The sequence below is a fragment of the Anomaloglossus baeobatrachus genome, chromosome 1 (genome assembly GCF_048569485.1).
Source record: "Anomaloglossus baeobatrachus isolate aAnoBae1 chromosome 1, aAnoBae1.hap1, whole genome shotgun sequence".
Classification (NCBI taxonomy): Eukaryota; Metazoa; Chordata; class Amphibia; order Anura; family Aromobatidae; genus Anomaloglossus; species Anomaloglossus baeobatrachus.
The window spans coordinates 879,833,272-879,957,432 of record NC_134353.1 but is presented as its reverse complement, the minus strand read 5'-3'; the positions used below and the strand labels follow the sequence as shown (position 1 = coordinate 879,957,432).

The 124,161-nt window shown below is 49.5% G+C and overlaps 1 protein-coding gene across 1 annotated transcript; it reads right to left on the bottom strand.

Moving 5' to 3' along the window:
• Positions 1–14,881: 14,881 nt before the first annotated feature.
• CCDC152 (coiled-coil domain containing 152) lies at positions 14,882–105,821 on the bottom strand. Its single transcript, XM_075342675.1, has 8 exons — positions 105,741–105,821; positions 101,779–101,884; positions 86,710–86,778; positions 80,445–80,509; positions 40,577–40,679; positions 34,916–35,043; positions 30,180–30,266; positions 14,882–15,092 (listed from the first exon to the last, which is right to left on the bottom strand). The coding sequence occupies exons 1-8, from the start codon at positions 105,819–105,821 to the stop codon at positions 14,970–14,972; spliced, it is 762 nt and encodes a 253-aa protein (XP_075198790.1). The 3' UTR covers positions 14,882–14,969.
• Positions 105,822–124,161: the final 18,340 nt, after the last annotated feature.

Below are 124,161 nucleotides of genomic sequence, written 5' to 3'. Positions count from 1 at the left end.
ATAGTAGGCCAAGGTTCCTGTTTCCTAAGATCTCAATGGTTGACCAGAGGTGGACAATGACCTGCAGTGCAGATTGTTGCCTGACCTTTGAGTATCAGCAAGGTCAACCTTGAAGACGTACCATCTACTCTGTGTAACATCTTAGAGCTTTCCAATGCAGCTCAAGTGTTTAGCCTCTCTTGTTCACCTCCTTAAATTGTGGTTGTACCCATGAAAACTGAAGCATAAACTACAAAATAGGGGCTTCAGTCTGATGTCCGCAACCATGATGGGATGTAGAGCCAGGGAAGAAAGCAAACTTTTTCAGTTCTATTTTTTTTTTTTTTACTATATTGTAAACCTTAGACTTCAGAAAACTTTAGTTTTTAGCTCCATCATCCATTAGGCTACATTTGCTAAGCGCAGTCTATAACATGGCTTACGCTGTTTGCGCTAGGTTGATGCGGTCTCATAGACTAAAGCTTCTGTTTTGAGATATGAGAAGTATTTGTTGAGTAAGTGGCTTTGATAGCAGATGTTGTAAATTAATGACAGTTAATGGGAAAATTTACCTCCTAGTGAACCTGATCAACCCGTTACAACATTCATGCTTCATAGTATAGTTATATGTGTCAAGATGTCCGATGTCTCAAAACAAGCGCAATAAAAAAATAAATGCATTTTGGTGTCCTTGTTCTGGGTTTAAATGTAAAATATTGTATCGATTATAAGGGGCCACAGACAACATGAACAAGATGTTGGCGGCGTTATTGCAGCCATGCATATTTTAATCTGAAACCCTACAAATATGCTGTGAATAGCCTTAGATCACTTTCTATATACTGTACACACAGGGGGAGGCTTGTCCGTAGAGGCGAATAAGGTGGATGAAGCTGCCGGGGACCTGGCCTCCTACTATTCATCCAAGATATAGTCTCTGGATGGCTTTTTAAAGTCTGTTTTTACTAAAACACTGCAGTCCTCCAGTTTAGAGATCAGCGGACTCATAGAGGTTCATGTTCGCCGGGTTCAGCCGGACTTTAGATAAAGTTCAGTTCAGGACCCCAATAGAAGTCAATGATTCAGCAGTTCGGCTCTCCACCCACATGCAGTCAGCCATTAACAGAAAACGTCCAGGGGAGGGAAGGAGTGGGGGATTTGTGCACACTACATCCGATCACGCTATTGTTACCCCCAGTGAGAGCCGTTCAAACATTACAAGAGGCTAGCACTGGGCCGAGCACCAAGTGTACCCGAGCATAGCGATGCTCGTTTGAGTGGTTTGCATACGTAAAGCATCTAAATGCGAATACTGTATTTTTATTTTTTTTTAAGTCCGTGTTTGGTATGAACCCCGAACTTTAAAGTTTCGATCCACTTATCTCTACTCCAAAGTAGAGATGAGTGAACCCGAGGTTCAATGTTCATACCGAACACACTTTTTGCTCCAAAAAAACAGAGGAGGGTGCTTTACGTATGCAAACCAGTCGTGCGGGCATCGCTGTGCTCGGGTACACTCTGTCAGGAGAGAGGGAGAGAAAAAAGCTCTCATATAATGGATGTGCACACCAGCAAATGAGAGTATTAAATGTAACAATTTTATTATATGCTAAAGTCAAAAAAACACATGTAGCGCCCCTGGACCCATCAGGGCACTATAAAGTACTGCATCCAGCCAAAGATGCAGGGCCTACCCCCAGGGACCTGGAAGACCAGTGCCGGTAACATCAAAACACATTAAAATCCCAGTTTTCCACCATCCACACAGACTGGTGACAGACTAGAAATGGACACAATGGATGGTCATCCAAGGGTGGAGCCGATCCAGTCCACTAGACAATGACCAGATGGGAGGGGACAACAGACACTTAAGGGTACTTTACACGCTGCGACATCGCTAGCGATCTCATTAGCGATGTAACACGCCAGATTGCACATAAGATTTGCCGAGATCGCACATGTGACCGGCGCTACAAAAAAATGACCTATGTGCGATCTCGGCAAATCTTATCTGCGATCTGGTGTGTCACATCGCTAACGAGAACGCTAGCGATGTCGCAGCGTGTAAAGCACCCTTTAGAGTTAGTGAGTGGAAGTGAGAGGAGACGGACGTAACTGCTCTGACACGGGAGTGTGACGGTGACCTGAGGGCCCAGGCATATGGTTGCCGGAGGAGTACGGCGAAGTACTCCCAGAACCATAGAACCGACGGGGCACAGAGCCCTAGATCAGGCAAACGCTCCATGCAAACCTCATAAATATCTGCACAGTGAGGTGACCATCCAGGACTTCACTGACCTTAGAAGTCCGGGGGCACCAGCAGTGATGGGAGAACCAGGGACTAGAACGGAACACCGACCCTACAGGGTTCACACTGCCCGCCGTACGGATCAGAGACTGAGAGACAAACAGGAGGGGACCCCAAGACGCTCCAAGCCACGGGGACCCACCAACTTGAGAAAGGTGCAGGGGAAAGAAGCCACCAGGTCACCAACCGGCAGGGCCACCATCAGGGCATTACTAGTGTGACTCATGTATGGGGCCCGGTGAAGAGGGGGGCCCGGCTGACAGCCTGGGCTCCTCCCCTTTCATTCCTCTGCTCACCGGGCCCCATGGGCAGGCGGCGGGGACGTTGCACTGGCAGACATATCGCGGTGCAGCACCTGCAGTCGCACAGGGGCCCCAAGCGGGAGCGGGCCCCTAGAGCCTGAAAACGTGTTAACCCCTTAGCGACCTATGACATACTGGGTACGTCATGACTCCCTGGTACTTAAGGACCCATGATGTACCCACTATGTCATGGCGAGATCGTGGCCCCGGAGCCCTGGTGGCTGCGATCGCTGCAAATATCTTAGATTCGAGAGGAAGGGCCCTCTGCCTGACCTCAGGAGGGGTGGTGTCTCCTCCCCGGACCTAAGGAGGCTGTGATTGGCTGACGAACGTCACTCAGCCAATCACAGCCACTGTAATGTTTCAACCATTGAAAATGGCTGAAACATTCAACTCCAGCCATCATCAGTGCAGCTGTAGCACCGATCATTGGCTGGAGCTGGGTGACCTCAGTTTCACCCGCCCTCAGCTCTGATTGGAGAGATCGGCCTTGTGACCGATCTGTCCAATCACTGTGGATCTGGAGTCGGAGACCACTCCCCTCACCTTCACTCCAGCGTCCGTGGAAGCCGATGGGAGCGATCGGTAAGTTATAGACACTGTCTCCTTCCAGCCGCCGCCTCGCAGCCGCCGGCTGCAGAAGTCACTGCCCCCCATCCACCGCCACTGAACCCAACTGCTGCCTCCCCTCCATCTGCCACCGCTCTCCCCCCCATTTGCCACCGCTCTCCCCCATCAGCCACCTGCTGTGAGACCCCCCCACCTGCTGTGAGACCCCCCACCTGCTGTGAGACCCCTCCACCTGCTGTGAGACCCCTCAACCTGTGAGACCCCTCCACCTGATGTGAGACCCCCCCCACCTGATGTGAGACCCCCCACCTGATGTGATCCCCCAACCGGCTGTGATCACCCCTCTATCTATCTATCTATCTATCTATCTATCTATCTATCTATCTATCTATCCATCCCTCTCTCTATCTCTCTATTCCTCTATCCATCTATGATTCTGTCTATTTATCTCCTATCTATCTGTAGCACCCACGGCACAGGGGTTAAATGTTACTCGTCGCCGGGCCGCTGATGTCGGGTCAGGGATGTCACAGGTAGCCCTTGACCGGCTTTGTGGCCTCAAGGTGTACAGTAAAAGGGGATTTGGATGATGGTGTGGGAATGATGAGGATGATAGTCTTGTGACGCCACCAGTGGTACGTGGCCAGGGATTAGCCGCCGCTGCTGTCGCTGTCCTTCGTGGCGGATGGTGTTGCAGCAAGGATGGTTCTGCTCCCTACAGGTGGAGCGAGGCCCCGGGAAGGATGATAAGAGTAGTGGTCATTGGCGCCGGAGCGCGGGGCGACGGCAATCAAAAGGCTGAATCAGCTGCTGTGGTTCCAGCCGTGGTGGGCCCCAGCCGATCCCGGATCCGTTGGAGGTTACAACCGGTACGGTGGTCGATGGGCCCTTCCTTGTCGCGCCTTTAAAGATGGATCTCCGTGGCCTGAAGTTGCTTGGGGACCCCGGTTCGTGTAATGTTAGCTCCTGTCCCATGTGTAGGTGACGTGGGGCTTGACTGTAATCACGACTCCACACCCTATGTGGAACTGTGCTCCGGGATCTCATGATGGTCAGAGGGACACGCAATCCCCCTGTCCTGCAGATTCTGGTGATACAACGTGAAGTCTGTTCCACCCTAATGCTCTGCACCCTGAACTGCACCGATCCCGCTACTGTTCTCTCCTGCTGGAGAACAATCTAACTGTTGTTTAAGCTCCTAACTCCCCCTGGTGGCTGCTCCTCCCGCAGTTCCCTGTCACTAGTGGGTTGCTGACCCCCATGTTTGGTGACTACATTAAGACCCGACCCTAGCCTGGTCCCCAATGGGGAGGGCAACCTGGTTGTGTGTATGAGTTTGTGTTATGGAACTGGTACCGACCTCCTCTGGATCCAAGATGAGTACTGCACCTTAAGTGAGGTGCAGTACCCTGTGGTGACTGAAGCCACAGGGGCGCCACATATCTATCTATCTATCTAGCCATCTATCTAGCATTCTATCTATCTATCTGCTGAAAGAACCTTAAAGTGAATCTGTCAGTAGGTTTTTGCTCCCCCATCTGAGAGCAGCATAATGTAGAGACAGATACCCTGATTCCAGCGATGTGTCACTTACTGGGTTGTTTGCTTTCATTGTGATAAAATCAATGTTTTCTCTGGTGCAGATCTAGCAATTATACAGACCTCATGAATATGCTGGACTACCTGGAGCATGACAAGTAGCCCTATAATGATAATCTCCTGCTGATTAACCAGTCATGTTATCAAAACTACACTAAGCAGCCCAACAAGTGACAATCCATGGAATCATGATCTCTTCCCCTATGTTATGCTGCGCTCAGATTAGGTGTTAAAAACCTGGTGACAGATTCCCTTTGAAGGGGTTGTTAGGTCTTAATCCACAAGTCAGCATTATTACAATTTGGTTTCAATTAGTTTAAAAACTTGTATGTGACACATTCACTTAAAGAAAAAAAAATAGATATACCAAAAATAAATATATACCAAAGAAGTAAGATTTAAAAAAAAAAAAAAAAAAAAAAAAAGTTAGAGTAGGACCCTGCCAAAAGAGTCTTCCTTGTCGTGGTGGCAGGCTTAAAAAAATCTATTGGCCAAAACAAAATCTGATGGCTGTGTATGTGATACGGTGTTCAATGTGAAGGGTTAATGTGTGATTAGTGAAGCTGTAGTGCAGAAGTGAAGTTTTTCCAAGAGTGGCGGTGGGACTGTGGAAGATTCGCGGAGCTGGGCCGGAGGCGGAGCTGGGGCGGAGCCTCAAGGGGGCCCCGAACTTTTGCCAGTATGGGGCCCTGAAATTCCTAGTGGCAGCCCTGCCAACCGGCACTGAGACTAAGGGGACCAGAGATGAATACCAGCCTTCCTCTGGGTACTACTTACCATCTACTTTAAGGAGAACAAGTTAAACAGTAACCCCTCGTGTGGCCTACCCTTCTTTCTGCGCCTAACACCATCACCTAACGCCCTGGGGGCCTGGCCCTATTTGTGGGGGGCAAAACATCTAGGCTGCCATCACATCAGCCCCAGTGGAACGACTGCAGCAGCGGTTCCATCACCATAACCGCAACCCGCAAGTGGTGTCATGACATAAACTTTATTGAACATTCCCTTATATATGTGAACCCCTTTTTAAAGCGACCCCCAGGGTTACGGAACCGGGCAACGGCCACCCAGTGACATCCCAGTAGTACACTGCCTGGGACCGAGTACCCCATAGTCCTGGGCGGCACACACATACCATAAAAACATTTAAAAAACGTTAATAATCATAAATGATGACCTCCACAAATTTGTGATGACCCACTCTATACAATAAATATGTAAGAGCAATCAATACATAGATTAAGGGGTACTTTGCACGTTGCGACATCGCTACTTCGATCTCGTCGGGGTCAAATCGAAAGTGACGCACATCCGGCGCCGGTAATGACATCGCAACGTGTAAAGCCTAGAAGCACCGATAAACGATCGCAAAAGCGTCGAAAATCGGTGATTTGTGTAGTGTCGGTCATTTCCATAATTTCGCTGCAGCGACAGGTAAGATGTTGTTCCTCGTTCCTGCGGCAGCACACATCGCTGTGTGTGAAGCCGCAGGAGCGAGGAACATCTCCTTACCTGCGTCACGCCTGCAACGAGGAAGGAAGGAGGTGGATGGGATGTTTACGTCCCACTCATCTCCGCCCCTCCGCTTCTATTGGCCGCCTGCCGTGTGATGTCGCTGTGACGCCGCACAACCCGCCCCCTTAGGAAGGAGGCGGGTCGCTGACTAGAGCGATGTCGCAGGGCAGGTAAGTGCGTGTGAAGCTGCCATAGCGATAATGTTCGCTACGGCAGCTATCACAAGATATCGCATCTGCGACGGGGGCGGGGACTATCGCGTTCGGCATCGTTACAATCGGCTAGCGATGTCGCAGCGTGCAAAGTACCCCTAAGTATTTGCAAACAACCAGTGCAGAGACATGTACGCTCAGTGCTCAGCCCAGTGCGAGTTGGTTGCAGTGTTTGAACGGCGCACACTGGGGGTAACGAAAGTGTGATCAGATGTAGTGTGCACCAGAAAAAAAAAAAAGCTACCTACCCCTGGAAGTGATTTGTTCATGGCTGGCTGCATGTGGACGGAAACCCAAACGGCCCAATTAATGACTTCCATTGGGTTTCAGGTCAAGTCCGGGTCCCAAACCGAACTTTATCAAAAGTCTGGCTGCACCTGCCGAACCGAACTTCCATGGGACCGCTCATCTGTGCTCCAAAGTAATACATACATGACCGTAAAAACTCAGCCAGTGTTGACAGAATGAACCCGCTATCAGGTTCCCTTTAAGAAGTAATAAGAAAGAAGACAAGTACATTTGAGTAACAGATATTAAATCGAAGATCTCATCAGAAAATGACCTATTGTTTAAATCAGCTTCTTGTGTTACTTGTATTTTTTTTAAAATAATATTCAACATATTTATTTTCTTTCTTAAAAAAACCCACATTTAATATTCTTGCAAATTTTACGCCAGCCACTGGAGTCTTTTTTTTTTTAGACCCACACTTTTTTGTGTTCTCAGGAAGAGTTTTCAGAACTCTATTATCATCAGAGACAGGATTATAATGAAAAGTAACACTTCAATGAAAAGATGATAACATTGGACCTACCAATCACAATAGAAGTTATCTAAGCTGGTCCTGTCATGTAAAACTCTTGAAGGTCCTTACCCCCCTCCCCACCATCAGGCACAGATCGTCATGACAATTATCTGATCGGCCTGAAAGTTTAGGTATTTATGACTTTGGGTGATGGTAGAGCTGCAACCAAAGGATGCATAGAAAAGACAATCCTTTGTTCTGTTGGAAGGAAAACTCCTAATACCGTTTTTTACGTGGCCCATTAATGCTAGAAAAATGAAAAACATACTGCCAGAATCCCTGTGGAGTGCTGAACCTACCCCACCGTTTAGCTTGACTGGAAGATCGCTGGTATCACGACAAATTAGTATTGGCCAGTAAAATCATGCTAAATGCTTTGTGTTTGGTATCTATGTAAATGTAAAATCGAGATATAAAATATGACGCCAATATCTTTCACCTGTGTGGCCCAGGGGAAAAGATATGTGAAAAGCTAGAATTAAAGAACTTTGTGACAAACTTGGCACAGCCCACAAGAGGCTGTAAAATGAGGTCACAGAGAGGGGGGTTACTTGAGGGCATAAGAGCGATTAGCTCCTTGATGGGGGGAGTCAGTACTGGAAGGCATCAGTAAGTGGTGATGCTGGCCGTCTCTCTATCATCTTCTTCTCTTGGAGACCTTCCCTACCTAAATTCGGACATCACATCTATGGCACGAGTTTAGTAAGTTTCACGTTTATACCTTTTATTTTTATGTAACTGTCTATACTGTACTTCTATTTTTCCCTTTTGTAAATTCTTGTATATTCTTTTTAAACACTGCCTATTTTCGGATTAAATATATAAAATTTAATAATTTCTTTCCTCATGCTTTATATATGAATCCAAAAACCCAAAGGGCCTTATGCTATCTGTAACGGGTGCCCGGACTGTCTGTGAAACGTCCGGTGGTGGCAGCATAATTATTATTGCATAGAATTGTTGGGGTGCTATCATTAAGGGTACCGAGGTATATATATATATATATATATATATATATATTCCATTAGCGGGAATCGGTGATATATACATTTACCCTTGCTGTGAGACCTCCAATATTTGCCATTATTAGCTCAGCAGCCTCATTCTGTTCATTCTCCTGCAGTAGCAAAAGTGGCCTGCCGGCAAGGGGGCGCTAGAGAGTAGCCTGTCTGTGACTAATCAGCGAACAGCTGCGTGATATCTGAGTGATTCCCCCGGCTGTTCCTGACACCCTGCTTTCCCCCTTCACAACAACCTTTGCGCACGTTCATTAGATGCTTCAGTATAAAACACAAGTTTAGAGTTTGCTTATTGTGTTTTATGTCCATGTATATTATATGAGATAACAGAAAGTTAGAGATTAAAAAAGCCTCAGTGGCCAATGTGAAAATTTCGAGCTATTTTTTTTATAGAAATTTTTATATAAAACATTGGCAAAAAATAAATACTTATTTGAAATTAGATCACGTTTTGATGATAAATTCCTTTAAAGGAATAGTGTTATAATCCTTCCATATTTTTAGATTGTTATTAAGGTTTTTTTGTTTTACTTTTTCTTTTAATTTTTTTATTGACTTTTAACCTGTGAATTAGACAGTTCATAAAAGGTGAAAGTGTTATAGTTGGAGGTCTGCCCACAGAGATATCCCACTGTAAGGGAGAAAAAGAAATCCCAAAATGTGTTTTCGAAACTATTTCTTTCCACTGAGTATTAGCAATTGTATGAAGAAAAGTCTTACATCTCTGTCTATAAAAAAGCAAGAACGAAAACAAACACAAGCCTGCTGTTATCGGGTGGCCATAGAAGTGCTCAAGGTCTCTCTTTATAGGGCAGTAGCATGGTCCATTGTCCGGACTTAACACTAGAACTACTGAGGTAGTCATTTTGACTACTTTGCACCATGTATTTCTATATAGGTGTCACGAGTCCAGTAGTTCTAGTGTTAAGATATATTCTGCCCTAAAAACATTGTTTTGAGGAAAAAGATACCACTTCTCTCAGCTGATGGAGCCTTTCCAGCAGCACACAAGGCTTACACACTTCTTCACACACAAATAAGTGCAACCCCTAGGCGCTACTGTACAGGCTCCATGTGTGGCGCCCTGGACATGCCAGGACGTCACAAGCACTACACCAACACACCCCACACCCCCAGTCAGGCACACCTAAGTCAGACAAAAACCCTTGTTGCCTTCCTCCAGGGGCTGATGTCCACACCAGGGGGTGGGCCAGGCGGTTGGTCCCGCCCACCAAGGAGTTCACAGTCCTGGAGGTGGGAAAAAGAGTCAGTTTAGAGTTTCAGTTGGGAAGTGAAAGGGAGAGGAGAGTGAAGTGGAAAAGGAGCAGACAGAAAGTGGTCCGGGTGTGTGGCCCGGACGGAACAGCAAGGTTGGCAGACGGTGGTGACTGTCTGCAGGAGAGGCCTATTGGAGCTAGCCGTAAGGACTGTGGACGGGCGGTGGCCCGGCAGTACCGGACCGGTACGCAAAGAGAAGCCAGCACCATCCGGCAGGGGCTTACGGACCCCGACAAGGCTAGGAGTCGCCGTGCAATTTGTCAAATCCGTTAGCGAAGGGAACCTCCTGGGTTTCCCAGCAGCCAAGTCCCGACAGAAGGCAACAGTCCAACCATTAGAGGGAAACACAGTCACCGCCAAGGCTAAAGTTCCCAGGGCCAGAGCCTGCGGGCAAAAGGGGCTCCTTCGGCAACCTTCAAGCTGGGGAGCGGGTTACCGGTGGGAACCCATTGGAACCGTTTACACTACACAGGTGCAGGGAAAGGCAGTCACCATCAACCTGCCGGGAGGAGAAACACCGCAGTCGTCTGTGGGACCTGTCCATCCAGCCGTTTGTTTTACCGGAGACTTTGTGTACATCATTGGCTGAGTGAGTACCACCGTGCCGTGCGGCACAGCGCTGCCCCCGCGACCCTGCACCTCGCCAGGCCCCGTAACCCGCCTGCCATCCATCCCTACCCCATCACCGGGCCCCGGAACAACCAACCCCCTACCCACGGAGGGGAGAACCAACATCCAAGCTGCTCCCTGTCATCGCTCCCGGGATCCCCGTCCAGAGCAGCGGTGGTGTCACCAATCTCACCACAATCGTGGGTGGCGTCATGGACAATATCAAATCCCCACAATCAAAACCCCCTTTTCACTCACGGGCGAGGAACGCCGCTCGAGTCCCCGGGATCCGGCCCACCGCTCGAGCCACCACCGAGCAGCCGCAGCCGCAGCCGGACTCGAGCAGTGGGAGAGCGCAGCGTCTGCCCGCGACACGAGCACTTGACTTTACCATGACAATGACTCCTAAAATTAAGATTTCATTTCAAGACTTCAATCTTCTAATGATTCTAAACTGCTTTGGGGAAATTGAGGACATTCACATTCTGAGCCGCTTCCTTAGTCAAGTGTGGAGATTAAAGGAAATCTGTTGGCAGGTTTTTGCTACCTCATCTGAGAGCGGCATAATATAGGCAAAGAGATTCTGAATGCAACGATGTATCACTTAGATTATTGCGTGCAGCTGGTATGATATAATCAAATATTTAATTTTTTGCATGTAGTAGAGCTTAACAAGCTGCCCTCGCCCATGCCAGGCTTTCAGTGTACATTTTCATAGACAGAGCTGCTAATCACAGAAGTGGGTGGAGCATGACTTCAGTCAGATTAATGATAAAACAAGGAATCTTAAAGTAACATTGTAGGTAAACAAAAACATACTTTGTGATAAGAGATGCGGGGCTGTCATCTGAATGTAATCCTTTGCAGTATACTGTCTTCAGACTACATAGCAAAAACCTGCTGACAGATTCCCTTTAATGGTAACAGATCCATTATCTATGTGGAAATAATGTACAGTAAGAGAACTGGGCTTCCAAATGATGTCTCTTTACAGCATGTCCAAAGATCTCATGACTACCCAGTATAAAAGGCATTGCCAATCCTGGGCATTAAGTTAAGGGTTAAGGGACATGTATCAAGTATGTTGTGCTAGTTTTACTGGCATTAAAAAGTCTCAAATTTTGCTGCACATAATGTTTACACAAAAAATGGGTGAGGTTTTTTTTTTTGCAACTTTACGCTGCTCTTGACACTTTTCAAAAGTGAAGTTGAAGACTGATTTATGATTTGCGATTTTTTATTACAAAGTCACCATAAAAGTCGTTAATTCACTCCTCTAGGGATGTGACATAAAAAGTGCAGTATCATTGCTGGACAGAAGTGTAATGTCTTAAGACGCACCAAATTTATCAAACATTGTGATATACTTTGATAAATTTGGCACACAAATGACAATGCAATCTTTAAAGGGAACCTGTCACCAGTTTTTTTAGAGTTATAAACTAAAATTAGCAACTTAAGCAGCATCTTTACTGAACTCTATGAGGGTACACGTTGTCCCCTGGCTCACCCTCTACACCCCACAAATACCTTTTCAATATCTCCAGTGCTGCATGGAAATCCTATCCGTGCTGAATGCCGTCCTCTACTGATAACTGATGTGGATGACACCTCCTGCGTTATCCACAAACCAGGTTTAAATCACGCTCCGCGCAGAGACATTCCCGGCTCATGCTGGGGGCACTTCACTCTGCCTACTGCGGGCAGAGCTGAATACATACTGTAGTTACGCATGCGGAACCAGCACAGAAGCAAGAATTTGCCCAACGATGTGGATGACATCTCCTGCGTCATCCACACACCTATGCTAAATCTTGCACCTGTTCTCCATTTCATGCCAGCAGTGTCTCTGCGCAGGCGCGAGTTTTTAACCGGCGCCGTGGATGGCGCAGGAGGTGTGATCCATGTCAATAATCATTATTACTATTATTATTATTATTATTATATTATTAATAATATTTATTTATAGAGCACCATTAATTCCATGTTGCTGTACATGAGAAGGGGTTACATACAGAATACATATACAGGTTACAATAGACAAACTGGAACAGAGGGAAGAGGGCCATGCCCTTGCAAGCTTACATTCTATAGGGTTTTGGGGAGGAAACAGTAGGTGGGGCTTTGGTCGGGCAGGAGCTCCGCACGTTGGTGAGGCAGTGGCAGCTCCTTACGGTGGCGAGGCGTCGGCAGCGCCGCACGGTGATGAGGCGGCGGCAGCTCCGCACAGTGGTGAGGCAGTAGCTGTGGTTGTGGTGAAGTAGTGGGGTCATTGTAGATTATAGGCATTTCTGAACAGATGAGTTTTCAAGTTCCGTTTGAAGCTTGCAAGTGTAGCAGATAGTCTGACGTGTTGAGGCAGCGAATTCCAGAAGACTGGGGATGCTCGGGGGAAGTCTTGGAGGCGGTTGCATGAGGAGCGAATGGGAGAGGAGGAGAGAATGAGATCTTGGGAGTACCAGAGATTACGTTTTGGAGTGTAGCGGGAGATTAGTTCAGAGATATACGAAGGAGACAGATTATAGATGGCTTTGTAGGTCAGTGTTAGTAGTTTGAATTGGATATGGTGGATGATTGGGAGCCAATGGAGGGATTTGCAGAGGGGAGAAGTGGGGTTGTATTGAGGAGAGAGGTGGATCAGTCGGGCAGAAGAATTAAGGATGGACTGGAGAGGGGCAAGCGTGTTAGCAATGAGGCCACAGAGGAGGATGTTGCAGTAATCCAGGCGGGAGATTATGAGGGAATGTGTGGCGCCCCTGACCTGGTCAGGCACCACTGAGTACTGCACCTATGCTGGTGACAGTGCTTCCAGGTGACGCCAAAGGCCAGAATGAGGTGTGTACGCACAGACAAATAGCAACCAGGTCTCCAACACCATTAGATGGGCCCCTTGGGTGGCCTCTGAAAGAGACTTGCCTACAATTCTTGTCAAAGGGTGTAGTGGAGGGGCTGGAAGCTAAGCTGCAGAAGCTGTCAGGAAAAGTAGGAGTAGCGAGCCAGTGTGAGGGCAGTGTGTGTGGTTGCTAAGAGACGTAGTCGAGCAGACACACTAGTAGTCAGTCAGACCCTGCACGTGGAGTAGCTGTTAGCAGGGGAGAACGGTCACCAGAAAAGTCAGTCAGAAAGGCACCTGAAGAGAGGCAGTCGAGTACGGGGACTGCTGGTGACTAGGCACGCACAGGGAACAGGTCCCTAGAACAGACGTTCATCTATTGATCTACTAAACCTGCCGGTGAGGGTACTCCAAGTGCCTCACCAAACACACAGAGTCCGAGCCGCAGCAACAGGGAACCCATAAGGAGACCGAGCCAGAAGCCATCTCACCTGGTCCACCCTGCCGGCAAACGGGCCAGACAGGGGAGAAAAGGCAGTAGCGACTTTCCTGGATGAATCCCACGGTACTTTAAGTCAGGGGTTATCCGAAACAAAGAAGTGCTAGGAAGGTGAGTTAATGGCTACCCTCAGATCGGCGTGAAGGAGTTCCTGGTTCCACCTGGTTCATCTCAGCATCGCCCGGGCACCTCACAGAACCATCCAAAAGTGAGTAAAAACAAGTTGAAAGACTTTCCAGACTGAGACTGAGTTATTCTGGGACCTATTGTTCCACACACCTGAGCCCCTGGGGCCAGCCTCACTCACGGGAGGCCACACCATCTAACTGCAGACTCCACCAGCCCAGACGCTCATTATACCTGCAGTGGCGGTCACCCATAACCCTGACCGCAAACCGTGAGTGGCGTCACGACGCCTATATCAATAAAGACCAACATGCATATTGCCAGAAGTGACCAAGTGGTGACCCTGTGGCGTCCCAGAAGGTGGAGTGAAGTCCCTGAGGCGACTGCTACATGTGGGCGACACACATGCACTAGCATTTTTGTAGATTACGAATTGAGGAAGGGACAGATTCTGGAAATATTTTTGAGTTGAAGATGGCAGGAGGTTGTGAGGGATTGGATGTGTGGTATGAAGGACAAGGCAGAGTCGAGGGTCAATAATCAGCAGAGGATGGCGATCAGCACATAGAGGGACAGGAGCCACAAACAAGGAAGCCCATCGGACCGGACCCAAGGATTACCATACAGCGGGGGAGATTTTCAAAAAGGTATTTCTGGGGTGTACAGGGGGAGTCAGTGGATAACATGAACCTTTATAGAATGCAGCACAGGCGCGGCTTAAGCTGCTAGTTTTAGTCTATAACTAAAAAACCCAACAGGTTCCCTTTAAGACTGCGATGCACAACAACTAGAATATTTCTGCAACTTGGCCGGGACTTGTTGTCATGCGATTGACTTAGATCTGCAATTTTGTTCTAAGGAAACAACCAAATGGCAGACAGTTGGTGTGCAACCAGCAATGATGTCTATGGCAAGTGAGTCGTGCGCAACTTGTGACCACTGCCAGAGGCAGAAAATCCCATTTTGACACATTTACGACACCATAAACATCATTATATATGGTGTTGCAATATGACGCTATGATCTCAATGTTGTGCTACACATGCTGCCATGATTGTCCCCTAATATTAACTTCATCCCAGTAAGTTTTTTGATTCACTGACACATTGTTGCACTTTTGCCATTGTGGCCATCAAAACAAAAATAGCAATTTCTGTATAAGAAATAAAAAACAGTATCCGGACATTGGTTACCAGAAAATGCTGGTTTACTAAAATATACCTATAACTCGTTAATCCTCTATAAATAAGTTACTGAATGTTTAAGAACAAATAGAAAATCCTGTAATACTTGTCAACCATCCACTTAATGTTTCTCAGAAACGTTTCCTCTTTAGCCGGGAGTCTGATCCGTAGCTCAGCCTTCTTTCTAAATCTTTAATTGTGTTTTTCAGACTTTCAATTTCCTTATTCCTTTCCTCTTGCAAATGCTGTAATTTCTGTAAGAAGAGAAAGAGATCTGAGATTCTGATTAGAAAAATTGACTAATAATTCACTCCTCAGACCTAATAGACTGCTCTAAGGCCTAAGCCACACGGCATGAAAATCGCATTCCACTCGGACCAATATTAACCTATGTACCAGCACCCATGAGCACTTATTTTCTCAGCCCCAATTGGACCAAGAAAACAATTGCATCATACTGCGATTGTAATGCGAGACTCTTTCTCTCGCACGCATTTGTCACGCTCCCCGGGTCCTTGGCTTCCCTCCCCGGGTCCTCTGCTCCGCTCCCCGGGTCCTCAGCCCCGCTCCCCGGCTCACCTGCCACGCTCCCCGCTCTCCAGCCTCCGGTCCCCGTCCTTCCCAGGCCCCCTGGTCCCCGTTCGCGGCGCCCGACGGCTTCCCAGGCCCTGGCCGGCTCCCCTGCGTCCTCTTCTCAGCCTCCTTCCCTGGCTTCTGGCACCCGGGCTGCGCGCATGCGCATTAGGGCGCGCGCGCGGTCACTGACCCTTTCTTAAAGGGCCAGCGTCCATTAACAGGTAATGAGGCTAATCAGGTACAGGGTATAAAGGGGTGTATTGTCCAAGGGGGCGGGGCCTGATCTTCGTGTTCCCTAAGCTAGGAGTCAGGTCTCCTGGTGTTTCAGTGCATGTACTCACCTATCTCTCTTTGTAGAGCCGTGCTTGCCTCGCCATCCAGTCTGCCGTATCATGAACCCCGAACGCTGTCCTTCTGCCATCCTGACAGTCCGCACCATCTCGGATCCCTGCGGTGAGCCGTCATCTTGCTCCCAAGGTTCCGGACCCCGCCTGACATCATCTCGGCTTCCGAACCTGAGCTGCGTCACCCGGACTACCACCCATAACTCCGTGGTCCCAGGGACTTCTCCGCTATTCCCGTGTGCAAGGACTGTTCTGCTGTTTCTAGTGTTCCAGCTGCCGGACTCTTTCCTACCATCTAGGAGTTCGGTCCAGTGGATCCACCTCCTGGGCCTGCCCGTACACCTGGCCGTGACAGTAAGATCAGGCCATGGATCCCGCTGCAGCACTAGCGGCCTTGCAAGAGGAACTCCAACGCCAGCGTGAAGTCCAGACCCGCATGCTGAACTTCATGACTTCCGTGGACACCCGCCTGACCATGCTACAAGCGGCAGTCACGTCTACAACATCCCAAGCCGCCACTAGTCAAGCCACGTCCCCCGCTCCCGTGGCCGCTTCTTCGGATGCTTCCAGACTGCGTTTGGCCTCACCACCCCGGTACGCCGGAGATCCCAAGACTTGCAGGGGGTTTATAAACCAATGCTCCCTCCACTTCACGCAGCTGCCACATCTGTTTGCCTCCGACCAAGCCAAGGTCGCCTTCATCATGTCTCACCTGGAGGGCGAGGCACTGGCGTGGATGAACCCGTTGTGGGAGAAGGAGGACCCTATGACCAAGGATCTTCAAGAGTTCCTGCAGGCCTTCCGCAGCACCTTTGACGAGCCGGGACGCGCCTCTGCGTCTGCTTCATCCCTCCTCCGCTTACGTCAAGGAACACTGACGGTGGGCCAATACGCCATCCGTTTCCGCACGTTGGCTTCTGAACTCGGGTGGAATAATGAGGCCCTAACAGCCGCCTTCTGGGAAGGACTCTCGAGTCGCATCAAAGATGAGTTGGCGGGTCGTGACGTGCCCTCCACCCTAGATGCCCTGATTGCCCTAGCAACTCGAGTGGACATTCGTTTTCAGGAGCGCTCCAAAGAGCTGTCTCGGGAGAGACGTCCGGTACGACATTCCCCTCCTCCACAGAAGCCCTCCGTATCGCAGTCATCAACAGCTGGGATTCCCGTCCACGAGCCCATGCAGATCGACTGAGTACGGCAATCTGAACAACGTCGAGCAGAGCGGCTCGCCAAGGGCCTCTGCTTTTACTGCGGAGAGGACACTCACCTCCTACGCTCCTGTCCGGAAAGGCCGGGAAACTCCAAAGCCTAGGGTTGGTAGGAGAGGCCACCCTAGGTGCTGGGACTCTCTCAGACCCGGTTATGTGGACTGTGCAAGTGTCAACGGGAGAGACGCGCTTCACGGCTGAGGCATACCTCGACTCTGGAGCAGCAGATAATTTCATCCAGCAGGCCACGGTGGACAAGTACCAGCTGCCTGTTACTCTACTCGAGAAGCCCCTAGTGATTGCCTCTGTGGATGGGAGACCCCTCTCTGATACCATCTCCTGGGTCACCAGACCGGTCGAACTGCGTATCGGTGCCCTGCACACCGAGAACATCACTCTCTACGTCCTTCCACACATGTCCCACCAGATCCTGCTGGGACTTCCCTGGTTGCGGACACACGAACCATCAGTCAGCTGGGGTACTGGCGAAATCACCCGATGGGGTTCTGCTTGTCATGAGAAGTGTCTGAAGTCCATACAACCTATCCGACGACCTCCGGTTCCAGAGAACCTACCGGAACTGCCCTCGGCCTATTGGTCCTTCGCAGACGTTTTTGACAAGAAGGAGTCTGAGGTACTTCCGCCACACCGTCCCTACGATTGTGCCATCGACCTGCTCCCAGGAACAACACCACCTCGAGGACGGATATATCCGTTGTCTCCGGCCGAAACCAGGGCCATGTCTACCTACATCACAGAGAGCCTGGCAAAAGGATTCATCCGGAGATCCTCCTCTCCTGCGGGAGCAGGCTTCTTCTTCGTGAAGAAGAAAGAGGGTGACCTACGCCCATGCATCGACTACCGGGGTCTAAATCAGATCACCGTCAAAAACAAGTACCCTCTGCCGCTCATCCCCGAATTGTTCGACCGGCTCAGAGGAGCCCGTGTGTTCACCAAGCTGGATCTTCGGGGTGCCTACAACCTAGTTCGTATCCGCTCTGGGGACGAATGGAAGACCGCGTTTAATACTCGCGATGGGCACTATGAATACTGCGTGATGCCCTTCGGCCTGTGTAACGCACCAGCAGTCTTCCAAGAATTGGTGAACGACATATTCCGGGACCTCCTCTACGTCTGTGTCGTAGTTTATCTGGATGACATCCTTATCTTCTCTCCGGACCTCCAGACCCATAGAGAGAACGTACAGCTGGTTCTGCAAAGACTGAGGGAGAATCGTCTTTACGCCAAATATGAGAAGTGCGTCTTTGAGCAGTCTTCTCTCCCTTTCCTGGGATACATCATCTCGGGCACTGGACTGCAGATGGATCCAAAGAAGGTCTCCTCCATACTCAACTGGCCTCCTCCTTCTGGACTGAAGGCAATCCAACGGTTCCTGGGATTCGCCAACTACTACCGCCAGTTTATCCCTCACTTCTCTGCCCTGACTGCTCCTCTCTCCGCTTTGACCAAAAAGGAGGCTAATCCAAAGGACTGGTCACCTGCGGCCGACGCCGCGTTTTGCTCCCTGAAGCGAGCATTTGCCTCCGCTCCTGTACTCCACCGTCCGGAGTTAAACCGCCAGTTCACCTTGGAAGTGGATGCCTCCTCCTCGGGGGCTGGAGCAGTGCTCATGCAGAAATCCTCCTCCGGCAAGATGGTGACTTGCGGTTTCTTCTCCAAGAGCTTCTCAGCGCCGGAACGTAATTACACCATCGGTGACCGAGAACTATTGGCGGTCAAACTGGCTCTGGAGGAGTGGCGCTACCTCCTGGAAGGAGCAGTGTACCCCGTGATTATCTACACGGACCACAAGAACCTGGAATACCTGCGGTCCGCTCAGCGACTGAACCCACGGCAAGCCAGGTGGTCCTTATTCTTTGCCAGGTTTGACTTCCAGCTCCATTTCAGACCCGCGGACAAGAATGTACGCGCTGATGCCTTGTCTAGGTCTTTCGTGCCCATGGAGCAGGAGGAAGAGACTACCCAACCTATCATCCCTCCTAGCAAGATTATTCCGGTGGCCCCTGTCACTCTGGCCCAGATACCGCCCGGGAAGACCTATGTCTCTGAGACTGACAGGCAAAAAGTGTTACACTGGGGTCATGCCTCCAAAACAGCCGGTCATGCAGGCCAGAAGAGAACATGGGGTGCGATTGTACGCCATTACTGGTGGCCATCCCTTCGCACGGACGTCGCTGCTTATGTCTCTGCCTGCTCCTCTTGTGCCAGGAACAAGACGCCCAAACACCTGCCCTATGGCCGTCTTCTGCCTCTGCCTATACCCTCAGTTCCGTGGCAACACATAGCGATGGATTTTATTACGGACTTGCCATTATCCTCCGGACACACAGTCATATGGGTCGTGGTGGACCGGTTCTCCAAAATGGCTCACTTCGTCCCTATGGCCGGACTGCCCTCTGCTCAGGAACTCGCGGAAGCCTATATACATCACATCTTCCGCTTGCATGGCTTTCCATCCCACATCGTGTCCGACAGAGGAACTCAGTTCACCTCCCGCTTCTGGAGGGCGCTCTGCAAGCATCTGGGAGTGACTCTGGACTTTTCTTCTGCTTACCATCCTCAGTCTAATGGCCAAGTGGAGAGGGTCAATCAAATCTTGACATCCTTCTTACGTCACTATGTCAACGCCCATCACGACGACTGGTCCACGCTTCTGCCTTGGGCTGAATTCTCACATAACCACCATATCAGTGAGTCGTCCTCCAAATCTCCCTTCCATGTCGTTTACGGACTTCAGCCCTCCGTTCCATTGCCTATATCCCCTTCTTCGGATGTCCCTGCGGCTGATACTGTAGCCCGTGACTTCGCTACCATTTGGGACTCTGTCAAGGCGTCTCTTGGACGCGCTTCCCAGCGGATGAAGAAACACGCTGACAAGAGGCGTCTGGACCCTCCGTGTTTCTCTCCTGGTGACCTGGTCTGGCTTGCTTCCCAGTACATCCGATTGAAGATACCTTCCTACAAGCTGGGTCCTCGCTACATCGGGCCGTTTAAGGTCCTCAGCAAGATCAATGAGGTCTCCTACAAGCTACAGCTCCCGGCCACGATGAGGATTCCCAACTCTTTCCACGTCTCCCTGCTCAAGCCGGTCGTCCTTGGTCCCTTCTCCGCTGCTGCCTGTCCGGCTCCTCCACCTATTGCCGATGACGACATCTATGCGGTAAGGGATATCGTGGCCATGAAGACCGTTCGAGGTCGTCAGTTCTTCCTGGTGGACTGGGAGGGGTATGGTCCTGAGGATAGGTCCTGGGAGCCCAGGGAGAACGTGGGCACTCCTCTGATCCGTGCCTTCATGTCCCGGTTGCGGGGAGGGGGGCGTGGGGGGGGGGTACTGTCACGCTCCCCGGGTCCTTGGCTTCCCTCCCCGGGTCCTCTGCTCCGCTCCCCGGGTCCTCAGCCCCGCTCCCCGGCTCACCTGCCACGCTCCCCGCTCTCCAGCCTCCGGTCCCCGTCCTTCCCAGGCCCCCTGGTCCCCGTTCGCGGCGCCCGACGGCTTCCCAGGCCCTGGCCGGCTCCCCTGCGTCCTCTTCTCAGCCTCCTTCCCTGGCTTCTGGCACCCGGGCTGCGCGCATGCGCATTAGGGCGCGCGCGCGGTCACTGACCCTTTCTTAAAGGGCCAGCGTCCATTAACAGGTAATGAGGCTAATCAGGTACAGGGTATAAAGGGGTGTATTGTCCAAGGGGGCGGGGCCTGATCTTCGTGTTCCCTAAGCTAGGAGTCAGGTCTCCTGGTGTTTCAGTGCATGTACTCACCTATCTCTCTTTGTAGAGCCGTGCTTGCCTCGCCATCCAGTCTGCCGTATCCTGAACCCCGAACGCTGTCCTTCTGCCATCCTGACAGTCCGCACCATCTCGGATCCCTGCGGTGACCCGTCATCTTGCTCCCAAGGTTCCGGACCCCGCCTGACATCATCTCGGCTTCCGAACCTGAGCTGCGTCACCCGGACTACCACCCATAACTCCGTGGTCCCAGGGACTTCTCCGCTATTCCCGTGTGCAAGGACTGTTCTGCTGTTTCTAGTGTTCCAGCTGCCGGACTCTTTCCTACCATCTAGGAGTTCGGTCCAGTGGATCCACCTCCTGGGCCTGCCCGTACACCTGGCCGTGACAGCATTCAAGTCTATGGGGCGAGAGAAAGATCGCACTGCACTCGTAGTACACCGGTGTACCGCGAGTGCAGGGCAAGAATAGCAAAAGCCGACAATGGAGCAGAGAGGGAGATAAATCCCTCCCTCTCCTCCTCCGTGCCGGCCCGCCCCTCCTCAGTGCTGGCCTGCCCCCCGCAGCTGAGGTCCGATCGCATGATCGGACCTCAGTCGCAGTGACACTTGCATGACATTCTGCTCCTGCTTTGCTGCGAGCGCGAGCTGAGTGTCATGCGAGGATCGCAGTAGATCCCCGTGTGGCCTCGGCCTAATGCTGCAGCTTTTGCAAAATAAAGACAAACAAACATAGGGGTTCCCTTCTCAGCTAGCATTCACTGCAGTTTTCCTCTTGTAAAACCCTGGGTAACTGGCAGTATCACACTTTTAATTAACATATTAAAGCATCCAATTTACATATGAATACAGCTTTTTGTGGCTATTGATAGCAATGTCAAGCAGGTACTTGGGAAAGATTTTACCATAATAATAATAATTTTATTCATTTATATAGCGGTATTAATTCCATAGCACTTTACATACATTGGCAACACTGTCCCCATTGGGGCTCACAATCTAGAGTCCCTATCTGTATGTCTTTGGAGGACTGTTCTGCTGTTTCTAGTGTTCCAGCTGCCGGACTCTTTCCTACCATCTAGGAGTTCGGTCCAGTGGATCCACCTCCTGGGCCTGCCCGTACACCTGGCCGTGACAGCATTCAAGTCTATGGGGCGAGAGAAAGATCGCACTGCACTCGTAGTACACCGGTGTACCGCGAGTGCAGGGCAAGAATAGCAAAAGCCGACAATGGAGCAGAGAGGGAGATAAATCCCTCCCTCTCCTCCTCCGTGCCGGCCCGCCCCTCCTCAGTGCCATGACAAATAAAGTGTACACCGGGGGCTCTTTAACAATGGTGGGCTCGAGCACTAATGAGTGTGCACCCTGCATCCCTAGCCAGTTCCTACACATGTTCCTCACCCATCGCCGAACAGGAACCTGATGCCCTGAGTGATCCTAGAACAGTCCTACCTAGTGAGTGGACAGGTAAGGATCACTAGTCCCACCTCTGCACTTAAGGGGGCTTTACACGCTTGGACATCGCTAATGCGGAGTCGTTGGGGTCACGGAATTTGTGACGCACATCCGGCCGCATTAGCGATGTTGCTGCGTGTGACACTGATGAGCGATTTTGCATCGTTGCAAAAACGTGCAAAATCGCTCATCGGTGACATGGGGGTCCATTCTCGATTATCATTACTGCAGCAGTAACGATGTAGTTCGTCGCTCCTGCGGCAGCACACGTCGCTCCGTGTGACACCGCAGGAACGAGGAACCTCTCCTTACCTGCCTCCCGGCCACAATGCGGAAGGAAGGAGGTGGGCGGGATGTTCCGGCCGCTCATCTCCGCCCCTCCGCTGCTATTGGGCGGCCGCTCAGTGACGTCACTGTGACGCCGCACGGACCGCCCCCTTAGAAAGGAGGCGGTTCGCCGGTTACAGCGACGTCGCCGGGCAGGTAAGTATGTGTGACGCGTCTGCGCGATGTTGTGCGGCACGGGCAGCGATATGCCCGTGTCGCACAACAGATGGGGGCGGGTGCCCACGCTAGCGATATCGGGACCGATATCGCAGCGTGTAAAGTAGCCTTAAAACAACACATAAGGTAAGGAAGACCAATGGAAAGCCACAAAGGAAAAAATACAACTTCTTGGCTGCAGTCAGGCACCAGGACTGCAGTCTACACCACAACAGACAGAAAGGGTTCCAGCAGCTCCTTCCACCTCCAGGCAAAGTCTCAGAATGAGTATTCAGTAAAACTGGTGCCCTCTAAAGGGAGTAGAGGGTATGGTATATATAGGGACTGGGAGTGGTCCCCAACTGGAAGCACCTAAAAATTGAGAAGGCTGCTGGCAAGGAAAAACTGACATTAACCCTTTATACGCCAAAAGAAAAGAAACCACATTTAATATTGAGAGCCTTGCATGGAAATGACTCTCTAGCCCTAAATCTCGCCCTAGTCTCATAATGCAGAGAGACAGCCATGAGAGGCAAGTCTTATCAGCAGTCATCCTTTTTGCTCCAATACACACCAGAAAAAAAAAGTCATCCAAACTTTACAATTTTGGCAAGATCAGCTGAGCATATAATATGTATGGGGGTTTCCTGACCCTTTCCCCCACAGATTATGTCAGGACAGAGAAGGATCCAGCCTGTAGAATGTCTATGGCAGATCATTTTGTTTAGCGGAAGGATAAGCCACTGGCAGTGACTCTCTCATGCCTGCCCAAGAGTCAGGAGAGATAGTTGGCTAATGTATATGGCGAACATTGGCGTTATGTAGCTATAGGAAAAATCAAGCCTTGGTTCTATGTCCTGTAATTACTTTTGTCAAGTATACACCAAGAATAGATATACAGTGAGTAAAATAAGAATTGAACGTGACGCACTGGCAAAACCAGGTAGTCACACACTAGGCCCCCGCATAACACCTTCCCTCACCTAGGTCACATACAGCCGACCTGAAACCCTAGTCACCCCCCTCAGGGCAAGACAGGCACACCAGTGGGTGGGACCAGGCAGTTAGGGAACGCCCACCTAGGGGTCTAGACAGCCCAGGGCGGGAAAACAAACAGATTGAGTTGTAGTTCAAGTTGAGAGGAATGGAGGCTGGGGCTAGGTGTAGCTCCAGCGGAGGAAAAGTTCAAGTTGGACAGTGTCAGGGTCGGAGCCCTGGTTCCTTGTCTAGGTGGCAGACGGTGGTCTCCATCAGCAGGAAACGGGAAGACGGCTCGGCAGATCCGAGGAGGACCGGGACAAGGTTGGAGCCCGCCGGTACCGACACCGGAGACCTGACCGGAAACCGTGCACAGAGGGGGTACTCGGACCCTGAAGCCAGGATCGGAACCAACGGCCTAGCTAATCAACCGATTGAGGGCAGGATTACAGGTCCCAACCAAAGTCCCAAAAGCAGACAACCACCCACAGAGAGGGATAGGGCAACCGCCAGGGCCTATAGATCCCACGGGTCAGCGTCAGCGGGAATGGCTCCTCAGGCACACAGAAAGCCGGGAGCGGACTCCTGTGTTCCATACCGGGAAGACTAAACACACAACCACAACTAGTGCAGAGGAAAAGATGGCGACCACCAGCCCGGGTGGGGGACCTGGGTACAACCGGCTGCAGCGGCCGGCCACTAGTACCTTGGTTTACCAAAAGACTCGTGTGATTCATTTAATTGTGAGTAACCAAACATCTCTTGGTCCATCCGGATGTGCAAGCCCCTGCCATTGCCTTACCCTGCACAGAGACACTGAGCCCCGGAGCAAGCATCCCTACCCACGGAGGGGTTAACAGCCGTCTGCCACTACATCTCCCCCGGGTATCCAACAACAGCAGCGGTGGTGTCCCACTTCACCAAACACCGTGGGTGGCGTCACGAACCAAATACGGTCAAGGCCGTACAACTACGTCCCCCTTTTCATTTGGCGTGTCCGCGTGACCCCTGAGTCCGGAGGATCCCTCGCACCACACAGCGGGTCCGGATCCGAGCAGCTTGGCTGCTGCGGGCGTGGGGGCGGCACAAACACGTCACCAATTTTCTAAGTAAATATATTTGTAAAGGTGCTATTGACAGGAATTTCTCACCAGATGTTGGTAACAACCAAACAAATTCACACAGGCAAAGAAATCAAACCATAGAGTCCATAAATTTAGTGATCTGTAATAATGAGAAATGACACAGGGTAAAAGTATTGAACATATGAAGAAAGAGAGGTGTAAAAAGCCATGGAAAGTCAGGACACCAGCTGAAATCTATCAATCTATCAGTAATTAGAAAGCAATTTCGCCAATTAGTGAAAAACAATATCAGCTGGTTCAAGTGATGGACTATAAAAAGATGTCTTATTACCTAGGTGCCACACAAGAAACATCTCATGCTAAATAAAACCAGTGAGCTGTCTCATGGCCTTTGGAGCTTTATTTTTGCAAACGTACTGATGACATTGGTTATAGAATTTCAAAGTACTGAAGATTCTAGTGAGCACTATGGGTGCCATAAGTTGTAAGAACATCATTTCACATAAACTGGCCATAATCAGGTGCTCCCCCTAAGATTTTCAACAGAGGACTTCAAATAATTATCAGAAGAATTGTCCAAGAGCCAAGGACCACATGTAGAGAGCTACAGAAAGACCTGGAATCAGCAAGTACAATTGTTTCAAAGAAAACAATAAGTCATGCACTCCACCTCGAGAGCTTTATACATGCTGCTAGACTCCATTGCTGGACAAAAAGTGTGGATCAGTCAGCATGTAACCGCTGTCAGGTTCTCTTTAAATGAGGGATAACATAATTCCTGGCCATTATATGACATACATTCTACATATTTTTTTTCCTTTGCACTAGAAGCATCAGCAATTTCTCTTGGTGTCTGTATATTTGTATTTTCCCCTAGCTACTTCCCCTTCCCTCCATAGATTTCTATAAGCATCAAGTGTAATTTGATCTTCACTGAAGACAGATCTGTAGACAGATTTAAGTAGGCTTTGAGAGTGAATGATCAGTGCAGGAGAAAGCCGAGTCAAGTGTAATTTTTTTAAGATTCACGTCTTTATTGGAAGCATGTAAAGCATTGGCTGGAAATGAAAAATGTATACAGATTGACATCATAGTAAATATCCCATAAAGCACATAAGGCACTGATGGGTGTCACTGTGTCCTGTGGATATGTAAGCTTTGGACTAGCCCTTTAGTGTCAGGCACCATTAGACCTGATTTGAACAATAGCTGTGCCAACACAGACGCTCTGCACCTGTCAGGGGGTGCGGGAATGACACCGGGAGGCTATGCTGAACCTAGGACTGAGGGCCCTTCTCTCACCCTGACCCTGGAGGTACCCTTGAAAGTAGGAAGGTCCAGGTCCCCGCCCTTGCCCAGTCACTTGTCCAACCCTGTCCTAATACCTCTACTTGTACCCCCAATCCTGTGATAAGGCTGGACCCAAAGTAACAACCTCCCCCAAGACACAGACAAGGGGATATAACAGAAACACAATCAACACCACAAACAACACAACAGAGGAGAGACAAATCAACATCAGAGGGAATCAACCAAAAGAGTAGAAGCAAGTCACACTAGGGTAATCTCAAACAATGCAAACAACAACCCACTGATCACAAAAAGAGGAATACCACGGATGCCGGGATATCGCTACTGCAAGCAGAAACTATCTTCGGCGATGGTACAGAAAACTCCCAAAACTTAACTAGGAGGAGACCAGCTGGAAATGGTGATTTGCAAACCTGGTTCACTGAGAAGACAGCCACTGCTCCAGGAGACTTTAAATCCTAGCGTTGCAGAAGCAGTGGTAAAAGAAAAACAACTGATGCCCGACAGAACAGAGCTACAAGCAGAAACTAGGTTGCTTGTTGGAAGTGTGTACAGAGTCCAATCAGGTAGTTACAAACTCCGAGTGCTGATTCGGGTGACGCATGGTAGGTTGTGTAGTAATGATCCGTAAATGAGGATCCGCACCACGTATGACAGCACCACAGGATCAGGTTTGTAGAAATTAAAGTCAGCAGTAGTAATGGAAACTAATTAGACCAACCAAAAACATTTATTTGCTAAAGCCGTTGATCAGCCAACATGTGCAGCTAACAGATGAGGGTGGATCAGAGATCCACCCACGCCTGTTAACTAGTTAAATCCCACTGTCAATCTCTGTGAGCAGGATTTATCTCGGTCTGGTGGGGAACAAGCCATTGCCCGCAGCTGTCGGCAGTCCTGTAACGAGATCAAAACGTTTGTCATTCCCTTATTTTGCACAGACGGATGCTCTGCAGAGAAGATCAGAAAGAAGAAGGGTGAGGAAACAATATTGTGATTATTCAAATGGAAACAATTATGTCTGAGCAACTTTATTTTACTGCCAATGATGTATCCGAGCACTGACATACGGGTGACATCTCTCTTCGGTAAATTGGTGCCACCCAGTGGTCAATTTATCACACAAACAAATTCAAAAATTTCCTGTAGCAAAGTGCAGTCATATGTAAATAAAATGAATATAGAATCCATATTGTATTGAAATGATATTGGGCAGGTTGATGGGATAATGGGTGGTAAATAATGGAATTGCTAATGGGAGTCGCTGTATCCTGTAAATGGACGTGTAATAAATCATGCAGCATTTTTAATGAGCAAATACTTGTCATTGACCATGGTAAAATGCAGATGGTTGCTGGTGCAGGACGTTTTAATTAGGTTTTATGTTGTAGCTAACATAAGCCCTGCATAGCTAGAACAAAGGCATAGGAATCAGCCAATAGACGTTTCCATCATCTCTAAATAAACCCAGATCCAGACAACAACAGTCACACATAAGGGATAGATCATTAATCTCCGAGCAGTATTAATATGCAAAATTAAAGGATATTGTGCAAAAGATGTAATGACTACCATGTGCAACTGTCATCATTATTAAATTACTGTATGTTTGTGGCCCCCTTGAAGACTGTTCTATGAGATTAGATACAAAAATCAGCTCACCTCTTGTCCGCAGGCAGTATCTAGTATTGCAGATTACTCTGTAGGTAAGAAATAGCCCCTTTAAATATAAAAGTTTGAAGGAGAGGGTGATCTAAAAATGGCTTCTTGCATTGGTGTAAATAGGATCTGATGGAATCTGGTGCAAAATTAGGATTTGAGCCCCAACCTACATGTTAGTCAGATGTAGAGGCCCATAAAGCTTTCTAAATCCTGTAAAGACATACGTGTGACCCCGTCGCCCATAGTGTAATAATGTTCCCCATTCTTTACTAATGTCCTTCATTCAGGGCTCCTTCCAGTAATAATGTCCCCCAATCTAGGCACCTTGCCATAATAATGTCTCATATCCTGGGCCCCTTCCAGTTACAATGTCCCCTATCCTGGTATAATATCCCACATCCTGGGCCCTTTCTAGCTATAAGGTCTCCCCATCCTGGTATAATGTCCGACATCTTGGTCCCATTCCAGTCATAATGTCCCCCATCCTGTGCCCCTTCCAGTTACAATATCCCCATCCTGGTGTAATATCTCTTTCCTGGTCCCTTCCAGTAATATATGTCCCCCCTCCTGGACCCATCTTGTAATAATGTTCCTCATTCTGCTGCTGTTCTCTAACACATTTAGAAAATATATATACTGTATATTCCTCACCTTCTGCCACTACCAATGATGCACAAAGTGCTCTTCTATAGCTGGGGCAGAGTCCAGCAGTTGACGTTTGCAGCGTGTCTGCTATGGGTGAAGCATGATGTCACTACTATGTCCCACCTGTGACTGGCATACTGACGTCAGCTGCATGCCTCTAATTGGTTGGCAGTGTATATTGCAGTGCAGGGACCCGATGGGTCTATGTGCAGCAATACATTTCATTTGAATCTGCGTCCTTGGATTCATATCCAGCTGAAACAGGAAAAAGGTGCTGGCATTGACCGACCCCCTCTTGCTTGAACCAGGTCGTGGCCACACCCTTTGTGACAGTCATCATTACGCCCTTAGCTTCTTGATGATTAATTTGATGGATCGGTTTGAGGTTCTCTGGGGGTGTGTCTTTAGGCTCCTGTGCATAATTACCCGGTATATAACACCTTCGTATATTTTGGAACTGTATGGTAGATATTTACAAATACAGCTGAACACTCAGGGGAGCGGCAGGAATAAAATAAAATAAAAATCTTTTCTCCAATTAAAATTAGATTCAATACATATTTTATGTAAATACGATCTACAAAGAAACTTGTCTCTTGTTGGGGGGCGGCCATTGAAGTTTGAGAGATTTATAGTAAGTTATCTATCCAAAATCCAATATTTACCTAATGTTCGCTCTTCCATACCTCGCGTCCAAAAACCCAAACTTCTCCAAGTGCACCGGACAGACGCAACCTAGTAAATTTCTCTCTATAAAGGGGGCTTTACACGCAGCGACATCACTAGCGATGTCGCTGGTGAAAGCACCCGCCCCCGTCGGTTGTGCGTCACGGGCAAATCACTGCCCGTGGCGCACAACATCGTTAGGACCCGTCACACGGACTTACCTGCCTAGTGACGTCGCTGTCGCCGGCGAACCGCCTCCTTTCTAAGGGGGCGGTTCGTGCGGTGTCACAGCGACGTCACACGGCAGGTGGCCAATAGAAACGGAGGGGCGAAGAGCAGCCGCAGGAAAGTTACGCCCACCTTGTTGCCGGAGGATGCAGGAAAGCTGTTGTTCGTCGTTCCCGGGGTGTAACACGTAGCGATGTGTGCTGCCTCAGGAACGACGAACAACCTGCACCACAGCGACCAACGAGATTTTAAAAATGAACGACGTGTCAACGATCAACGATAAGGTGAGTATTTTTGATCGTTAACACTCTCTCGGAGGTGTTACACGCAACGATGTCGCTAACGATGCCGGATGTGCGTCACGAATTCCGTGATCCCGACGACATATCGTTAGATATGTCGTTGCGTGTAACGAGGCCTTTACCTACAACCTATATGTATAAATACCCATGTGTGAACTGTCGCTATAAAAGGAGCTGTAATACTTCCCACTTTTCGCTTAGGTTGTTTATAGAGATGAGCGGAACCGTGGAAATTCGGTTCGGCGGGTTCAGTCGAACTTTAGATAAAGTTTGGTTTGAGACCCAGACTTGACCTGAACCCTAATGGAAGTTACTAAATGGGCAGTTCGGGTCTCCGCAAACATGCAACAAGCCATAAACAGATCACTTCCGGGGGTGAGTGGGTGGGGTGTTTTCAATTATTTATTTTTGTTTGGTGCACACTACATCCAATCTTGCTATTTTTGCTCACAGTAAGAGCCATTCAAACACTGCAAGTGGCTTGCACTGGGCTGAGCACCGAGCGTACCCGAGCACAGCAACGCTCACGAGAGCAGTTTGCATACATGTTGTTTTTGTAAAGTCTGTGTTTGGTACGAACATCGAACACCAAACCTCGGGTTCGTTCATCTCTAGTCATTTAATATTGAACATTATAGTGAAATTAGCAAAGAAATACCATTCTGTAGATGTTCTGACACAAACTGTTGGTATCTGGGTGAGATTTCGAATTTCTGCTCTGGATTCTTGCTAATTTTTCATTGAACTGGAAAGATTAAAAACTGTAAATTATTTAACTGTTTCATTATAGTAAACTGTAAAATATATAATAAATAATTATATACTACCAAATTTATAGGGAATCTGTGAGTAGGAACAGCCTTTTTAAGCTGTTTATATGGGCATGTCGGTTAAAGGAAGCTGTATACGAGGGGCTGCTGATAAGTCTTTGGCTTTACCCAGAAAGAAACAAGATTGGATGATGAAACTTTATACTTCTTCCACATATTGTGTGTTGACACGGATGTCAACACACTTCTTACATTGGTATTCCATGTTCTGTAAGCCTAGCAAAAAGAAGGATTTGGTTTGTACCTCAAACTGGGCATCCGTAGCAGCCATGGCATCACAAGTGGTGTGAAATTTGGTACCCTTGAGGTGTTTCTTCAGGTTTGGAAACAGATAATAGTCGGAGGGAGCTAGATCTGGTGAATAAGGTGGGTGGTCAACCAGCTGGAAGCCCAGCTCTGCCAGTTTTGCTGTGGTCGCTTGTGCAGTGTGAGCGGAGGCGCTGTCTTGCAGGAATAAGATTCCTTTGGAAAGCTTGTTGCGCCTTTTGGTCTTCAGAGTTACCTTCAATTGGTCCAAAAGTTCAATGTAACACATTGCATTGATGGTGGAACCCTTTTGAAGGTAGTCCACTAGCAGCACGCCTTCCTTATCCTAGAACACAGACTCACTTTAGGGGCTGAGTTTTGCACCCTGAACTTCTTTGGATGAGGAGAACCACTGTGCCTCCACTCGTTTGACTGCTCCTTGTTTTCAGGGTCATACAAATAAATCCAGGTGTCATCCATAGTGACCAGTCGATCCAGGAAGTTCTTATCAGTCTGGAAATGCTGACAAATGGAACAGGAGGTTTTCACTCGCATGCTTCTCTGCTCTGTTGTCAAACATTTGGGAACCCACTTTGCAGGTAGCTTCCTCATGTCCAAATGTTCATGGATAATGACACAAACACGTTCATGGGAAATCCCCATGATGTCTGCTATTGCTTTTACTGAAATTTGTCGATTCTCCAATATGAGGTTGTGCACAGCATCGACGATCTCCGGAACAACAACCACTCTCAGTCGTCCAGGACGTTCCTCATCATTGGTTCTGAAGTGGCCCCTTTTAAATTTGGCAACTCAGTTCTAAATTGTGGACTATAAAGGGCATTGATCCCCCAATGTCTGCGACATATCACCATGAATATCCTTCGCGGACTTTCCTTCCAGAAACAAGAATTTTATTACTCCTCTGCTCTCAGTTGCTGTGAATATCGCATTAGACTCCGTCATTTTGTTTTGTCGCATGTGTAGAACACTGTTGCCATAAGCAACACACATACAATATTTTGAAAACATATATTAGACAAATAAGGCTTTCATGTGATGTAACATTTGTTACCATAGAAAGAAGAAAGATCACAAAGCCAAAGACTTATCAGCAGCCCTCGTAAAATGACACCTTGATATCTACAATCCAATGACTTATTCCAAGAAATTATTATTATTATTATTATTATTATTTAAATAAATGAGCTGTTAAGATCTATGGGCTGGACACAGATGTCCCTGAGAATCTGCTTCCAGAGAGTATTGTAAAGGAAAAGGGACATTACCAGTGTGAGACATGTAATGACCGATAGTCTTATCTCCGGATCTACATGTCTCACATTGGTAACCTCCTCCTTTAATTTATAATAATCCCTAGAGGCAGATTCTCAAGAAGATCTATGTCCAGCCCATAGATCTTAACAGCTAATTTCTATATCAAGAAAAATGTTGATTTCTCTGGAATAAGACATTGGATCACAGATTATAAGGTATTATTTTATTCAGCTTCCTATGACCTACATGCCCATATAGACGGCTTGGGAGGGATGATCCTACTGACAGATTCCTTTTAAAGCAGTGTCTTATAAATTGTGCTTCAGATGATTATGGAAAGGCCTACACTGCATATTATAAGGGGCACTGTGCACAGTACGATATCGGAGGTCAAATTGAAAGTGACGAGCATCCGGCCTCGCTGTCGATATCGTAGTGTGTAAAGCTTTTTTGATACGATTAACGAGCGCAAAATCATCGTAATCGTATCATCGGTGTAGCGTTGGTCATTTCCATAATTTGGAAATGACCGATGTTACGATGTTGTGCCTCGTTCCAGCGACAGCACACATCGCTGTGTATGAAGCCACAGGAGCGAGGAACATCTCCTACCTGCGTCCTGCGGCTCACGCCAGCTATGCGGAAGGAAGGAGGTGGGCGGGATGTTTACGTCCCGCTCATCTCCGCCCTTCCGCTTCTATTGGCCGCCTGATGTGTGACGTCGCTATGATGCCGCATGACCCGCCCCTTCAATAAGGAGGCGGGTCGCCTGCCACAGCGACATCGCAGGGCAGGTGAGTGTATGTGAAGCTGGCGTAGCGATAATGTTCGCTACGCCAACTATCACCATGATATCGCAGCTGCGACGGGGGCGGGGACTATCGCGCTCGGCATCGCAAGCATCGGCTTGCGATGTAGTAGTGTGCAAAGTGCCCCTAAGTAACATGGCTGCAGCTCAATCCCCACAGTCTTGGTCCAAGTCTAATCAAATCCAACATGTCTGTTGATCTTTATCTACTTCAGGACTGCCCATAGACTTTAAATCCGTGCAGTCGTCACTTCTTGCACTGATGTTCTGTGAGCGCAGTCTAATCAGTTTTCATTCTGCTGTCACACAGCCAGAGAGGATAAGCAGGTTAATTAATATGTTTACTTTTTATTCTCTGTATTCACAATTCTGAACTAGATTAGGAAGCACGTTGCTTTCACACATCAGTTTTTTGGCATCAGGCACAATCCGGTGTAAAAACTGATGCAATGGATCAGGCGAAAAAACGGATCAGTTACATCAGTTTTTTCCTTCAGTTCCTTCAGTTTTTGGACAGATCCGTTGTGCTACTGAGCATGCTCAGTAGAGAAAAACAGAATCAGTTGCTGTAATGCAATGTATGCTGCATTACAACAGATCCGGCGCCCATAGGTTTTCATTGCACATGACGCCGGACCGCACCGGATCCAGCGCGGTCCGTTTTTTGCCGCTGAAAAAATTGTTGCATGCTGTGTCCTTTCCAGCAGCTGAACACATAAATTTTGCCGGATCCGGCGCACGACGGATGCAACGCAAAGGCATCAGGCACAATCCGGCGCTAATACAATTCAATGAGGAAAAAAACGGATCCGGCGTCGGATCCGTTTTATCCGTTTTTCGCCGGATTGTCCCTGATGCCAAAAAACTGATGTGTGAAAGCAGCCTTACCCTGGTTTCATCTCCTAACTCAGGTAATATGTGATCACTGGATGGAGGGAGGGTACAGGAGCTGCCAGGTCCTAAGAAACCCAGACAGCACTGCTATGTAGCCAGGAGGCTAAAATTTCAGCTGCGGCCACCACCAGTGAGCCCTTATATACAGCGTTCCAGAATACTATATATAAGAGCCTAGGCCACTCTGTGGAATGTAAAAAACACCTTTAAAAAACTCAACTGGGGGCGGTCCAGTCTGATGAGTGTCGCTGCTATCGGTCCGGCACCTCCTTCATCTTGTGCAGTTGCCATGCTACTTTCAAGTCCATGTAGATGCTGTATCCTACGGGGCTTGGAAGGAGGGTGAGGGCAGAGCAAAGTACTGTAATGTGCAGGTGCGAGGAAAGGTCAAACACCCACCGCAAATGCAAACTACAGTACTTTGCTCTTCCCTTAGCCTGTAAGATCAAAGTGCACCTGCGCAGGAGCGCAATGGAGGCTTCTGCATGAATGACGTAGGATGTCATCCACACGGGGCTGAGAAGGAGGATGTCGATTGCACAAAATGGAGGAGGCACCGGGCCGAGACCAGCGACAAATATTGGACCAGACCACCCCCTAGATGAGTATTATAAAGGTGTTTTTTACATCATACAGATCAGTCTGGGCTGTTATATACAGTATTCTGGAATGCAGTATATAAGGGCTCACTGGTGGTGGTCACAGCTCATAAGGGAAAAACCTGGTGACAGGTTCCCTTTAAAATCAATATTTATAGTCCTGTCCACAAAATATATAAAAAAAACTTTCTATTGAAAGAGGAACACAATTTAAAATTATTTTAGTGGTCATGTGTGGTTATAAATATAAAATAAAGAAAAATGTTAAAATAGACTCATATTTCCTATTTTTCTTCACGTTTGCCCTTCAACATCAGCAATAAAAATAAAAGTAATATCAAAATAACAAAAATTAAGCCTCATGGATAGTGAAAAACGTGAAAAACAGTGGAAAATATATAATTTTATTTATGCAACAGATTACACAATCACCATTGCTTGTAATTTACAGCATCAGACTGGGGCATCAGGGGCCCACCAGTAACATTGACTTTGGGGGCCACTGATCAACTATATGCAAATATTACATTCACAAATTTACCCATGCTTCTATATAATAATATACTGTGTAGTTTGTAAAATAAATGATGAGATGCTTTCTTTATCTGTACATAGTGAAACAAGTGCATTGTGCCAACTACTCATCATGTTTGGCGGTAAGTGACATACTCCGGCAAAGGGGCCCACCAGAGGATTCTCCTGCTCTCCGGTGGGCCAGTCTGAGCCTGGTTATAAATACCTCGATCTGCTGCTTGATCATCTCACTCTGCTTTTCTTTCTCTTGAGTACGTAGCTGTATCCATAGATCGGATATTTCCTTGTCCTTTGTAGACAACAGATTATGTTTCTCTTCTTCTTTACTCAATACTGTATATATTAAATTAATTAACATGATAATGGTTTAGTGTATTTTTTGGGCTACATGACACATTTTACTATAAGACACAATCCAATTTGGACAGCAAAAAATAAATAGCAAAAATATATTTCTTATAAATTAAAACTTCCCTGGCGGGGTGAAGAGGTGGCATGGTCAACATCACTAATTTGAATGCATTAGGGTAGAATAAGGAGGTAACAGATCTATTGTTAGTGTTTTTCTGCAGAGTGTGCATTATACACATATACATAAACACTTTGCACTACACACACATACACAAAACTGCTGCTAGCATAGTACATGCATACTCAGCTCTGCTGTGTATACACATTGAGCTCTGCTACATACATACTGCTACATGGTACAGGAGCACACACACAGCTCTGCTACATTGACACGCAATCAGCTAAGCTACAGTGCTGTCCAAATTAATTGGGACAGAGCATTTTTGTAAGTAAAATAGTAAGTTGGTTACCAGTCAGTGATTCAAACCAGTTTTAGTGTAATTTTTCCTCTCAGTGTGATTCATGCCTGTAAAAATGAATGTTGCTCCACGGAAGAGGTCTAGAATTATTACTCTTAATGAATATACAAGTCTGACTGTAAGAGAAATCGTTTTCACCGTTGGTGTTGGAAAATCTACCGTTTCAAGAATAATTCACACACACAATAAAACTGGATCGCTTTCTCCAAAAAGAAGAGGGAAATGTGGAAGAAAAACGACACCAAGAACTGATAAACACTTATCAGAAATAGTAAAATTAATGCAAGAAAAACAAGTAAAGACCTCCAAAGAGACTTGTTCGCTGCAGGTATTGATATTAGCGATTCAACTGTACGGCGCAGGCTTCTGGAAGTCGGTCGGAGGGCAACAAAGCCAGTAAAGAAACAGCTTCTGACATCTCCAATGAAGGCAAAACGACTCGCATGGGCAAAAAATATAAATTTGCACAACTAGCCAGTGGAAAAAGGTAATTTTCAGTGATGAAACTCATCTTTTTGTTCAAGGGTACAGAGCAAGTGTTTTTAGAAGAAGCAAAAATGAACCATTGCGAGCTGATCATATTCAACAAACTCTGAAACACCCTCAAAAACAGATTTTTCGCGACTTTTTTACAGCTGATGGTACAGGAAGCTTATTTCCTGTCGATGGTATGATGAATTCATCCAAATACATAGACGTTTTGAAACGTGTTATTGTGCCATATATGCGTAAATTTGAAGGGACATTCCAACAAGATGTGGCTCCATGTCACAATTCCAAGTGTGTGAAGAAATTCCTGGAAGAAAATAAAGTAAAAGTGCTGGACTGGCCTGGCAATTCACCAGACTTAAATCCTATAGAAAATTTGTGGAGCATTGTGAAGAGACGTCTTGGCAAAATGGACTGTACAACCAAAGAACGCATGATAAACAGCGCCATACAAGTGTGGCTCCATGATGAAGAATTGAAGAATTTATGCAGCAACTTGGTAGAATCAATGCCAAAACGCATTGAAAATCCCATATCTGCTAAATACATATGTCTTACTAAAATTGGTTTGTAACAGTGCATTATAACATTTTATTATTAAATATTCAAAAATGTGTTTTTTTTTTGCTTTGTCCCAATTATTTTGCACAGCACTGTACTTTATAGCAACACAAACATATCTCCTGCATCGGCACACATAGAGCTCCACTACATAAAAACACACAGCTGTGCTACATTAACACACATTTTCACACACAACTCTGCTGTACACTGTGTATGCACTACCACATTTTTATTTGAAAGGTCCTTTAACTATTCAGGATGTGCAGCTTTAGTGATATGCAAGTCCTGGTAGCTTTCTCTCCTGCCCTATACCGATCACACTGATCAGTGTCGGGCAGGAGGATGGAGAACTGTGCTGCTGCCTACAATAGTTCTCTCATTGATTGGACATTATGTCAGTATACTCCTGTATCATAAGAAGCCTATACACCATGAAACGGACACACTTTTTAGCAAGATTTTATTTTCTTGCTAAAAAGTGAGGCTTAACGGAATTCGTGACGCACATCACCTTATCGTTGCTCGTTGACACACTCCTCCATTCCCAAATATCGTTGCTGTTGCAGGTACGATGTTGTTCGTCATTCCTGCGGCAGCACACATCGCTATGTGTGACACCGGAGGAACGAGGAACCTCACCTTACCTGTGGCCGCCCGCAATGAGGAAGGAAGGAGGTGGGTGGGATGTTCGTTCCGCTCATCTCAGCCCCTCAACTTCGATTGGGCGGCTGCTTAGTGATGTCGCTGTGACGCCGAACGAACTGCCCCCTTAGAAAGGAGGCGGTTCGCCGGTCACAGCGACGTCGCTAGGGAGGTAAGTAGTGTGACGGGTCCGAGCGATGTTGTGCACCACGGGCAGCGATTTGCCCGTGATGCACAAACGACGGGGGCGGGTACGCACGTTAGCGATCTCGCTAGCGAGATCGCAGCGTGTAAAGCGGCCTTAAGACTACGTGCACACAGAGTTTTTGAGGCCATCAAAAATTTTGAGTTTTCTAGTTAAAAAACCTTCAGGAAAAGTAACTTTTTTGGGGAGTTTTTTGAGCTATTCAATTTTGAAGCGTTTTCCAACTATCCGGTCCTACCGGAGTCACTTAGTGATTTGGAGCCTCCCTCCATGCACAATTTTTTGTCCGTTGATGGTCCCCGTGGCTTGAAGCTATTGGAGGCCCTGCTCACTATGTGTAGTGTAGTCATGCTCCTAAGGGCTGGTACTTGGGACCTCAGTGGGTTGCTGTGTCTGAAAAAACCCTGTCCCCCTCGTTGTGCTGATGCCCTCAGTCTCTGAGCGTTTAGGGAAGTCCTTGGAGATCCTCTCCCTCTCAGGTGAATTGTCAGTACGTTGAATCGGCTCCTGACCTAGGGTCCTGTACCCCGTCATGCTCAGTACCGGTCAGTTCTGTTGGGCCCTTCTGGTGCCGATAATCCCTCGAAGACTACGTCCGTCACACCCCTATCCAACATCCCTGCAACCGGTCCCTGACTCCTCAAGACCCGGATCACTGCTTGCGACCCAATCAGTTTTTTTTAGCTCCCCAGGAGCGAACTCTCCCAGCTCCTCTCTCTCTGGAGCTCACTTTTCACTCTCACCTCTCAGTCTGCCCAGTCCCCAAGTGGCTGGCCCATTTTCCAGCTAGTCCAACCCCCTGGTGTGTCTGGCAGTGACTCATGTGAGGTAATTGGGTTTTGTGGTGCAGATGGGAGTGACCGGTTTGCTGGGTGCCTGGAACCGTGGGGGGTAGGCCCTGCACCCTGGGTAAGGATGCAGTTCCCTGTAGCACCCTGATATATTCAGGGGCGCTACACTGTGAAAAGATGAAGGTCCAAAGTACTGAGTAGTTTAATATAGGCTGTTTATTTCAACATGTTTTGAAGTGTATCTTCACTTCTTCCAAAAGAATCAGTGGACTTCCTGAGGAAGAAGTGAGGATACACCTCGAAACGCGTTGAAATAAACAGCCTACATTAAACTTTGGACCTTCGCCTATTCAGAGCAACGCAGATTTATTCCACAATTTTATTCTGGTTCCTGGTTATTCCATTAGTGTAGTAGTATTACTACTAGTGTCCATTTATTTCCAAGCTATTAAACTGCACTACATTATAATAACAGGCTATACAAGATGAGATCTTCAATACGATGCTCAGTGCTTAGCTATATGACCAGGCTTATACATTTCATTATTACTAACTGGCAACTAAATGGCACAGCAAACATCAATGTGAATTATTTAAAGGGTCATGGTTGGCATCAGTTAAGCTTACAGTGCCTACAAGTAGTATTCAAACCCCTGCAGATTTAGCAGGTTTGATAAGATGCAAATAAGTTAGATCCTGCAAACTTCAAACAAGAGCAGGATTTATTAACAGATGCATAAATCTTACAAACCAACAAGTTATGTTGCTCAGTTAAATTTTAATACATTTTCAACATAAAAGTGTGGGTCAATTATTATTCAACCCCTAGGTTTAATATTTTGTGGAATAACCCTTGTTTGCAATTACAGCTAATAATCGTCTTTTATAAGACCTGATCAGGCCAGCACAGGTCTCTGGAGTTATCTTGGCCCACTCCTCCATGCAGATCTTCTCCAAGTTATCTAGGTTCTTTGGGTGTCTCATGTGGACTTGAATCTTGAGCTCCTTCCACAAGTTTTCAATTGGGTTAAGGTCAGAAGACTGACTAGGCCACTGCAACACCTTGATTTTTTCCCTCTTGAACCAGGCCTTGGTTTTCTTGGCTGTGTGCTTTGGGTCGTTGTCTTGTTGGAAGATGAAATGACGACCCATCTTAAGATCCTTGATAGAGGAGCGGAGGTTCTTGGCCAAAATCTGCAGGTAGGCCGTGCTATCCATCTTCCCATGGATGCGGACCAGATGGCCAGGCCCCTTGGCTGAGAAACAGCCCCACAGCATGATGCTGCCACCACCATGCTTGACTGTAGGGATGGTATTCTTGGGGTCGTATGCAGTGCCATCCAGTCTCCAAACGTCACGTGTGTGGTTGGCACCAAAGATCTCGATCTTGGTCTCATCAGACCAGAGAACCTTGAACCAGTCTGTCTCAGAGTCCTCCAAGTGATCATGAGCAAACTGTAGACGAGCCTTGACATGACGCTTTGAAAGTAAAGGTACCTTACGGGCTCGTCTAGAACGGAGACCATTGCGGTGGAGTACGTTACTTATGGTATTGACTGAAACCAATGTCCCCACTGCCATGAGATCTTCCCAGAGCTCCTTCCTTGTTGTCCTTGGGTTAGCCTTGACTCTTCGGACAAGCCTGGCCTCGGCACGGGTGGAAACTTTCAAAGGCTGTCCAGGCTGTGGAAGTCTAACAGTAGTTCCATAAGCCTTCCACTTCCGGATGATGCTCCCAACAGTGGAGACAGGTAGGCCCAACTCCTTGGAAAGGGTTTTGTACCCCTTGCCAGCCTTGTGACCCTCCACGATCTTGTCTCTGATGGCCTTGGAATGCTCCTTTGTCTTTCCTATGTTGACCAAGTATGAGTGCTGTTCACAAGTTTGGGGAAGGTCTTAATTAGTCAGAAAAGGCTGGAAAAAGAGATAATTAATCCAAACATGTGAAGCTCATTGTTCTTTGTGCCTGAAATACTTCTTAATACTTTAGGGGAACCAAACAGAATTCTGGTGGTTTGAGGGGTTGAATAATAAATGACCCTCTGAATAAACTTTTCACAATTTAAAAAAAAACAAACCAAAAACAATAACATTCTTTTTTGCTGCATTTCACACTTCCAGGCTTACAGTCCAAATATCACAATGCCAAGTTAATTCCGAATGTGTAAACCTGCTAATTCTGCAGGGGGTTGAATACTACTTGTAGGCACTGTATGTAATTTTGCATTGAAATATTTGCCCCTTATTTTAATTGACTATTGGGACCGTGATCTCAGATGGGGACCTTCAGTATACTATAGCACATTATTTCATAGTTTACTGTATTGCAAGCAATGGTGACCCACATTTCTCCTCCATTTCACACTGGACGTTCTGTACGTGAATCTTGTAATTTCTCTCTTTTATTTTCAGGTCATCCAGTAGTGAGTCCAGATTTTTCTTATATTCCTGCAAAAAGCGTAGATCATGACAATAAAACAAAGTCAAAATGACACTATATATCACATACAAAGTTAATACATTTTCATGCTGGAAAATACTGTGAGTGTAATCATCGTTTTAATTTTTATTTCATAAATCACATGAAAATAATAATCTCATCAGACAAATCTGCTTCTTTCTACCTGAATGGATCAGTCATTATCAAGATTCTCAATTGTGAGGTAAAATCTGTATTCACCGAAGACTTTCCCATTACTGGGATAGGAGATGGCAGTTGGTGCTGTAGAGATTCTATGTAGCTAGAAAAGGGAGGAGGCGGAGCTCTGTGTCTAGCTCCTCCCTCTGTCTCTAGCTCCTCCCCACCACCATAGAATCTCATCAGCACCAACTGCCATCTCCTATCTCAGTAATGGGAAAGTCTTCATTAAATACAGATTTTATCTCAGAATTGACAATTTTGATAATGACTGATCAATTCTGGCAGAGAAAGAAGCACATCTATTTGATAAGATATATTACAAAGTTGCTAATTTTCATGTCTATTGAAATGCTTGAAAAATCCTTCAAATCCAAAAAACGATCTCCAAATGTATTATATCAGAAGAATTTTTATTCAGCTACTATAAAATATTACATAAAATATTACAACGCATTTTGGCTAACAATCTTAAAAAAAGATAGACTTCTTCAGGTAAAATAACAGGAGCACAGAGATTGTGGAGATTGATCCTAATTTATGCACATTACTTAATCATTTTTTATGCTTTTGAACTACTACATTTAGAGTGGCGCCACGTGTGTCCCTTTTTATTTTAAACCCCTCAAGGTTTACCTTCATAATTTTCATGTGTATTATTGATGTATGATATAAAAATTAAAACAACGGTTGCACTTGAAATACCATGTTAATATGCCAGGTTTTTGCCATTCCAAATCATACCAAGAAGAATCATTTCAGAACATTTTACACTTTAAATGTCATCCATAATCTGTACAAATCCATTGAGAAATATACACTCCATAGCTTCTTAAGCAGGAACTTCTCTGCTGCAACAGAACCGACACCTCAGCTTCTTCACAGATTGGCTCCTTCAAAGTGGACAGCATAGATAACGGCTAGAGCTGGGATAGGGAGGACTGAGGAGCAGATATTTATAGCAGAAGGGAGTGGCTGCGGCTGAGGTTACAACTCCAACTCAGGGTAAATAACAAGCGACACTAAAGCGGATCTGCGATCGACAATACGCTGGGACATTCTGATCCCAGATCCCCCTGAGATCACATCAGACCGTCACGCACACAACAGGGAGTGATGCAAAAAATAGCTATAACAAAAAATGATTGAGTTAATTAAATTTATAATTAAATCTCAGTACAGTCAGGGAGCAGGGGCCTCTCTCCTGTGACTTTTAAGGAGAAAATCTAAATGGAGATAACAGCAGAATACTATGTTAGAAACTACACAGTACACCGCAAACGTAGAAGCCAGCATTAGGGCATAGGTCTCTTTCTGGCTAGGCCTCACTCCACAATGGGCTATATACATTGATCAGCTATGATGTTGCATCTAATGGCGAGTGAAATAAATAACATTGATAAGTCACTACAATGGCATCTGTCAAGGAGTGGGATATACTAAGCAGCAAGTGAACAGTTTTGAAGTTGATGGGTTGGAAGCGGAAAAATAGGCGAGCGTAAGGATCTACCTGACTTTGACAAGGGGTAGATTGTGATGATTCAATAGCTAAGAGCACCTACAAAATTGTATTACCTAATGTCAGTAAGTGTCCTCTTTCAACTGGTCAATACAATAAAATTAGGAATGGTTTGGGGAATAGGACAAAGAGTTCAAGATGATAACTTGGCCTTGGATCTCATACTGATCAAGCATCATTGGGATGTACTGGAAAAAGACGTTAATCACAATTTACTTAACTTTAAAGGATCTGCTGCTAATGTCTTGGTACGAAATGCTACGAAAGTGCATTTGAAACCTTCATAGCTCTTGTGGAGTCCATGTCTCAATGGGCCACTGCCGTTGCTACATGAGGGGAACTGACGCAATATTAGGCGAGTAATTGTAATGCCATGTCTGATCAGTGAATATAATAATCCTTTACAGACTTTCACTCTGATCAGACTATTTTTGTACATGATAAGCTATTGGGAACAAGGACACATACTGGTGTTTCAGAGGACATGGTTATTAAAAAGCCTACATGAACAAACAAAGGAGGAATTACACCAGCAAACAATAAATAGCTGCAATTGAAAACTTTCCAAGGATGACAAGATCTTTACATAACATAATTCCAATATAATTACTAAGAATCATTTCAGAAGGCCTTGGCTAAGCCTCAGGTCCGCAACCATTCTCTCTTGACTATGAGCAGACCACCAAGAGATTACCGGCCCCCATATACATTACCTAACGTCTGCCAAACATAGACGGGTTCAGACGACAGTCTAATGTGTATGGGGGCCCTTGGAATGTCCCGACAGATGATGTCAGGTGGAAAGGGACAAATATATGGCGAGTCTGAGATGTTTGGTTGCTCTCTCAAAAGAATACAGGAGCTCTTGCCATAGTGTAACATTGTGAATTGGAGTGTTGAGCACGATACAAGAATTGTTGAGGACTAGGGATGAGCAAACCAGAACTGTAAAGTCTGAATCCGAGTTCGGGATTTGGATATGGACTAAAACGTGTCGAAAGGTTGCAGCGCAGCCAATCAACAAGCTTTTCGGCATGGGGAAGATGCCTGTATGCTTACTTTGAACAAAATACAGGTCTACAAAAAATATTTTTTGTAATCACCGAAGGTTACTTTTTGCTTTTCTGAATCATCTTTTTGTTGCGGGTGGGGGCCGCTGCCGCTTCGGGGGCTGATCGGATCCGGGTTACTGCGACGGCTCGAGTGGTGACCGGACCTGGGCTCTCACGGCCGCCCATCCTCACCACCGTCGTAAAGGGGATATTTAAAGGGGAGTTGTTGTGTCTGTGACGCCACCCGGGGGTTGCGGTGAGGGATGGTGGCACCGCCGCTGCCTGGTGATGGGGTGCCTGGGGCTGATGGAGTGGAGCAGCAAGGTGGGATCACCTCCACGGGTAGGGGAGGTGTAGTCCCTGGGCCCAAGGATGGAACACGAGAGTGATGACTGCAGGAGGTGGTGCGCCGGGCTGGACCAGGGGACAATGGTGTACTCACAGTTCAGTAATTTCACACAAGTCCAGTAGTAAACCAAGTTGCCAGTGGCCGGTTGCCTTAGGAGGGTGCATTCGGGTCCCGCACCCAGGTTAATGAACAGGTATTCCTTCCTCCTGCACTTTGTGTTTGTCTTTCCTTCTGGACGACTTCGCATGGAACGGAGAAGTCCACTCCCGGTTCTGTATGTGTTGGGAGCTGTGGCCCGCGAAAGCTGACCCTTGGGATCTCAGTGGGTTCTGACGGACACCCTATCCCCCGCGTTGGGCTTCCGTTTTGCTGTATCTGGGCAGTTAATGGGACAAAGTCTGGAACCTTGTCCCCAGCTGGTCAATTGGAGAGGGGCTTGCAACCTTCCTCGCCCTAGGGTCCAGGCACCCCGACTGTGCACGGCCTCCGGACCGGATTCCCGCTGTCGGTACCAGTGGGCTACAACCCTTCCCCGGTCCACTTTAGGTCTCCCGCGACTGGATCTCCGTCGCCTGTGGCCCTGCTCACTGTTGCCACCTAGCCAGGTAGTCCGAGGACTACTACCCCGGCCTACACTGCTGTCAAAACTGATCTCCTGTGTTCCCGCCTCTGACACCTCAGGACCCCTAGGTGGGCGTTCTCATCTGCCTGATCCCACCCACTGGTGTGTCCTTATTATCATGAGGGGGTGGCTAGGGTTTTATGGCTGTGTTATGCCTAAGTGTGGGTTTCTGATGGTGACAAGGAGGATGTGAACTATTTGTGACTACCTGGTTTTGCCAGGGCATCACATTTTTGTCCTGATTTAAAAAATGCATATAGTTTTTCTGTAGCACATATAATTTCCATGGAGCAGCATCATTATTATAAGGTATAGGAAATATACTGGCGACATTAAGAAAACAGTAATCTACATACAGTATCAGACAAAAATGCTTCACCTTACAAAACAGTTTTTATTGAACCAAAATAATTTCACATGCAAAATAGAAACCAAAATATGAGCAGAAATTAAAAGTCCTTGACATTAGACTGTCGTTGAGATGATTTTTCATGGTTGTCCCTATATAGCATCCAACAGTAATCTGCCATCATTGAGTCATTCCAAAAACCCTGGGAGCGGTGTTCCATTACTTTAATGTCCTGGTGAAACTGCTCGCCTTGTTCATCGCTTACATCCCCAAGATTTTGAGGGAAGAAATCTAAATGTGAATGCAAAGACTGTATTTTCAGAGACATGCGACATCCAAGACACTGGTATGCATTTAGCAGTTCCTCAACACCTTCAGCATATTCTGGAGATTTATTTTTTCCTAAGACGTTTTCACAGATCCACTTGCAGCTTTTCTAAGATCTCAATTCTTTATCATTTAGAGTTCCTTCAAACACATAATCTCTCATAAATTCTCTGATCTGAGGACCAACAAATACCCCTTTCTTCAGGTTTGCTGGAGAATTTCTGTGAAATGTACTGGAACCCTTGTGAATTGTCTTTGGCTTTCACAAAGTTTTTAATCAATACAAACTTTATATGTAGTGGAGGAAGAAAGATTTTTGTTGGAGCAACTAAAGGATTATGCTGAACATTGTCTCTACCTGGAGCATAGATGTTTCGCTGTCCCCAATCACGACGAGCAATGTTCTATTGTATTTCTACTGTCCCATAAACACAAGAAGCAACAATATTTTGTGAAACCTCCTAGAGTTCCTATTAGCAAACCAATCACTTTTAAATCTCCACAGATATCCATTGATGATGCTTATATTGTATAGCATCCAAAATAACTGACAGATCTTCATAACTTTCCTTTAGATGACATGAGTGAGCAATAGGGATTGATGGTTTCATATTTCCATTGTGAAGCAACACTGCTTTTAAACTTCTCTGGGATGAGTCAATAAACAATCGCCAATCTGCAACAAAATACTCTTGATTCAGTTCTTCAAAGAGGCCATTCACATTGTTACAGTACACCATTGGTCCATCAACTCTGAAAATTGTGTTAAAGTGTTAAGGGGGATTTACACGCTGAAAGCACCCGCCCTCGTTGTTTGTGCGTCACGGGCAAATAGCTGCCTGTGGCACAAAATATCGTTAGGAGCCGTCACATGGACTTACCTGGCTACCGACGTCGCTGTGGCCGGCGAACCGCCTCCTTTCTAAGGGGGCGGTTTGTGCGGCGTCACTAAGCAGCCGCCCAAAAGAAGCGGAGGGGCGGACATGAGCGGCCGTAACATCCCGCCCACCTCCTTCCTTCCGCATTGCCGGTGGCTGCAGATAAGCTGTAGTTCGTCGTTCCCGAGGTGTCACACGTTGCGATGTGTGCTGCCTCGGGAACGACGAACAACCTGTGTCCTCAACAATCAACGATTTTTAGAAAATGAACGACGTGTCAACGATGGACGATTTGGTGAGTATTTTCCATCGATAGCGGTCGCTCGTACGTGGCACACGCAACGACGTCGCTAACGATGCCGGATGTGCATCACGGAAACCGTGACCTCAGCGATATATCGTTAGAGACGTCGCTGCGTGTAACGGGGCCTTTACTTCTGTTTCGATAATAACACATTTTGACATCATGAAGAAGATTATTCTGTTTCAACCTAGATGCAAGAAGTTCAGCTTTATCTTTTGACAATAAAAGGTCTCTGATGAGATCATTTAATTCATGTTGAGTAAAGCATCCTGGCTGCGCCATCAGGTACATACTCATCTTGACTTGAGGTCTCCAAAGTCTTCATATTCTACTTCTTTTCATCCAATCTAGACAGCTGTGGTACAGGAACGGGCAAGGTACCATCATGTAGAACTGGCCTAATCGCAGATTCAAGTTCAGGGTAATTAATCTTATGTTTGTTCTATGTAGAAAAGTTTGTCAAAACAAAAGTAGCAGTCATCACTATGATTTTTGGGTTCTCTCCAAATCATGAGAACAGCAAATGGCATAGCCACTTTCCGCATATTCAGCCAGTCACGAAGACCATTTGAACAACTTGAACATTTTACATGAGGGGCCCAGCATACATTGAAAATGCATAAATAATGTAATAACAAAAAAACTTCTATCTCAGAAACATTATGTAATAGAGCAAAACTAAGCATATTTTTGGAATCAGTACATCAAACTCCATAAAACAGACATATTACCTTTGCCGATGATTTTTTTGTATTGACCAGTTTAAGGGGTACTTTGCACACTGCGACATCGCAAGCCGATGCTGCGATGTCGAGCGCGATAGTCCCCGCCCCTGTCACACATGCGATATCTTGTGATAGCTGCCGTAGCGAACATTATCACTACAGCAGCTTCACATGCACTCACGTGCCCTGCGACGCCGCTCTGGCCGGCGACCTGCCTCCTTCCTAAGGGGGCGGGTCATGCGGCGTCACAGCGACGTCACACGGCAGGTGGCCAATAGCAGCGGAGGGGCGGAGATGAGCAGGATGTAAACATCCCACCCACCCTCTTGCTTCCGCATTGCAGCCAGGACGCAGGTAAGGAGATGTTCCTCGCTCCTTTGGCTTCACACACAGCGATGTGTGCGGCCGCGGGAACGAGAAACAACATCGTACCTGTCGCTGCACCGGCATTATGGAAATGTCGGACCCTACACCGATGATACGATTACGACGATTTTGCGCTCGTTAATCGTATCAAAAAGGATTTGCACACTACGATATCGACTGCGACGGCGGATGTGCGTCACTTTCGATTTGACCCCACCGACATCGCACCTGCGATGTCGTAGTGTGCAAAGCCCGCCTAATAGTAATACAAAAAATGTGCGGTCACCCTATTTTTTATTGCCAGCGCAGGTAAAGTAGACAGCTGCGGGATGCAACCCTCAGCTGTCTGCTTTATCTTGGCTGGATACCAAAAATACAGGGTATCCCATGCTGGTTTTTTTTAAATATATGTCTGGATTATTTAAAATAATGGCATGGGTCCCCCCCTATTTTTTACCAGCCAAGGTAAAGCAGATAAGTGGGGGCTGGTATTATCAGGCTGGGATGTCCATGGTTATTTGGCCCTTTCCAGCCTAGAAATAGCAACCTGCAACCACCCCAGCAGTTGCGCATTCATTAAATGTACCAATTCTTTTGTATTGCCTGGATCTTCATGATTGCCCTGTTGCTGTGGAAATGGGATAATACTTTTGGTGTTGAAGTCAGCAGTTATTCACACATGACATCAAGCCCACGGGTTAGTAATGGAGAGGCATCTATAGACACCCCCATTGCTTAGTGTAGAGTTACAAAAAAAAAACACACTGGAAAAAAACCTCCCTTGTTCACTAATTTGTGAATGAAAAAAAATCCTCAACATACCAACGTAATCCTATGGTGAATAAAGACGCCCCCACACTCCCTTGTCCATCAATTTTTAATGAAAAAGAAATCCTCAAAGTTCTGATGTAATCCAATGGTGTAATGTCCCACGACGTCTATCGAATACTACGGAACAGCTGCCTGCTTTACATGCACTGGTTATCAAAAATAGGGGGATCCCCCATCTTTTTTTTTTTTGTTTATTCCCTATCCACATTGCAGGGCAATTGTCCTGCTCCCCCATTTTGGTTCCTTTTGCAGCCCGCTGGCACTTACTACGGCCATTGGATCAAATACTTGATTAACCTCTTGACAGGGGATTGTGGGAAATGGGTCAATTTCCCTTACATGAGCCAGGTTTTCAGATATAACTAAGATGGCCACTGATGACATCATAGACCCTCCAATCAGCATGGATCCACCAGATGACAACATAGACCCTCCCATCAGCATGGATCCGCCATATGATGACATAGACCCTCCCATCAGCATCACCACATATCCGTCCAATGACGTCATACACCTGCCTACGATGACACCCACCAATCAGCTCATGGACTAACACATTGTTCAGCCCACTGACCAATGGACACATCCAAGTATGCACACTGAAGGGCTGATCATGCCCCTTTTCCTAGTTTTTACAAGAGCATATTCTTGGAATAAATCAGTCAGTTGAGCAGACCTCGATCGAGGAAAGATGAATATCCTACTGTGTGTCTGATCTCATTTTTAAAGCATGCACTCGATCCCCACCAATTAGAATCAGTCAGTAGGCAACACGAGTGAGCCCTGGTTAAGTGTTCACCCTAACAATTTTACAGCACCTAAGTTTGGGTCCCCATTGACTTAGAGGGCAAGTTCAGGTCTCAAACAAAACTTAATGCAAATATTTCAAAAAACTGACCCGCACATCCTACAAGTGTGTATAGGTGCCAGCTGAAAAAACCTAGCAAATACAAAATGGATACAGCCGCACACTAAATGCCATCAATGTATAAGGGAACTCTGGTACTGCATTACTGCTATATGAAAAAATGAGATTTTTAGTTTATGAATTGGCCAATGCATGTAAGCCCGGAAACCATCGGCAAGGTAAATCTCAATATTCCGGGTACCTAACTAAAATGCCACTATCTAGGTTAAAAACATCCTTGTCTGGGCAGCTAGACTAAAAAAAAAAAATCTAACTTGAAATGCCACTATGTGGACTAACCTCCATGTCTGGGCAGCTAGGACTCCTGGTATAAGGATTATGAACACAGCCTGGTTTATAGGGCGGAGTGCTCAGTCAGAAAAAAACTCACTGCAAATATTTCAAAAAACTGACCCGCACATCCTACAAGTGTGTATAGGTGCCAGCTGAAAAAACCTAGCAAATACAAAATGGATACAGCCGCACACTAAATGCTATCAATGTATAAGGGAACTCTGGTACTGTATTACTGCTATATGAAAAAATGAGATTTTTAGTTTATGAATTGGCCAATGCATGTAAGCCCGGAAACCAACGGCAAGGTAAATCTCAATATTCCGGGTACCTAACTAAAATGCCACTATCTAGGTTAAAAACATCCTTGTCTGGGCAGCTAGACTAAAAAAAAAAAATCTAACTTGAAATGCCACTATGTGGACTAACCTCCATGTCTGGGCAGCTAGGACTCCTGGTATAAGGATTATGAACACCGGACCGGAGAACATGAGACCAGGACAGTAGATCTTTTTACTTTAATGGTTACGAAAAGTATAACAAAAACAAAATAGGAGGAAAGATAATTTTCTCTGTTCTGAGATCACGGATTGTTATCCTGTTGCATAGCTTACAATGGCATAGCTTACAATGCATCCATTTGACTTGTTTTTACCACTAATTGCTCTTAGGGGATCAAGATAATTAATCTTGCAGCAGCAGAAAATTAAATTAGTCCTTAGTCAGATTGTTCTTGGGGTTAATGTATCGAGTAATCTTCTGGTTAGTTCAAATGCTCTTAATTGAATGCAGTTCTCTGCATCTAATTGCTTTCAATAAACTCATAATATAAATATCTGTATTATATAGAACAATGCGGTTTAGTCCTGAGGGGCTCATAACCACTGAGCCACTTGTTTGTCACCATTAGTATTATAGGAGTTGCATTTCAATTTACTGAGCTAAAGACCTATTGTATCATTATTATTCTCACAGAGCAATTCCCCATACAATGGATCTTCCCTTAGTAAATATAAGAGCTCTTCTCATCCTTCATCTTCAGGATTCTGCGACTCCTCAGCCATCCAATTTCCTGGTTGCTGGGGCAGGTGGGAGAGTCACTCCTCCTTGAGTGACAGTTCAGACCTACAGTATTTTTGTGGCACTGAGCTAAAAAACCCTGATCAGGAGCTGATGAGGAAGGTCAGAGCTGTTTGGCTCAGTGGCAAACGGGTATGTAAGCAGCAATGATTATGTGGCGCCCTGGACAAGCCAGGGGCCACAGAGAACAACACCCACACACCCCACACTCCCGGTCAGGCACACCGAAGTCAGACACAAAACCCTTGTTGCCTTCCTCCAAGGGCTGATGTCCACACCAGGGGGTGGGCCAGGCAGTTGGCCCCGCCCACCGAGGAGTTCACAGTCCTGGAGGCGGGAAAACCAGACAGATTAGTTTTGGAGGTGAAAGTGGAAGGAGGTGAAGTGGTAGTGGAGCAACTAACTGACAGCGTCCGGGTGTGTGGCCCGGGCGGTACAGCAAGGTTGGCAGACGGTGGTGACCGTCTGCAGGAGTGACCGATTGGAGTCTACCGTAAGGACCGTGGACAGGCGGTGGCCCGGCGGTATCGGACCGGTACACAAAGAGAAGTCAGCACCAGCTGGCAGGGGTTTACGGACCCTGACAAGGCTAGGAGTCACCGTGAATTTGTCGAATCCGTCAGCGAAGGGAACCTCCTGGGTTCCCCAGCAGCCAAGTCCCGACAAAAGGCAACCGCCCAACCGTGAGAGGGAGACACCGCCACCGCCAAGGCAACCGTTTTCCAGGGCCAGAGCCTGCGGGCAAAAAGGGGTTCCTCCAGCCCATATCCAAGCTGGGGAGCGGGTTACCGGTGGGAACCCATCGTAACCATCTACCGTACATAGGTGCAGGGAAAGGCAGTCACCATCAACCTGCTGGGAGCAGAAACCACCGCAGCCGTCAGTGGGACCCGTCCATCCAGCCGTGTGTTTTACCGAGAACTGTGTCTTCATCATTGGCTGAGTGAGTACCACCGTGCCGTGCGGCACAGCGCTGCCCCTGCGACCCTGCACCTCACCAGGCCCCGTAACCCGCCTGCCATCCATCCCTTTCCCCATCACCGGGCCCCGGGACAACCAACCCCCTACTCATGGAGGGGAGAACTAACAACAAAGCTGCTTTGTTGGGTGGCGTCACGGACAATACTCAAATCCACCATCCAATCAATCCCTACCCCTTTTCACTCACGGGCGAGGAACGCCGCTCGAGTCCCCGGGATCCGGCCCACCGCTCGAGCCACCGCCGAGCAGCAGCAGCAGCCGGACCCGAGCAGTGGGAGAGCGCAGCGTCCCCTCCTCTGCCCGCAACAACTACTATCATCTGCGACTAGCGACCAGTGACAGAAGTCAACACATTTTGAAAGATTTACAAGATGATATGGCAGGAATCAGCTGTGTTATACAGCCTGCACCAGCTGCTAATGTGACGCCCTGGCAAAACCAGGTAGTCACCGTTAGGCCCCCGCACTACACCTTTCCCTCACTAGGAAACACACAGCCAACCATTAAACCCTAGTCACCCCCTTAGGGACAGTTAGACACACCAGTGGGCGTGGCCAGGCAGTTGGTGCACGCCCACCCAGGGGTTTAGACAGCCCGGGGGCGGGAAAGTAGTTGAGATCTGTCTTGGAGTTCAGTAGTGGAGGTCAGGCCTGTGTGTCAGGCCTGAAGCAAACTGACAGGTACCAGGGTAGGAGCCCTGGTGCCTTGGCTCCATCGGCAGGAGACTGGAAGATGTCTCGGTGGAACCGAAGTGGACCGGGCCAGGATTGTATCCCGCCGATACCGACACGGGGTACCGACCCGGAAACCGTAGCACAAAGGGGGGTACTCGGACCCTGAAGCCAGGAACCAGAACCTACTGGAACTGGTTAATTAACCGATTGAAGCCAGGACTAGAGGTCCTCTCCCACCCACAGTCCCTCATAGAAGACAACAGGCCACCGATTAGGGATAAGAGGTCACTGCCAAGGCCCATAGATCTCACGGGCCAGCGTCTGCGGGCACGGCTCCTCAGGCCACATCCAACCGGGAGCGGACTCCTACGTTTCATACAAGGAAGTATTTTCTACTAAAAAGTTGCAGGACAAGGATAGAGACCACCAGCCGGGTGGGGGATTCCGAACGCAACCGGCCGCGGCACCGGCCACCACCATCTTGGTTTACCAGAGACTTGTGTGTTTTCCTAACTGTGAGTACACCAGCACCCTCTGCGGTCGTCATTCCCCCTGCACCAGAGCCATCGGGTCCCGGGGCCACCATCTCTGCCCACGGAGGGGTTAACATCTTGCTGCACAACATCTCCCCCGGTGCACCACAACAGCAGCGGTGGTGTCTCACCTCACCACACACCGTGGGTGGCGTCACGAACTTATTACAGCCTAGCCCGTACATCTACATCCCCCATTTTATTCGGCGGGTCGGGAGACCCTCGAGCCACCACCCCTGAAGGTCCGGATCCGAGCAGCGGTGGCTGCTGGCACGGGGGCGGCACACCCCGAAACTTGGTGTCACGAACAGGATACTTACCCATCCACTTACCTTGTGGAAGTGCGCCTTGTATTGGACAGTCAGCGGTGATCCGTTGCCAAAATTTCAGAAGTCGCCATTTTGGCGCGAAAAACTACAGCCCAGCGTCTTCTTCCCTGCAAAAAGGGCGCGAAAGATGAAGCCCCGCCCCCTGGGATCTGCGGCCGGAAAGCGAGGCCGGAAGTCGAAAAACGAAACTTTCAGGCCTAAAAGAGCGGTGCCAGCGAAAGACCAAGGGGGAGAAGCGGGAAGATGTCTGCGCCTAACCCGATGGCGGTGTGACACCAGCCGCTGGAGTGGTGGCGCCCGCGGACAAGGCAGATGACGGAAATGTGGAGGCTCTCGCTCCGGTCGCAGGAGCCTCAGACCACAGCGGTCACTCAGGTAATGCCGATCTCCTTGCCATAATGTGCCCGGTGCTGCCTGGCTACCCCAGTATGACGGTAAGCCCGATGCCCTGCAGATGTTCAGAAAGAAAATTTGCACTATCCTTGATTTGTATGCCATGATCGGCAAGCAGCATGCATCTGTGGTACTTGGGCAGCTGACCGGCGCCGCTGAGCAGGAGGTGGAGACCTGGGCAGACGCCGACCGGGTCTCAGTAACCGCCATTTTCGACAAACTGCAAGTCGCTTTTGAGACCCGTACTGAAGTGGAGCTGTGGATGCAGTTTTATAATTGCAGACAGCGCCCGCGGGACAGCATCCGAGACTACAGCCTGAGGCTGCAGATGGCACTACGCACCCTGAAGCAGGTGGACACTATTAATGAGGCTGAGAGCAACAAAATGCTGGTGGAGCAGTTCCTGCAAGGACTGGGGTCCACCGAAGATCGTAAGCAACTATGACTGTGGTCTCTGGAACACGCGGACTTGAGCTTTGCGATTCTGAAAGAAAGAGCCATTAAAGCGCTGCAGATGGTCGATGTCAGTACCGCTGACCTGCCACCCTGGCCGGGTGACACTGCTCCCATCTCGGTGGCGCCCCCCTTGTTGGCCCTGCCAGCTCCCGCAGCAGCAGCAGCCGGGACCCCGAAGGACCTGCCGTCGCAAGTACAGCGCCTGAGTGATGACGTCGCCAGGATCCTCACTGCCTTACAGCTACCACCGAAAGCCAAGCAAGCAGAGAAGATACAGCTCGCCGACAGCCCAGAGGACGTCCTGTGAATGCAGCGGAGGAGGAACAATGACAGCCAGTATGGATCACCCGTTTGCTACAAGTGTAACAAGACTGGTCACTACTCTCGCCGGTGCCCTTTAAACGAGCAACCCCTGAGGCCAAGGGCCAATCCTCAGGAATAGACCCACAAGGCCCAGCTGACTGGCGTGATCGATACGTTGGAGGCCGCCCCATCATCTCCCTCACTATGGACGGTATCCCGACCTACGCCCTTCTTGACACCGGTTCACAGGTAACAACTATGCCTTATGTACTGTACAAGCAATACTGGTCCGATAGTGAGCTCACCCCTCCAAACCCCAGTTTGACCATCATTGCAGCTAATGGACTCCCTATGATCCAGGTGGGGTTTAAGGAGGTAACCTTGAAGGTGGGGCGGGTAGAGCTGAAGCACCAAGGGCTAATTGTAGCGCAAAATGACCCTAGTGACCGTACCCCAAAAATGGTCCTAGGGACCAACGTGATTGAGAACTGCATGGGGTAAGTGGTGCACCTATTGCAACAACTGTCTGTCACAGCAGGAGAAGGGCAGCAGAGGGCCTTACAACGTGAAATCCGGGCCCTACTGCAGCGGCAGCAAGTGAACATGTCAGGTGGAGAGATTGGTGGTGTGCGAATGATGGATGTGGCGCCTCTAGTGGTGCCTCCGCGGAGCTAGATGATGATCTGGTGTAGAGTGGCAGTGGGACCCCGTGGACAGGATTACCCGGCAGTGGTGGAGCCTCTGCCTTCCGAGCATTGGCCCACTGTAATAGCAGCCAGAGGGGTGATTGATGTCAAGAAAGGACGGGTGCCCGTGAGAGTGATGAATTGCGCAGAGGAAGAGGTCAGGCTACCCCGCTATGCCACCATTGCTAAGCTATTCACTGTAGATGCAGATGCCATCCATGCAGCAACCTCCCCTATGACCGCATCCCAGCCAGGCAGTGATACCCCATCCAGACAGTTAGAAGAGTGGTGCCAGGAGTTACATGTAGGCACCAAATCCACACCCACACATCACAAGGAGGGGGTGTACAGGGTAGTGCAAGAGTGTGAGCAGGTATTTAGCAAACACCCATTAGATTTTGGGAGGATTAAGGGGGTTCAGCATCATATCCCCACTGGCACCCACCCACCTATCAAGGAGAGGTACAAGACAATCACACCTGCACACTACCAGTGCGCCAAAGATATGTTGAGGAACATGAAGGAGGCAGGAGTCACCCGTGATAGTTGTAGTCCCTGGGCGGCTCCGTTGGTCCTGGTAAAGAAGAAGGACGGCACTATGAGAATGTGTGTGGATTACCGGAAAATTAATCAGATAACGCATAAGGATGCGTACCCTCTCCCTGCATTGAAGAGTCGTTGGCCGCGTTTAAGGCAGCTAATTATTTCTCTACTCTTGATCTCACTAGTGGCTACTGGCAGGTGGCAGTTGCGGAGGAAGACCGCGAGAAGATGGCATTTGCTACCCCGATGGGACTCTGCGTGTTCAACAGCATGCCTTTTGGGCTGTGTAATGCCCCGGGAACCTTTCAGAGGCACATGGAGTGCTGCTTGGGACATCGCAACTTCAAGACGGTCTTGTTGTACCTGGATGATGTTATTGTCTACTCCAAGACATATGAAGCCCATCTAGAACACCTCGTGGAAGTGTTTGAAGCCCTCTCCAAGTACGGGATGAAATTGAAGCCCTCTAAGTGCCACCTGTTAAAGCCCAGAGTGCAGTACCTCGGACATGTGGTGAGTGCCGAAGGTGTGGCCCCGGTCCCCGAGAAGATCACTGCCATCCAGAATTGGCCGCAGCCCACCACGGTTAAGGGGGTGCAACAGTTCCTGGGCCTGGTGGGCTACTACCGCCGCTTCATCAAGGCATACACCAAGATGGCTGCCCCCATGCATGACCTCCTCATGGGGCAGACTAAGAATGGCAGGATTCCTGGATCCCTGTTTGCCTGGGGTGAGAAGCACGAGGAATCCTTCCAGCAACTGAAGACGGCCCTAACTGGAGAAGAGATCCTAGCCTATCCCGACTATGGCCTCCCGTTCATTCTCTACACGGACGCCAGCAATGTGGGCTTGGGTGCTGTCCTGTCTCAGATGCAAGATGGAAGAGAAAAAGGGATTGCCTATGCAAGCAGGAAGCTCCGGCCGACAGAGAGAAATCCCGAGAACTACAGCTCTTTCAAGTTGGAGTTCCTGGCACTCGTCTGGGCGATAACTGAGAGGTTCAAACACTACCTGGCGTCGGCGAAATTCACCGCCTACACGGATAACAATCCTCTGACACATCTGGACACGGTGAAACTGGGGGCCCTGGAACAGCGCTGGGTAGCCCGGCTGGCTAACTACAACTTCACCATTAAGTACAGAGCTGGCTGCAAGAACACCAACACGGATGCTTTGTCCCGGATGCCGCACCTACCCGATGAAGGGGTGGATGAAAATGGGTTGGAAGAGATCGAGCTGCCCGCGTTCCACCAACCAAGAGATGAAAGGCCTTATGTTGGCCAGCAGCAGGCGAGCTTTGACCCGTTTCCCCACCATGGGTGGCGAGAAGCCCAAGATCAGGAACCCGCAGTCCGGCTAATCAAAACCATGATTTCTCAAGATGCTTCCAGGCTAGAGCCTACTGCCCCCCTCTGAAGCGCAGCGGCTATGGAAAGAGAGGGATCGCCTCTACTTGCAACAAGGCAAGCTGTACCGGGGATTGATCAACCTGAAGACGCACGAGAAAGTCCGCCAGCTGGTGGTGCCACAAGCATACGTACCTATGGTTCTGAAGGCTTATCATGATGGGGCCGGACATTTTGGCTGGAAGAAGTTGGAGATGCTGCTGAGGGAGCGCTTCTACTGGAGCGGGATGAGAGAGTCCGTAGAGGCCTGGTGTAGAGAATGTGGTCCCTGTGCGCTGAGAAGACAAGACGAAACCAGTCAAAAAGCCCCGCTGCAGCCAATTGTTACTCGACAGCCGTTGAAGCTGGTTGCCCTGGACCATGTGAAGCTCACGCCTAGTTGGAGCAAATATACATACGCCTTGACCCTTGTAGATCACTACTCCAGGTTCATGGTGGTAGTTCCTGTCAAGGATTTAACAGGTCGCACTGCAGCAAGAGTCTTACAGGCGTACTTCTGCCGACCGCACGGGTACCCGGAGAAGGTGCTTACGGATCGGGGCCCGGCCTTTGAAGCAGAGGTTTTCCAAGAATTCTGCAACCTATACGGATGCAAGAAAATCAGGACCACGGCCTACTATGCAAGACTAACGGAATGTGTGAGAAAATGAATCATCTGGTTCTCAATCTCCTCAAGACCTTGCCTCTGGAAGAGAGAAACTTATGGCCCAAGAAGCTGCCCGACCTAGTGGACATGTACAATAATATTCCCTGCGGTTCTACGAAGTGCACGCCTGCATACCTGATGAGAGCCCGGCCTGGGAAGTTGCCGGTGGACGTAGAATTGGACGTTGAAGTACCTGAGACCATCTCTCCCACTGCCAATTGGGATGTCAAGCACCAGAAACAGTATCGGCAGATTCAGGAATATGTAGAGAAGAACCTGCGCCATAATAGAGAGAGGCAAGAGCAGCGCTTTAACAAACGGGCTCGGGCTGCTCCCTTTGGACCCAGGGATTTGATACTGAAGAGGAAGAGAAGGACGCACAAGCTGGACGACCAGTGGGAAAGAACCCCTTACGTTATCCAACCCACTGGGTGGGACAACCAGAAAACATATCTTGTCAGTCGAGATCAGGGAAGAACTACCGCCACTGTTTCCAGGGACCACCTGAAGAAGTGCCCAGAACCCCTAAGGGGGATAGAAGAGGTAATCCCTCCTGCACCGAACGTGGAGCAAAAGAAAGAGGTGATCCACACCGTAATGGGTGACTTTCCAGCTGATTGGCCTATGCAGAATGGAGCGGTGATTGTTCCCGTTATCATGTTCCCACAGCCTGCACAACATCTCCCCCGGTGCACCACAACAGCAGCGGTGGTGTCTCACCTCACCACACACCGTGGGTGGCGTCACGAACTTATTACAGCCTAGCCCGTACATCTACATCCCCCATTTTATTCGGCGGGTCGGGAGACCCTCGAGCCACCACCCCTGAAGGTCCGGATCCGAGCAGCGGTGGCTGCTGGCACGGGGGCGGCACACCCCGAAACTTGGTGTCACGAACAGGATACTTACCCATCCACTTACCTTGTGGAAGTGCGCCTTGTATTGGACAGTCAGCGGTGATCCGTTGCCAAAATTTCAGAAGTCGCCATTTTGGCGCGAAAAACTACAGCCCAGCGTCTTCTTCCCTGCAAAAAGGGCGCGAAAGATGAAGCCCCGCCCCCTGGGATCTGCGGCCGGAAAGCGAGGCCGGAAGTCGAAAAACGAAACTTTCAGGCCTAAAAGAGCGGTGCCAGCGAAAGACCAAGGGGGAGAAGCGGGAAGATGTCTGCGCCTAACCCGATGGCGGTGTGGCACCAGCCGCTGGAGTGGTGGCGCCCGCGGACAAGGCAGATGACGGAAATGTGGAGGCTCTCGCTCCGGTCGCAGGAGCCTCAGACCACAGCGGTCACTCAGGTAATGCCGATCTCCTTGCCATAATGTGCCCGGTGCTGCCTGGCTACCCCAGTATGACGGTAAGCCCGATGCCCTGCAGATGTTCAGAAAGAAAATTTGCACTATCCTTGATTTGTATGCCATGATCGGCAAGCAGCATGCATCTGTGGTACTTGGGCAGCTGACCGGCGCCGCTGAGCAGGAGGTGGAGACCTGGGCAGACGCCGACCGGGTCTCAGTAACCGCCATTTTCGACAAACTGCAAGTCGCTTTTGAGACCCGTACTGAAGTGGAGCTGTGGATGCAGTTTTATAATTGCAGACAGCGCCCGCGGGACAGCATCCGAGACTACAGCCTGAGGCTGCAGATGGCACTACGCACCCTGAAGCAGGTGGACACTATTAATGAGGCTGAGAGCAACAAAATGCTGGTGGAGCAGTTCCTGCAAGGACTGGGGTCCACCGAAGATCGTAAGCAACTATGACTGTGGTCTCTGGAACACGCGGACTTGAGCTTTGCGGTTCTGAAAGAAAGAGCCATTAAAGCGCTGCAGATGGTCGATGTCAGTACCGCTGACCTGCCACCCTGGCCGGGTGACACTGCTCCCATCTCGGTGGCGCCCCCCTTGTTGGCCCTGCCAGCTCCCGCAGCAGCAGCAGCCGGGACCCCGAAGGACCTGCCGTCGCAAGTACAGCGCCTGAGTGATGACGTCGCCAGGATCCTCACTGCCTTACAGCTACCACCGAAAGTCAAGCAAGCAGAGAAGATACAGCTCGCCGACAGCCCAGAGGACGTCCTGTGAATGCAGCGGAGGAGGAACAATGACAGCCAGTATGGATCACCCGTTTGCTACAAGTGTAACAAGACTGGTCACTACTCTCGCCGGTGCCCTTTAAACGAGCAACCCCTGAGGCCAAGGGCCAATCCTCAGGAATAGACCCACAAGGCCCAGCTGACTGGCGTGATCGATACGTTGGAGGCCGCCCCATCATCTCCCTCACTATGGACGGTATCCCGACCTACGCCCTTCTTGACACCGGTTCACAGGTAACAACTATGCCTTATGTACTGTACAAGCAATACTGGTCCGATAGTGAGCTCACCCCTCCAAACCCCAGTTTGACCATCATTGCAGCTAATGGACTCCCTATGATCCAGGTGGGGTTTAAGGAGGTAACCTAGAAGGTGGGGCGGGTAGAGCTGAAGCACTAAGGGCTAATTGTAGCGCAAAATGACCCTAGTGACCGTACCCCAAAAATGGTCCTAGGGACCAACGTGATTGAGAACTGCATGGGGTAAGTGGTGCACCTATTGCAACAACTGTCTGTCACAGCAGGAGAAGGGCAGCAGAGGGCCTTACAACGTGAAATCCGGGCCCTACTGCAGCGGCAGCAAGTGAACATGTCAGGTGGAGAGATTGGTGGTGTGCGAATGATGGATGTGGCGCCTCTAGTGGTGCCTCCGCGGAGCTAGATGATGATCTGGTGTAGAGTGGCAGTGGGACCCCGTGGACAGGATTACCCGGCAGTGGTGGAGCCTCTGCCTTCCGAGCATTGGCCCACTGTAATAGCAGCCAGAGGGGTGATTGATGTCAAGAAAGGACGGGTGCCCGTGAGAGTGATGAATTGCGCAGAGGAAGAGGTCAGGCTACCCCGCTATGCCACCATTGCTAAGCTATTCACTGTAGATGCAGATGCCATCCATGCAGCAACCTCCCCTATGACCGCATCCCAGCCAGGCAGTGATACCCCATCCAGACAGTTAGAAGAGTGGTGCCAGGAGTTACATGTAGGCACCAAATCCACACCCACACATCACAAGGAGGGGGTGTACAGGGTAGTGCAAGAGTGTGAGCAGGTATTTAGCAAACACCCATTAGATTTTGGGAGGATTAAGGGGGTTCAGCATCATATCCCCACTGGCACCCACCCACCTATCAAGGAGAGGTACAAGACAATCACACCTGCACACTACCAGTGCGCCAAAGATATGTTGAGGAACATGAAGGAGGCAGGAGTCACCCGTGATAGTTGTAGTCCCTGGGCGGCTCCGTTGGTCCTGGTAAAGAAGAAGGACGGCACTATGAGAATGTGTGTGGATTACCGGAAAATTAATCAGATAACGCATAAGGATGCGTACCCTCTCCCTGCATTGAAGAGTCGTTGGCCGCGTTTAAGGCAGCTAATTATTTCTCTACTCTTGATCTCACTAGTGGCTACTGGCAGGTGGCGGTTGCGGAGGAAGACCGCGAGAAGATGGCATTTGCTACCCCGATGGGACTCTGCGTGTTCAACAGCATGCCTTTTGGGCTGTGTAATGCCCCGGGAACCTTTCAGAGGCACATGGAGTGCTGCTTGGGACATCGCAACTTCAAGACGGTCTTGTTGTACCTGGATGATGTTATTGTCTACTCCAAGACATATGAAGCCCATCTAGAACACCTCGTGGAAGTGTTTGAAGCCCTCTCCAAGTACGGGATGAAATTGAAGCCCTCTAAGTGCCACCTGTTAAAGCCCAGAGTGCAGTACCTCGGACATGTGGTGAGTGCCGAAGGTGTGGCCCCGGTCCCCGAGAAGATCACTGCCATCCAGAATTGGCCGCAGCCCACCACGGTTAAGGGGGTGCAACAGTTCCTGGGCCTGGTGGGCTACTACCGCCGCTTCATCAAGGCATACACCAAGATGGCTGCCCCCATGCATGACCTCCTCATGGGGCAGACTAAGAATGGCAGGATTCCTGGATCCCTGTTTGCCTGGGGTGAGAAGCACGAGGAATCCTTCCAGCAACTGAAGACGGCCCTAACTGGAGAAGAGATCCTAGCCTATCCCGACTATGGCCTCCCGTTCATTCTCTACACGGACGCCAGCAATGTGGGCTTGGGTGCTGTCCTGTCTCAGATGCAAGATGGAAGAGAAAAAGGGATTGCCTATGCAAGCAGGAAGCTCCGGCCGACAGAGAGAAATCCCGAGAACTACAGCTCTTTCAAGTTGGAGTTCCTGGCACTCGTCTGGGCGATAACTGAGAGGTTCAAACACTACCTGGCGTCGGCGAAATTCACCGCCTACACGGATAACAATCCTCTGACACATCTGGACACGGTGAAACTGGGGGCCCTGGAACAGCGCTGGGTAGCCCGGCTGGCTAACTACGACTTCACCATTAAGTACAGAGCTGGCTGCAAGAACACCAACACGGATGCTTTGTCCTGGATGCCGCACCTACCCGATGAAGGGGTGGATGAAAATGGGTTGGAAGAGATCGAGCTGCCCGCGTTCCACCAACCAAGAGATGAAAGGCCTTATGTTGGCCAGCAGCAGGCGAGCTTTGACCCGTTTCCCCACCATGGGTGGCGAGAAGCCCAAGATCAGGAACCCGCAGTCCGGCTAATCAAAACCATGATTTCTCAAGATGCTTCCAGGCTAGAGCCTACTGCCCCCCTCTGAAGCGCAGCGGCTATGGAAAGAGAGGGATCGCCTCTACTTGCAACAAGGCAAGCTGTACCGGGGATTGATCAACCTGAAGACGCACGAGAAAGTCCGCCAGCTGGTGGTGCCACAAGCATACGTACCTATGGTTCTGAAGGCTTATCATGATGGGGCCGGACATTTTGGCTGGAAGAAGTTGGAGATGCTGCTGAGGGAGCGCTTCTACTGGAGCGGGATGAGAGAGTCCGTAGAGGCCTGGTGTAGAGAATGTGGTCCCTGTGCGCTGAGAAGACAAGACGAAACCAGTCAAAAAGCCCCGCTGCAGCCAATTGTTACTCGACAGCCGTTGAAGCTGGTTGCCCTGGACCATGTGAAGCTCACGCCTAGTTGGAGCAAATATACATACGCCTTGACCCTTGTAGATCACTACTCCAGGTTCATGGTGGTAGTTCCTGTCAAGGATTTAACAGGTCGCACTGCAGCAAGAGTCTTACAGGCGTACTTCTGCCGACCGCACGGGTACCCGGAGAAGGTGCTTACGGATCGGGGCCCGGCCTTTGAAGCAGAGGTTTTCCAAGAATTCTGCAACCTATACGGATGCAAGAAAATCAGGACCACGGCCTACTATGCAAGACTAACGGAATGTGTGAGAAAATGAATCATCTGGTTCTCAATCTCCTCAAGACCTTGCCTCTGGAAGAGAGAAACTTATGGCCCAAGAAGCTGCCCGACCTAGTGGACATGTACAATAATATTCCCTGCGGTTCCACGAAGTGCACGCCTGCATACCTGATGAGAGCCCGGCCTGGGAAGTTGCCGGTGGACGTAGAATTGGACGTTGAAGTACCTGAGACCATCTCTCCCACTGCCAATTGGGATGTCAAGCACCAGAAACAGTATCGGCAGATTCAGGAATATGTAGAGAAGAACCTGCGCCATAATAGAGAGAGGCAAGAGCAGCGCTTTAACAAACGGGCTCGGGCTGCTCCCTTTGGACCCAGGGATTTGATACTGAAGAGGAAGAGAAGGACGCACAAGCTGGACGACCAGTGGGAAAGAACCCCTTACGTTATCCAACCCACTGGGTGGGACAACCAGAAAACATATCTTGTCAGTCGAGATCAGGGAAGAACTACCGCCACTGTTTCCAGGGACCACCTGAAGAAGTGCCCAGAACCCCTAAGGGGGATAGAAGAGGTAATCCCTCCTGCACCGAACGTGGAGCAAAAGAAAGAGGTGATCCACACCGTAATGGGTGACTTTCCAGCTGATTGGCCTATGCAGAATGGAGCGGTGATTGTTCCCGTTATCATGTTCCCACAGCCTGTGGAGGAAAGTGTGAAGCCCCGCCGGTGTTGTATCGGTGCATACCTTCAGGGACTCCACGTAGCTGGATCTGGTCACAGGTAGGGAATCTTCAGTTTTGATCGTGACGCCACTCTCAGATTTGCGGTCAGAGGGGACCGCCACTGCAGATTAGGAGGCACCTGGGGCTGATGGTGGGTGCAGTCGGGTGTAGTAGCCTCCTGAGAGTGAGGCAAGCCCCAGGGCCCTTTGTCAAGCTGTAGTACCACAAGTCGCAGAATGACCACACACAGGCAGAGTGTCTTTCAGGGTTTTTACTCACTTCAGGTGGCAGGGTGAGTAACCCGGGCGTAGCTGGGATGAACCAGGTGGGAACCAGGTATCCTTCCGGCTGACTGTATGAGGGTGACTACAAACTCGCCTTCCTTAGCCCTTGGTGGTTTGGGGTGACCCCGACTTTGAGTCCCTATGGGGGTCACCCAGGGAAGATGCTCCAAGCCTCTCTCCCCTTCTTGTTGTGCCGTGTGCTTGTTCCCCGGGCCAGGCCACTCCAGCCTCTTGCCTCCTGTGACCTATGGGCCCTACTTGCGGTTACGTGGCTGCGGCTTTTGGTTGTTGTGGTGTGGGCTGTAAGAGCCCCACACCGGCAGGTTTAGCAGGGAAAGGTGAATCTATCCTCGCTTCGGGATCTGCCGCCCGGTTGGGCCTGGTGCTCTCTAGAAGTCTCCTTACTTCCCACTCCGTGCACTCTCTAGCTGAAGCTGGCTTTCAGGCAGCACTTCTAGTTGACCGTTCTCCCCCGTCTGTAGTCACTGCGCGGGCGCTGTTAGACAGCATCAGCCCCACAGGTCTGCTCCTCACTGAGCCCTCTGGAGTTCTCCTTCTAACTGACTCACTGCTCCTCCTCTCCTGTTCTTGCCTACGCCACCTAGCAACCAGATTCTCCACCACACCCCTTGAGAGGAGATGGAGGCTTTTTAACCCCCTACCACTATTCCAGTGGAGGTATAGGCTTTGCCCCCTCCTGGGATCCCCAGGGGTCCTCTCATGGGTACATGTGTGAGACCTGATCACTATGCGCCTGTGTTCCACACCCCGGTCAGCCTTCTGGATTACCTGTATTGTACTGTCCCCAGCATGGGTGCAGTACTCAGTGGTGCCTGACCAGGTCAGGGGCGCCACATTCCCCCTTAGTTATCACCAGCACGTCCTCGGGCTGCAAGACAACATTTTAAAATGCATAAAACATTAAAACATATAAAACATTTAAAAGCACCAGGTATCAGACATCACCTCCCTCCACCCACAAGTCCGTTAACCCACCCAAAACCCTCTCAGGAGGCAGGTCACCGGTCCTGTTGGTAACCAGGTCTGGGCCATCCGTTTCCCCAGACCTTTCCTCCAATCTTCCTCTCCCGTTGGCCGCGACTTCAGCCACTTCTGGCAGGATGTAGAGGCGGCTTACATGGGCTGGTGGTTTCAGGGTATACCTGGCCTAGTGGATCCGCGCCGTCAACCTCTTCTGGCAGGATTCAGAGGCGGCCTCCACAGTTGGTGCTGACCAGGTACCCTCTTTGTGGTGGTGAGCCAAGGCCCCATAAACAGGCGTGCTCTCTGGTCGCAGGTGAGCCAAGGCCCTTTTCTACGGACGGGCCCCCCTGGTTGCAGACGAGCCAAGCCCCTAAACAAGCTGGCCCTGGTGGTGGTGCCACTGGTGTAACTTTTTACACTGCGAGAGTTTGTGGCTATAGCAAGTTCATAGCCTTAAGTTTATTTCTCACAATAGTTTTTGTGGGCGCATTTCTTTAACGTTGCAAACAAAACTTTTCAAAACTGGTCAAAACAGTAACTTCTTACTTTACTTTGCTTTACTCCTCTTTTTCACTAGGGCGAGGGCACGTCGGGCACTGGCACCTGTGACTTTCCTGCTCTTTGTCTCTTTCTTCATCTGTAGGATCTTTATCTTTCCGTTCTTGGTCTTCATCTGTTTCTACATCTGGTTCTTTATCTCTATCTTGTCTTTCTTGTCTTTCTTGTCTTTCTTGTCTTTCTTGTCTTTCTTGTCTTTCTTGTCTTTCTTGTCTTTCTTGTCTTTCTTGTCTTTCTTGTCTTTCTTGTGGCATGGGATGACTGTAAGGTTTGTTGGGACATAAGGTTACATCAAGTGCGTACAATCCCCTTTCACCTTGGTGCATGGTAAACTGTACCAAATCTCCCATTTTCAGATTTCTGCAAGGGTGTCCTCTTGGCAGATGAGCGTTCACATCTCTGCGGTTTACAAATATCCCTTCTTTTATTCCTGGTGCTACAATGAAGCCATAACCACTTTTCAAGTTGAAATCTTCCACTACGCCATAACACAGGGGTCCTCTGGCCTGGGCTTTGGACTCTCTCAACATACGCTTCTCCTTTAGGTCTCTGGCGGTGACTGCTCTCTGTTCAGGAGACTGTGGTGCTGGAGCAAACTGTGTTCTTCTGCGTCGTGTCTTGCGGGCTGGATCCTGTAGCGGGCAGCTCACAAACTCCCAGGTGAGGCTCTTAGGCAGCTCTTCTTCTGCAGAGGGGGTCAGGTCCTCCTCGTCCCAGCGGGAGTATGGCAGCATTTCCGGCTCTGAATACACATCTGCTGCGGGTGGCACTGGAGTCGGAGTCAACCCTTCTGCTTCCTGGCCTCCTCTCCCCCTTAGTTCTTCCTGGCACTCCTCTGATGGCAGGACTGGGGATGGACTTTCTCCTTCTGGCCCATGCGGGGGACTCTCTGGTGTAGCTGCAGGGGTTATCTGAATCTCCTCAGGGGTGCATGGGGGGCGCAGGTACAGATCCACCAACCACTGGGGAAACTTGGCCTCCATGTCGGCCCTCATCTGCCAGTATTCTTCCTCCAGCGTGGGCTTCCTATCAGAGACCTCCGGGGACTGGGGAGCAGTGTCAGCTCTGGCCTTACAGGCCGGGGTAAATGCTGAGGTAGTCTTTCCTTGGCGGGCCGCGCCTAGCATGGCGGCGGCCTTGTCTTGGCGGGCCGCGCCCTGTATGGCGGCGGCCTGGTCTTGGCGGGCCGCGCCCGGCATGGCGGCGGCCTGGTCTTGGCGGGCCGCGCCCTGTTTGGCGGCGGCCTGGTCTTGGCGGGCCGAGCAGGGCATCGCTGCGGCGGCCGGGGCTTGGCGGGCCGAGCAGGGCATCGCTGCGGCGACCGGGGCTTGGCGGGCCGAGCAGGGCATCGCTGCGGCGACCGGGGCTTGGCGGGCCGCACCTGGCGTGGCTGCGGCCTGGTTCAGCGTCGCCGCGCCGGGCGCCTCTTCGGGGACCGCGGACGTGGCAGCAGGGGTCGGGGCACTTGCGCGGGCCGGGGCATCATTCGACTCACCCGTTGTTGGTAACACTGGGGTCTGCGTCGTCACCGTCCCGCCTGACACCCGGCATGCAGCTCTCCCTTCATAGGCCCGAACCGCCGCGGTCAGCTCCTGCAGTTCCATCCGTTCCTCCCGAATCTGCTCCACGACCCGGGTCTCCAGCCGGTTGCAAAACTGGGCCAGCTCTCGGTACCACCAGGCAGCGGAGCCTGGTTCTGGGTTCCTGCGGTCAGACGCCATTTCTTCTGCGCCGTCTTCTGCACGGTCTCCCAGCAGTGGACTCTTCGCCGCCTCCTGTAACAAGCTGTCCAGTTTCTGCTCTGCCTCTTTCAGCAGCTCCTCTCCCAGCAGCAGGCTTGTGGCTTCCTTTCCTTCCCGCCGTCTCTCGACGCTTCCACTCTCATAGCTGGCAAGGTCAGAACTCTGCAGGGGATCTCTGGGTAGCCACACCTCTTCGTGGGCAGTAACTTCTTCCAGCGCGGGCTGCTGTTGTTTTTCAGCGCGCTTTTCATGGTGGCAATATGGCGGCGCTTCCAATTTTTCAAGCGGACCGCCCAGGCACATGGTCACCTGTCTGAACAGGTCTAGTCCTTATCCTGTTCGTGACGCCAGATGTGAAGCCCCGCCGGTGTTGTATCGGTGCATACCTTCAGGGACTCCACGTAGCTGGATCTGGTCACAGGTAGGGAATCTTCAGTTTTGATCGTGACGCCACTCTCAGATTTGCGGTCAGAGGGGACCGCCACTGCAGATTAGGAGGCACCTGGGGCTGATGGTGGGTGCAGTCGGGTGTAGTAGCCTCCTGAGAGTGAGGCAAGCCCCAGGGCCCTTTGTCAAGCTGTAGTACCACAAGTCGCAGAATGACCACACACAGGCAGAGTGTCTTTCAGGGTTTTTACTCACTTCAGGTGGCAGGGTGAGTAACCCGGGCGTAGCTGGGATGAACCAGGTGGGAACCAGGTATCCTTCCGGCTGACTGTATGAGGGTGACTACAAACTCGCCTTCCTTAGCCCTTGGTGGTTTGGGGTGACCCCGACTTTGAGTCCCTATGGGGGTCACCCAGGGAAGATGCTCCAAGCCTCTCTCCCCTTCTTGTTGTGCCGTGTGCTTGTTCCCCGGGCCAGGCCACTCCAGCCTCTTGCCTCCTGTGACCTATGGGCCCTACTTGCGGTTACGTGGCTGCGGCTTTTGGTTGTTGTGGTGTGGGCTGTAAGAGCCCCACACCGGCAGGTTTAGCAGGGAAAGGTGAATCTATCCTCGCTTCGGGATCTGCCGCCCGGTTGGGCCTGGTGCTCTCTAGAAGTCTCCTTACTTCCCACTCCGTGCACTCTCTAGCTGAAGCTGGCTTTCAGGCAGCACTTCTAGTTGACCGTTCTCCCCCGTCTGTAGTCACTGCGCGGGCGCTGTTAGACAGCATCAGCCCCACAGGTCTGCTCCTCACTGAGCCCTCTGGAGTTCTCCTTCTAACTGACTCACTGCTCCTCCTCTCCTGTTCTTGCCTACGCCACCTAGCAACCAGATTCTCCACCACACCCCTTGAGAGGAGATGGAGGCTTTTTAACCCCCTACCACTATTCCAGTGGAGGTATAGGCTTTGCCCCCTCCTGGGATCCCCAGGGGTCCTCTCATGGGTACATGTGTGAGACCTGATCACTATGCGCCTGTGTTCCACACCCCGGTCAGCCTTCTGGATTACCTGTATTGTACTGTCCCCAGCATGGGTGCAGTACTCAGTGGTGCCTGACCAGGTCAGGGGCGCCACAAAAGCAAACTAGAAGAGCCTGTCAGTAGTGTACCCACACCAGCGCCAAGGGATGCACCTACACCCCGACCCCGTAGATCTCTACGGGCCATACCCGACGTTAGGGAAGAGGGACCTGACACTCCCTCTCCTCCGCCAATCCCCTGCGAACCTAGCGGGCCTAGAAGGTCCACACGCCCTAACTTGGGCCAGACACCAATTAGGTACAGAGAGACCGCAATATAGTGAGTGGTGTCTGTGCATTGTGGAAATATGAGTGTGAATGAATACCAATCAACCGAAGCTGTCACCAGATTAAGATGGTTAGGTAGTGGTTCCCGGCTACCCCACAGTTCAGTTCCCCGTTGGGACAGTGTGCTTTTTGAAGTTCCCGTTCTAAGTTAAAAAACAAAAACAATGGCTGAGAACTTGCAGGCCAACCCATAAACTTTTGGGCCTTGTAAATAGTCCCCAGACCGACCTTCTCCACACTTTGCAGCAGTCTCCAGAGAGGCTGATTGGAGGAAGGGCCTGCGGTAGAGTAGGTCGAGGCCCAGTCACCATTGGGACCGGTGACTATCCTCCGGGTCAGGGGTCCCCTGGACGTAGGGCCCTTGAAAAGGACTGCCAGGTAAGGAACTTTTTACCCGGCCCGTTTGGGCAACACCCGGGCTTAACCTGGACTTGGGCAAGGTGTGCCAACCTGTGTTTTAGAGATAGCATCAGGGTTAGGTTTGTTTAGGTGGTAAAGGCGAGAAGGACCCGGTCCCGTCCCGTCCCGGTTATGTTATGCAACGTTTAAGCAACCTGCCTCCCATAAGGGAAGAAACCAAAATATTCATTCAATGTACATATGTTATTATACTTGAAAATGTTTTATTCCTTTTATCTTTCTGCAGTAAAAATAAACCGGTGGTGGTCGGACAGCCCGCGGACAGTCTGTGTTTAACCAAGGGGGAGTGTGACGCCCTGGCAAAACCAGGTAGTCACAGTTAGGCCCCCGCACTACACCTTTCCCTCAACACACAGCCAACCATTAAACCCTAGTCACCCCCCTTAGGGACAGTTAGAGACACCAGTGGGCGTGGCCAGGTGGCTGGTGCACGCCCACCCAGGGGTTTAGACAGCCTGGGGGCAGGAAAGTAGTTGAGATCTGTCTTAGAGTTCAGTAGTGGAGGTCAGGCCTGTGTGTCAGACCTGAAGCAAACTGACAGGTACCAGGGTAGGAGCCCTGGTGTCTTGGCTAGGAGGCAGACGGTGGTCTCCATCGGCAGGAGACGAGAAAACGGCTCGATGGAACCGATGTGGACAGGGCCAGGGTTGTAGCACGCCAGTACCGACACGGGGAACCGACCCGGAAACCGTAGCACAAAGGGGGGTACTCGGACCCTGAAGCCAGGAACCAGAACCTACTGGAACTGGTTAATTAACCGATTGAGGCCAGGACTAGAGGTCCTGTCCCACTCAAAGTCCCTCATAGAAGACAACAGCCCACCGATTAGGGATAAGAGGTCACCGCCAAGGCCCATAGATCCCATGGGCCAGCGTCTGCGGGCACAGCTCCTTAAGCCACATCCAGCCAGGAGCGGACTCCTACATTTCATACAAGGAAGTATTTTCTACTAAAAAGGAGCAGGACAAGAATAGAGACCACCAGCCGAGTGGGGGATTCCGAACGCAACCGGCCGCGGCACCGGCCACCACCATCTTGGTTTACCAGAGACTTGTGTGTTTTCCTAACTGTGAGTACACCAGCACCCTCTGCGGTCGTCATTCCCCCTGCACCAGAGCCATCGGGTCCCGGGGCCACCATCCTTGCTCACGGAGGGGTTAACATCTTGCTGCACAACATCTCCCCCGGGTGCCCCGCAACAGCAGCGGTGGTGTCCCACCTCACCACACACCGTGGGTGGCGTCACGAACCTATTTCGGCCTAGTCCATACATCTACGTCCCCCATTTTATTCAGCGTGTCCGCGAGACCCTCGGGTCGGCAGACCCTCGAGCCACCACCCCTGAAGGTCAGGATCCGAGCAGCGGCGGCTGCTGGCACGGGGGCGGCACACTAACAGCAGCGAGCAGAGCTTACATGCTCATGTAAATCACTGACAGTGGCAGCTAAGTGGCGGAATCTCCCTGGGCATTGGCCCTTCCATGATGACATAATCAAGGGGCGACAATGGGCTGTCAGGGGATTGCTGAAGGAGACTGTCATTTACACTAGGTACTTCAATATATTATAATCTATAATTATTTATAACAAAACATCCTCTGGGGACTAAAAATTAAAGAGAAAAAAGTTTTTAAAAATATATACAGTATATAAAAATATGAAAATTTAAATTACCAACATTTCCAATGTGAAAATAAACAATTTATAAAGAAAACTTACACTCCCCATCACAGCATCTATAAAAGTCCAATCTATCAAAATATATATTAAATCATACGGTAAATGTTGTAAAGTGCCCCAATATTGAAACACCAGAATTCCTGGTTTCTTCCACAAAAATTCAATAAATATCATATATAACCCAAAATGGGTGTATGTATATATATATTTATTTATATTTTTTTTTACAAGTTTTTGAATTTTATTTTTATTGTTTAAACAAATGAAAAAAATCTGTACGAGTTTTGGATTGGACCAATCAAACTGGTCTGGAGAATGATGTTGCTTGATCATTTTTAATCTCACAATGAACACAGTAAAAAACAAAGCCCAAAAAACAATGGTAGAATTGAGGGTTTTTTTCCCACATTTTCACCACATATTAATTTTTTTGTACATGATATGGTAAGATGAATGGTGCTATTCAAAATTCAACTTGTTCTGGAAAAGAAAATTAAAAAAACAAACTCCATAGCAGCTGGCGGTAGAAAAATAAAAAAAAAGTTTCGATTCGTTGAAGAAGGGAGGGAAAAACAAAAGTGAAAAACAAAAAATTGGCCACGGTGTGGGTTAAAAAAGTCATTTGTTGAATTACAAATAACTGTCTGCTTTTTTCCTAAGAAGGCTGGAATCACACGAACGTATGTAAAAACGATCCCGTTCTCATGCAGGATAGTAGGACGATTTTTTTCTCACTTGTCATCCGTGGGCTGTCAGTGGGCTGTCAGTGTGCTGTCAGTGTGCAATCCATTTTTTTCTCAGCAGCTATTAGTCATTTACAGGACCATTTACAGTGCTCTGTTCTACATGATAGAATTTTACTCGTAAAAACGGACGTCGTTAGAATAGTCTGTGTGCCGTCCGTTTTTTTCTTGCACCCATTGAAATGTATTGGCGAGTCTCGGACGTTTTCAGCAGAAAATCGCAGCATGAAGAAAGCTGACCAAATGCTCTCCCTCATTGACTAACTGTGAGGTAAATCCTGGGATATGAAGAGGAATTATGACTAGAAGTCATAATTGCTCTCATCACTCCCTGGCAGTGCCCCCCTCCCTCCTTGTTCCCAAATGTCCAGCATCTGTGAAGGTGTCACATCCCACTTACACCTCCAACAGCCATCTCCTCTGATATGGAGATGAGATGATGTGCGGACAATGGACACAGGATGGCTCCCTGCCGTCACCCTGTAACAAGAGTTGTATCTCATTAGCAAGGCTTGGAAGTAGCCAGACAGAACGACTCCAGTAAAAAATGGTTCATATCACGCAAGCCATATCTCCGATAAATATGGCAACCATAAAAATGGTGTTTGCGCAGGCGGACGATGCTGGCACACCTTTTTTATGGAAGGGGGAGCTTGGGAAATACCCCAGGCGTGATATCAGCCATATGGGAACTCGTAGACAGGTCATGAGTCCCCTCGTTCTGTAGCTAAATTCATAACTGTCACAATGAGAGCATTGGCGTCTGCCTACGACGCTCCCAGGCAAAGTTATGGCCAATATCCCCTTTGCTGGATAATTCTGATCCATGCAGGGGGAGTGGCAGTGCTTCCCTGTGAGGTCACTAAGGTAGGAGGGGACCTGGATCTGCCCAGGTTGATAACCCTACTTCGGCCATTTTCCAGTGTTCTTCTGCTCGGGGGCCTGGTTGGGAAAGACCTGTGAGGAAGAATCCTAGAAACCTGGTCTACAGCGCCCCCCTGTGGCCAGACACACAAGGTAACTGATGTAATTGTATACCTGTTTGTAACCCATGCTTTATCTGTAACTGTACTCTGACATAACTGTATATTCTGTAGATTCCCTATTGTATATATTGTAGTTTCTAGTGTGCTTTAGGCGATTAAATTATATAATTAATCTTGGGCTGTTCTGTTATCTCGATCTTGAATCCCACGTCTGTGTGTTCGGCTAATAGTTACCGTAAATCGGTTGGTGGCAGCGAGTTGTGCCAAGGATTATTGTGGGGAGGCCAGTGAGATTCGGGGATAGTTTATATATTCCGCCCGCGGAGGTCGGGGGAATATATACCCTTCTCTCGCCGGGGGCCCTTCAATAATCGGCATAAGTAGTATAGCGGCCTCCTTGCTTATTGTCGGGCAATTCCATAATTGGCCTGACTATAAGAGGGGCGCTAGAGAGCGCGTCACGTGCTCTGTCTGTCGGTCGGGAGGTATAAAGTAGGGGTGACCCCCACTTGTTACCCCCCGATTGTGACGTACTGGTAGCCAGCGCGGGGGATTTCTGAGTGACCCCCCGGTGGTTTGTGACATATTGGTGGCAAGCGGTGGGATCGAGATAAGAGTGTGAGACCCATACTCCCAGACACTAAAGACTGCCTGCAGCAGCTGTGGCTGCTGGGGTCTTCAGACCAGCTCAACACTAGAGTGTCAGAGTGCAGATACTGTAAGGTGTGTGGAGGCATCAGGTGTCAGTTCTGTGTCAGTGACCAAAAGTTTGCAAGAATGGCTGATGGCACCAGGAGCAGAGCTATGCAACTGGCCAATGCTAAAGCAGGAGCCGAAGAGAGGGAGGACGGTGCTGTGGACAGCAATGAGGAGGTTGCCCACGAGTCCTCCAGGAGCTCGACGCCAGAAAACAGCTCTGCAGAGGACATTGCACAACCGGGCACTGCTGGACAAGATGAGGAGCAGCTCGCCCAAGGGTCCTCAACGAGCCAGATGCCAGCCCTCCGCTCTGCAATGGACAGTGAATCACCAGGCTCCGCAGCGGGCCGCAGATCACCACGTGCCATTCCACCGAGCCTGGGAGGCTCGGATAGCCTTCTTCAAATGGCTATGGCCCTACGCCAGGCTGGAGACCGGGAGGGCTACAAGGAACTCATGGCCGAGCGTGAGCGGCAAGCAGCGCGTGAAGAGCGCCAGGCAGAGCGTAACTACCAGCTGCAGCTAGCTCAGCTCCGGCCCTCATCAGCCACCCGTGACCTTCCAGACACCAAACTTCCAAAGGTCCGTGTTGAGGACTTCCCAGTGCTGGAGAAGGATGGAGACTTGGACTCTTTCTTGACTGCTTTTGAACGGACTTGCTTGCAGCATCATCTGAACAAGGACCAGTGGGCCAAATACCTGACCCCCCGTTTAAGGGGTAAGGCCCTGGATATCCTTGGGGACTTGCCTGCTGAGGCGGATCAGGGCTACGACACCATCAAGCGGGCCCTGATCCAACAGTACAACCTCACCCCGGAGTCCTACCGCAAGAAGTTCCGGAGCCTACAGAAGGGACCAAAGGACTCCTGGGCTGACCACCGGCGGGCACTTGCCCGAGCTGCCGACCACTGGACCCAAGGCCTGCAGCTTTCCACCGGACCGGAGATCCTGGACTTGTTCATCACGGAGCAACTCTTGTGGAACTGCCCTGAGGATCTCCGCCAGTTCATCCGAGACCAGAAGCCAAAGGGGTCCACGGCTACAGCTGCCCTTGCCGATGACTACACCAACAACCGGGCTCCTGAAGCCAGGAGAGCAGCCACCAGCAGCACCTGGAGAGGGGGTAAGATGAATTCTGCGACTGCCCCACCTGCCCCTAGACTGCAGGGGGTGTCCCCCTCAACTCCCCTCTCCAGGCCCGTGGCAGAACCAAGACGGTGCCACCAGTGCAACCTACCTGGACACTTCAAGGCCATGTGCCCTCAGCGTCCCAAGGCCCCGGCTCCGTCCCCGTCCCAAGGGCCGCCCAAGGTGTATTGTGTGGGTGGGGGTGGTGGTAGGTCCCTGGACAGCTTCCAACCTGTCACCGTCGGCCAGTCTGTGACCATAGGACTGCGAGACAGCGCCTCGGAGGTGACTCTGGTGCGGCCTGAGATGGTGTCCCCCCAAGACTTGATCCCTGGAAAAACCCTCGCTGTCTCCGGGATTGGAGGCATTGACCCGGCGCTGCCTGTTGCTGACATTTATGTGGACTGGGGCGCAGGGCGAGGGGTGAGGGAGGTGGGGGTAACTGATCGGATCCCTGCAAACGTGCTACTTGGGACAGATTTGGGGCAAATAACCTCCCAGTTTGGCCCCGCCCCAAAGGCTGAACCTTCAGCCAGTGCTGACGTGCCTCCGGACAATGTTAATGTGTTATCTATGAATGATGTAAGGGAGGAGGGAGTGAACTCTGATATTTCTGCTTGCACAGACACCATAGACACACACACAGCTGCAGCTGTGACAGGGGAGGGGGTCAGAGAAAGGTGTGACAATGCCTCTACAAGTAACCAGCCTGTGAGCTGGGATCTGTTGCCCTCTGCAGGGATAAGCAGAGAGCAGGGTGCTGCAGGGGGAGGACCAGTGTGTGGGGTGGGGGCTACCACAGCAAATGTGGGGTCCCCAGAGATTTCACAGCGGGGTTCTGTTGCTGCAGGGGGGGAACAGGCAGGTGAGATTGGGGCCGGTCCAGGAGCGGAAGTGCTCCCAGGTAAGATCTCGGTGCAGGGTTCCCCCACAACCGGGGTGTCAGGAAGCCAGGTAGGTCTGCCTGAACCGGCGACTTGGTCAGGAACGGAGGAGGAGCAGGCACGACCCACGGTCGCAGCGGCTGTGGCCGCTGTCACCCGCAGTGGGAGTGCTGGAAGCCAAGGGGCCTCCCGGAGGTCCGATAGCTCTTCCCCTTCTGACCAAGTGGCAGCCGAGTCAGGTGGAGGCCAGGACACAGGTCCCGGGGTACTGACTGAAGATGTGACAGTCTCGTCGATTCTGGCCACATCTAGTCAGGAGTTTCAGGCAGCGTTAGAAGCTGACGACAGCCTGAAAGCTCTAAAGGAGCAGGCGGCACAGCCTCCCTCGGACTCGGACCCGGAGCGAGTGGTCTGGGACCAAGGACGGCTGTACCGGGCCACGGTCCAGCAGGGTTCACCGGAGGCGTGGCCCAGGGACCGACAGTTGGTGGTACCCTATCCGTTCCGGACGGAGTTGTTGCGGATCGCACATGAGATTCCGATGGCCGGACACCTAGGGATCGCTAAGACCAAGGCCAGGTTAAACCAGCATTTCTACTGGCCAAAAATGGGGGCCGATGTGGCTGCCTACTGCCGTTCGTGTGAAACCTGTCAGAGAGTGGGGAAGGCGGGGCCACGCCCCAAAGCCCCACTGGTATCTCTGCCCATCATCGATGAGCCTTTCAGGAGGGTGGCTGTGGATCTGGTCGGCCCGCTGGCCATCCCCAGCAGCTCCGGGAAACGCTTCATACTGACGGTAGTGGACTATGCCACCCGGTACCCAGAAGCAGTGGCCTTGTCGTCCATTCGGGCTGACAAGGTGGCCACCGCATTGCTGGAGATTTTCTCCCGAGTGGGTTTTCCCCATGAAATGCTCACCGACCGGGGGACCCAATTCATGTCCCAGCTGATGGAGACCCTCTGTAAGCAAGTCCAGGTGCGACATCTGGTGGCCAGCCCGTACCATCCACAGAGTAATGGCCTGTGCGAGCGGTTCAATGGCACCTTAAAGCAGATGCTTAAGATGTTGGTCGACTCCCATGGGCGTGACTGGGAGCGGTATCTCCCACACCTGTTATTTGCTTACCGGGAGGTTCCACAGGCCTCAACAGGATTCTCACCGTTTGAGCTCCTGTACGGGCGACGTGTGCGGGGCCCCCTGGCTCTGGTGAAAGAGGCTTGGGAAGGGGATTTGGCCACCCCTGGAGTGTCGGTTATCGAGTATGTCATGCGCTTCCGGGACAAAATGCAGGCCTTGACGCAACTGGTACACGACAATATGGCTCAAGCCCAGGCCGATCAGAAGCGTTGGTACGACCAGAACGCTTGTGAGAGGACCTACCAAGTGGGTCAAAAGGTGTGGGTACTGGTCCCCGTACCACAGGACAAGCTTCAGGCAGCCTGGGAAGGCCCATACCTCGTGTACCAGCAGCTCAACCCTGTGACGTACCTGGTCACCCTGGACCCTGCCCGTGGAAGGCGGAAGCCCTTCCATGTGAACATGATGAAGGCACATCATGAGCGGGAGGCATGTGCGCTCCCCGTGTGCAACCTGCCCGAGGAGGGAGAAGCGGAAACCCTCTTGGATATGCTAGCCCAGGTTAGGGCAGGCGGATCCATTGAGGATGTGGAGGTTGGCCACCAGCTCTTGGAGGACCAACGGTCCCAGCTGTGGGCCACCCTACACCCCTTCCGGGGGTTGTTTACCAACCAGCCCGGAAGGACTGACTTGGCTGTCCATCACGTGGACACTGGGGATCATCCCCCGATCCGGCGTTCAGCATATCGGGTCTCCCTGGAGGTGCAGCAACACATGCGCCAGGAGATTGACGAGATGCTGGAGCTGGGGGTGATCCAGGCATCCAACAGCGCTTGGGCCTCGCCTGTAGTCCTCGTCCCTAAGAAGGACCGAACCACTCGGTTCTGCGTGGACTACAGGGGGCTCAATGCGGTCACGGTCGCCGATGCGTACCCAATGCCACGCATCGATGACCTGCTCGATCAGTTGGCCGGGGCTCAGTACCTGACCATCATGGACCTGAGCCGGGGATATTGGCAGATCCCCCTGACTCGCAAGGCCAGGGAACGCTCTGCCTTTATTACCCCATTTGGACTGTACGAGTCCACGGTGATGCCATTCGGGATGAGGAATGCCCCTGCCACTTTCCAGCGGATGGTCAACACCCTGCTCAAGGGACTTGAAGGGTACGCGGCCGCGTACCTGGATGACATTGCCGTCTTCAGTCCCACCTGGGAGGACCACCTAGAGCATCTAGCACAGGTGCTCAGGCGGATCCACCGGGCAGGTTTGACCATCAAGCCGGGAAAGTGTCAGCTGGCCATGAGCGAGGTCCAGTACCTCGGTCACCGGGTAGGTGGGGGAACGCTGAAGCCCGAGCCTGAGAAAGTGGAGGCCATCGCATCCTGGCCCACCCCCAGGACCAAGAAGCAGGTGATGTCCTTCTTGGGGACCGCTGGGTACTATAGGAGGTTTGTTCCATGCTATAGTAGCCTGGCAAAGCCCTTGACGGACCTCACCAAGAAGAAGCTGCCCTCTGCAGTCGATTGGACAGTGGACTGCGAGACAGCCTTCCGGGCCCTAAAGGACGCCCTGTCCAGCCCGCCCGTGCTACAGGCAGCCGACTTCACGCGGCCGTTTGTAGTACAGACCGACGCCAGTGACTTCGGCCTCGGTGCGGTGCTCAGCCAGGTGGACTCTGCGAGCCAAGAGCACCCAGTCTTGTACCTGAGCAGGAAGCTGTTACCAAGGGAAGTGGCCTATTCTACAATGGAGAAGGAGTGCCTGGCCATAGTGTGGGCCCTGCAGCGTCTGCAACCCTATCTATACGGGCGCCACTTCATCGTGGAGACGGACCACAATCCCCTCAGCTGGTTGCACACCGTCTCTGGGACGAATGGGCGATTGTTGCGATGGAGCCTTGCGCTCCAGCAATACGACTTCACCATTCGCCACAAAAGGGGCCGTGACCACGGTAACGCAGACGGGCTGTCCCGACAAGGAGAGGTCGCGGACGGGCGCACGGGGGAACACCGGAGTGTGCTGCCCCCTAGCGCCCTCAAAAGGGGGGAGGTGTGAGGTAAATCCTGGGATATGAAGAGGAATTATGACTAGAAGTCATAATTGCTCTCATCACTCCCTGGCAGTGCCCCCCTCCCTCCTTGTTCCCAAATGTCCAGCATCTGTGAAGGTGTCACATCCCACTTACACCTCCAACAGCCATCTCCTCTGATATGGAGATGAGATGATGTGCGGACAATGGACACAGGATGGCTCCCTGCCGTCACCCTGTAACAAGAGTTGTATCTCATTAGCAAGGCTTGGAAGTAGCCAGACAGAACGACTCCAGTAAAAAATGGTTCATATCTCGCAAGCCATATCTCCGATAAATATGGCAACCATAAAAATGGTGTTTGCGCAGGCGGACGATGCTGGCACACCTTTTTTATGGAAGGGGGAGCTTGGGAAATACCCCAGGCGTGATATCAGCCATATGGGAACTCGTAGACAGGTCATGAGTCCCCTCGTTCTGTAGCTAAATTCATAACTGTCACAATGAGAGCATTGGCGTCTGCCTACGACGCTCCCAGGCAAAGTTATGGCCAATATCCCCTTTGCTGGATAATTCTGATCCATGCAGGGGGAGTGGCAGTGCTTCCCTGTGAGGTCACTAAGGTAGGAGGGGACCTGGATCTGCCCAGGTTGATAACCCTACTTCGGCCATTTTCCAGTGTTCTTCTGCTCGGGGGCCTGGTTGGGAAAGACCTGTGAGGAAGAATCCTAGAAACCTGGTCTACAGCGCCCCCCTGTGGCCAGACACACAAGGTAACTGATGTAATTGTATACCTGTTTGTAACCCATGCTTTATCTGTAACTGTACTCTGACATAACTGTATATTCTGTAGATTCCCTATTGTATATATTGTAGTTTCTAGTGTGCTTTAGGCGATTAAATTATATAATTAATCTTGGGCTGTTCTGTTATCTCGATCTTGAATCCCACGTCTGTGTGTTCGGCTAATAGTTACCGTAAATCGGTTGGTGGCAGCGAGTTGTGCCAAGGATTATTGTGGGGAGGCCAGTGAGATTCGGGGAGAGTTTATATATTCCGCCCGCGGAGGTCGGGGGAATATATACCCTTCTCTCGCCGGGGGCCCTTCAATAATCGGCATAAGTAGTATAGCGGCCTCCTTGCTTATTGTCGGGCAATTCCATAATTGGCCTGACTATAAGAGGGGCGCTAGAGAGCGCGTCACGTGCTCTGTCTGTCGGTCGGGAGGTATAAAGTAGGGGTGACCCCCACTTGTTACCCCCCGATTGTGACGTACTGGTAGCCAGCGCTGGGGATTTCTGAGTGACCCCCCCGGTGGTTTGTGACACTAACATTGGTCCGAGAGCAATAAGAGATTTCCTCGCATTGCACTCGTTCGATTCATACGCTCCTGTGAGCGTACCCAAATAGTGCTACTCTAGTCCGCAGGTCGTCTGTGGTATGACAGCAAAGCCCTCGCATGGACAGTTTGGCTATGTCAAACTGAATTCTAAAGCAAAGTTTTCGACATATCGCTCACCAAAATCCATCTAAAATCTGACCACAAACTTTACTTTCATACATTGTAAAATGTCCCCCACACTGTTTTTCTGCATTTTTGGTGCTTTTTTGGGAAGGGGTTTCTTTTGATGCGAATTACATGGGTGATTTGTCTACAGTACGTTTTATTTAATTTTATTCATCAAAAACTTAGCAAAAAACACTGCAACAATGCAGTAAACCCCGATTGCTGCGTTTTGTTTGCACCTTCTCATTGCTTTCTGTGGGTGGAAAAAGCAGCCAAATCGCTGAAAGAATGGACAGTGCACCAAAAGGTTGGTGCTACATTGGTACAGTCAGTGCGTCAGCAGTTCTTATAGACGCTATTGCAGGAATTGATTGGTGGAAAATGTATTTGTATCTACCAAAATCTAATAATAAAGTTCACACCTTATGAGTGTGGTGTGAACTGAAAAACAAAAGAATAATCTTGTGAAATGTAGAAAACCAATGTAGGTTTTCAATAAACCAACAATTCTAGTGTCACCTGTTCAGCATCTTGTAGCTTTTCTTCTAGTGTAGTTATCTTCTTCTTAAGACTGGCATTTTCATCTAAATGCAAAATTAAAGATAGAAATGCGTTACGCTAGCGAAACAGAGCAAAGATAATAAATGACTAAAGGCCCGCATACACATCAGATGTTTTGATCCATTAACAGATCCATTATCCATAGACTCCCATTAAAGAAAACTGATCTGGCAGAAATCATTTGCCAACAGATCTCTGCAGGATCCGTTCTAATGGATGATTACAGAACATATGAACTCAGCTTAAAGAGGTTGTCCACTACGTTTACATTGATGGCCTATCCTTAGGATAGGTCATCAATGTCTGATCGGCCTGCGTGCAACACCCCGCATTCCTGCCAATCAGCACTTTTCCGGTGCCGGCGGCGGCAGCAGACAGCCATAAATGTTTAGTTCCAGAGTTGCCCCATCTTCTGCTAGTTGCCGAGACCGGATACTGTGCATCCGCCTTCCATTCTAATTAATAGGAGGCGGATGTGCAGTACCCGGCCGCGGCCACTATCAGAAGCCGGAGCAGCTCCAGAGCTGAGCATTTCTGGCTGCCTGCCGCCACCGCTGGGACCGAGAACAGCTGATCGACAGGTGTGTGGGGTGTCAGACCCAGGGCGATCAAACATTGATGACCTATCCTAAGGTATCGGTTCTGCATCCAAGTGAGCCGGGACATTGCTTCCCACCTTGACGTACGGTACTGAGAGAAAGCATAGCTAATTCAAAGAGTTAGCTGTCAGCATAGTGAACTGCAATACAACCGTGCCACATTTAGTGGCCGTTGCCTGGTTCCGTGACCCTTGGGGTCGCTTAATAAAAAGGGGAAACAACTGGGAAAATAAAAATAAAATGTTTTTCGTGACGCCACTTGCGGTATGCGGATATGTGGGGAAAGCCGCCGCTGCAAAGTCTCTCACTGCTGGGGCTGGTGATATTGAGCAGCTTGGATGTTATGGCCCTCCGCAAGTAGAGCTAAGCCCCAGGGGAGAATGATAAGAGTTTTAGTATGGTGAAAGTTGGCAATGCAGAGGTGTAGGAAGAATTCAGACAACACAGGGGCTGCGGTTAAACGTGTTCTTTACTCACTGGTTTGGAGTAGCTGCAACCTGGCTGGTGCTGGTCTCTACCAATCTGGGCCTCAGGGAATCCGGTATTCCTTTGATCCCAGTGCCGGTCTAGTGACCTGGGGAGCTTTACTTCCATGCACCCGTCTGTAGTTGGTGGGTCCCTGTAGCCTGAAGCGTTCTGGGGTCCCCTCCTGTTGTCACAGTCCTGGCCCGTATGGCAGGCAGCTTGAACCTCTCTTGGGCTGGACCTCTGTCCCGGTTTCCGGGTTCCTTCTTTGCTGCTGTGCCCCGGACACTAACGTTGGTGAGGAACGTTGATGATCCCCTCACTGGGCAGATTTATCAGGTGAGCTTAAAGAGTCTTCTTGAACTAGGGCTCTGCACCCCGCTGGTGCTCAGTCCTGTGAGTACTCACACCGTGAGTACTCACTCCCTGGCGACCGTACGCCTTGAGCCCAACAAGCAACTTTACACTTTCTGTCTAAACATCAACTTCTGACCGACTGTCTGACTACCGACTCACTGTCTGCCAAGATGTCCGTCTCTTGTCAACTGCGCTGACTAGCCCCTCCCCCTCCCGGGTTTCTGACTAGCGAATTGGATAAGTCCTGACCAAAAGGTGGCCATCTATCATACCCATATCTAGCCTGTTACCCCATCTGGGAAAAAGGGCATGGATATGTGTGTTTGAATGGTATTTACCAGCACTGGTCTTCCAAGAACCCGGGGTTAGCACCGCACCTGTTACCGGGTGCAATACACTGTGACACCTGACGCCTCAGGGGCACCACATTCTGCTAATGTAGATAGATTTAATTGTGTAGTGTGACTACAACTAGGGTGACCCTGACACTCCCTGATGGAAGGACAGGAATTGGGTTAAGGGAATTTGTTCATACTAATCTCCGGTGATTGTACGCACACGATCAGTCGAGGGCAGCTGTGAAAAGTGATAAATGTTATTTGGTTTGTTTGCTTTGAACTTCTGTATTTCTTTGTCTTCTTCCTCTTCCATCTCCCTGTGTCACACCCAATAAATACCTTTCAGTGTCACTACTGAGTCGTCTCTACTGCATGTTGCATTTCTGGCACCTGTGTTACAGATAGGTGCTGTTTAGTCTTAAAGGGGTTGTGCACTACTGGGACGATGTGTATTCCTCTCCCCCAAATAAAATAACAACACTTTTATTCACCTACGAGGCCTGCGTTGTTCCAGTGATGTCACTACTTGCCCTCCCGGGGCTCACATGACATTGTTATGCCGCTCAAGCACTGCACCCAATCAGAGCTGGCTTCACTCTCCCCGCCTTCAGGCAATTTATACTTCAAAAGGAAGTTAGAGCTTTGGCTAGTGCTCACTTCTTCTTGATGATTGATACATCTAAAGGCAATGCTGATTGGGTGCAGGGCTCACGTGACCTAACAATTTCACAGGAGCCCCAGGAGACCGAGTGCTGACATAGCTGGAATGGCGCAGGCACCGAAGGTGAGTAGAACTGTTGTTATTTTACCATGCTGATTGAAAGGGGTTGTCCTAGTAGTGGACAACCCCTTTAAAGCACCACTGCAGCTGTTTTTTTTATTGCACCACTGGAGTGATGATTTAAATCTAAGTCCCTTGACTACTGTCATATACTCACCTTCCAGTGGCTTGACGATCTATTGCCGTTGCTCCAGTTGATCTCAGCTTTTTGTGACCTGCCAGCACGCACTTGTTTTGGATGGAGCGTCCCGGAGGTCACGAATCAGTGCATCTTTATCACAGCCATGTTCTGGCCTCGTTCTCGCTCTCATAGAGATGCATTGATCGCTTGTGATGTAACTTCTGACTTCTAGCGTCGGTAAAAGGTGAAGACGTCGGAAGGTGACTATATGACAGGTTGTTTACATTTAAAGCGCCACTCCAGTGCTGAAAAAAAGCATTGGCGTGGTACTCTAAGCAGACTCTGATTGCCTTGGGCGCCTAAACCATCATGTCAAGCCAATACTGCATAGTGTGTTATTAGCTCTATGATTGTTTGAGTTGGTAAGTAGCAATATTATCATAGTTTAATGTACATAATTCATTATTATTATTGAATAATATCATCTTTAACCTGGGTAGATAACTTTTTTTATGAATGGTGAATTTGTAATGGAATAGCCTATATAAGTATATATGTGAGCGGCATGGTGGCTTAGTGGTTAGCACTGCAGTCTTGCAGCGCTGAGGTCCTGGGTTCAAATCCCACCAAGGACACCATCTGCAAAGGGTTTGTATGTTCTCCCCGTGTTTGCGTGGGTTTCCTCCGGGTCCTCTGGTTTCCTCCCACACTCCAAAGACATACTGATAAGGACTTTAGATTGTGAGCCCCAATGGGGACAGTGTTTCTGATATATGTAAAGCGCTGTGGAATTAATTTTGCTATATAAGTGAATAAAGCGGGCTTTACACGCTACGATATATCAAACGATATGTCGTCGGGGTCACGTCGTAAGTGACGCACATTCGGCATCGTTTGACATACCGTAGCGTGGGACAGCTACGAGCGACTGTGAACGAGCAAAAATACTCACCTTATCGTTGCTCGTTGACACGTCGTTCATTTTCTAAAAATCGAACGTCCGGTTGTTCATTGTTCCTGAGGCAGTACACATCGCTCCGTGTGACACCCCGGAAACGATGAACACAGCTTACCTGCGTCCTGCTGGCAATGAGGAAGGAAAGAAATGGGCGGGATGTTTACATCCCGCTCATCTCCGCCCCTCCGCTTCTATTGGCCACCTGCCGTGTGACGTCGCTGTGACGCCAAACGTCCCTCCCCCTTCAGGTAGTGGATGTTCGCCGCCCACAGCGAGGTCGTTTGGAAGATAAGTGCGTGTGACGGGGGCTTATGACTTTGCGCGAGACGGGCAAGAAATTGCCCGTGTCACACAAACGATGGGGGCGGGTGCGATCGCACGAAAAATCGACGCATGTAAAGCAGCCTTTAATATGGTTATTACAGTGCTGGCCAAAAGTATTGGCACCCCTGCAATTCTGTTAGATAATACTCAGTTTCTTCTTGAAAATGATAGCAATCACAAATTCTTTGGTATTATTATCTTCATTTATTTTGCTTGCAATGAAAAAACACAAAAGAGAATGAAACAAAAATCAAATCATTGATCATTTCACACAAAACTCCAAAAATGGGCCACACAAAAGTATTGGCACCCTTAGCCTAATACTTAGTTGCACAACCTTTAGCCAAAATAACTGCGAACAACCACTTCCGGTAACCATCAATGAGTTTCTTACAATGCTCTGCTGGAATTTTAGACGATTTTTCTTTGGCAAACTGCTCCAGGTCCCTGAGATTTGAAGGGTGCCTTCTCCAAACTGCCATTTTGAGATCTCTCCACAGGTGTTCTATGGGGTTCAGGTCTGGACTCATTGCTGGCCATTTTAGTAGTCTCCAGTGCTTTCTATCAAACCATTTTCTAGTGCTTTTTGAAGTGTGTTTTGGGTCATTGTCCTGCTGGAAGACCCATGACCTCTGAGGAAGACCCAGATTTCTCACACTGGGCCCTACATTATGCTGCAAAATTTGTTGGTAGTCTTCAGACTTCATAATGCCATGCACACGGTCAAGCAGTCCAGTGCCAGAAGCAGCAAAGCAACCCCAAAACATCAGGGAACCGCCGCCATGTTTGACTGTAGGGACCGTGTTCTTTTCTTTGAATGCCTCTTTTTTTTTTCCTGTAAACTCTATGTTGATGGCTTTTCCCAAAAAGCTTTACTTTTGTCTCATCTGACCAGAGAACATTCTTCCAAAACGTTTTAGGCTTTCTCAGGTAAGTTTTGGCAAACTCCAGCCTGGCTTTTTATGTCTCGGGGTAAGAAGTGGGGTCTTCCTGGGTATCCTACCATACAGTCCCTTTTCATTCAGACGCTGACGGATAGTACGGGTTGACACTGTTGTACCCTCGGACTGCAGGACAGCTTGAACTTGTTTGGATGTTAGTCGAGGTTCTTTATCCACCATCCGCACAATCTTGCGTTGAAATCTCTCGTCAATTTTTCTTTTCCTTCCACATCTAGGGAGGTTAGCCACAGTGCCATGGGCTTTAAACTTCTTGATAACACTGCGCACCGTAGACACACGAACTTTCAGTTCTTGTAGCCTTGAGATTGCTCATGCTTCCTCACAATTTGGATTCTCAAGTCCTCAGACAGTTCTTTGGTCTTCTTTCTTTTCTCCATGCTCAATGTGGTACACACAAGGACACAGGACAGAGGTTGTCAACTTTAATCCATGTCAACTGGCTGCAAGTGTGATTTAGTTATTGCCAACACCTGTTAGGTGCCACAGGTAAGTTACAGGTGCTGTTAATTACACAAATTAGAGAAGCATCACATGATTTTTCAAACAGTGCCAATACTTTTGTCCACCCCTTTTTTATGTTTGGTGTGGAATTATATCCAATTTGGCTTTATAACAATTTTTTTTCATTGAAGACAAATTAAACGAAGATAATAATACCAAAGAATTTGTGATTGCAATCATTTTCAAGAAGAAACTGAGTATTATCTGACAGAATTGCAGGGGTGCCAATACTTTTGGCCAGCACTGTATAAGTGAATAAGTATGATTATTATATGTACAGTATGTATCTATCCCTGTGTTAATGTATAACAGGTTCACATTGACATGGAAGACATTATGATGTATTTTTAGGAATTCCCAATTTTCAATCCAATAATATCACCAATTTAATCAGTATATACCTCACGTGTATATACGGGGGATTTATGGGATTGTACCACTGGGCTTGATAAAGGCTACATGGAGATTAGCGGAATCATTGCATTGGAGGAATAACCATGTGTTTTTCACTGGTTTTTATTGGAGTGCTGCCCCCTTCTTCTGTTGCATTGAGCTAATGACCTCGGAGGACTTTTTTTTTTTATACCCGCTGTTATTACATATGACTGTGCTGCTATCTTTGTGATTTACCTACAAATACTAGATTTTCAGTAGTTTTAGATCAACCATGCCATGTGTATTTTTGCTGTGATTTATATTGAAGCACACTAAAATAATACGATTTAGGATATAAATGGAAACATAATTGTGTTTATTTCCCCATAACCACAGTATTCGTAATTAGATGATAATAAAATATTATAGTTCAGTGCTTTACCTCTCATGTTACATTGTAATTCAATGGTTTCCTGCAGACCTTTGATCAAGTCCTGTAATGCGGCGCACTCTACACATTAATAGAGAAAATTATCACACTCATTTCTTACACGATGCTTTATTACGATTAATTAATTACATGGAAAACCTAACACTAGTCCTGCAGTAAACAGCTTCTTAGTTTATGTGCATATGGCATCATTTAGACATCTGTGTAGCCAATGAGTTGTCCTAGGCAAAGTCTATAGTTGTTTTTCTGACGCAGCTGCGCGAGTGACTGCGCCATTGTTCTTTTGGCTGCTCTGCCACCGGCGTCTGTCACTCTATACAGTGAAGCGTGTCACTTCTTTTAACCACTTCCAAATCCTGAAGAGTTTAAAAGAGTAACATAAGATGGAACGTGTGCACAGTAATGTCATTTTCACATTGCTGTGCACTATGTTCATTTTTGGGGGTGTTTTTGCGGCTCCTTCTTAAGAGTATTCCAGGTGGATTTCCTTAAAGTACGGTATGTGCTTTTTCAGACAGATTCCGCTCAGGAGCTACCCAAAGAAGAATTGTCGCACATGCATCTCATAAAATACACAGTGCATGACAATGTCAAAATTACATTGCTGTGCACATGCTTCATAGTATGTCACTTCTTTAAACTGCTTCAGGGGCTGAAGAGTTTAAAGGGAACCTGTCAGGTCCTGTATGCATCCACAAGCACAAACAGGTCTTGGTTGCATAGTGCTAATCCCTGCCTAGCAGTCCCAGCCTATAGTAGCGTAGATAAAGGGATCTTTAGAATAAATATTTCTAAAGATCCTTTATGATATGCTAATGAGGCCAGGGACTAGTCAGCCCCCTTAGCATGTAAGCACGCCCATGTGGCCATGCTAACGTGCTAATGAATGTGACATGCCCACGCCGAGGCTGAGGGGATTACTCATCACCGGGCCACGGTGGCTCTGGTTCGGGGACGCCGCTGTGGCAAGGCCCAGTTCCGTGACCCCGGCGGTGTCAGTTAAAGTAAAGATGATGGGGATGGTAGTCCGTGACGCCACCTGTGGTATGCGGCAAGTTAGGTGCCGCCGCTGCAGAACAGGGACCCCCGGGGCAGATAGTGATGCAGCTTGGTTGGTGTAGCTCTCCACAGGTAGAGCTGGGCCCCAGGGTGGATGGAAGTAGTAGTTGGTCATTGCTGGAGGGACTTAACACTGGGGTGCAGTACTGAGGACGCTGGTAATAACTGGACAACACAAGGGCAGTAGTTTCCTTTACCTTTTACTTGGTAGTTGATGGTATAGGCCCGGGAGACTGGTCCAGCAGGTAACAGAGGCCCGATAAGCCTGAAAGCAGTTGAGGGGATCTACCTAGCCAGGTGGGACGTAGCTCTTCCTGCTTGCGCTGTAATGTATGGGTCCCTGTGGCTTGAAGCTACTCTGGGACCCTCTTCCTTATGTTGGTTCTGGTTCTCACTCATATGGCAAGTAGCGCGAGTCCTTTACTGGTGCCGCTCTTTTGTCCCGGTTCCTGGCTCTAGTATGCTGCTGTGTCCCGGGCACTCTATGGGCTAGGAGACTTGTAATCTTCTGACCTTCAGATTCTGCTGGTGGGACTTGAAGTACCCACGCAGCCTAGGGCTCCGTGTCCTGCTCTCTGCGCTTGGTCCTGCGGAAGCTTTTGTGTAGCTCCCTTCCCAGCGACCATCTTCTCTCCACTCCTAACTTGTTCTAAACAGTTTCACTTTCTCCCTGTGTGTTTGTGCCTAACTTCTCCTCCAGGCCAGATTACATAAGAAAACTCCCCCTTCTGGTCCGGAGTAGGAAGTGTTGAGTGCTTGTGTACCTAGCACGGGAGATCCCCCCCCTTGCTTTCAGGCATAACATCACCCCCCTGTGAGGAGGGCAATGTTACTGTGGCAACCGGACCACTGGAGTGCCACAAATGTGCAACATCACAGGCATGGTCGCTCTCACCTCTCTGTTGCCACCACGGCTGACGCAGGTTTTCGGCTCATTGATCATGATCAGACGTCCTCGGACTTCCGGTCATGTGCACTACACCAGTTTGAAGCCAGGACGCGTACACCTGGCTTCATAGTGTGCATGACCGAAAGTCCAGGGACTTCTAATCATGTGCACTGAGCTGAAAACCACCATAGGCCACAGTGGCAGCAGAGAGGTGAGAGCGACCATGCCTCTGACGGTGCACATTCATTAGCATGTTAGCGCACCCAAAGGGGAGTGATTACGTGCTAAGGGGACAGACTAGCCATGGAAATTAACGCCCTTGTGACTAGTCCCTGGCCTCATTAAGATATCATGAAGGATCTTTAGAAATACTTTTTCTAAAGATCTTTTTATCTATGCTACTACAGGCTGGAACAGTAAAGCTGGGTTCACACATAGCGACAGCGACAACGACGTCCCTGTTACATCACCATTTTCTGTGACGTAACAGCGACCTTGTAAGTCGCTGTTATGATCGCTGCTTAGCTGTCAAACACAGCAGACGCAGCAGCGATCATAACGACACGCGTCGCTGTGCTACATGTTCAGAGAGCAGGGAGCCGCGCACACTGCTTAGCGCTGTCTCCCTGTACTCCTAGCTACAGTACACATCGGGTTAATTACCCGATGTGTACTGCAGCTACATGTGCAGAGAGCAGGGAGCCGCGCACACTGCTTAGCGCTGGCTCCCTGTACTCCTAGCTACAGTACACATCGGGTTAATTACTCGATGTGTACTGTAGCTACATGTGCAGAGAGCAGCACTGACAGCTAGATCGGCGGACGCTGGTAACGCAGGTAAATATCGAGTAACCAGGGAAAGGTCTTCCCTTGGTTACCCGATGTTTACCGTGGTTACAGCTTACCGCAGCTGCCAGATGCCGGCTCCTGCTCCCTGCTCGCTTCATTTTGTCGCCCTCTCGCTGTCACACACAGTGATGTGTGTGTCACAGCGGGAGAGCGACGACCAAAAAATGAAGCTGGACATTCAGCAACGACCGGCGACCTCACAGCAGGGGCCAGGTCGTTACTGGATGTCACACACAGCTACAGTGACGGGACGTCGCTGCAACGTCACAGAAAATGGTGACGTAGCAGCGACGTCGTTGTCGTCGTCGCTGTGTGTGACACCACCCTTAGGCAGGGATTAGAAACTACTCTTCATTCTAAGTGCATACAGGAGCTGATATGTTCGCTTTAAAGAATTGATATGCTCATCCAAGGGAAACTCTCCAGCTAGGAATGAGCCAACTCTCTATTCTTCACAGTATAGAGTGACAAACACTGGTGGTGAAGCCATCACAAGAACTACAACAACATTGCCGGCAATGCGACCTCAGGAAAAAGACCACCAGAATTTTCCTTAAGTAGCATTTGTATAAGTGTCGCCATACGCACATAGCCTTAAGGTACATTTATACACTACTCACAAAAAGTTTGGGATATTTGGCTTTAGGGGGAAATTTATGTAAAACTTAAAAAGTTCATACTACACTGATATTTGATCATGAAAGTAGGGCATATAAGTAGAAGCATGTGTGCCGCCCCCATGCCAGCAGCCGGTGCTGCTCGGATCCGGATCTACGGTACGGCTCGAGTAGTTCTCCGGACCCAGGGGTCGCGCGGACACTCAGAATAAAAGGGGACGTATTTATACGGGATTGGTTGTAAAATGTCTGTGACGCTACCCACGGTGTGTGGTGAGATGTAGCACCACTGCTGCCGTTGCGGGGCTCCCGGGGACGTTGGGCTGGCAGCTGGATGTTAACCCCTCCGTGGGTAGGGATGGATGTCCTGTGGTAAACCAAGGTGATGGTGGCCGACTGCCGCAGACGGGTGTATCTGATCCCACACCCGGGTTTGTTAGTTAAAGTCTCTTTCTCTCTCCTCTGCACTCGGTGTGTTGTAGGTAGGAATTCCTGGTTTGAAACTGAGCTGATAGCCCGCAGCATACAAGAGAAGGAGAACCTCCGCAGAGCCACCTTCCGGGTACGGGGCCTGATCCACGAGGGGCAAGTGAGAAGATTTGACCCACGCCGGGGGTATGGATTTATTTTCGAGCCGGGCCTGGAGGCCGAGGTGTTTGTGGCCCACCGGGATGTTAATACCCATCTACCAGAGGGCCACCTGGGCCGTAACCTGCTCCCCGGCGATCTGGTAAGATACACGCGGCACTGTGGGGAGAGGGGCTGGTTTGCCCTGGATGCCAAGCTGAGAGGAGGCCAGGAGGCCCAAGAACCGGCCCAGCCCCCTCCTCCGGCCTGCGATGTGGATCTGAAATAAGGCAGCGGTCCCTCCGTTGCACCGTTGTCCCCGTTGGGACTACCAGTACCGTTATAAGATGAATGATAAGAGAAATCAACTGAAGTTTTACCTGATTGACACCGTGATTGATCCGGCCGTTGCCGTAAAGTTGTCCCCGTAAGGACCCTTTGCTACCGTTGCATGAGGAACTCTTCATGGACATGCCTGAGAACTTGCAGGGCACCCACGAACTTGTGGGATTGTAAATAGGTTGGGGCATGTTTTCCGTTGCCGCCTCCGGAGAGGCAGATTTGAAGGATGGGCCTGGAGGAAAGGGATGGCCCAGGCCCGCCACTACCATAACCGGTGGCAATCCTCCGGGGGTCAGGGGGTCCCCCATGGACGTGGGGTCCCCTGAGATGACAGTCGGGTGCGAGACACCGTACCCGTTCCCGCTCGGGCAGCCTGGATCTGGACTGGGGTCAAGGGGTGCTGCCCATTTTCTTAGGGGCAGCATCAGGGCCAGGTTGCTTGGGTGGGAGAGCGGAAGCCGTTGTTATTAAAAGTGTATATATATGTCTTTTGCAACGTTCAAGTGTCCTTACAAGTATGCATATGTTGAAAAGTTTAAATGTTATTTATCTTTTACAGTTAAAAAAAAAGAATAAAACCGGTGATGGACGGGCAGCCCGCGGACGGTCTGTATTTAGCCAAGGGGGAATGTGGCAACCCTGGACTAGCCAGGTAATCACAGGCACTGCAACACACACCCCCACCCTGAGACAGGAACATCACCCAGACATAAAATCCTTGTTGCCTCCCTCCAGGGGCTGATGTCCACACCAGGTGGGGTGGAGCCAGGCGGTTGGTTCCACCCACCGAGGAGTTCACAGTCCTGGAGGCGGGAAAAGGAAGCAGATCAGTTAGGGAAGTGAAGGAGAGAAGAGTAAACTGACCGTGTCTGGGTGCGTGGCCCGGGCACTAAGAGCAAGGTTGGCAGACGGTGGTGGCCATCTGCAGGAGAGGCAGATCAATGCGGAACCATAGGACCGGGGACAGGCGGTGGCCCGCCGGTACCGAACCGGGGAGCGAAGTGAAGCCAGCACACACAGGCAGGGCCTACGGACCCCGAGCAGGCTTGGAGTCGCCATTAGAGGTCAAATCCGTCAGTGACCGGAACCCCAGGGGTTTCCTAACAGCCAAGACCGGATTGAAGGCAACCGTCCGACCAGTAGAAGGAAATACAGCTACCACCACAGCTAGAGTTCCAAGGGCCAGAGCCTGCGGGCAAAAGGGCTCCTCCGGCGCATATACACGCTGGGGAACGGGTTACCAGTGGGAATCCATCGGGACCGAACATACACACAGGTGCAGGGAAAGGTAGGCACCACCACCCGTCCGAGAGAAGCTACAGCAGCCGGCTGCGGGACCCGTCCATCCAGCCGTTTGGTTTACCAGAGACTTTGCGTACATTTGTAGCTGAGTGAGTACAACTGTGCCATCCGGCACCGTGCTGCGCAGTCCAGGCGACCCTGCAACTTGCCAACCCTGCCTCCCCGTCACCTCACCGGGCCCCGGGACCACCAACCCCTACCCACGGAGGGGGAAAACAACATCCCAGCTGCTCCCTACCATCGCTCCTGGGATCCCTGTCACCAGCAGCGGTGGTGCTCCAATCTCACCACAACCCGTGGGTGGCGTCACGGACTAAATCCCCAAACCCAAACTATCCCTTTCACTCACGGGTGAGGCGCACCGCTCGAGTCCCTGGATCCGGCCCACCGCTCGAGCCACCGAGCAGCAGCAGCAGCGCCGGACCCGAGCGTTGGCGAGCGCAGCGCCCCGCCGCCCGCGAAACACACCCCTTTGCCCAAGTCCAGGAAGGGTCCGGTTGATGCCCACACGGGTCGGGTAAAAAGTTACTTACCCGGCAGTCCTTGTCACGGGAGACCCCTGGCCTGGAGGTTAGTCACCGGTTTTGTTAGTGACTGGGCCTCGGCCAACTCTACCGCAGGCCCTTCCTCCAATCAGCCTCTCCAGTGGCTGCCGTGAACAAGACGGGTGGTCTGGGATTATTTAAAACATTAAAAAACCGCTGCCGGGACAGCATCCTTCTGCAGCTTTCCCACAAGACCACCACTGGACAGCACAGGTCCCCAATGCCACCTTCACTCATGGGCGGCACTGTCCAAAAGACTCCGTCTCTTTGCTGCTTGCGGTGCGGGTACGGCTGCTCCTCCGGACCGAGCTCCATCCTCCACCAGGGGCTCCAACCCCTGATGGCCTCTTCACTTTTAACTTGCAGGGGTGAAGACGTTCAACAAGAACGGAGCGCTGTAACAGTCAACTTTTCCAACTGCTCTGCCACCCCCCAACTGCTGTGCAGATGGCCTCCTCCAAGAAACATGAGGACGTTCAACAGGGGTAGCCGAGTTCAAACAGTTAACTTTTAACTTTAAACTCGTAACTTTTCATAGGTAGACTTACGGGTTCCGCTTCCACTGCTGCATAGGGCCGTATGGCTCACTCAGCGGCCTGGAAACAGCATCCCTGGACCAGTTGCAATACATCACGGGACTGTGGACTTCCATCGGGAACGGAGGTGGTACCGCAGGTGATACCACCTCTTCCAGGATCTGTGCCGACCTGTGCTTTCCGGTCACATCGGGATCGGGCTCTGGCTCCGGGCAGGTCAGCGAGGCCGGGAGGGTCTGCGTTCCTCTCTCCTAACGCGGCGCTGTCTGGGCGGCTAAACTTTCGTGGGCCCACACCACGGCCACCATCCTCCGGACCTCCGCTTTCCAATCCAGCACTTGTTGCAGCGACTGAGCTCGCACCCGGACACAGAACCTCGCTAGTTCTCGCTTAAGCCAGGCAGCAGTCCCCTGTGGTAAGCGGTCTGACTCCTGCTCCTCGGCATGGAACGCCACTATGCTTCTACCACTTCTGAGCGCTGTCGCTCCAGCGGCAGGCGCTGCACCGCTGTTCACATTTGGCGCCATCTTCCGCCTCTCCCCCTTGGTTTTTCGGGAGCAGTCCACTGATGCGGCTTGCTAGTTTCGATTTCGGCCTCAGGGTTTTCCTTCTGGCCTTGTTCCCAGGGGGCAGGGCTTCAGCTTCGCGCCCTTTCTCTGGGGAGAAGATGCTGGGTTGTTGTTTTTCACGCCCAAAAATGGCGGCAAAGATGGCGGTTTTCAAAAATTTTGCAGCGGAGCACCGCTGACAGTCCAGAACAAGGCGCACTTTCACCGGGCATTTAAATAGAAGCATGTGTGCCGCCCCCGTGCCAGCAGCCGGGGCTGCTCGGATCCGGTTCTATGGTACGGCTCGAGGGGCTCTCCAGACCCGGGGGTCGCGCGGACACTCAGAATAAAAGGGACGTATTTATATGGGATTGGTTGTAAAATGTCTGTGATGCCACCCACGGTGTGTGGTGAGATGTAGCACCACCGCTGCCGTTGCGGGGCTTCCGGGGACGTTGGGCTGGCAGCTGGATGTTAACTCCTCCGTGGGTAGGTATGGATGTCATGGGGCCCAGTGTCTCTATACTGAGGATGGTGATTGCAGGGGCCGGCGCACCCGGCCAGGCCGGGTATGTTACTCACGGTCGAATAAAGCACACAAGTCCTGTAGGAAACCAAGGTGATGGTGGCCGGCTGCCGCAGACGGGTGTATCTGATCCCACACCCGGGTTGGTAGTCAAAGTCTCTCTCCTCTGCACTCGGTGTGTTGTAGGTAGGACTTTCCGATTTGAAACACGGGAGTCCTCTCCCGGTTCTTTGCTTGGGAGCCGTGCCCGTCTGACGCTGACCCTTGGGATCTACGGGCCCTGGCGGTTGCCCTATCCCTCTCGGTGGGTGGTGGTCTACTTTTCGGGACTTAGGTTGGGACAGGACCTAAAATCCTGCCCACAATTGGTTAATTAGCTAGGCCGTTGGTGCCGGTCCTGGCTTCAGGGTCCAAGTACCCCCTCTGTGCACACGGTTTCCAGGTCAGTTCTCCGGTGTCGGTACTGGTGGACTACAACCCTGCCCCGGTCCACCTCGGATCTCCAGAAGCCGTATTCCCGTCTCCTGCAGACTCTGGCTACCGTCTGCCACCTAGCCAGTACGTCAGGTCAGTTTCCTCTTATCTGACTGTTTTCCCGCCCCGGGTTCTCTAGACCCCTAGGTGGGCGTTCCCTAACCACCTGGTCCCGCCCACAGATGTGCCTGTCCTACCCTGAGGGGGGTGACTAGGGTTTCAGGTCGGCTGATTTAACCCTTTGTGGGCTAGGTATTGTGCGGGGGCCTATGTGTACATCTACCTGGTTTTCCAAGGAGTTAAACATGCAATGTTGATTTCCTCATCTCAATGAATTAATTGAAACAAAAGCCAACAACAGTGGTGGGTATACCCCCAAATATAACAATGTCTCAATAACCTGTCATGTGGCCTTGAGCATCAATTATAGCTTGAGAATGACGTCTCCTGCTGTTCACAAGTGGAGTTATTGTCTGCAGAGGCATGGTATCCCACTGTTCTTGGGCGGCCGTCAGGTCATTGATGTTCTGGGGTACAGAGTTATGGCCTCTACATGACATCTCAGCTGATCCCTTGGGTTTTCTATGGGATTCAGGTCTGGAGAAAGTGCAGATCACTCCATGTGAGGTAACCCAGTCTCCAGCAGCCGTTCCCTAATGATGTGACCTTGATGAGCTGCAGCATTGTTGTCCATGAAGATGAAATTAGGGCTGTGTTATTCATGCAGAGGCACAATTGGATTAATGATGTTGTTCCAGTAGTAGGGGCTTGTCACTTTACCATTTCACAAAGTGTAGGGTAGTTCTGTATTGACTCAACATACCTGCCCACACTAACACCTCCACCACCAAAGGCTCGTCTGGTGACAACACTGGCTGATGCATAGCATGCTCCTTGACTTCTCCAACATCATTGGCGCCATAATTTCTGTTCAGCGTGAATCGACTTTCATCAGGGAACATCACTGAGGTCTACTTTTCTCTTGTCCAGCATAAATGCTCCCTGGGACATGCAAGATGATAACGCCTGTGCTTGGTGGTGTGGTCAGGTACCTTTGCAGGTCATCTACCATGCAGTCATGCTGATGTAATTGGTTTTGAATGGTCTGATATGACACTTTGGTGCCCCTCGCCTCCCTTGAATGTGCCTGGAATTGTGTGGCATTCATCATCTGGTTCTGAAGAGCATTGTTTGCAATGAAGTGATCATTACTGTTGAATGTGGCCAAACGACGTCCACTTCTATGCCTTTCTGTCACGCTTTCAGTCTCTCTGTATCTTTGTTGCATGTCTTCATCTCATGATGTCAAAATGTGAACAGCATGATGAGGACGACTGTAAATTCCAGTTCTTATTGAACCCCACAATTTGTTTGGCGCTTCATGGATCAAACAAAACACCTATTGTGATTTTTACCGTTAAGCTCCTTGTTAGAGAACAACAACTTGTGCAAAAAGCACGGAAACATTGAACAGTTGGACATGTATTCAAAAGTTTAGAGAAGGTCACATTAAGGTCACCTGTGAAGGTTAGATTGCATTTTAGGATCATCTTGAAATGTCACCCGAAAGCCAAATATCTATAACTTTTTGGGAGTAGTATATGGTGTGGATCAAATACCGTAGTGTTTTTCTTTTGTTTTTTTTTATGATAACTGCATAATCACAGCAAACTATTTACCACAGTTCTGCAAAAATGTAATTTTACTGTAATTGTTACAAAAATGCACTTGGACTGCAAATAATATTTTCTTGCAATAATATTCACACATATTTAGGTAAATGTTTCCACAAGCAAAACATTAAAGGGTTATTGCGGCAACACACATCACAGGTTGAGGAGGTAAGCGTTCATTTTGTCATCACTGCTCATCTCCCGATGTCGGTAAGCGGTGCAAGAAAACCTCTTTAAAGGGAACCTGTCACCGGTTTTTCGACATACAGTTAGGTCCAGAAATATTTGGACAGTGACACAATTTTCGCGAGTTGGGCTCTGCATGCCACCACATTGGATTTGAAATGAAACCTCTACAACAGAATTCAAGTGCAGATTGTAACGTTTAATTTGAAGGTTTGAACAAAAATATCTGATAGAAATTGTAGGAATTGTACACATTTCTTTACAAACACTCCACATTTTAGGAGGTCAAAAGTAATTGGACAAATAAACCAAACCCAAACAAAATATTTTTATTTTCAATATTTTGTTGCGAATCCTTTGGAGGCAATCACTGCCTTAAGACTGGAACCTGTGGACATCACCAAACGCTGGGTTTCCTCCTTCTTAATGCTTTGCCAGGCCTTTACAGCCGCAGCCTTCAGGTCTTGCTTGTTTGTGGGTCTTTCCGTCTTAAGTCTGGATTTGAGCAATTGAAATGCATGCTCAATTGGGTTAAGATCTGATGATTGACTTGGCCATTGCAGAAGGTTCCACTTTTTTGCACTCATGAACTCCTGGGTAGATTTGGCTGTATGCTTGGGGTCATTGTCCATCTGTACTATGAAGCGCCGTCCAATCAACTTTGCGGCATTTGGCTGAATCTGGGCTGAAAGTATATCCCGGTACACTTCAGAATTCATCCGGCTACTCTTGTCTGCTGTTATGTCATCAATAAACACAAGTGACCCAGTGCCATTGAAAGCCATGCATGCCCATGCCATCACGTTGCCTCCACCATGTTTTACAGAGGATGTGGTGTGCCTTGGATCATGTGTCGTTCCCTTTCTTCTCCAAACTTTTTTCTTCCCATCATTCTGGTACAGGTTGATCTTTGTCTCATCTGTCCATAGAATACTTTTCCAGAACTGAGCTGGCTTCATGAGGTGTTTTTCAGCAAATTTAACTCTGGCCTGTCTATTTTTGGAATTGATGAATGGTTTGCATCTAGATGTGAACCCTATCATGGAGTCTTCTCTTTACTGTTGACTTAGAGACAGATACACCTACTTCACTGAGAGTGTTCTGGACTTCAGTTGACGTTGTGAACGGGTTCTTCTTCACCAAAGAAAGTATGCGGCGATCATCCACCACTGTTGTCATCCGTGGACGCCCAGGCCTTTTTGAGTTCCCAAGCTCACCAGTCAATTCCTTTTTTCTCAGAATGTACCCGACTATTGATTTTGCTACTCCAAGCATGTCTGCTATCTCTCTGATGGATTGTTTCTTTTTTTTCAGACTCAGGATGTTCTGCTTCACCTCAATTGAGAGTTCCTTAGACCGCATGTTGTCTGGTCACAGCAACAGCTTCCAAATGCAAAACCACACACCTGTAATCAACCCCAGACCTTTTAACTACTTCATTGATTACAGGTTAACGAGGGAGACGCCTTCAGAGTTAATTGCAGCCCTTAGAGTCCCTTGTCCAATTACTTTTGGTCCCTTGAAAAAGAGGAGGCTATGCATTACAGAGCTATGATTCCTAAACCCTTTCTCCGATTTGGATGTGAAAACTCTCATATTGCAGCTGGGAGTGTGCACTTTCAGCCCATATTATATATATATATAATTGTATTTCTGAACATGTTTTTGTAAACAGCTAAAATAACAAAACTTGTGTCACTGTCCAAATATTTCTGGCCCTGACTGTATAAGTGGCGGCCACCACCAGTGGGCTCTTATATACAGCATTCTAACATGCTGTATATAAGAGCCTAGGCCACTGTGTAGAACATAACAAACACTTTATAATACTCACCTAACGGTCACGCTGCAGTTGAGTTGGGCCATATGGGTGTCTCCGTTGTCCAGTGCTAATGCGACGCCCTGGCAAAACCAGGTAGTCATACAATAGGCCCCCGGATAACACCTTCCCTCACCTAGGTCACATACAGCTGACCTGAAACCCTAGTCACCCCCCTCAGGGCAAGACAGGCACACCAGTGGGCGGGACCAGGCGGTTAGGGAATGCCCACCTAGGGGTCTAGACAGCCCGGGGCGGGAAAACAAACAGATTGAAGTTGTAGTTTAAGTTGAGAGGAGTGGAGGCTGGAGCTAGGGGTGTAGCTCCAGCGGAGGAGAAGTTCAAGTTGAACGGTGCCAGGGTCGGAGCCCTGGTACCTTAGCTAGGTGGCAGACGGTGGTCTCCATCAGCAGGAGACGGGAAGACGGCTCAGCAGATCCGAGGAGGACTGGGAGAGGGTTGGAGACTGCTGGTACCGACACTGGAGACCCGACCGGAAACCGTGCACAGAGGGGGTACTCGGACCCTGAAGCCAGGACCGAAACCAACCGCCTAGCTAATCAACCGATTGAGGGCAGGATTACAGGTCCTGTCCCAACCAAAGTCCCAAAAGCAGACAACCACCCACAGAAAAGCAGACAACCACCCACAGAGAGGGATAGGGCAACCGCCAGGGCCCATAGATCCCACGGGTCAGCATCAGCGGGCACGGCTCCTCAGGCACACAGAAAGCCGGGAGCGGACTCCTGTGTTCCATACCGGGAAATCTAAACACACAACCACAACTAGTGCAGAGGAAAAGACGGTGACCACCAGCCCGGATGGGGGACCTGGGTACAACCGGCCGCGGAGGCCGGCCACCAGCACCTTGGTTTAGCAAAAGACTCATGTGATTCATTTGTGAAGCCCCACAGGTGTTGTGTCGGTGCATTACCTTCAGGGACGCCACGTGGGATGGTCTGGTCACAGGTAGGGAACCTTCTGTTTAGGATTTTCGTGACGCCACTCTCGGTATTGCGGTCAGGGGACCGCCACTGCAGATTAAGGGACGCCTGGGGTTGTTGGTAGGTGCAGTTAGATGGTGAGGCCCCCCGAGAGCAGGGCTGGCCCCAGGGCCCGTTTTGAGTGGGTGGAACCACAAGGCGCAGAATGACTCAAACACAGTCCAGGCAGTCTTTCAGGGTTTTTACTCACAGTTGATGGTAGGGTGAGTAACCCGGGCGTAGCTGGGATGAACCAGGCTGGAAACAGGTATCCTTCCGGCTGGCTTATGAGGGTGACTACCAACTCGCCTTCCTAGCTCTGTGTGTTTTGGGGTGACCCCTACTTGAAGCCCTGCTGGGGTCGCCCAGGGAAGTTGCTGATGCCTCTCTCCCCTTCTTTTGGCCCGTTTACTTGTAGCCTGGACCAGGTCACTCTGGCTGCTTGCCTCCTGTGAACTATGGGCCCTCTGTTCGCTACGTGGCTCCGGACTCTGTGTGTGGTGCTGAGGGCATGAAGTACCCCCACCTGCAGGTTGAGCAGGACAACTGAATGGTCCCCTACTCTGAGAACCTGCACTCGTACGGGCCTGGTACCTCCCTGGCAGTCCCCTTACTCTGCCACCTTTTTGCTCTCTCTAGCCTTGGGTGGATTTCAGGTGGCACTACCAGGTGACTGATCTTCCCCGTTGGTAGTCACTGCGCGGACACTGTCAGTGTTGTGTCAGCTTCCAGGGTCTGCTCCACACGTCTGCTCTCCCTGAGCTGCACTCCAGACTGGCTCACTACTCCCTCCCCACTGTGCCTGCCTACGCCACCTAGCAACCACGCTCTCTACCACACCCCTTGAGTGGACATGGAGGCTACGCCCCCTCCTGGATTCCTCAGGAGTCCCTATCAAAGGTAGATGTGTGAGACCTGATTACTATGCGCCTGTGTAGTCACACCTCGGTCAGCCTTCTGGTTTACCTGTGTTGCACTGCCCCTAGCATGGGTGCAGTACTCAGTGGTGCCTGACCAGGTCAGGGGCGCCACACATTTACTTGTGAGTAACCAAACATCCCCTGGTCCGTCCGGGCGCGCAAGCTCCTGCCATCGCCCTACCCTGCATAGAGAGATACTGGGCCCTGGGGCAACCATCCCTACCCACGGAGGGGTTAACATCGGGCTGCCACTACATCCCCACGGGTCTCCCATAACAGCAGCGGTGGTGTCCCACTTCACCACACACCGCGGGTGGCGTCACAGACAATTTACAACCAAGGCCGTACAACTACGTCCCCTTTTCATTCGGCGTGTCCGCGTGACCCACGGGTCCGGAGGATCCCTCGAGCCACACAGCGGATCCGGATCCGAGCAGCACTGGCTGCTGGCACGGGGGCGGCCCACTGGCGCCTCCTGTTTCGGCTATCTTCGTAAGCCTGTGTGCATGACACATCCTACATCATACTACAATACTTTGATCTGCCCTGCCAGGGCAGATCAAAGTGTGCCTGCGCAGGACCTCAATACCGGCGAGTGTGGATGACGTAGATGCGTCATGAACCCCGGCTATAGAAGAAGGAGGACGAAGATGGCCGAAAGAGGCGGCGCCGGCACCGAACATCGGAGACGCCCATCTGACTCAAATTCACAGCAGCGCGACCCTTTAGGTAAGTATTATAAAGTGTTTTTTATGTTCTACACAGCAGCCTGGGCTCTTATATACAGCATGTTAGAATGCTGTATATAAGAGCCCAGTGATGGTGGCCGCAGCTTATATGCCGAAAAACCGGTGACAGGTTCCCTTTAAATTTCTAATAAATAAGACCGGTACATACTTGATGATCGTGCATGGGTTATTTTATAGATGCGATTTTACTGCGACCAATCACCTTTTGATTCGGAAATGTATAACCCCTTTAGGGTTATAAAGATCATGCATTAGATCAAAAACTTGTTGTGGGCTTGCTGCGGAGTTTGCAGCAGAATTGTCGGAAAAATGTTCGTATTTTATATTTGAGAATTGTTTTTGCTGGCCCTTTATTTCCAGACTAAGTACATTCTGGTGTGTATATGTGACAGGTGCTCTCAGTCTATTCAGAGATGCAGCTGAGTGCTATTAGGCACCAGTATCTAGGAAGCTCATTATCATCATCATCATCAAACCTTGTACGAGGCTCAGTTGTTTTGTCTGACTAATTTTCCACATTCGATTCCATTTCTCCAGCTGGATTTCCAGCAGGTTATTCTTTCCATTAACCTCTGCAAATTTCTGCACAAACACAAAGCATCCTATTATAGATTATACTGCTGACGACACCATGGCTTCAGTCCATCATTTGCACTTTTTTTTGTCACTTTTCTTCCTTGTCCTATGGCATTCGTTGCTGTTTTTTATGACAAAATGATTTAATTTCTCCAAAATCACAAAAATTTTGTCCCAAGTAAAAAATGTTTTTCTTTTTTGTTTTTAACAGTTTTTGTAACTTTTTAGAGTAAAATGTTGTACATTACAGAAAATGGTGCAACAATTACAGAAAAAAATCTGGTGAGCATAAAATCTCTCTGGGATGGGGGTGAATAGAGTACACATGTGACCAAATTTTGCAAGCTGTCAAAAAGTCGCAAATGATGAATCAGGTGTGAACATATGGAAGCCTTAAACTCCACCTACAATGGCAAACATAAATAGATGAAAGCATATAAAATAGACTTTAAAAAAATTGCGTAAATTAAAAGAATAAGGCGCAAATGAAAGAACAAGTGAAAATCACCAAAGTACAAATGCAATGAAAAATTGACCCCTATGTTGTAACTCTTTTACTGAATATACATTATGTCCACCCATATCCTGTCCAATGCCATTAACTTGAGAACTGCGGCAGCTATAGGCATAGAAGTGGTGTCTAGGTATAGTAAAGTAGCCATGCGCTAAGCAATGAAATCACCTATAGCGCCACCTGGTGGAAAACAAGGGAGTTAGCATTTTTATCTCGAAAACGGAACGAGATAGAGAAAAAAAAAGTGAATTACCAGGTTGTAGGGCATCATCAATTCAATACGAATCGACACTTTGCATACAGAAATGCTATGATATGAAACCCATGACCCCCCCCAAAACATTAAATGCTGGTCACGCATATGGTGCTCATTTAACTTTGATGCTCAAAGTGGCCACCGTCAGCTGCAATGCACATCTGGACTCTGGACAGCATACTGTATCTTGTTGCACGTTGTGCAATATGGTAGGTGACACGTTTGCACAAGCATCTGTGATACGTCATCGTAGATCCTGCAATGTTGGGGGAGGGGTCGCATACACCTGCTGTTTGATGTGACCTCACAGAAAGAAGTCCAATGGGGCCAAGTCAGGTGAGCAGGGAGGCCACTCCACGCAGCCACCATACCCAATGACTTGTAGGAAGGTCTCCATGAGGTATCGATTCACGTCCGCAGCCTTGTGAGTCATACACGTTCTAATCATAGCATTTCTGTCAATTCGTATTGAATTGATGATGCCCTACAACTTTTATTTATCTTGTTCCGTTTTCGAAATAAAAATGCTAACTCCGTTGTTTTCCACCAATTGGCGCAATAGGTGGTTTCATTGCGTAGCGCATGGATACTTTACTATACCTAGACACCACTTCTATGCCTATAGCTGCCGCCATTCTCAAGTTAATGGCGGTGGACAGGCTATGGTTGGACACACTGTATATAGAGATCATTCACTGCAGTGATATAGGATATGCAATAGTGAGTCTAATCCACACTTTCCCAATGGCCGGAGTCATACTTGTGTGTGACTCGCGCGAGGATCAAGTCTTATCACCTGTCGTGGCCTGCCACTCTCCGTACAGGAGCATGCAGCTGCTTAGAAATAAATGCAGCTGCACACTCCTTTCCGGAGAGAGGCAGTTGGTGCTGGGTGATGAGGCTCGATTCTCGTGCAAGTCACGGATGAGTCAAAAGCAAGTGTAACTCCTGCCAATGATGTAGGATAGAAAAGGCAGGGACTTTTTAACTCCTGAAAATCTTCTCAAAAGTCAGGGGTCGTCTTATACGCCGGGTGTCATCTTATACAGCAGTGCACGGTGCTGATTGAGCCCATTGTTTAGTAATGCCCTCCTACCAGTCCCCTTGTTACACACAATAAACATTATTCTCACCTGTCCTCCTTTCCCGCGGTGCCTTCAGCTTCTTCTAGCAGACCGCAGGCCCATAGAACCCTCCGCAATAGCGTCCTGGATGCCGCCATCGTCTTGGTTTTACTGCAGTTGAATGCTTTGCAGTGCTGTAAAGCATTCAACTGCAGTAAATTGCTGACAGCATCAGCGGCACCGACCCCATGTACAGGTCGCTATCATGAAGGGGTCTATGGGCCTGCGGTCTGTAAGAAGCACTCCTCCTTGATAGTGTCCTTTACACGGGCCGCCGCTGCTGCCATCTTGGCTTTACTGCAGTTAAATGCTTTGCGGTGCCGTAAAGCATTCATCTGCAGTAAAGTGCTGACAGCAGCGGCCCCGTGTACAGGACGCTATCATGGAGGGGTCAATGGGCCTGCGGTCCGCAAGAACCACTCCTCCATGATCGCATCCCATACACGGGGCCACTGCTGACAGTGCTTTACTGCAGTTTAATGTTTTAAGGCACCGCAAAGCATTCAACTGCAGTAAAGCCATGACGGCAGACAGCAGCCCCGTGCATTGGACGCTATCATGGAAGGGTCTATGTGCCTGCGGTCTACAAGAAGCAGCTGAGGACACCGCGGGAATGGAGGAAAGGTGAGAATAATGTTTATTGTGTGTAAACAACGGCATAATAGGGGACAAGAAGGGGACCATTAGAAGGGCATTACTAAACAATGGGCTCATTACTACAAGGGGGGCAAGGATGGGCACATTACTAAACAATGGGGACATTACTGCATGGGACATTACTAAACAATGGGAACATTACTGCAGGGGACATTACTAAACAATGGGGACATTACTGCAGGGGACATATATATAAATATATATACTGTATATACACAATATATCCCAAACGCTATATTTTAACTGGAAAAGTTGGGGCTCGTCTTATACGCCCAGTCGTCTTATACTTTGGAAAATACGGTACCACTCTGCCCCCCCCATATGGATCTCTATATAACTACCCCCAAACCAGTGATTGGCAACTTTATGTGTATACTGTGCATAGAGAACACTGCTAATCAGTGGTGGGGGTGGTTACACAGAGCAGTTGACTAGGCGGTTTGAGACACCTAAAGCCCGCTTTACACGCTGCAATGTATCTTACGATGTGTCGGCGGGGTCACATCGTAAGTGACGCTCATCCGGCATTGTAAGGTACATTGTAGTGTGTGACAGGTACGTGCGATTGCGATTGAACGGTAAAACGTTCATCGCAAACACATCGTACCTGTCTCTAGAATTGCACGTCAGATTGTTCATCGTACCCGGGGTAGCGCACATCACAGTGTGTGACACCCCGGGAACGATGAACAGATCTTACCTGCCTCCTGCGGCTCCCGGCCCACAATGCGGAAGGAAGGAGGTGGGCGGGATGTTTACGTCCCGCTCATCTCCGCCCCTCCGCTTCTATTGGCCGGCTGCCGCGTAACGTCGATGTGACGCCGAACGTCCCTCCCACTCCAGGAAGTGGACGTTCGCCGCCCACATCGAGGTCGTATGGAAGGTAAGTATGTGTGACGGGGGTTACTCGTGTGTTCAACAAATTGAACGTGCCTCACATACGATGGGGGCGTTGCAAATCGCATACGAAATCGTATGCAAAATTGCAATGTGTAAAGCAGGCTTTAGTCCTGATAATCTCCTTGTGATAAAACACTGATTGTATTGAAACAACAACGCACAGCCCCGTAAGTCACGCATCGCTGGAATCAGGTTCTCAACTACTACATCATAATGCTCTCAGATTACATAGCAAAAATCTGCTGACAGGTTCCTGTTAACAAAATCCCAAATAAGTATTCACTTAGGTAGTGCCTGTGTGAAGCAATGGCTCTCAGAATGCAGCAATGCAAACCAAGTAAAATTTAAGTAACCAGAAAGCCTAAAATCAGTGACATCCTTTAAGAAATGAAAACTGAACATGGTATTTACCTTTTCTATTTGTGAAAAATCCTCAAGAAGTTTGTCAAGATTAATGGAACAAGGTTTCTTCAAGTCTATTTCTTCATACATTGTTTCGTGCAGACAAGCCTTTGCCTGTGGGATAATCAATCAAGTAGATAAACTAGATTAAATTGATAATGCAGTCAAATTACTTCTTATCTGGGTCTGCTCCTACTATCAGGCACACCCAGCCCTTGGGACTTGGAAAGTCAATACTTTAGTGGGATCGGTGCTGCAGGGCAGAAGAGAGTCAAGGAAGGAAGAAAACCTGCGAGAAAAATTGAATAATTTCATGTGCACACACTCAGATTGGGGTAGACCCTGCTCACATATTTATAGGGGTCCTGTATACGCCTTTTATATCTTATCTTTCTCTTTTAATTGTAACTTTTATTCAGGGACCCATCTCTCACTGCCCGGAGTGATCCCCTCGTTGCTCCCCGCAGTTCAACCTCCGGAATACTGCGATCAATAGCAGCATTCAATAGGCAAGGGGAGGGATCTCTTACCCCTCCCTGGCAATCACGTCCCTGTCATGCGATCACAGAGACCTGATCGCTGCCATAGCGTCCCTGGGTCATCACCATGACGACCCCAGGTTACTGTGCTACAGAGAGCCTAACACACCATGCTGTATGCCGTATGCATGGTGTGTGATTCAAAGTGCTGTCCTATAATCCACTGTAGTAATAAAGCATTGCAGGAGATTATAGAAAAGAAGAAAATAAATGCAGAAACAATTGACATGCTGCTTCTTTTTTCAGCAACAAAATCTGCAAGGAAAAAAGAAGCAGCGTGTGCACAGCAAGTCAGGATTCTCATAGACTTTGCTGGGATGCGTTTTTCCCTGCAGTAGTCATTAAAATTTTAAAGGAAAAACGCAACGTGTGCACATAGCCTAATACCACAGGACAAGAAAAAAGAAAAGGGACTAAAAAAAAAAATGCAAATGACGAATCACAAACGCGTAAAGTCCTGATAAGATGCAGCCGTACACAGATATTGTGTCAGAAACATGACTCCTGGAAGCCTCCTTATGTCACATTTATCCTTGAGAACCAATAATTCTTATGTTTTACTTGAATTATTTAATTATTCAGTCTGAGCATGTGAGGAAATTTCATGGCTGTGAGGTAGAATTTACATATAAATACTGCACCCATTTATGTGTGCGTGTCCCTGACTGGAAAGCATATGTTATTTCCTCAGTAGTATTGCTCCCTATAGCATAGGTGATACTATGATACTCGGTCATATACAGGATACCATGTAGTATAAACTATACTCAGACCTCAGGCTGATAAGTGACACAAGGCCTAGTGGAGAGGATACATTACAAGTGTTGTCCGTAGCAACCAATAGGGTAACTGCTTTCATTTTCCACTGCAGCTTAGCATATTTATGAAGGATTGGTTGCTATGGGCAACCCAGTCATACAGTAGCCCTTTTTGTGTAGATTCAGTGCACCTCTTATTCTTTATCCTTATTTTGGGGCTTACACAGTTTGACACTGGGCATATTTCAAGGTCAAAGAATACAGTATCACAAAGCTACATCACCACATAAAGAATGTGAATGTGATTGCTTTGCGATAAGCAGGTTGCCGCAACACACAAGATGCCAGAAGTCCATCTTAGGAGTCTAAATATGACCAAATTCAATTAAATTTTTTGTAATGTGTAACGGGGTGCCGGGGGTGCCTCGAGGGTTGTAGTCGTGGCCCCTTTTTCTATGAGGCTAACCCCCGACTCCACCGTCACTATTGGGACAGGAGATGGCTTGGTGGGGCAGAGTGTGGTGATGCAGAGAACGCTGTCAGAGGTATAAAGACTTTGCAGACGAAGATCAGTTGAATCAGAAGGCACGTTTATTGCACACATCTTCACAACAGTGGCAACAATCTGATAGCGTCGTTTCACAACTCCTGATGGGGGAACACCTCTTCTTGTCGTCTCCTCTCGTGGGGATGTGCCCGGCTACTCTACTTCACCTGGGCTCCCACTCCGGCTACCGCAGACCTGACCCACTCAAATCTGTTTCACCATAGAGGACACTTTCTCTTTCTCTGTTGTTCGTACGCTGTTCACCTAGCTCCCACACCCTGCCCCCACTGCTCCTTCTCTCCTGTCCCGGACTCGACTGCCTCCAACTCAAACTTTTCCTCTACAACACGTTCTCTCCCTCCCCCTTCTGCTGCCGGCTCCTCCTTTCTCCTGCACTGTTTCTATGGGGACAGCCGTCCCACCCGGCCACTAGGGGAAACCCACTAAAACAGTATAAACACAATTTATCATTAACATTAACATTACAACTTTATCTACCCCAGCATGGGGTATCTTCAGGGGGGGAAAACTACTCCTCTTTGTAAGGGGACCGTCCACCCCTTACAAATGTATCATATCAATATGGCAATCTTTGGCCACATGATCTAAGTTGCCATGTTCCCCAAGCCTAGTACAATAAAGGGGTATATATCCACTATATGTACTGCAGATGTGGGTCCCGCCAATAGGATCCCAATCTGTCTCAAATATGGGACCTAACATGCGTTGCTGTCTGTGCAGAGGCGCTCGCAGTTGTCATAAATTTGGGAATAACAGCTACATCTCCACTGACACAGTCTGTAATGGGGCCAGACTGTTTCTTCACACAACCCCTCATGTTATTAGGGCATATGGATGTTGTACAGGTGGGTTCCCTTCTGTGGACACCCCTTTTATTTTTGTTTTTTTATATCTAGTCCAATGTATCATGAAGTAATTTTCTTTCTTAACCCCTTCACTACCTTGGACATATAAATGTACAACCTAGGTGGTATAGGTCTCCAGCGGTGAGCCTGCTGTAATCCTCACACGTTTGCTGATCTGATCAGCAGATATGTGCGGCTAACAGAGATCCACCCGTGCCTGCTTACCACTTAGATCGTGTTGTCAACATCAGGCATCGTGCCATTGCCCGGCGTTATCGAAGGCCCTATGGGGTGCCAGCGTGGGGTCAGCTGATGACCCCTGACACTAGTGACACTCCCACCAGGGCCGTGGGGCACTCGGAACCGGGCCGGTTCTGTTGGGAGGTCACGGCGGCAGGGCCCGACTCCGTGACCCTGGCGGTGTCATTTAAATGAGGGATATTTACAGGGGGATGAGTCGTGACAACACCTGTGGTATTTGGCAATGTATGGCCGACGCTGCTGAATGGGATCGCTGGAGCAGATGGTGATGCAGCAATGATGGTACAGCTCCCCACAGGTGGAGCAGGGCCCCAGGGCAATCGGCATAGTCTATGATGGAGGACTTAATGTGCCGCCCCCACGTCAGTAGCAGCCGTGCTGCTCGGATCCAGATCCGCAGTGGGTCGAGGGGTTTCCGGACCCAGGGGTCACGCGGACACTCAAATAAAAGGGACGTACATATACGGGGATTGCTGTAGATATTTCGTGACGCCACCCACGGTGTGTTGTAATATGGGATACCACCGCTGCTATTGGGAAGTACCCGGGGGCGATGGAGTGGCAGCTGGTTGTTTAACCCCTCCGTGGGTAGGGGTGGATGCCCCAGGGCTCGGTGTCCAGGACACGGGGAGTGATGTAGGCTGGAGGTGGCGCACCGGGCCGGACTGGGGAATGTTGGTGTTGAATAATTGCACACAAGTTGAAAAAACACTGTTGAATAATTGCACACAAGTCCGTTGATAAACCAAGGTGTCAGTGACCGCCTGCCCCGTCCGGGTGTACTCGGGTCCCACACCCGGCTGCTGTACCGATGTCCCTTCCTCCGGTGTAATTTTCCTCACTTCTGGACAACTGCGTCTGGAACGGGGAAGTCCACTCCTGGTGCTGTGTGGTTGGGAGTCATGCCCGCGAAAACTGACCCTTGGGATCTCAGTAGGTGTTTGCGGATACCCTGTCCCCCGCGGTGGGCTGCTGTTTCGCTCTATCTAGGCTAACACTTCTGGAGCAAGGCCTGCAACCTTGCTCCTGGCCTGGTGAATTAGAGAAGGGGCTTGCAACCGTCTTCTAACTAGGGTCCAGGTACCCCGCCTGTGCACGGTCTCCGGACCAGATCTACACTGTCGGTACCGGTGGGCTCCAACGCTGTCCCGGTCCACTTTGGATTTCCCGCGACTGGATTCCCGTCGCCTTTGGACACGGTCCACTGCTTGCCACCTAGCCAGTAGACCAGGGCCACTACCCTGGCTACCCTCCACTAGGTTCAGCCTTGACCTCCAACTTCACTTGAGCTTCAGACTGCACTGAACTCCAAACTTCGACTTCACTCACTGAGACTAGAACTTGAACTACTGTATTCCTGCCCCCGGATCCTCAAGATCCCTAGGTGGGCGCTCCCAATCCGCCTGGTCCTGACCACTGGTGTGTCCTTCTTACTCTGAGTGGGGTGGCTAGGATTTTGTGGCTGATGGTAACTTGTGTGGGATGGTGTTATGTGAGGTGTAGTGTACTTCTGTGACCACCTGCCGGCGCCAGGGCGTCATATTCCCTCTTGGTTGAATACAGCCCGTCCGCGGGCTGTCCGACCAGTGACGTTTATTTTTTCTAAAAATAAACGGAAAATGTAAAACATTGTAAAAACATTTCTTCCCTTTATGGGAGGCACATTTCTTAAATGTTGCATAACATAGAAACAACATTACGTTCCCTTCTTCTTCACCCGCCACCCAAACAACCTGGTTCCATGGTGCCACCGCTAATGGTGGGCACCCCTTTTCCCCAGTCCACAGGAGTTCCGGGTAATGCCTACTCGGTCCAGGTAAAAAGTTCCTTACCCGGCAGTCCATCTCAATGGCCCCAAGTCCGGGGACCCTTGGCCTGGAGGTTAGCCACCGGTTTTAGTAGTGGCTGGGCCTCGGCCTAATCTACCGCAGGCCTTTCCTCCAATCTACCTCTCCAGAGGTGGTGTAGGTGGTGAAGAATAACAAGAAGGTAGGTAGGGTTATTTACAAGACCCAAGAAAGTTTTTGGGGTGACCTCACCAGTCCTGAAGTCTTGGTCCATGATTATTAACTGGAAGAAACGGGGTTAACTTTAACAAATCAGGTAAATTACACGGTTGATTACCATTTGCTTGTATATACAACATACAAACACCACTCACTACACTATGATTTCCCTGTACCTGAGTGGTGGCTGACCTAAGTTAGGGCGTGTGGACCTTCTTAGCCCTACGGGGTCACCTAAGTTCAGCGGGATAGCGGGATCTACGGGTCCCTCGCTCCTAAGGTGTGGCACAGCTGGCAGGGACCTACGGGGGCGTGATGTAGGTGTTGGTGCATCCCTGGGTGCAGGTGTTGGTGCGGTGCTGATAGACTCTTCTGATCCTGTATCCTCCACGGGTTGTGGGCACATTATAACGGGAACAATCACCGCTCCATTCTGCATGGGCCAATTAGCTGGGAAGTCACACCCATGATGGGGTGGATCACCTCGTTTTCCTTCTCTGTGCCTGGAGTGGGAGTAGGACCTTCCTCTACTATCTTCAGGGGTTCCGGACACCTCTTCAGGTCATCTCTGGAGACTGTGGCCGTGGTCTTTCTCTGGTCACAGCTGACAAGGTAGGTTTTCTGATTTTCCCGGTCAGTAGGCTGAATAACATAGGGGGTTCTCTCCCACTGGTCATCCAGTTTGTGCAGTCTTCTCTTTCTCTTCAGCACCACATCCCCAGGTACAAAGGGGGCAGCTTGTGCCTGTCTGTTAAAGCGCTGCTCCTGTTTTTCCCGGCTCTGGCTCAGGTTTTTCTCCACATACTCTTGAATCTGCTTGTATTGCATCTGACGTTTGGCATCCCAATCTGCAGCTGGCGGGATGGTCTCAGGGACCTCGATATCCATCTCCACATCCACCGGCAATCTTCCAGGCCTTGCCCTCATAAGGTACGCAGGTGTGCACTTAGTAGAGCTGCTAGGAATAGTGTTATACATGTCCACTAGATCGGGCAGTCTTTCAGGCCACAGGCTCCACTCTTCCAGGGGCAAGGTCTTGAGCAGGTTGAGTACCAAATGGTTAATCTTCTCACACATTCCGTTGGTTTGGGCATGGTAGGGTGTGGTACGGATCTTCTTGCACCCATACAAGTTGCAGAACTCCTGGAAGATCTCGGCTTCAAAGGCAGGGCCTTGATCGGTCAGCACCTTCTCTGGGTAGCCATGTGACCAGCAGAAATATGCCTGGAAGACCTTTGCCGCTGTGCGAGCTGTCAGATCCTTGACGGGTACCACTACCATGAAACTTGAGTAGTGGATCCACTATCGTGAGAGCATAGGTATACCCGCTCCTACTGGGCATGAGCTTGACATGATCCAGAGCGACAAGTTCCAGCGGCTAGTGGGTAACAATTGGCTGCAACGGGGCTTTCTGGCTGGTATCATCCTTCCTTCTTAGCACACAGGGACCACAATCCCTGCACCATGCTTCAATGGATTCTCTCATTCCAACCCAGGAAAAGCGCTCTCTCAGCAACATTTCCAGCTTCTTCCAGCTGAAATGTCCAGCTCCATCATGATAAGCCTCCAGAACCACGGGCACGTAGGTCTGTGGCACCACAATCTGGCAGACCCTCTCATGCGTCTTGGGGTTAATGAGCCCTCTATACAATTTGCCTTATTGCAGATACAGCCGGCTCCTTTCCTTCCAAAGCCTCTGGGCTTCTGCTGGGGCAGTAGACCTCAATCTGGCATCAGCTTGAGAAATCATCTTCTTGACTAGCCTGACTGCAGGATCATAATCCTGGGCTTCTTGAAAGCCATGGGGGGTAGTGGGCTGAAGGCTGCCTTTTGCTGACCACTGTATGGTCTGGTGTCCTCCAGACTGTCAGGTTGATGAAATGCAGGCAGTTTGAGCTCTTCCAACTCATCTTCATCCACCCCTTCAGGCAAGTGTGGCATCTTGGACAACGCATCTGCATTGGTATTCTTCCGTTCAGCCCTGTACTTTATGGTGAAATCATAATTCTCCAGCCGAGCTTCCCAGCGTTGCTCTAAGGCCCCAAGCTTCGCCGTGTCAAGGTGGGTCAGGGGCTTGTTGTCCGTGTTTGCAGTAAATTTTGCAGAAGCCAGGTAATGCTTGAACCTCTCTGTCACTGCCCAGACGAGGGCTAGAAACTCCAACTTAATGGAACTATAATTCTCAGGATTCCTTTCCGTGAGACCGAGCTTCCTGCTGGCATAGGCTATTACTTTCTCCATGCCATTCTGCATCTGGGACAGAACGGCGCCCAAGCCCACGTTGCTGGCATCCACTTAAAAGATGAACAGGAGACCGTAGTCGGGATAGGCCAGGATCTCTTCTCCGGTCAAGGCCGACTTCATCTGCTGAAAGGATTCTTCTTGTTCTTCATTCCAAATGAACGGGGAACCAGTAGTCTTGCCGTGCTTGGGTTAGCCCACCAGGAGATCCTGCATGGGAGCTGCCATCTTGGTGTAGCCTTTGATGAAGCGGCGGTAGTAGCCCATCAGGCCCAGGAACTGCCTCACTTCTCTAACAGTGGTAAGTCTTGGCCAGCCCTGGATGGCTGTGATCTTCTCCGGGTCTGGTGCTACACCTTCTGCACTAACCACATGCCCAAGATATTGAACTTTGGGCTTCAGCAAATGGCATTTGGATGGCTTCAGCTACATCCCGTACATGGAGAGGACCTCGAACACTTCGGCAAGATGTTCCAGGTGTGCTACATACGTCTTGGAGTAGACGATGACGTCGTCTAAGTACAGTAGGACCGTTTCAAAATTGCAATGTCCCAAGCAGCACTCCATCAGCCTCTGGAAGGTTCCTGGCGCGTTGCACAATCCAAAGAGCATGCTGTTGAACTCGCAGAGACCCATCGGGGTAGTGAAAGCGGTCTTCTCTCGGTCCTACTCCACAACGGACACCTGCCAGTAACCACTAGGAAGGTCAAGAGTAGAGAAGTAATTTGCCGTCCTCAATGCAGCCAATGATTCCTCAATACAGGGAAGAGGGTATGCGTCTTTATGTGTTGTCTTGTTAATCTTCCGGTAATCCACACACATCCTCATGGTGCTGTCCTTCTTCTTCACCAGGACCAATGGAGCTGCCCAGGGGCTACAGCTATCACGGATGACCCCTGCCTCCTTCATGTTCCTCAACATATCTTTGGCACACTGGAATTGTGTGGGTGGAATTGGCCTATACCTCTCCTTGATAGGTGGATGTGCACCTGTGGGAATGTGGTGTTGAACCCCCTTAATCCTCCCAAAGTCTAACGGGTGTTTACTGAAGATTTGCTCATACTCTTGCACTACCCTGTAAACCCCTTTCTTGTGGTGGGTAGGTGTGGAATCAGTGCCTACATGGAACTCTTGACACCACTCCTCTAGCTGCTCTGGTGAACTGTCACTGGCTGACTGGGATACAGTGATGGTGGATGTTATTGTGTGAATGGCATGAGTGTCTACGGTGAACAGCTTAGCAATGGTGGCATATCGGGGTAGCTTAACCTCTTCCTCTCCGCAATTCATCACTCTCACGGGCACTCTCCCTTTCCGGACATCAATTACTCCTCTGGCTGCCATTACCGTGGGCCAGTGTTCTGACGGCAAAGGCTCCACTACTGCCAGGTAGTCCTGTCCACGGGTACCTACTGCTGCCCTGCTCCAAATCATCATCTCACTTTGCGGAGGCACTACTAGAGGCGCTACATCCATCACTCATACACCACCAATCTCCCCACCAGACAAGTTCACCTGTTGCCACTGCAGGAAGACCCGGATCTCACGTTGCAATGCCCTCTGCCGGCCCGCTCCTGCAGTTGCAGACAGCTGTTGTAGTAAATGCAATACTTCACCCATGCAATTCTCAATAACATTAGTCCCTAGAACCATTTTTGGGTTACGGTCACTAGGGTCATTCTGCACCACAATGAGTCCTTGATGCTCTAGCTCCACTCGCCCCACCTTGAGAGTCACCTCTTTGAACCCCACTTGGGTCATGGGGAGTCCATTGGCCGCAATGATGGTAAGGCCAGAGTCTGGTGGGGTGAGGTCATCCTCAGACTAGTAGCGCTTATACAATAAATAGGGTATGGTTGTTACCTGCGAGCCGGTGTCCAGAAGGGCGAACGTCGGGATACTGTCCACAGCGAGGGAGATGATGGGGCAACCTCCGACACACTGCTCACGCCAATCAGCTGGGCCTTGTGGATCTATTCCTGAGGACTGGCCCTTGGCCTCAGGGGTTGCTCGTTTAAAGGAGACCGACGGGCAGGGCCGGCGTCAGCACCCGGCAAACCCGGGCAAATGCCAGGGCCCTGGAGAGCCGGGGGGGCCCACTCGGCCTCGTCAGTTCTCCTGTCCCTTGGCCGGGGCCCACTCGCCTTTACAGTTCTGCGGTCCCCGGCCGAGTTCCGGGGACCGCAGTCCTCGGCAGCAATCTGCGGCACCGTCACTTTAAGGCGCGCAGACATCCTCGTTTGAATTTCATCTGTGGGCGGAGCTACCGCCTTCTCAGTCCCACAGATGAAGGAGGCGAGCTTCTGTCCGGCGCTGTGTGGGCCCCCTCTCCACCGTGACCTAATCGGGTAAGTGCCCTCCCCGCCTCCCCATTATAGGCCCCGGTGAGCTGCTTCTACCCCCTGGATGTATGCCCTGGCCCCTGCCAATGCCCCCACCCGCCGATTCCGCGGGTGTGGGCCCCGCCGAGCCGCGGGTGCTGGCCCCGCCGAGCCGCGGGTGCGGGCCCCGCCGAGCCGCGGGTGTGGGCCCCGCCGAGCCGCGGGTGCTGCCAGTGCCGCGGGTGCTGTACCCGCCGAGCCGCGGGTGTGGGCCCTGCCGAGCCGCGGGTGTGGGCCCTGCCGAGCCGCGGGTGCTGCCAGTGCCGCGGGTGCTGTACCCGCCGAGCCGCGGGTGTGGGCCCTGCCGAGCCGCGGATGCTGCCAGTGCCGCTGGTGCTGTCCCCGCCAAGCCGCGGGTGTGGGCCCCACAGAGCAGCAGAGTTGTGTGCATTTGTCTGAATGTAGCAGAGTTGTATGTGTTTGTCTGAATGTAGCAGAGTTGTATGTGTTTGTCTGTATGTAGCAGAGTTGTATGTGTTTGTCTGTATGTAGCAGAGTTGTATGTGTTTGTCTGTATGTAGCAGAGTTGTATGTGTTTGTCTGTATGTAGCAGAGTTGTATGTGTTTGTCTGTATGTAGCAGAGTTGTATGTGTTTGTCTGTATGTAGCAGAGTTGTGTGTGTTTGTCTGCATGTAGCAGAGTTGTATGTGTTTGTCTGTATGTAGCAGAGTTGTATGTGTTTGTCTGTATGTAGCAGAGTTGTGTGTGTTTGTCTGTATGTAGCAGAGTTGTATGTGTTTGTCTGTATGTAGCAGAGTTGTATGTGTTTGTTTGTATGTAGCAGAGTTGTATGTGTTTGTCTGTATGTAGCAGAGTTGTATGTGTTTGTATGTAGCAGAGTTGTATGTGTTTGTCTGTATGTAGCAGAGTTGTGTGTGTTTGTCTGTATGTAGCAGAGTTGTATGTGTTTGTCTGTATGTAGCAGAGTTGTATGTGTTTGTCTGTATGTAGCAGAGTTGTGTGTGTTTGTCTGCATGTAGCAGAGTTGTATGTGTTTGTCTGTATGTAGCAGAGTTGTATGTGTTTGTCTGTATGTAGCAGAGTTGTGTGTGTTTGTCTGTATGTAGCAGAGTTGTATGTGTTTGTCTGTATGTAGCAGAGTTGTATGTGTTTGTTTGTATGTAGCAGAGTTGTATGTGTTTGTCTGTATGTAGCAGAGTTGTATGTGTTTGTATGTAGCAGAGTTGTATGTGTTTGTCTGTATGTAGCAGAGTTGTGTGTGTTTGTCTGTATGTAGCAGAGTTGTATGTGTTTGTCTGTATGTAGCAGAGTTGTGTTTGTCTGAATGTAGCAGAGTTGTGTGCATTTGTCTGAATGTAGCAGAGTTGTATGTGTTTGTATGTAGCAGAGTTGTATGTGTTTGTCTGTATGTAGCAGAGTTGTATGTGTTTGTATGTAGCAGAGTTGTATGTGTTTGTCTGTATGTAGCAGAGTTGTATGTGTTTGTCTGTATGTAGCAGAGTTGTATGTGTTTGTCTGTATGTAGCAGAGTTGTATGTGTTTGTCTGTATGTAGCAGAGTTGTATGTGTTTGTCTGTATGTAGCAGAGTTGTATGTGTTTGTCTGTATGTAGCAGAGTTGTATGTGTTTGTATGTAGCAGAGTTGTATGTGTTTGTCTGTATGTAGCAGAGTTGTGTGTGTTTGTCTGTATGTAGCAGAGTTGTATGTGTTTGTCTGTATGTAGCAGAGTTGTATGTGTTTGTATGTAGCAGAGTTGTATGTGTTTGTCTGTATGTAGCAGAGTTGTATGTGTTTCTATGTAGCAGAGTTGTATGTGTTTGTCTGTATGTAGCAGAGTTGTATGTGTTTCTATGTAGCAGAGTTGTATGTGTTTGTCTGTATGTAGCAGAGTTGTGTTTGTCTGAATGTAGCAGAGTTGTGTGCATTTGTCTGAATGTAGCAGAGTTGTATGTGTTTGTATGTAGCAGAGTTGTATGTGTTTGTCTGTATGTAGCAGAGTTGTATGTGTTTGTCTGTATGTAGCAGAGTTGTATGTGTTTGTCTGTATGTAGCAGAGTTGTATGTGTTTGTCTGTATGTAGCAGAGTTGTATGTGTTTGTCTGTATGTAGCAGAGTTGTATGTGTTTGTCTGTATGTAGCAGAGTTGTATGTGTTTGTCTGTATGTAGCAGACTTGTATGTGTTTGTCTGTATGTAGCAGAGTTGTATGTGTTTGTCTGTATGTAGCAGAGTTGTATGTGTTTGTCTGTATGTAGCAGAGTTTGTGTGTGTGTTTGTCTGTATGTAGCAGAGCTGTATGTGTTTGTATGTAGCAGAGTTGTGTGTGTCTGTCTGTATGCAGCAGACTTGTGTGTGTGTGTGTGTGTCTGTAAGTGTATATGACTGTATATATTTGTCTGTTTATATGTATTTTTGTGAGTTTGTCTTTAAATATGTATATGTTCGTATCGGTGTCTGTGTGTGGATGGGGCCCACTGGGACTCTTCCGCCCGGGGCCCACAAAAACCTGGAGCCGGCCCTGCCGACGGGAGTAGTGGCCAGTCTTGTTGCATTTGTTACAAACAGGTTGTCCATACTGGTTGTTGTTCCTTCTCTGCATCCACAGGATGTCTTCCGGGCTGTCGGCGAGCTGGATCTTTTCCGAAGGCTTGGTCTTTGGCTGGAGCTGCAGGGTCGCGAGGATCCTAGCGACGTCCTTACTCAGGCCTTGAACTTGGGACGTCAGGTCATCAGGGGCTCCGGGAGGCACTGCGAGTGCTGGCAGGGCCAGCAGAGGAGGCTTCACAGACACGTGAGAAGTATCAGCCGGCCAGGGTGATGGTACGCGGTCACTAGCTTCCGATGTTTGCAAAGCTTTAATGGCCCGGTCCTTTAAGACTGCAAAGTTCAAGTCCGGGTGCTCCTGCTCCAATCTCCGTCTCTGTAATGGAGTCTATCTGCCTCAGGGCGCGCAGGGCAGTTTGTAGCCTCAAGGCATAGTCCTAGATGCTGTCCTGGGGACGCTGCCGGCAATTGTAAAACTGCATCCGTAATTCCGCTTCCGTGCGGGTTTCAAAAGCTACTTGTAGTTTGTCGAAAATGGCGGCTACCGAGGTCCGGTGTTCGTCGGCCCAGGTTTCTACTTCCTGCTCGGTGGCACCGGTCAGTTGTCCCAACACTACTGATGCGCGCTGCTTGCCGGTCATGGCGTACATATCAAGAACGGTACATATCTTCTTTTTGAATACTTGCAGGGTATCGGGCCGTCCATACTGAAGTAACCAGGCAGCGCCAGGCACGTAAGGTAAAGTTATCGGCATAACTTGGGTCGCTGCCGGGACCACTGGAGCTACCGCTACTGCGACCGGAGTGGGAGCTGCCGCTTCTCTGTCACCCAGCCCCGCTGCGGGCGCCACCGCTCCAGCGAGGGCCGCTGCTCCACCATCATTGGGCACCGACATCCTCCAGGTCTTCCCCCTTGGTTTTGTTACGTCACCACCGGAGTCAGCTCCAGCGACTTCTGCTCCGATCGCCAGGCAATGCCATGTTCCTGCCGTGGATGGTGCTGGTGATGGGAAAGGAGTCGATGCCAGCGGCACCGGTGGGCGCAGGCTCAGATCATCCACTGGGCTGGGTTATCTTGGGATCTGCAGTACCACTAGCTGACTGTGGGTGGCGTGTGTCTTCCAGCTGAAGTTGCCAGCGTTCAGCTACAGCCAATGGGAAGACAACACACCCTTATTAGTTCCTCTCCTGTCTGCTGACCTCTGCCAGAGATAGTTCTGATTTCCTGGCTCCTGATCCGCCCTATTCTGTTTTGTGATTCTTGTGTGCTAACTTCTGCGTGTTTTCTGACTACCCTTCTGCCTGCTGTTTTTGTACCTCGCTGCCCGATCCGGATTTGACCTCTGCTACATTTTCTGATTATGTCCTTGCCTGCCGATTCTGTCCCTGTTCTGCTATTCCTGGTTTGACCCTGCCTGATGACTACTCTCATCGGACTGCAGCCTTCCACAGGTAGTGATCTCCAGGGCCCTGTGTAATTTCAAATCCCTGTATAGAGGTTAAAGGGTTTCAGGGTTCTGGGGGTCCTGCTTGGTGAGTGGCTTCCCTCTAGCCTGCCCATTACATCCCATCTGAATCTGTTGATCCAGGCAGGCATTACAGGTTTTTCGACAGCAGTCTCATGGGACCCACTGTCCTTTGCACTTCCTGTCTCGGGGAGTCACCAACTTCCGCCCGCGTTCCCAGGGGGCGGGGCTTCAACTTCGCGCCCTTTTCCAGGGGAGACGACGCCGGGCTTGTTGTTTTTCGCACCCAAAAATGGCGGCAAAATGGCGGCTGTCAAAAAAATGTAAAATGGAGCACCGTTTACAGTCCAAAACAAGGCACAATTCCACCAGGTAGGTAGATGGGTTACAATCCTGTTCGTGACGTCAGGTTTTGAGGTGTGCCGCCCCCACGTCAGTAGCAGCCATACTGCTCGGATCCGGTTCCGCAGTGGCTCGAGGGGTTTCCAGACCCGGGGGTCGCGTGCACCCTCAAATAAAAGGGGACGTACATATACGGGGATTGCTGTAGATATTTCATGACGCCACCTACGGTGTGTGGTAATATGGGATACCACCGCTGCTACTGGGAAGCACCCGGGGGCGATGGAGCGGCAGCTGGTTGTTTAACCCCTCCGTGGGTAGGGGTGGATACCCCGGGGCTCGGTGTCCAGGACACGGGGAGTGATGTAGGCAGGAGGTGGCATGCCGGGCCGGACCGGGGGATGTTAGTGTACTCACTGTTCAATAATTGCACATAAGTCCGTTGGTAAACCAAGGTGTCAGTGGCCGGCTGCCGCGTCCAGGTGTACACGGGTCCCACACCCGGCTGCTGTACCGATGTCCCTTCCTCCAGCGCTGTGTAATTTTCCTCACTTCTGGACAACTCCGTCTGGAACGGGGAAGTCCACTCTCGGTGCTGTGTGGTTGGGAGTCGTGCCCGCGAAAACTGACCCTTGGGATCTCAGTGGGTGTTTGCGGATACCCTATCCCCCGCGGTGGGCTGCCGTTTCGCTCTATCTAGGCTAACACTTCTGGAGCAAGGCCTGCAAACTTGTTCCCAGCCTGGTGAATTAGAGAAGGGGCTTGCAACCATCTTCTAACTAGGGTCCAGGTCCCCCGCCTGTGCACAGTCTCCGGACTGCATCTCCGCTGTCGGTACCGGCGGACTCCAACCCTGTCCCGGTCAACTTTGGATTTCCCGTGACCGGATTCCCATCGCCTTTGGACACGGTCCACTGCTTGCCACCTAGCCAGTAGACCAGGGCCACTACCTTGGCTACCCTCCACTAGGTTCAGCCTTGACCTCCAACTTCACTTTCACCTTCAGACTGCACTGAACTCCAAACTTTGACTTCACTCTCTGAGACTAGAACTTGAACTACTGTATTCCCGCCCACGGATGCTCAAGACCTCTAGGTGGGTGCTCCCAATCTGCCTGGTCCTGCTCACTGGTGTGTCCTTCCTACCCTGAGGGGGGTGGCTAGGATTTTGTGGCTGATGGTAACTTGTGTGGGATGGTGTTATGTGGGGTGTATTGTACTTCTGTGACCACCTAGTGGCGCCAGGGCGTCACATTAACGTTGGGGTGCAGGACCAAAGACGCAGGGAATAAATGGATGACACAGGGACTATAGTTTCCTTAACCTTTTTACTTGGTAGTCGATGGTGCAGGCCAGGGAAACTGGTTCATCCGGTAACGGAGGTCCAGGCAGCCTGGAAGCAATTGCGGATTCACCTAGCCAGGTCGGTTTGGAGGCCTTCCTTCTGCGCTGTCCTGTATAGGTCCCTGCTGCTTAACGCTATGCTGCAGCCCTCTTCCTGGTGTTAGTACAGTTTCTCACTCATATGCCAGGCAGCACAAGTCTTTATACAGGTGCTGCTCCTCTGGTAGCTGCTCAGGGCTCTCATATACTGCTGTGTCGCCAGGTGTTCTGTGTGGCCAAAAGACATGCAGTCTCCTGCCTTCTGGATTAAGCTGCCAGGTCTTCAGTACCTAAACAACCTAAGACTCAGGCGTTCTGTGTCTCTGCGCTCTGCTCTGGGGAGAGCTGTCACTGCTCTGTTCCCCAGGCTCTTTCTCTCTAGACTCTGTCTGTTTGATTCTGCTCTGCTCTTACCTATATCTGACACCTCCCCCAGGCCAGAATGCATAGGGAAGCTCCCCATGACCTGGGTTTTAGAGCTCCCCCTTCTAGTATGGAGTCAGGGAAACGTGTGCTGCTGGTGCTACCTAGCGTAGGAGACCCCCTTCTTGCTTCTAGGAATAATATTACCCCTGTCAGGAGTGCAATGCTACTGTGGCAACCCGACAACTGGGATGCCACACTAGCATGATATATTTCCTGTGAGAGCCAACAGAGCGCCGGCTTTCACAGGAAGACTGCATTTCTGCTGATCAGAGCGATGCTGTTCTGATCAGCAGAAATGAACAGGCGATCAGATTGTGCAGTGATAAAGTCCCCTAGAAGGACTGGTAAAAAAAAAAAAGTTTTGAAAATATTGAAAAAAAAACTAAAAAGTTCAAATCAGCCCCTTTCACCTTATTAAAAATAAAACAATTGAAATAAAATGAAATTAACAAAAATACACATCATTCAGAAATGGCTGATCTATCAAAATCTAAAATCAATTAATCTGATCAGTATACGTTGTGGTGAGCAAAAAAATTCCAAAAATCAAAATTACAGTTTTTGGTTGCCGCAACATTTTTTTTTAAATGCAATACTTGGCGATCAAAACATAGCATCTGAATAAAAATGGTACAGTTAAAAAAGTGAGCTCAAGATGCAAAAAATAAACCATCACTGAGCACAAATCCCAAAAAATGAGAACGTTTTGGTTCTTGGAAAATGGCAACAAAAGTACAATTCGCTTTTTGGACAAACTTTTGATTTCTTTTTTTAGATCCTTCGATAAAAGTAAACGTATACATATTTGGTATCTACAAACTTGTGCTGACCTGAAGCATCATAGTGAGATGTTAGTTTTACCATATAGTGAACAGAGTGAATAAAAGACCCCCCAAAACAATTGCGCAATTGCACTTTTTTTGCAATTTCACTGCACTTGGAATTTTTTTTTCTGTTTACCAGTACAGTATTTGGTAAAGCTAATAGTTTTATCCAAAAGTACAACTCATTCCGCAAAAAATAAGCCCTCATATGGCAATATTGAAGGACAAATAAAAAAGTTATGGCTCTTAGAAGAAGGGGAGAAAAAAAACGAAAATGATAAATGAAAAATTGCTAGGGAGTGAAGGGGTAAAAAAAGGATCTTGTCCCTACAAATGGCAAAAAAATAATCTTACACTGCTTTTGATCAGATATTCAGTACTTGGTAGTTTTTAGTTCATAGAAGACATGAGGTTTTGCCAGATGCATCAGACCCTGGAATTGGTGTTCTTTGGTCATCCTGCATCCCCCATAAAAATGGAATAAAAAACGATTGACTTGGTACCAATCAATTAGCAGGTCCACGTCCATTGGCAAAATTAGTAATCTATTGCCACTGGAGGGGAACGTTTAGAACCACCTCTTACCTGAAGGCATTCCTAAGTCCACTTTTGAGTAGCCAACATCATTGGTTGCAATGTGACGAAGATGTGATGTTAAGCTAAACCTGCTAATCAATAGACGAGCCACTGATGCTATAAGGTAAAATGAGGTTCTCAGGTGTTATGCCCAGCAAAACCAGATTACTGAGGTGGCTCCTAGACCAGATCCTTCAAATTGGTTTGTGCCAACTCAAAAAAGCGATCAAAACGCTGTATTTACCCCCAAATGGTACGAATTAAAACCAAGCTAACCACACAAAAAAGAGACCTCACAGACCCCCATTATTGAAACACAAAAAGTCATTTCGAAAATGGCAAAACAATTTTCTTTTCCAAAGTTTTGATTTTTGAACCACCCACGTATGTATATACAAATATATTATATATACTATATATATAATTATACATATGGTATCACAGTAATCGTAGTCACCCGAAGAATCATGTTTCTAAGTAATTTTTTACACAAATTCTGAAAAAGAAAATCCAAGAAACTATGGTGGAATTGTGTTTTGTTTATTTTTATTTTTTTACCATTTCACGCACTTGGAATTTTTTGTCCTGTTTTCATTATATTGCATGGTAAAAATGAATAGTGCCATTCAGAAGTACAACTCATCCCGCAAAGAACAAGACCCCATATCATTATATTGACACAAAAATTAAAAAAATATGTCTTTTAGGAGAAGCAGAGAAAAAAAACAAACAAACAAAAATTAAAAATTATTCTTGTTGGAAGAGGTTATAGACAAGATTGGCTGCCTTGTCATGAAAATGATGGAAACCTCAAACAGAACCTTGTATGCAAATGTGAACATAGCCTAATGTCAGATACTGTGGGACTAATGACTAGAGTTGAGCGCGGTTCGCGGTTCGAGGTTCTCCAGTTCGCGGCTCAAGTGATTTTGGGGGCTGTTCTAGATAGAACTAGAACTCGAGCTTTTTTGTCAGCCAATCCCAGACACACAAACAGCTAAGTGGACTTTTAGCCAGAGAAGCAACGGCATGTGTGATAGGATGTCCATGTCACATGTCCCTGCATTATAAAAACGAGTATCTGCCCGTCCGGATGCCATTATCTCTTCTGCGTCCTTGGTGTCAGTTACCGCTGGTGCAGCGCCTATCTCCGATACTGCTGTGTACGCTCTATACACAGCGCTGTACAGCATAGGGATAGCACTTTCTATCAGTCCTTTTAAGGGCTAATACCGGCAGGGTCAGAGCCATAGGTGACAGGTCCGTGAAAACAGAGTTTAACAGCTACACAAGATGACAGCGTCTGTGT

Excerpts from the sequence above, each read along its gene's own strand:
- CCDC152 (XM_075342675.1), bottom strand. The coding sequence starts at position 105,821 with ATGTATGAAGAAATAGACTTGAAGAAACCTTGTTCCATTAATCTTGAC. Across the intron at positions 30,267-34,915 it reads TGATCAAGCAGCAGATCGAG|TTCAATGAAAAATTAGCAAG; the intron begins GTATTTATAACC and ends TAATCTTTCCAG. Across the intron at positions 15,093-30,179 it reads GTCAGAACATCTACAGAATG|AAATTACAGCATTTGCAAGA; the intron begins GTATTTCTTTGC and ends CTCTTCTTACAG.